The 127323-nt window shown below is 37.5% G+C and overlaps 3 protein-coding genes and 1 long non-coding RNA gene across 4 annotated transcripts; 1 reads left to right on the top strand and 3 right to left on the bottom strand.

Annotated features, from left to right (window-relative positions):
- Positions 1-28596: 28596 nt before the first annotated feature.
- On the bottom strand, positions 28597-34172 carry LOC121262652 (pre-mRNA-splicing factor 18). Its single transcript, XM_041165219.1, has 2 exons — positions 33231-34172; positions 28597-29134 (listed from the first exon to the last, which is right to left on the bottom strand). Exons 1-2 carry the CDS (start codon positions 34071-34073, stop codon positions 28718-28720), a joined length of 1260 nt encoding a protein of 419 aa, XP_041021153.1. The 5' UTR covers positions 34074-34172; the 3' UTR covers positions 28597-28717.
- A 12328-nt stretch (positions 34173-46500) lies between these two features.
- On the bottom strand, positions 46501-57707 carry LOC121263277. Its single transcript, XR_005940235.1, has 3 exons — positions 57698-57707; positions 49458-49468; positions 46501-46672 (listed from the first exon to the last, which is right to left on the bottom strand). It is a non-coding gene; the product is annotated as an uncharacterized LOC121263277 (long non-coding RNA).
- Positions 57708-65531: 7824 nt separating this feature from the next.
- On the top strand, positions 65532-77905 carry LOC121263288 (N-terminal acetyltransferase B complex catalytic subunit NAA20). Its single transcript, XM_041166091.1, has 6 exons — positions 65532-65691; positions 65783-65873; positions 67336-67468; positions 74910-74979; positions 77381-77441; positions 77532-77905. Exons 1-6 carry the CDS (start codon positions 65614-65616, stop codon positions 77621-77623), a joined length of 525 nt encoding a protein of 174 aa, XP_041022025.1. The 5' UTR covers positions 65532-65613; the 3' UTR covers positions 77624-77905.
- Positions 77906-93318: 15413 nt separating this feature from the next.
- LOC121263862 (ent-copalyl diphosphate synthase 1-like) lies at positions 93319-116335 on the bottom strand. Its single transcript, XM_041166943.1, has 15 exons — positions 116151-116335; positions 115489-115569; positions 115258-115343; positions 114660-114939; positions 114376-114559; positions 114048-114262; positions 113647-113767; positions 113447-113559; positions 113131-113357; positions 107210-107325; positions 104644-104742; positions 104069-104311; positions 95147-95273; positions 94211-94405; positions 93319-93562 (listed from the first exon to the last, which is right to left on the bottom strand). The coding sequence occupies exons 1-15, from the start codon at positions 116230-116232 to the stop codon at positions 93320-93322; spliced, it is 2412 nt and encodes an 803-aa protein (XP_041022877.1). The 5' UTR covers positions 116233-116335; the 3' UTR covers position 93319.
- Between the last annotated feature and the right edge of the window lie 10988 nt (positions 116336-127323).

Genomic DNA, 127323 nt, shown 5'->3' with positions numbered 1-127323 from the left:
CATGCACCGAAGAAGTGATCTCCAATATGATAGCCTCTGATCATTTTCCTCCACTACTACAACTACTACTCTAGAATAATCCAATTCACGAATATCAGTGCGCATGCATCTTAACTTTTATGCTGGCACAGCTTCAGCCTATCCAATGCATGTTACTTTCGTCTTTCATGGACGTAAATATCTTCTTTTTTTTTTTTTTTTTTTTTTTATAACATAAAACTTTATTCAATACTTTGAAAAGCTTATAATATAGACTCAGACTAAATAATTTAGACAATACAGTCAGTATAAGAACTGTAACAGCCGGGTCCAGTGTGAAGTTGTTTTAAAAAATTTTAGATTTTTATGTGCGAAAACCTATTTGAATCTTCAAATATTTTTTCTTTTTTAAATAGACTACGAGCCTAAAATATCTGCTTTGGTGTATTATGGTTTTTTTTTGTGGGCTTAATATTTAGGTTAAAAAAAACTTTTTAAGGGTCGAGATATTTTTCTAAGACAAATTATATTATTTTTAGAGATTGAGTCGAGGCCTTTAATTCACTAAAAGCCCAAGCTTGTGATACCTTACTTTAGACTCCATGTTCTTCACGGTTTCACGTTTGTTTTATGCCCATGCATGCACGCCAATTTCTCTCATCTCTAGGGTTTTATTTTAGTCTTTCAATCACCTATAAATACACATCTGTCGTGCATGAAGAAAACCCAGAATAGGGTTGCCGTCTCCTTCCCCAAGCTAGGGCTGCCGCACGATTAGCTCCCCCACACCTCCATGTTCAAGCAGCACCAATCTCACGCATGAACCACATCTCCTACTTGACGAAAACCACCATGTGATAGCCCCACCACCTAGCCCATTGGCAAACCGTGAACCCCACGTCTCCCCGTCACTACGTAGCAACACCTGCTAGCACAGCCACACACGATTGCTACACGGAAGTCATCTCTATACCTTTTAGCCATCCCCGTTGCCGTCCAACACCCTCACGGAAGCCAAAACGTGTGCGACACCACTACTGCCCGGTTCGTCCACCCCAACCTCCATCTCCACGTAAAATCGACGCCCAGAGCAACCATCAGAAAACACATTCAACAGCCACGGGAAACAGCAACCCACGGCTTTTGCCAAACCAAAAACCTCTGTTTTCTATACCCAAAAGCAGAGCCTTCTTTTCCAAACCGCGAGCTTTTCTTTGCCATCGTTAGTAAACCACAGCGCTGCCGCCAACTGCTCAGCCTCAAGCGGGAACCACCAGAGGACGGCGGTCACGCACTTAGGTCTACCGGGACCACCTCCTAGTAAGCTCACAAAGTGCCACGGCCTCCTCGCTGTTCTTTCCGTTCTCTCCCTCTCTCACTCATCTCTAACTCTCTCTCTCTCTCTCTCTCTCTCTCTCAATGCCTCACCACCAAGATCTACCACCACCCCCAGCTGTGCCGCCTGGACAACCACCTTCTTCGTCGCACCGCACGCAACTAATCCCTTCTCGGTGAGTACCTCGCGCTCCTGTCCTTGCTGACTGTTGCACCGAAAACACATGAAACGTTTTGTTTAGAATCTATGTAAACTTAGTTTTACATACTTTTTGGATGTGGAATTACAATATTGCCCTTATTATTGGATGGTTTCAATTTAGAATGTTGTTTATATTAAATCTGTTTTTACATGATTTTTGTGGGAAGTATAAGAGATTGTGCAGAAAATAAATAGGATTTTTAAATTGTACTATTGGTAGCAAATTATTTTTTTAGTAAGTGTGTAATTTTATTTTGAACATTTAAATTATGATTAAAGCTATTTTTTATTTATTATTTAATGAAATTTTTACTTGTACTTACCTTAAATCAAGGAAATTTAGAGAATGAGAATATTTTACGGTTATGAGGATTTTTAGATATTGAAGGATTAAAAAAGATATAGTAGAAGCTTAGGCTTAAATGGTGTAAATTTTTTATTGATTGGAAATTTATGAAATTACGTGATTATTTTATAGGTGACGATTCATAGTTGACTCAATATTGATTTGAGGAAAATTCTAAAAAACTAAGAAGTCCAGGTAAGCGGGATTCCTATGCTAAACTTTGCATAAAATAAAAATGAACTGAGGTTGATTTATGAGAATATGCATAATATGTATTGAAAAGAAATGTGAAAATAACCTCAGTTATTTATTCTTCATTACACACTCTGACGAAAGAGAAAGCATTTTTGTCATGACTAGTGTAGACATGAGCTTATTTTTTGCATTCTATTTTTGACCTATGCAAAAAGAGCGAATATGAAAATTTATGTATAATTATGTAAATATGAATTGGATCTGCTTTGATTATAAAGATGATATGATTTTGTTCAATACTCTGTTTGGATAAGATGTGATTTCTGAAAACCTTTGGTATGACTCTCTAATTCTGAATTTGATTATGTTTCCGCTATATTCAGTTATGGCCCTGCTATGGGTTATAATGGTGGAGACGGCCCAGCCACGGATAATAATAATAATAGATACAGCCCAACCACGGGTAATAATAGTAGATACGGCCCAACCACGGATTATAATAGTTGATACGGCCCTACCACGGGTTATAGTAGTGGCCTCTGTTTTGAGTGCACAACTTGGTGATAGAGTAATTTATGTTCTGTTTGGCCATCCGCAGATGCACAACCCTACCACAAGGGTTATACATGGCTTCTGTTCTGATATGAAGTTCTGATGATAATGATGATCATTTATGCTATGCCAAAGGATATTTTTGAATGAAATTATTTCATGAATCTTCACTTTGATATTTTGATAACATGTTTTACTTCCACACTCTGAAAGTAAAAATATTTTGTTCTGCATTCTGATCTCTGTAAATGCTCGTGTTTACACACTGTATATATTCTCTGCTTACTGAGTTGTTGATAACTCACTCGTTATCTCCACATATTTTTCAGATAATTTTGATGGTTCAGCTGAAGAACAAGAGTATGAAGTTTTAGTAAGGTGTGATGATCGTAGTGGAATAAGTGCCTAAGAGTACAAGTGGTAATTTGAGAGTCGTAGTTAGTAAATTGACTTATTTTCAATTATTTTGATTTGATGAATTAAGGATATTTTCGAGTCATTGGAGAGTTTTAATTTATGTTATTGAAAATTTCTTTGTTGTCCCTATGAAAGAACATATATTTTTGGGTTGAGTAAATGAATTTATGGAATTTTCTGGATTTTATAGTTGTGTTATTAAAGCTGAAATTAAGTATTAAGAGCTAACTCTCAGGACCTCCGGGATCAGGGCGTTACAAGAACCCCACTAAATAAAATCATCAATATTCTATACATGTACGTTTAGCCATCCTATGAGCTGCACCATTGTCTAAACGGCTACTGTGTTGTATAAAACAGTTTGGAAATCTCTTCATAAGTTGCTTGATCTGCAGCACAAGATTTTCATGAAGCGATCTTGATGCTCTTTCATTTTGTACTTCATTCACCATAAGCAAATAGTCACTCCCAATAACCAATTGTGTTATCCCAAGAGGAAAGCATATCTAAGGGCTTCTCAAGATTGCTAGCATCTCAATCTTAATAGGATCATTAACTTCATTTTCCTCTTTACAAGCCGAGAGGATTACTTCACCCTTTGCATCTCTTAGAACAACTCCCACCCCTGCACTTTTTTAATTTGCAAACACTGCCCCATCCACATTCAGCTTCAGGATTCCTTGATCAGGAGGCACCTATTGACAAGTTTTCCTTACTCGAGGTTCATGAACCTGCAAGTGAGACTTATAGGTGATCGGTGCATTTTCTACTACCTATAGTGCAATAAGTACCACATCTTCATATACCATCTGGTTCCTCCTGTACCACATACCCCATGCTATCAAGAACAACCTCTCCAAGTCTGCATTATTTCCTCTATAATGCACCTTCATTGCAAGATTTAACAAATTTGTATTGAGAACCTCTGTGATTAAATCTAGAAACTGATCAAACCACACTTTTCTTACTGTTTTACAGCTTAATAGAGCATGAGTAATATCCTCTTCCTCTTCCTTACACCACCTACAAGCAACTTCCTCAACAACTTTTCGAGCCTTAAGGTTCAACAAAGTTGGTAAACCATTTCTGCAGGCCCTCCATGCAAATACCTTTACTCTATTTGGCACATTCATCTTTCATAACTTTTGCCAAAATTTCCTCTGGCTTTGAGCTTCTGAACATTCTCCCATCTGTTTATCTTTCCTTAGTGAAGTGAAGAACCTGTAGCCACTCTTAACACTGTACTCTCCACATTTTTCATGCTCCCAATTAAGCAATCTACTGCAAGTTCTGAGCTTAGTAGAATCTTGAAGATTTCTTATGCTTGTTGTGCTGGAATTAGACTTTGAACCTTAGCCACATTCCACTACTTTGTTTCTTTATCAATTAGGCTCTTAATCGTATCATTATGATGAACCACTTTAGATCTTAAAGGCAGAGGAATGAGCTTATGTTGTGGTAGCCAATAGTCAATCCAAACATTGATAGACTTTCCATCACCCACTCTCCACCAACAGCCTTTTACAAACTGTTCTTTTGCCTCCTAAATTCCTCTCCAAGCAAAAGAGAGATTTGCTCCTATTTTAGCTTCTTGAAACTTGCTCTTAGGGATATAGTTGGCCTTAAAAATCTTGTGCAGCAAAGAATGCTCTTCAGTGATAATTCTCTAGCTTTGTTTGGAAATAAGTGCCATGTTAAAAGTGTGCAAGTCCTTGAAACCCATGCCACCATTTCCTTTGGTCTCGCACATCTTCTTCCAACTTATCCATCGAATTTTGTTTTCCTTCTTCCTTTGATCCCACCAAAAGTTGGCCATCATGCTTTCTAACTCAGTGCATAAGGTTGAAGGTAGTTTAAAGCAACTCATAGTATATGTGGGTATAGAAAAGGCAACAACTTTTATCAAGACTTCCTTACCACCTTGAGACAACAATTTTTCTTTCCACCCTTGTAGTTTTGTTCATACTTTATGTTTCAAATATGAAAATGTCTTTCTTTTCTCTCTACCAACCATGGAAGGGAGACCAAGGCATCTCTCATACTACTGATGGCTATGTACCCCACAGAAACTAAGAATCTCATGTTGTTGTCCATGAAGCACATTCTTATTGAAAACCATAGAGGTTTTCTCTTTGTTCACTTTCTGACATGAGGCCTTCTCATAGATTTCCAAGAATCTGTAAATTAGTCACCATATTAGCCTTGCAAAACAGTACATTGTCGTCTACAAAAAGGAAGTGATTTAGTCTTGGTGCTCCTCTGCATATGCTCAGCCCCTCAATTTGCTTTGTCCTCTCAACTTTCTTTAAGAGAGAAATCAATCCCTTTGTGCATAGCAAGAAGAGTGATATGAACCCGTGGGAATGGAATCCCTTGAATCCACAATCAATTTAAAAACTCACTCAAGAAAGCCAAAAATAAGTCAATAGATAGAGAATCTAGACCCGTTGAGAACTCATTTCAAGAATTTAGATTGTATTAAAATCTAGACCCATTGAATAACCTATCTCAAGAACCCATATTACAAGGAGGAACGCCACTAAGGTTGTAATTTACCTTTGATAAGTTCAAAAGTTCAATCAAGAACAAGAGGAGTAAACTCAACTCGCAATGAAAATTCAATATTGTCTAAAGAGTTGTGTTGGACGGCTACAAGGTATTTAAATACTTAAACCCCAATTAACCTTAAGCCAAAACAAGGCCCCTTTTATCCAAAATGCCCCTAGATGAATAGTGCTACAGCTACAATAACTCTTGAAACCCTAGTTCAACAAAATAAAACATATGTGGGCCAAGCATCCTCAAGCCCGATTATTCTAAACTAATTCCTATAACTAATAAAATAAATCATTAAAATGATTTAAACAAATTGAAAGCCTTCAATAATAGTAGGTCCAAACAATAATTCTAAGTCATGTCTTCTATAGCTTGTATCAAGTGGATCGAACTGGATCTCCTTCTTTCAAACTTATCTTGAGAGTTGGGCTCTCGCTAGCTTCATCCCAAGTGGATTGCACCAATACTTGCATTGCTTCTTTGATATTCTTGGCTCTTGATCTTATAATTGACCCATCTAGAACTTACAAATGATCTTTAAGATTAGGTCTACATTGATTCCCATCAAAGAGATAAAGGGATATAGGATCTCCTTATCTCAGTCCTCATGAAGGAAATATTGGACCTTTGGGATCTCCATTAACTAAAACTGAGAAAGAGATAGATGTTATAGACATCATCACCAAATGCACTCATTGTTCATTAAAGCCCATCTTTAACATCACCATTTCAAGAAAGCTCCACTCAACTCTATCATATATTTTGCTCGTGTCTAGCTTCAGAGACATATATCTATTTTTGCCCTTTCTTTTCTGCCTCAAGAAATGAACCATTTCATATGCAGCCAACACATTATCAGTAAAGCTGCTTGAGTTGGTCAAATCACATCTAATAATATGTTTTTCAGCCTATTTGCAATAACTTCTTATATTAGCTTGTAAAGAACATTGCATAAACTGATTAGTTTGTAATCAGATTCCTCTTCAGGCTTTTTCTTTTTAGGAATCAAGGTGATAAAAGTGTGATTAACTCCTGTTGAAAATTGCCCAGAATTGAGTGCACTTAGAACTGCTTCAGTCACATCCACACCCACAACACCCCAAAATGTTTTATAGAAAATAGGAGCCATACTATCAGGGCCTGGAGTTTTTATAGGGTCCATTTGATGCAAAGCCAATTTCACCTCTTCTATAGTATAAACTCTAGTTAAAGAGTCATTCATGTCTTGACTAACTCTCCCTGTAAGTTCCTCCAAGAAGTCAATATGACCTTGTTGTTCTAAAGACTTAAACAGGTTTGTGAAGTATTCAACAATAACATTATTCCTTATGTCTCCAATCTGCCAAACACCAGCAAGGACCTTCACACACTTTATCAGATTCTTCTTTCTTCTTTGAGAGGCTTTACGATGGCAGAAACATGTGTTTTTGTCCCCTGCTTGCAACCACATGACTTTTTCTCTTTGCTTCCACATCAGTTCATCTCTTTCTAACCACTTCTGTAACTCAGTTCTTGTAGCTCTAAATGCATCTCTCATATGACAATGAGGATCCAGTTGTTGCAGCTTCTGTAACTTCAATCTTGCATGATCAATATTCCTTCTCAAATTACCAAAACTATTTTATTCCACACAGTAAGTTTCTCCCCACAGATCTGTATTTTTTCCATGATTATAGTCAAATCCCTTTGGCCTCAAACTTAAAGATCTTCTATTTAAAACCTTGCCTGCTAACATCTTGCTTCTTTAAAATGATAGGCACATGATCTGAGTAGGGAGCAACCCTATGGTAAACTTCAGCCTTAAAATTTTGAACCTTCTAATGCATATTAAAAAGCAATCGAGCCTTTCACAGATACTATGCTGCTCTCTCCTGCCATTCCACCAAGTGAACTGGTTTCCAATAAAACCCAAGTCTAGTATCTCACAATCATCAAACAATTGTTGAAAATCCCTCATTTGTCTTTCTGATTTGTCCCTACCACCACTTTTCTCATGATTACTTAACATATCTCGTTAAAGTCTCCCATCATGAACCACCCTTGGCCTACATTGACTTCTAAAGATCTAATCATGTTCCATGTTTCTTGTCTTCTTGAAGCCTCGGGATGACCATAAATACCAATCAAATACCAAGCAGTAGCATACTGATCACTGCCCTCAATATTGGAAACCAATGCATGAAACTTTGAGTAATTAAGAATCGTAAGCTGAACATTTTTATTCCAAAACATAGCTAAACCCCCACTTCTACCCTCACTACACATAGCCATACAACTATCAAAACCCAAACTATTATACTTTTCCATAACTTTATCTTGTAAACGAGTTTCTTGAAGAAATAAAATGTCGAGACCATCTCTTCTGATTAAATCATGAAGCACTCTAATTCCTAGTGGCTTCCCAAGCCCACAAGAATTCCAACTTAGAAGAATCATTGCTTTTTGCAGGGCTGCTTAACAGCCTCTGCCGATCTCATAAAATCACAAAGCACTCTACCTTCCACTTCTAAGCAGTATTCAAGCTGCTCATAAGCAACTTACTTTTTTTTGCAAGTTTCACCTCATCATGTTCCATGTTTTCCTTATTCTAGCTACATTTTTTTCCCACAATCACATTTGGAGAAACGAAGTTGGTACCTAGACCACTTGTTCACTTCTTCCATGTTTTTTTTTTTTCCGCAAAGACCAACAGTGGTTATTGGGCTGAAGGATCGAAAGTCCTGGGCTAGCAATCCCTCATTATGGACTAGATCATGCACAATAGATGCAATTTGACTCGGCCCATAATTGTTGTCCACTACCTTTGGGACTTCAATCTTCATTTCCTGCATTACCGCACCTTCATTTTGAAATTCAAGGTCTGACTTGCCACCCATAGTAATTACCTCCTTTTTCGCCAATTCCATAGGCTTGACAGGTCTACTCTCCTTCAGAATTGTCCTATTTAAGATCTCCCTAATTTGCTCCTGCATCAAAGTTGTATCAGTGCTATTAACATTATTGTCTCTAGGAATCATGCCCCTTTCATTACGGTCATTTGTCTCCCTATGCATTTCCACCAAACCATTTGACTCTTGCCTCATGACTTTTGAAACATTTGACTTTTGGCTCGTGAAGCTCACCGGCGATGCTCCTAGCTGACCAGCACCACCATCCACCGCCTTCTTCAATCCATGATCACCTCTATCACCATTCTCTCCAAAATTAAACCCTCATCATGATCACAACGTTTCTTCCTCCCTAGATTAGCACGCATCCAGGATCCAAACTGAGTGTTTGTATCCATTGTTTGGTTGGGACATTTATCTGCCGCATGCAAAATCTTGCCACAATGAAAGCAGAATTGAGGGAGTTTTTTGTATTGAATGGGGATCCAGTACTTCACGCCATGCAATGTTATGGTTCTCCCACGAGCTAAAGGTTTATAAAGACCCAACCTAATCTTTACTCTAAAAAAACCTCACCCTATGTTGTCATCCTCTACATCAACATCTTCAACGACTCCCAGTGTACTGCCGAGTTTAACACCACACTCCCGATTCATCCCCACCAAAGGCATATTCTGAAATTGAACCTAGAATGCAGCAGACTCAAATTTCATCATACTTGAGTGAAACCTTGGAACTTGTCAATCGCCAATAGACTCCCATCAAAGGACCACGGTCTTCCTTCAAGAATTCTATGCTTATCGGCATGAGTTTCGAATGTAAGAATGAACACATTCGCATACAACTCCTTAAACTTAGCAGGTTTGCTAAGCCTCCCATATTTTTGCCATCATCGACTCCACCACATTACTACTAATATGGCGCTCTGAACAAATCTTCCCAGCCAGACATCTCTCACCCTTTTCTGAACTTATAATGATACTGCTTCATCCTCTAACACAATTTCTCCTCCCTCTTCTTCACTCAAACATAAATTCCCCCGCATCTCCTGCATACTCTCCATCACTATCAATAAACGCACTCACAGCCCACCTCTGCTACAGTTACCAGCACCAGCAGGGGATGCAAGCCACCACCTTAGTTTTCCTCAGGAGAGAAAAAACAAGAGGGTACTAGTTTTTTTGCTTATATGGATGTAAATATCAATGGTGAAATACCAAGCCGTGCACTTACCATGGACATAAATATCAATGCCCTTGTTATGGGGGAAAGAAACATACATCTAGTCTGCGACGGATAAGATTGAAGAATATCCATCGCAGACTAGATGTATGTGACTGTGCTTCCTTAATTAGCATTCAAATTCCATGGCGCCCTTGTAGACAATTTACCAGATAAATTATATAGCAATTGAAAAAATTTGTAACTTATTTAGTACAAATAGTTCTGCTGGTTGTAGATGTTATGGTCTCGTCGGGATGCGATGTCATTTACTGGAGGTTGAGTGGGCATGTAATGCAGTGTTTTGGGATCTCTTTTTTTTTCACTAAAGAGGGTGGAACCTCTAACGTTTATTAAAAAGACCCTCAGCGGAGGAAAACCTTATTACAACAAAACAAAACAATCACCAATAAGCAAGCAAAACAAAACCAAACCTCTATTAAACTCTAACATGTGGTAATCCAACATTATCCAACCGAAACATACCCTTCAACTTACGTGGCAAAGAAGAATAATCAACAAATCTACTATTATGACCTTCCACTCCCCGACGTGCAAGGAAATCCATGGCATTATTCCCTTCTCTAAATTGATATTCAATGGTGAAGTGCACATCTCTATAAGCAATATATCATCCCAAAAATCCCATAAGTACCAAGCCATGCACTTACAACTAACCAACCAAGAAACCACCAACATGGAATCACATTCAACAAAAATTTGATTGAAACCCAACTCTTTGCAAAAGGCAAGGCCAACAATTAGCGCCCTCAATTCGGCCTCCTTATTCATTCCGTGTCCAAAATAAAAAGATAAGGCTCCTTTGAAGTTTCCCCTATGGTCTCGAATGATGCCTCCTCCACCAAAATTACCCGGTTTACCACGGAACTCCCATCTACATTCAGTTTGATCCACCCTGTAGCAGGTTTTCCCCAAAAAATAAGTCATGATCGAGTCCTTCCACGAGAAACACAAGGGATGTCTAGTGCCCGAAGAATTCCCTCATCTCTGTCAAAAAGAGGTCAGTGTTTCACCATAAGAGATGAGAGCTTCCTTAGCCAAACCCTAACTGCCAACCAAACTCCTGACGCCGATTCCTGGGAGTTTTACATCCGAGCCTTACAACAACGTAACCAAAGGCGCCATGTTACAATAAAAGGTATAATGCCAAGTAAAATACCCTTATGACTCGATTTCTTTGCTAAGTTAAACCACTACATCACAATCACCCACCATGACATTCCTGCAAAATGTGGTATTCCCAACGCAAGTGCAACCATCTTCTAGACTTCGAAGGCAATACTCCCACAACATAACACATGGTTCAAAGTTTCGACTTGACCTTGTAAACAACAGTCACACCAAGAGGCCAACGGAATTCCTAAAGATTGCACCTGAGAGTCTATAGCCAGTCCATTAAATCTAGCTTTCCACATACATACAGACATCTTTTTCAGAAGAAAAAGCTATCAAATCCAATCCATGCCCATTTGTTTAGTGCCTTTGATACGAATGATATCTCAAGAAGTGGTAACATAAAAATTCCATCCACTGTCGGTTTCCAAATTGTAATATCCTTGCCTTCTCTTCTCGCCACGATTTCATGCATAATCTCGCTGGCCTTATCTGTACCAACAAGTTCTACAAGATAATTTTTATCCCAGGAGCCATCCTATTTTAATATCAACTGGCACAGCATCCCCACTAACACTTAGAGGCCCACTCACCAACCAACGATCAAACCAAAAGGAAGACCCACCCTCTTTCATCTTCACTTTTACGTTATCGACCACATCAAGAAGAACATTCATGATCGATCTCCAAAAATGGGATGCAGTTCGGCAAACCTCGGCAAATAAAATATGACCATGCTTCACATATTTAGCTCGAAAGAACTATGTCCACAAATTGTCTAATGATAAAAGTCTCCATGCAAATTTCATGTGGATTGACCTTTGAACCTCATGAGAATTCCTCAGGCCAATACCCCCTTCCTTGTGAGGTTTGCACATTTTATCCCAAGCACACAATTTCATCCTCGGTTTCCCATTAAATTCTTCCCAAAAAAATGTTGAAAGCAAAGAGTTGATTTTTTTGAAAACCTTAGATGAGACATTCAAAACTGCCAAGAGATGGGTTACCATACATGATAGAACATGTTTAAGAAGAGTGAGTCTACAACCTTGGGAAAGTAACTTCAATTTCCAGTCTGTCACTTTGTTCCGAATCTTCTAAATAAGAGGTTCTAAATCACTTGATGTGAGTCAACCTGAGACAAGAGGGACTCCCAAGTAAATCACAAGGAACTTGCCTTCAACAAACCTATTCAATCTCATTAGATTTTGACGCCTAGAAGAGGTAATAGACTTAATTGAGAAGAACAAAGTTGATTTATCCGTATTAATTAATTGGCCAGACCACTTCACATAAAGCTCCAGCTTTTTTATTAGTCAATGTACCGACCACTTGCCATCATTCACAAAGATTAAGAGGTCATCAGAATAGAGTAAGTAGGAGACTAACGGCGCACCCATGGGATGTGAAAAACAACCAATTAGACCCTCTTCAACATTCTTTCGAAGTAATCTTGACAACACCTCCTTCATAATAATAAACAAATAAGATGAGAGTGGATCACCTTGCCTTAGGTCCCGAGACGCTTGGAATAAACCCTTGAGCGTTCCATTCATCATAATGGAGAACCATGGAGACTGAACACATTCCCTCACTAAATTACAAAATTGAGAAGAAAAACCAAAGCACTCTATCACCTTCAACAAAAAATATCAATCCACTCGATCATAGGCTCTAGCCATATCGATTTTCACCATAATATTTCCGCCCTTCATCTTCTTATTCAGAGAATGGACGAATTCCTATGGCAAAGTGATATTTTCAAAAATATTGCGGGCCAGAATAAATGCCCCTTGCTCATGAGAAATCATCTGAGGTAAAAGATGAGTCATCCGTTGCACGAGTATCTTAGAAAAAAAATTTATAGGCAACTGAACAAAGGCTAATAGGTCAGAATATCAAAACTCTTGGGATCCTCCACCATCGGGATCAAAGCAATATAAGATGCCGTATAAAAACGAGGTAAAGGAGAGCATGAAAAGAAATCATTGGCTACCCCGACCACATCCTCTTTAATTAAATCCCAACGGCTTAAATAGAAACCCGAGCCAAACCTATCCGATCCAGGTGAACTCTCTTTTGGATTGACTTCAAGGTTGCAAAAATCTCTTCCTCATAGTCTGGTTTCTTCATGTTGCTCCCAAGAGTCCAGCTCAAGTTTCCTAACCAAAAAATACATTCAACCTTAGGATCATAGCTGCCTATCTACTCTATGCTCAGAGAGCCAGTTTGGTTTTCTTCAAATTTTCCACCAACCGTAAAAGGCCCAATGCTTGAGTAGGTTCCTTCCAAACATCCTCCACACATCGCTTAAAATCTGCATAAGAACACCACATATTTTGAAAGCAAAATGGATGGGGTTCGTAGCTTACCACTGATTTTTTAAAATGAATGAGCATAGGGCAATGATCCGAAAACTTCCTCTCAAGATATTCAAAGAAAGTTGAAGGAAATCGTGTCACAAAGGGAATATTAATGAGCACTCTATCTAGCCGAGCCTAACTTCTTGAATTACCCTCATGGCCATTACACCACGAATGTCAACGTCCCACAACCTAGAGATCCAGTCAACCGCAATGATCAAGACAAGCCTTAAACTCCTCCATAGAAGAAATAGGCCTAGGAGTACCACCAATTCTTTCACCATCTTCTCATATCATATTGAAATCCCCTACAACAAGTCATTATGACTCATTGGGGTCAACTTCCTCTAGTCTTTGCCATAAATCTCTACGCTCCAAACGGCTACACTTCACATAGACAAACGAAATTAGGAGCTTGTCCTCTCCAATCTGAAACTACCTAGTGATCATCTAATTAGTCATGGACAACACCTCCCATTCACATTTTTCACTCTAGAAAATCCACAATTTGCCATCATAGCCTCATTACTACAATAATGTGGGAGCCCCAACAAACGAGCCAAGCAAGGCATTTTATCAACCACAACAAAAGGTTTCAAAATCCCAACAATAGTCACTCCATGTTTCTTTACTAAACGTTTTAATCTATTTCTAGAACTACCTAACCCTCTCAAGTTCCACACCAATATGTTGTCAATCATAAATTCAGTTTAGAGGGTAGGGATAAAACTCATCGTGATTGTCTCACTGTGTGTTTCTTGGTTTCAGAAGTCATGACTCTTGGCTCATGGATTTCAGGATCGGAGTCATAACTCTTTTCCCGAGCAAGTGCTACAAGACTGCCTCCATCCTCAGAATTCAAATGAAAAATTGATTGGTCCTCCCCTACTACGACAACATCATTGGCCACCATATTTGACCTACATTCCAATTCCAAAATCTCGTAGATCAGTACAGTTTGCCCCTCCTTCAAAAATACCTCTTGTAGGGACCTCTTCCAATGGTAACAATTCTACAGTTGGACTCCCCACAAAAAAGATGAACTACACTTCCACCTCCTTCCTTTTCAAGTGTAACCTCTCTCCCCTGCAATGGCACAAAAATATCTGGTCTCGTATCCAGTAAAATAGGACTTAACGTATGCCTGGAGTCTAGCTCAAAAGGTCTAATAACAAGATCAATTCAATTTTTCTCTCTTTACAAAATAATTGACTGATCCATGTCCTGTTTCTTCAAACCTCCATCTGCATCAGTCAAAACCAGCATCTTTCCAGCCTCGTCATTTGAAATGGTATACCTTCCAAAGATAAAGGTTGAAAAGGTTTTTCCGAATCCTAACCTTCCTCAACATGCCCCTTCTCCCCCTCACTCTCATTTGTTTTTTCTTTCCACACTTTCTTAAGAGGAACTCGAGACCCTATCCCCCTGCAATATGCCGAGACTCCCCCATATGAAAAACCACCTCTGTATGACCTTGTTTGCAACATTTAGAGCAATAAAAACCTAGTTTTTTATACCTTCCCTCCTGCCATATTGTCCTATTAGACAACACAACAATCAAAAAACCTTGGACATGTTCCTCTGTCAGATCTACCTCTACACACAAACGTGCACCTATGGCCCTCATTTTGTGTAGGGTTGCATTGTCTATGCCCAAGTAATGACCAAATCTTGTGGCTAGAATTTGTCGGTTCTATACATATATAATGATAGACCTGGTAAAATATCCATTGCGGCGCCAACAAAGATTCAACATGAAGATCGAAATCCTTTGTCCACTGAAACATATCCGTCAATCACTCTACCCTCTCGCGCCCAGGCATGCACTAAATCACTCTCAGATTGCATTCGAGTGACCACATGATAGTCATTCATAAAACTGATGATAGGAACCTCCATTAAACCCCCGGAGTTGATAATGTTTAGACAAATCTTATCAATGGAAGGCCTTAAACGTGAGGACTTCAACACAAGTGCAAAACGAAAATCATTAGCAGCCTTTGTCATCTCAGAATCTATAAACACAAAACCTTGCTCGTCGTTTACTTCCACCAGGTACTGCATTGGAAGTTTGAAAGAAGAAGGTTTTTGCCTCACAATCGCTTGCGCAAAGGATATTTTACCAACCTCCCCACCAACTGAGTGCCTCGACGGTGTCAAGGACACCAGTGGGAGTGGGGGCACTGCCATGGGCTAACCCTAGGCACTCTAAGAATTACGAAGCACTAAAAATTCCTCATACGTAGCGTTTTGGGGTCTTTTATTTACTTGTCATTTGGGTCCTTGTAGTTGTCTATTTTCATAGTCTGTTATTTTACTTTACACGTATTATTTTGTCTAGTCTGTTAACCCTAGGAGGATATAAGGAAAAGAGGACACTGAGTAAAAGGGGATCTAAAATTTATAAAAAATTTGATGTATGGAGGTTGGAAGCCCTCAAAGCCTTTCTTATCACATCTGAGTCTATGAGAACTTTTATCAAACACCTTCCCTACTTGCTCTCATTTCATTACTGAAGCATTTTATTACATCTCGTTGGGTTCCTTAATACACAACGGCAACTTCATTCAACATTACAACAGTTTCACAACAAGGTTCATAACAATTGGTATCAGAGAGTCAACCATCCATAAAGGATGAAATTCTTTTCGAGCAACAACAAGAAGCCTTATAGCGACGGGTAGACTCGAACGGAAAGAGTCTTCTGGAGCTTAATAATCGCTTGGACGACTTGAGAGATATGTTGCTTAACTGGTTGATAAAACAGAAAAATATTCCTAATCGAAATACTATGATCAAAAAATTATTAAAACAAAGTCCATAGTTGTTGAAAGAAGGGAGAACGTCTGATTGATGCGTGAGAGAGTTGCAGCATCTATGGAAGTTGATCCCAACGGGATTCTTCTTCTCCCAGTATCCAAAAGTTCTTTGGAAGTCATAGATGATTCTACTAGCTTTGCCACTGACAATCTAGAAGGGCTACGAGGTGCTCTTTGTGCTTGATGCAATTGATGACTATGTGGTTGGGCAGTTGAAGGAATACGATGGTAAGATTTATGAAATTCATCTTGGGAGAACAAGAATTGAGCTGTCATTTGAAATAAGAGGGTATGGCTATAGTCACTTGAATGTTTTGTTTTTATCGAACGGGGAGGGAAAGAATAGGCCCCAAGCTGTTTGACTAAATGCATGAAGGGATTTTCTTATCATTGGTCGATATCCTTGGAAGTAGTAAGCAGTTTGCTATATTATGGGATTTTCTTATAGAAATGAGAGAGGTTTGTTGTCGTGAGATTAATCCAAAAAAATTTTGGGTTGTTTTTAAGGTTTATAGTAGAGCTAATCTTCCGAAAGATGCGATGCAAACAAAAACAGTTACTATTGATGGGCCATACCTCATCTACATTTACTATGTAGTTAAGAAATAGCATTGAAGCTTGATACAAGAGGTCTCGAATAATCTTCTACATTTTACAACTCTGGGAACCTACTTTCCACATCCCTATTGTTTGAGCTCCTAGGCATGGTCAACTTTGATGGATTCCAAAAGAAGGCTATTCTTGCTTTTAATTTTAAAGAAGGGATTATGGTAGTTGTAGATTCTCAAGCCATCGTGGGTGGATACATTTCATCTCAATCTGTAAAGAAAATCAGAAAATGGGTTTTCCATAAGAGTTGTAAGGTATATCGGTTTATTTTCTCGCTAAGGATTGCGGAATGTCTAATTGCACCTCAACTACTTGATATATTGCAACTTAGGGGTTATAATGTGTTTTTGAATTTGTATGGGAAAATGGGTATGCCTTGGAAAAAAAATTGACGTTGTCAACAATGGGTATGGTGTATTTCAAATGGGGTGTTATCCTCTTGAGAACCAGGGTTGGGAAGATAATTGGAATCATTGGCTCTCTCTTCTTTCATTCTCACAAATATGCCATTAGAAATCCATTCAGGAGGGGAAAAAAAAAACATTCATGAGTGCAGGGCCAATAAACCCAAGTATGCCTTGGATAGTTACCAACAATTGTAAAAAAATGTTGGAATCCATCAATTGTAGGAGTAGACATAGGACCCCCAATATCACAAGATTGAGTTAGTAACTCGAGTACTAGTAGGAAATGATAGTTTCTTTTGTATGGCAAAAGGAAAAATTGAGCAATGATGTTGCTTAGTACAAGAAGGAATTTCAAATACAATATCATGAAGAACAGTCAGTTTAGAAATTGAAGGGTGACCTAAACGATGATGCCAAAGATCAACAGAATTGTGGAAGACAAGGAAAACAGTAGGAGATACAACAGAAATGAAAAACTTTTTATTCACTGGCTGCTACAAAATGTAGAGATTGACCCAGTCCAATCGTCCTCCATTGAGTAAGGTCCTGAATGAAACAATGTTGAGAGATGATAAGGAAACATTAATGTAAAGAATTAATCAGTTTACTGACATAAGTGAGGTTGAAAGAGAATAATGACACACAAAGAACATTTGTAAGAACAAATGAATCAGAGTACCAATATGAGAAACTAGAACAGAAGAGCCATTTGGTAACTTGACAGTGAAATCGACAACAGAAGGTATGGAAGTGAAAAAAAAATGGTAGAAGCCATTTGGTAACTTCACTGGCGACGCCTGTTGTAATGCTTATCATTGTGGTGGGATTTTAGAAAATGGTTTTAGAAAACGAGACGAGAATTACTAACTTTTTAAAACTTTTTTATTCCCTTCCCAAGATATAAAAGATTCGACAATTAGAATTTAAAACTTGTATTTACAAATCTAAGAGGGAGTTTTGTAGCGGAAATCATTAAATTAAAATATAAGTTCTTTTACAAAAACAAGATTTCATAATTTACACGAAAGGCCTAGGTTCCATCACATTTTCATTAGGCCATGTTTGTCCTGACGCTTCGTCATCATTTCATTCATGGGTGGGATACACATAAAAATAAAATAAGTCTAATACTCAGTAAGCATTACTGCATATCGTAAAAATATATTCACATAGGTTTTCATTCATGCATTCTCACTCATTTAGATACTTTACATAAAACTTTTTCTTTTCTTTAAAACATTACATGGTAGGATTTTTCTTTTTTTTTAAATGTTTACATTCCTCAAAACACTTTCCACCTTATACTTTCCATTGTAAAACTAAAACCTTTCATGCATAGAATTAATCATATTCATTTTCTTCTAGCCGGTACACATTGTTACACCATGTGTGTTAGGGTTATCGGTCTTTTGGACCTGATTCCGCTCGTGGCAGTGGGTTGGAAATCCCTCAATGGGGGGGGGGACACTGGGTGCATGATAACTTGTATAATTTAGTATATTTTATTACTTCTTAACTTTAAACTTTAGTCTAATTTTATTTTATTTTTTTAGACTTTATTTTTGTCATTTAAGTTTTATTTCAAATTTGAAGAAAATGAAGATTCAAATTTTAGAAGGTTTTGTCTAAGGACTCTCTCTTATTTAAATGAAAATTGATCTGAATATGAGAGCCGATCATCAGATCTATTTAGAGCATTAGCATTAGATTATGCAAATGTAAATGTAAAATTTGTATAATATGACATGATTTTACATTTGGCTATTCTCTTTAAAACTTATTCTCACATTGGATTATCTATCTATTAGTCAAAATAATAATAAAATATTATAAATTCAATACTTTTTTTTTAATTTTTTTTTCTATTAATTGAAACCTACAGAAATCTGCAATCAAAGTGGAGGAAGAGTAACTAAATAAATTGATTTTTTTTCTATTAATTGGTTTTTAGTTACAAACCAAACTAGAGTGTAGAAATTTATCCACTGCTGATTTCCACAAAAATCAGCAATCAAAGTGCAACAAGAGTACAAAAAGGAATCGGCATCTGACGTTTATGAAATAAAAATAAGCTTTGGTTATTGTACAATAGACAGTCATATATGACCCACAACACTAACATATTGTAGCTAAAAGTCATATATTTTTTCATTTGCATAATTCAATGTAGGTAATTTTATATAAAATAAGTCAAATTTTACATTTCACTGGTATTTAGATAATCCAATACCAGTACTCTTAGAGATAAAGACCAAGTTAAATTTTTGGAGAGGCTAAAAATGGAAGCAGATTTTATGGGAAAGGAGGCCAGATTTTCGGGAAATACGAATAGGAAAGAGAAGCATATATGGGTATAAATTCAAACCGGAAAACCGGTCCGGACCGAACTGGTTTTATCGGTTTTGAACTGGTCCGATCCGGAACCGGTTCTTAGAATGTGAAAACTGACCAGTTCCGGTTTTAGAATTTTTCGGACCAGACCGGACCGGTTGATAAAAAATATATAAAAAATAATATTTGTATTATTGTATATATAAGTTTTATACAAAATATTATATATCTATATATATTAATATATATAAGTTTTATATATTATGTATAATTATAAATTTTTATGTGAAATTTTTATATATAATATATATAATTATATATATTCATATATGAAATAATTTCTTATTATAATTTATAAATTATTACATAAAATGTTAATACTAAATCACTAAAAGTTTATAACTAATACTAATATATAACTTATAACTATACCAATAGTCTAATATTAATACACTATTATATAGTCTAATATATTAATAAAAGTATAAAATATATTTTTTAAATCAATTTTTTTTATAAACAAATTTTTAATGAAAAATTATGAAACTTACATTTTAAAAAAATCAAAAAATTAGACCGGACTGGATCGGACCAGAAACTAATAAAATCGGAAGTACTGGTTTAAATAGATAACCGGTGCGTAATCGATTTTAGAAAATATTAAACTGGTCCATATCAATTTGGTCCTAAATTTTATCTAAGACTGGATCGAATCGGATCGGTTATATTCCTAAAAGCAAATTTTCAAAAGAGGTAAAATTTTGAAATAGAGAGAGAGTACACGACGGAAGTTGACGCGTGAAGGGAGGAAAAAAAAAGAAATTCAAAAAGGAAGGATAAATAAAATAAAATAAAAAACATAATAAAAAAAAAAAGAAACCAAGTCATGATTTCACCTAGCTACCACGAGACTTGAGGAAATAAAAAGGAGGATGGGGCTGAACCTGAAAGAGGCGACGCCGACGAGAAGGAAAATTGAAGAAAACGTGGACGACACCTTGAAATATGAGGAGTATTCTTTCGGTGTTTATTTATTTATTTTTTTTTCTAAGTAAAATTATGATAAATTCGATGTTGAATTTAATTTTTAGTATGAATTAAATTTATTTTATTTTAGAAAAATGATGTAATTTAATTTTAAATTATACTTGTTTTTTTATGTTAATTTGAAGTAATTATCTTCTATATTTATTTGATTTATTTTAAATTTATTATTTTTAATTAACTAGTCATTAATTAGATAATATCGATTTTGTTATTTGCTATCAAAAAAGTGAATTATAGTTTATCAGTATAAAACATTGGGTAAAAAGAGATTAGAGATTAAATAATGCTAATTAGTGGCCGACCCACGTTGGGCTAAAGGCGGGCCATGGCGCCCCAAATGTTTTTGAAATTTCAAATTCCCTCCATTTCATTTATAATTTTATAAATATAGAGAATGACCCCAAAAAAATTATAATCACTCTCTAAATTTTTCTAAAATTTTAATATACTTAGAAATACCTCTCTCTAATTTTTTCCTATAGTCCCAAATTTTTTTTATAAATTCTATATATTATATATTTTCAAGGATGTGGCCTCACTAAGATTAATTTAAACTAAATTTAAGAGAAATAATAAATTTATTAATATTGGTCCCAAAATTTTTTATTATATAATATTAAGTTTCTTAATATGAAATCTAAAGTGAAAATACAAGAAAAATCATTTAACATTGATTATTTATATGAAAAATAGTTGAGAATTTTTATCATCTAGACTTCATTGAGTAAGAAAAAAATTTATTTAAGTCCAATTTTATTATTATATGTTTAATGTGATACAAAAATATTTAGATTTTACATGAAACTTAATAAACTAGATTACACACTAGGATATAAGATTGCCTTCTAAAAGATCACTTGGTAGATTTTATGGAAAAAAAAAATGAATTCTAAATATTTCATTACAAAATAATAATAGATGAATATTATTTTATTAAATATTATTGTCATAAATATGAAACGTATATTAAGTTGTGTCTTTAGAATTTTATTTTTATGCATATGTAGCAAATTATTGAGATCTAATTTTATATATAATTATGTTTTCTGAATTTTTTATTTCTTTTTTATTTTACATAAATGTCTCATGCAATAGAAAAATTGGACACCCAAAAAAATTGCTGATTCCGCTGTTGAGTCAGGATATATACACATACATTAAAGAAGAGGATGACATCATGCAGGGGATCCAAAAATTCATCTGGGAGGTGGTGGGACAATGTAGCTATTATTTATTTATTTATTTTTAATGCGGAGGAACCTCACCAGGTAAGATCCTTCGTGGAAAAGTATTATATAGAAAGAAAAGAGTACATCTAAATAATTAAAAACTTGAAGGGCAAGCTAGCTCTATGTGGCCGAACAAAAACTCGATTAATTCCGTTTGAATTTAAAAATGAGTTGAGATGGTTTTAGATGAGTTGAATAAAATATTATTTTTTAATATTATTATTATTTTAAAATTTAAAAAAATTAAATTATTTATTATATTTTATATAAAAATTTAAAAAAATCGTAATAATAAAATAAGTAGAAATGAATTTTCAATCTAAACTGGGGCTAAGGAGGACGTTAGATCTTTAACCACCCCCCTCCCCCCACGACTAGTAGTATTACTAGGCCTAAGAATGACTACACTGGGATTCATCATTCATGGGCACAAAATCCAGGTCTTCCGTCTTCTGGCTAGTGTTTTGTCACTCGTATTTTTCTCAGCATATACTCTAGGTTTTGCTAGCTTACTTTCTCTTTTCAGAACCACTTTGGAGCGGTCGGTCTGTTCTTTAGTGTTTAACAGTCCCCAAATGAAAGCCCGTCACGTCAAAAACTACACACAAATTCACCTATGATCATCTCACCCGATCAAGAGTCCTGAAACACATTGCTTTGGAGCCTTCAGCCCTCATATCGTCCAGTATAAAAAATGCCCCCTCCAGTATACGAAATCACCCATCGTCGCCGTCCTATCTGTCCATCGACATCGTCCCCTTAGCCACTGACATGGTAAGCTTCCCTTCTTCTATTTCGTATGGGTCTACCTGCCTTTGCGTGTGGTTACAGAAACTTCCCGATGATTAGCTAGCTAGCTTCTATTTGTTTCTTCCATCTTCATTCAGAATTACTTGCGTTTGTTTCTTGGAGGGCAGTCAAAACTCGATCCCCACTCACACATCTCCACATCCATTTCCTGCACAATTTCTAATTATCTATTATAATTTATTCTATTTTTAAAAGCAAACGATGATTTTGCGTTGACATGTTTTAGTTGGTAAATATCTAGAAAGGATAATGTGTTATATATACATGTTAATTTATACCATTTAAGTTTGGAGATTCCGTATGGGTCTAATTGATCTCACTATTGTTCTATGGAATGTGATACTCAGCCCATTTATGAAAATTGTATTGTTTCAATTTTTTTGTTTGGAAATCAAAGAAATTCACAAATAAATACTAGGAAGACAAAGTACGATAGCACTCTCACGGTCAACACAAAATCTGGAAATCTGCAAAGAAATACCAAATCACAAAATCTGCAAAGAGATTAAAAAAAAAAAAAAAAAAACACAGACTCGACGGGGTTGAGGAGAGGAGAAAGACCTTCCAAAGAAATAAAAAATACAAAATCAACGGGGTTGGACTCTGGACTCTAAATCGAGGGGTGTTTCAGTGCGAGGCTCAAGAGAGGGGACCAGCCGCAATCGAAGCAACGATGGAGAGAGGGACCGGAGAAAGTCCCGGAAAGGGGGGCAAAGATGGTTGGTATTGAATTTCCAACTTTCTATTGTGAGTTCTGTGCAAGGGGATGGAGACAAGGGATGGTAGCCGTGCGTGATCCTCTGCAGTGCGGGCACATCCTACAATTAGTGAGACACCTACATGGTACTCAGTTATTGGAGGGCTGTTTTTTAGAGAGAAACAGCTGACCGGTTAGAAAATTAACTCTTCTCTTTTTATTCTTTTTATTCTTGTGGAACCATTCCATTCCACAACCTCTATGTCAGTAAGACTGTTCAACCAAGTTCAAGCCTGGGTACTCGGATTTCAAACTTGGGAAGAAATTCGGTCCTGGTTAGCACGGATTATGACCCAGATGAAATCGGATTTTGAAACACAGAAATCCGAGTTCTGAGCTATACCTGATATTTTTTTTTAACGAAAGCTTATATGTTATTAAATGTTTTTCAAGAAAAAAATAAATGTTGAAAAGTATAATCTTTTTTATCTAAAAATCTATATTTTATTACAACTTTTTCAACAAAATTTTGTTGAGAAACGCAATTTATTTTTTATACCAAAGCCTCAATTTTATTAAAGTTTTTTCTAGAAGTCATGTTGAAAATCATAATACTAATGCATTAAACATTTTCTATAATAATAGAAATATATTAAAATGAAAAACTAAATTTTATGTAAAAAATAAATAAAGCTAGAAACAACTCATTATCTTTTTAACTAAATGCATGTAAAACAAAAAAAACAAATGGTCGAATGCAATGTTCAAATAGAATATATCCGTTTACCGTTCGAACATATAAGTTACCGTTCGAATGTTCGAATGGAACACAAGTGATCAAGTTCAAATGCTTGTTCAGACTAACTTATACGGTCGACCACATCGTTCGACAGCATGTTCGAACGGTTTTCTTAAGCGCTGACAAGTAATTACTTCGATCGAATGCTTATTGGAAGTGTTCAAACAGTTACTAGATCAAACTCAGCAATGGCTGAGTCAACTCAACTGCTATTAAAACCAAGCGAAGCGATGAATTCGTTTTGTTGCTCCACAATTAACAAGCATACAAGGCTGGGATGAGTATAGAGGCATCCTGGCCTTGCATTTTTTGGCCACCTACGATGTCCCATTGCCGAAAAACATAAATCTATGGCATATTCCCTATTTTGTATAAATATTCAACCCAAATATTGCATGTAAGTGGTGTACCTGTGGTGTAGATGTCGAGGTTGACGATGATGGCAATGATAGAGGCATTGGGCTACATTCATGCGCATCAGCGAAAATAATGGGATAATTTTTTATGCTCCTTACAAAATTATAAGATTATAAGTTATATAGTAATTTTCATTTTTAGTGACCATATTAACATGGTCAAAGAATGATGGCGGTGATGACAGATGCCAAATTTGAATTATAACCTTACACTTATGATTGTTTACTTATTGTATGTTTATGCTTTCTTCACAATGTAGATTGTAGAAATGCATGTGGCTAATCCAAATGATATCTTGGATGAACTGTACGCATTGGTGTGTGGCCCATTTAGGATGCGCAGTTCAATATTCTATATATATTTCTCAGGAAAGTAGGTATCACATAATTGATCAAGAACGTTATCGAAAAGTACAAAATAGTGGTGTCCTAATCAAAAGAAATCATGACAGATAAAACATTGATTTCTATGAGGTTATTATCGATATAATTGGTTTGAAATATTTGGAGGAGCATGTAATATACCTATTGAAGTACGATTGATGGGATTTAAGCAATCCTCGATTAAGTGTTCACAATAATGAATATTTTTTAAGTATTAATTCATCTTGAAAATGATATGATGATGATCTTTTTGTTTTGGCTTATCAAGTATGTCAAGTCTTCTACTTTGATGATTCTAAGTTAGGGAATCAATAGTGAGTGGTACAAAAATTTTTTCCAAGAAATATATATGATTTTATTTACAAGGCAGAGGGACAAGACGAAAAAGAAGAGGATTCTCCTACACAAAAAACATACCAAAAGAGTCAACCCGTCTTTAACTTGTTTGTAGATTTGATCCAATATAACATGATTAACTTATTTATGTAGGGGAGATATTGAGGCTATAATTATTGATGTGATAGTTAAAGAAAATGTTAAATCCTTTAAAGTATCTAAAGATAAGGAGGGCGAATGGTCAATTGAAACTAAAATTGATACGGATGAATGATGTGTTTTGTGTTCACATTACACTTTATGACAACTTTTTTATATTGATATATGTCTCAGCACTTTCAAGTCATGACACCAAAATGAAAAGAAATTTGCATCACATCTCCACTTGTTTCTACCTCTCCGATCAACTCACTAGTGGAGATTAACTCTCCAAAACAAGGTGAAATAGTGATAAAACTTTTGTCTCAATTAAGGCAAATCATTAAGATTAATTTTTTTAATTTATCATTTCCTTCGTTTCTATAATAAATATGATCTTGTTTAGAGCTAATAGTACAATCTTGACGAGATCGAGACATTACTAGAGGTGTCACATTAGAAAAAAATTTGTAAAATAGGTAACATTAAGGTTGACATTCTTGATGATCACACCAGAGGTGAAGAATGATCAGCGGCTTGGCTTGCTTGTATGTTGGTGCTTTTACACAAACTTATGCACCTTTGGCTACGAGTTCATGGCATAAAGTCTTCCAAGATGTTAAAGATATTATCAAGAGGAGTTGTTTGGAAATGCTTAATTTATTTCTCAGTTTATTTAATATGTAGCCAAAATATAGAATATGCAAATGATTTGTTCGTATAATAATTTTTTTGATTATGACTTCAAACTAAATTTTGACTGGATAGAGGAGCGTAAGATTGTTAATGAGCTTATTTGTAATGGATTTCACAAATATAATGCAAGACTTCATAAGCATTACAATAAGTTTGAGAACAAGGACTAGGTGCACCAATATCATTTTCAGGATATTCGTTCGAACGATTGAGAAAACTTTTGTGACATGTTCGAAGCTCCTACATATATGGTAAATGACTTATTTTACATGTCATTTTTTGTAATTTTCTCTAACTAAAATTTATTAATTATCTACAAGAGAAAAATTCTATAAACAAAGCAAATAGATCAGACTTGAAGACTTATCATCATGAAGACTCAAAAATCTTTCCATCATCTCTATGAAACTAGTAATTCTATTTTTTTAATGGGTTGCCCAAGTTTCATATTTGTAGCATTCGCATGAGTTACTATTTATAAAATACATGTCTTGTAGCAAGAATTAGATAACAATTACAATCTTACAAAATTATATGTTGTATCACATATTGATCGTAATGGAGTGGACTCATTCCAACGCACGTGAAAATTATTTAAGCATTATTATCTTTTTTAATGAAGGATATGTGTATTTTTTACAATATTAATTCTTTCTTTTATGTGCAGGAAAAGATGGTTACCCTGCATGTTGACTTAGCATCTAATAAAATTTCCTCAACAAATGATGTTGGCATTTTAACAAAAGTTTTGGGCCCATATTGAGTATATTTAAGGGGTTTGAGTCATTTCATCAAGCATTCTAGCTCGTCCTCATCATCCAATAATGCCTCCAGCAGTTCTAGAGATTTAGAAGAAACGATGTTTGAAATCGACCAATTGAAGACAAAGAAACATGAGTTAGAGAAAATTGTAGCACATCAAAATAGAAATGGAGATGGATTGAAACAACACCAACAAGAGGAGTTCAGAAGAGAGCCGCAACTCCAACAAAAATAGATGCTACACCAAATACAGATGATTATGCTACAATTCAAGCTTCCTAACAAATAATTTTATAATTTTACTACTGTTTGTGTATGAACAATGTTTTCTCTATTTAGTTTGCACTTGTAAGAATGAGACTACTTTTATGTTTCTTGAACAAATTCTAATATATGTTTGAAGATATTATGTATGTTTTTAATTTTTTTTTTATTTGAGAAAAATATGTCCTGCTCTTCCGATGCCCCTAAACCTTTCGAACATATATTATAACCATTCAAACAAGTACATAGAACATTCGACCACACATTGTACACAATTGGCATTCAAATGCATCCATATAGTTCAAATGGAGATACAATATTCGAACGTTATGAACGTCACATTCGAACATGATAACTATTCGAATGGTTTCTTCCAAAGTCAAATATTACATATACGTTCGAACACTCAATTTAACATTCAAACGTATTATAATTCAATCGACCACTCTATGCAACAATGCATTCGAACATACTTGGACGGTCGAACGAGAATCTATGATGCAAATTATTCATCTCAGAATAATCTTTACGTTCGAAAGCCATAGAACAATTGCGTTCCATTTCGTCTCCAAAAATCCTTTGGTACAACGATATTGGGACGGCCTTGGAAAGAATTTTCTCTGTCTCAAAAAACTTTTATGTTGTAGTGTTGATTTGTTAATTACAATTTCTTATATTTCTTTTTAATACTCGTTGGTTTGGCAATTCATGGAAAAAATATGATTTTTTTTTTTTCATTTTTTTCATTTTTGTTTGTGGAGGCATCATAACTTGAGACTCGTGACTCCTGTTTGAGAATTAGCATTTGGAACTTGGGAGTTGTATTGAAGGTTGGTTTGGTCGAAGACTTGAAGTTGAACCGGCATATGGTCACGCATGTTACTTATCATTTGGTCAAAGACTCATCATGTTGGGTTCTTTTGGACAATAATTTTAGTTTTCGTTTCAGATTTTTTAGATTTTGTAACTTTAATATTTTATGTTTTGGATGCTACTTGTTAGCCTTCATGATATAGACTGTAACCTAGGGTGTCTATAACTTATAGTTGTCTACTTGTTTTACTATATTTTTTAAATGATTTTTTTGTTTTGGTAATCATAGATGTTTTGTAGTTACTAACTTACTATAGATTAGTAGGTATATATTTTTTTTGAAATTCATTGGATTAAATTAAATCATCCAAATTGTGTCGACAGATCGCTTAGACTTAGGTTTTTAAAAATCTGTCGCCTGGATTAGACTATGTCAACCACGATAGTGTGCTGAAAAATTATTAACATTTGTAATTGACTTTTTTAAGTCAAATTTGTATATCCTCTTTTATGAATGAAATGTGATCCTTTTATTAAAAAAAAATTATCCAAATTGTGTAAAAAATCATTAAATTATGCCTAACAGGCCTTAAAATCGAAAAATGAGCCTTAAAAGGCCGAAACTGTGTTGTAGGGTACGGTGGAGACTGAATGGCTGGTTTCACCACCTACCCACCCGCCCAACAAGCATGCGCAAGGAGTGGGGAAGGCAAGCGTGCGAACAAGTTCAGATTCAGCCACCACACCCAAGTGGGGGCAGGCGGCATGGACACTGCTACCCACCCACCTATGACAAAGGTAGCAGGCCTGCCAAAAGGAACACAATCGCTCAAATTAATGGAAGATGCAGAAACCATAACGCCCATTCTGTGAGAAAGTTTGAGAAAGCACAATAAAAGCACAGATGTCACACATATGTCCCTACATGAACTGAAATAATGTTATCCAACAAACCGATCATAGTATACATAGCTAGTAGCCCTCCTTTGGGGCAGGCATTATCCGAAGCCTCTCCTCAAAGGCTTCATTACCCCCAGAAACCCTCTCTTCCGCTAGCAGAGATTGCAAGTCACTACCATTTGCCAGGCTGTTGAACTCAACGGCTTTGGAGGGCATTGCAGGGTACCTTCGTTGGCAAAAGGTCATTAATCTCTTGACTGATTGCAAGTATTTACGAGTGGTCTCATCATTCATGATGTGGGCAACACTATTGGTGTAGATCTTCTCACGGGCAGAACGTTCATGGATACCAACCATGGTGACACCAATAGGCCAGGGTGCATTTCCAATGGCCATCTTGATATACTGGTCCATTGCAGCCAAGTAGTCTCGCTTCATGCAGCATTCAACCACCACCAGCAACGCTTGACGAATATCATCCGGGAGAACCTATAAATAGAATTATCATGAGTCCAACGCACTGTTCTTTATAAGAAGAAAACAAAGCAGTCAATACAAAATCCAAGCACAAATCATAAAGATGGGATGACTGCACAAAGCATAATCTTAAATAATGGGATTTTTTTTTTTTTTTTTTTGGGGGGAGGGAGCGGGGGACTCAATTCAGAAGCTTTCAAACACTTGAAACAGTTCGACTAAGTTTTGGTTTGATAAGTAGTTCATTTAATTTTTTATAAACGCTAAGCAAAGAGATCAAAACTAAGCATGGGCCTATGACTCCTTGCTTAATTAATCTGGCAACTTATGATGGGTTAATTATCCCTTGATACAGTCTTTGATAATAGGTTAACCATATCCCAAGAGGATTCGAACCTTTGACTAGGGGGGAGCATACCTTCAAGACCAAGGCCTTTACCACTTGAGCCAACCCCTAGGGGTTATACCACTTTGTTATTTCTAGGATATGGTTTGTTTCTGCATTTTGTAACCGCCTCATGTTCTACAAAATAGTATAGGTTCGCTGCTTTCTTGGTTACTGATAACTTACTTATTTATCTCCATTATTTTTCAGATGAATGGGATGGTCGTGCCAGTGTCAATAATAGGTGGCAAGAGTGCAGGATTAGATGAGAGTAGTTAGAGAAGTGTCAGGTGGCATATATCTTCAACAAACCCTAAAAGTATTTTCAAGAAAGAACTCATTCTTCTGCAAGTGCTGCCAACCCTGTGAAGATCAAAACCCGAGCTACTGCAAAGGTTCTACTAAACCGAACCTTTTTTTTTATATAGGTAATAAGAGATTTTATTCCAAGTAAATAGGCATAGCCCAAGTACACAAGGCGTATACATGAGAATACACCTAAATACAAACTAAAGCAAAATAGAATTAAAATAAAGCATTACAAATATTCATGTCCTTCACTAGATTGTTCACCCAGAAATTTAAAGTGTTGAAGAAAAAATCCCTAAATTCCCCCATTGTGCATTCACAATCTTCGAAGCACCTCCCATTTCTCTCCAGCCATAGACACCAGAACAAACACAAAGGAATCATCCTCCATTCAGCTTTATTGCCTCCACATCCCACAGCACCTTGCCAACTAGTCAAGAAATCCACCACTTGAAAAGGCATCACCCAAGCAATGCCTATGCTTCCAAATAACTCATTCCATAAAGCAGTCACCATTTCGCACTGAAGAAACAAGTGGTTAACTGATTCGCCATCTTTTTTGCACATGAAGCACCAATCCATCACATATAAACCCCTTTTCCTCAAATTATCAGTAGTTAAAACTTTCTCCAGCAACACCAACCAGCAAAAAAATGCAACTTTACTGGGCACTCTAGCTTTCCCAATGCATTTCCAGGGGTATGTTTTATTATCAAATCTATTTAACACCTTGTAATAAGAATTCACCGAGAATCTGGACTTATTATCATGAACCCACTGCATCATGTCCTCCCTGATCAGATCAATCTTCAAATCATAAAGTTTTACAAAGAAATCAGCAGCATCACTCACTCCCCAGTCCTGTAAATCTCTAATAAATTCCTACTGCCACTTTTTCAAATTTTTCAACCTTGATCATCAGTCTTTGAGTCCAAGAAACAACCAAACTGGGGATGTGGGACAGGTCACCTAGACCCATGCCACCCACCCCACCCATCTGTCCCGCTGGGAGTGGGACAGGCAGCCCGCCTGCCCAAACAGATGGGTGGCCAGATTATGCAATTTTATATATCCAAGCAGGCAGATTGTGCATGAAGGATACCTGCCCACCTGGTTTTGACCCACCAGTCCACTTGAGTATATAAACCCAAAAAACCCTATATTTTTTATCTTTCCCCCATCTAATTTTTACCCAGTGACACCCCCCATCTCTTTCTTCCTTTTCCTTCTTCCTCTTATTCTCCTTCTCCTCTTTTTAGACCTATGGTTTTTTTCTTGGATCTGTGAATTTGTCTTGGATTTGTGAATTTTCCTTGGATTTTTGAACTAGTGGAGGCCGGATGGTGGGCCAAAAAATATGCCCATCAGTTCAGCAAGGGCCGACAGTCACGAGGTTAGGGCCAAGCCAAGGGCTGGGTTAAAAATGGCCACCCGGCCTAGGTAGGGGCAGAGGCGAAGGTTGGAGTGTGCCACCCACCCGTTACCCACTCCAAAGATTAGAAAGATCTCCACTACCGGTATAGGTAAAACATGATTCCAATTGTTTTCCATTTCTTATTGTCAAATATATTGTAATACCTCGAACTAGGTGTAGAAAGGTGGTAAATGATCCACATTGCCTGGGAATGAGGAATTCTTGCCCTTTATAATTAATTTCAAGGGGCTCCAATTGTAAACTTGACCAGTATTTTTGGAGTATAAGCTCAGATGTGGCTTACGCCTTCCTCAGGTCATTACATATACTCGTTAAACTTACCAAAGTATGAGTTTTCAAGGTGCTAGGAATAACCCTGCTGCAAATTAATCCAAGTTTCTGCCTTGCCGAAACATTAGGTGAATTCTTCCTCAGTGTACATACATTCTTCTATGATTTGAAATATATGACTGACTTTCGCTCATAGACTATTATTTTTTTTGATCGGTACTAAAAGACCGTTAATCAAATTCCCACAACACCTAGAAATCAAGAAACCTTAACAGTGATATATGCTGTTTTACTTTATTATAATGTTTACTATATGATGTAGCTGTTTACCACTTTACCAAGTATTCAACCCATTATTTGCTTTTATGTGTTAATCATCCAGGTGAAGAAGAGTATGATGACAGGTCTACAAATCCATGCATAGCTCGAGGAGATGAGACCAAGGCAGAGTGTTTTATTGGAAAGTTTAAAATTTATGTTTTCATTATTATTATTAAGAAATTTTGTGTAAAAAGCACAAGACTAAGGTTTTTCAGTAACTGCTACAAATGTCTTTTTATATAGGTAATTGTTTTTTTTTCAAGTAAAAAAAAAAAAAAAAAAAAAAAAAAGCACAAGACTAAGGTTTTTCAATAGCTGCTACTAATGTCCTTTTTATATAGGAAATTGCCACTAATGACTTTTTGTTAATAAAGCTGGGATTGTTTTATCATTTATAGAATTTTTTATACCTAGCTCATATGTGAGCATCACATGTTAGTGGCATTCCTAACCCTAGAGGGAGGGTGTTACAAGGTCACGTTCCTCAATCCCACCCTTCTACAGCTTCTTGTTTCCACGGAGGCCCACAACTAGAACAATATAGGCAAGTGGACATTTTATTTTTTATCGGTAGCAATATACATAAGTGGACATTTACAATCAATCATATACGTCTCTAGAAGTAGCTGGAATATTCAGTTTTGCTGATTCTAATTGGCCATATTTTACTGTAAAACGAGAAAAATCAACTAACTAGCTATGAATATGCCTTCAGCATAGAAGGAAACCAAAGCAACTAATGATTCTACAGACATTTGTATTTGTGTGTCTCGTATGGTTGTTAAAAGGGTCTACTTTAGGATTGAAAAAGAACTGACTCAACACATGGTACTGGAAAATGTGAGCCTAATCTATCATGACCTAGGGAAGATCTCATAGCCACGTATGCATTATACCAAAAACAATAATCATTATTAGGAGCTCTTTCTACTTGAAATTGCTTGTATAGTCCAGTTTCATATGCCCACACAACGCCTCCATGATCTCTACAGTCCACAATCAATTCAATCCAAACTAATCCAGGATATCAAAGTCTCCCACGCTCAAATCCATAACATTCACATCAAGGCCACATTCGGCTACAGCACCCTTGCACTCTATGGCATAAATGTTGGCTCCAATACTATTTATCATAACCTGAGAAATACTTATAAGATACTTGTACACTAAGTATTAGAATTAGTCACTATTTAGGATCCTGTAATAGCTTATATAGCCAAGTTCCACATAGTACGCACCCCTTAACAATCCAACAATCCATCCAATCCCTGTAAATCCAATCCAACGTAGTAAACGAAAAAAACCATTTACACCAACAAGAACCCAAGTAAAATTTATATTTTGCAAGAAAAATATTTGAACCAAACATACGAAAACAAAACACTCACCTTCTTCCTGCAAAACTTGAAAAGTGGATTCAGATACCGAGCACACTGCTTAAACGTGGCCACCATGGACTTCCCCTTGGCCGTCCGCTTCTCGGCATCGGGCATCTCATCCAATTCCTGGTTCCACTCATTTAACAGCCTCTTGAAGAACACTAGAATCTTATCCTCCACACACAACTCCTCGAAATTGGCTTTCATTCGCTTCAAATCCTTATCGGAGGCGTCAACACCACTGGATCCTCCATCGCCGCTCAGCTCCTCTTCTCCTCCTCCTCCATCTCTATCCTCCGGTTTACCGTCCTCGCTCTTCTGCCTCTTCCTGTCGCTCAAAATCCCCGTCCTCTGGCGCTTCCTCAGCTCTGCGATGTCGCGCAGGAAGTCATTGGTTTGCCCCTCGGTCATGTCACTATCGACCTCAAACAGGCCGGCCTTGAGGATAAACTTCATCCGCTCCAGCCGGGCATCGTCGTCTTCTCCAAAGAGGGTGATGGGCTGCTTGAGGAAGCGGAGGCGGCGGATGACTTCTTGTCTGGGGAGGACGAGGTTGTCGATGTTCTGCTCGTCCGTGAGGGATTTGGAGGCGGTCGATGCGGAGGCGGAAGAGGTGGCGGCGGAGGTGCTGGTGGCGTTAGTTTCTGAAGAATTGGGCTGCGAAGAGGTAGTGGTGGTGGTGGTGGTGGTGGATTGGCGTTGGGATTTGGCTTGGAGTTCGATTTTCTCTTCCTCGCGTAGCTTCTGGATCTGTTTCTGCTCGATCTCGGAGCGCTTGAACACTCGCCTCCCGCCGGTGTGTTGGGCGAGGGACTGGCGCTTCTTAAGAAGCTCCTGCTTCAGAAGATCCATCTAGGGTTTTCACCTCTCTCTGTCTAGGGCTTGAATTCTTCTATCCGACGAGGAAGAAGAAGAACAGAATACACAAAGTCCGATTTGAATTATATTTGTTTTCTAAATCGGGTTACGACTTACGAGTCGATTTATTATTTGGCTAGTTTGGAAATAAATTTTATTTCAAAATTTTTATTTTATCTCATTTTATTTTATTGTCAAATATAAAATTTATAAATTAATTATTATAATTTTTTTAAACTATTCCTTACAACTTTCTCAACTTTTAAACAAAAATTAAAAAATAATTTTACTTTTTCAAATCTTCAAATAAAAATAATATTATAAAATTATATTCTAATACTATTTTAACTTTATAATATCTTTTATTCAAATTTTTCTCTTTTATTTTTCAAAACTTAAAAATACACAATTCCAACTATTTTACTATTATTTACAAATTATCTTATAACTCTTCACGAAATTTTTATCTAATCTCACTTTTCAAACAAGCCCTACAAATTGAAAATGGAAAAAGATAAAAGCATAATTTTTTTCATAATTTTTTTATATAATTAGGTTTCAAATAAGAATATTAATATTATTATATAAAAATACACTTATTTAAAATATGATTATATAAAAAATTATTGCTCTCATTTTAAAATATGATTATGTAAAACATTGTCAAAATGACTGTACTTGTATCTCATATTCAAACCAGTTCTACTACATGGAGTCTATTTAGCAGACACCCTGTGCACCCCTATTGGCATGGCGGGATAATTTAAAAAAAAAAAAAAAAAGGTTAGAAAGGGTTAAAAAGGATTATGAGGAAGAGAAAGTGTGGGTTGCACGAAGAAGAACCATACGGCTTCAGCTTTCTCCAATCCAGCAATTGCTTCTTGTGCACCCTTTCTCGTCTTTGCTAGCACAAAGAGAACATCTGAGTTGTGCACCACTTATGAAGAGAACGACACGATCACACGAAGAGCTTCAGCTTTCTCTCACCACTCACGAAGCAGTTGTGCACCCTTTCTCATCACCGCTGGGGCGTCTCCGCCACTAGGACGTCTCCACACATCTCAGTCGCCAACGCCACTGACCTCGGATCTGGGTTTTGTAGTGACGTTCTCATATTAAAAAATCGTTGGTTCCCCCACTATCACTCTCGTTGTCTGTCATCAGATGAGGTATTTTCCCCTGTTCATAGTTTTTCCTTGTTTTTCATTCTGGCTTGTTGTAACTTGATGCTTTTATTCGAATTAGAAATGGAGTGATTTCCTCTTGAAGAATGCGACTTTGGAGTTCCATGAAACAGCAATCTATAAAGAATCCACCAAGTACAAAAATCTCAATGGAATCTTGAGAAGAAGAATAAAACATTTAAAGAAGAATAAAACATTTATAGTTTTTGAAATTGATTCTATTCCTAGAGGCGCCCATTCCTTTTATCGAGGGACTTGGTCTATGCACGACCTTTGGGTAAAGAGATTTGAGCCCTTTCAGGTAAGCTTTCTGATCTTGCATTAACTTATGCTTTATAAAGTCATGAAATTTAGCTTGTGGATGAAGCACGTGGGTATTTTTTTGCATATTATTTTGGTTGCAAGGATAAGTATGCAAAGAATCAAGACAATAACAAGGATGTTTCTCACAGGAAATGTAAAGGATTAGGAGATATTGAGTAATGTATAGACATTATTTAAAAACATTTATCTTCCTATAATTGTTTGAAAACATGGGATGACGAAACATTGCATGGCTCTGGAGTTTAATTCGGAAAAGGCATGTCACATTTGCATGGTCTCCTAGACAAAGAAAAATTATACAATTGCATATGTGCATTAGGTGGTGAGCCCTTATAAAAGGGAATGTCTTTATATTTTTCTTAACATAGATTGGAGGGTTTTTTTTAACGAAAATTCAGATAATCCCCATATGTTTATAAGTTTTATTCTTCATAATTGTTTAAGATTGGGTCATGGACAGCAAGTGGATTGATAGGATCTTTGCATTTATAACCACTACTATGTCATGGACAACAAGTATCAATTCCCTCAATGTCCATCATGCAAGAGTGCTACCTGCTTTTTGTTCATAAGTATTGTCCAGATGGAGAAAATGAAAGAGCACGCATCTCCATTAAAACCTCCTACCACAAATCTACCAACAAATTTATCAACCTAGGTATTCGTAGCTGTGCTTAAAATTTAGTATAACTATTTCACTTAATGTCTACATTTATTACGTAAATTTTGGTTTATCCATCAACTAATGGTTGGTTTATATGTTAGGTGATAGCAAGACCCTTTTATCCACAATTCTCAACACCTCATACCACAAGTCCAGCAATGCAGGTATTCTATTATATTATTTTTGAATTATTTATCTGTTCTATTAATATATTTATCTTAGGTCTTAAGCACATTATCATTATTCCTTTATGTGTTAGGTGATATCAAGACCATGGTATCCAGATTTATTAGCACAACCTACCACTCACTCATCAACCAATACAACATCACAGGTATTTTGAATATTAATTTTGAACTATTAAGCTATTCTGGTAATGACTATATTTATTTTTTATCTTCCGCACGTTGTCACCATGGTTGTTCACTTATATGTTAGGTGATACCAATACTATTTTATCCGGACTTCCAAAAGTATATGCATGGTTTGCATGCACAAATGCCATATGCGTGGTTACCACCATTTGTTCCTCATCCTGATTCAAACCCATCTCCACTGACTACTTAGGTGATGAATTCGTTCTTTAAATAATGTGTTTATTTCTTATCGTGCTTGTATTAATTTACACATAATTTGTTATTGTTGTAAACTACAGGAAAATCTTATGTCTCCATTTCTCTCTTCAGCTACGCCTTTAGTTGGTATAAACTTCGCAAGATCAAGTCATATCGAAGAAATTCGGGACCCCCCACACCTGACTCTGGGGAGGTCGAGACTTTGTCTACGCCTATGCGTAATACTATTAAATCCAAAGATGACGAGGCATCCGAGACACAAAATACAATGCATACTGATGTTAGTGATAATATTGAGGAGCCCAAGTTAGGAATGGTGTTTAGATCCAAAGAAGAGTTAGTTTTTCATTATAACAAATATGGGAAGCAATGTGGTTTCGGGATAACGACGCAAAGGAGTAAGAGAGATGAGCATGGAAGTCTAAGATATGTCATGTTGGGTTGTGCTTGTGGTAGGAAGGCACAAAGCCTGACCTCAAATGTCACGAGGCCACGTCCAACATAAAAAACAGATTGTAAGGTGAAGATAAATGCTATACTGGTTGATGAGAAGTTGAAAGTATTAACGGACGGTTCACAATACACACAACCACGGCCTGTCCCCACAAAAATCAAGATTTTTTTGCTGCAATAGAGAAGTGAGCGAGTCAGTGAAGAGAGTGTGTAACCCCCGCTCATTTCTTCTTACGTAAGCTTCTCTCTTTCTTATGTAAGGCTCCTCATTTCTAACGTAAGCAAATTTCGATAACGGAATTATGCAACAGTCTGCCATTCTTTTTGGCGACTGCGAGCATCGTCATGTGCGCCGAACCATGATGACGTGCCTCTCGAGATATTAGGTGACTTCTAAGGTACGTCCAATGTTTTAAATGTACTGAAAATATTTATATGAGGTATTTCCAGTATCGTTGAGTTAAACTTGTTTTTAAATGAGACAATTATAATATTTTGAAGAGCTCCAAGATATTATAATTGTCGGAGATCATTTTAATATTAATTATTAAAATGATTCCCATTATTTGAAATATTAAGGGATTTAAATTATGTTGAAAGCTTTAATTAAATTAAATGGTTCATCCTTTTAAATATATTAAATAAGACTTCATCATTTTATTAATGATGAATAAATATTATTTTATAAACTAAAGTTAGTTTAAAATAATATTTACCTTAATTCCTCTAAGTGCTTTTAATTAAGTTAACGTTTACGCATTTTTAAATCAGTATTTTAATATCTTAACGTTAGATCGTTTTGAGGACCCCAAGAGGAAGGGACTGGATTATAAACTCAGACCCTCTCTCTTCTCCCTCACTTTTCCCCAGCCCTCTCTCTCTCTTCCCTCTCCCCAGCGTATGTGATACGCGGCTTCTCCCCTTCCGCTCGAAGCTTCCTTCCTCCAGCCCGGCACCGCCGTGCGTTGTCCACTCTCACAGCCGGCACCGTCACACTCCTTTCCCTCCGGCAAGTCCATCCACGGCAGCCCCTCCCTCTCACGCTCTCTCTTCCTCTCCGCTGGAAGTGCAAAGCCCGAACGGGCTTGATGCACGTAGCGCCACCGTGCACTGCCCAACGGCGCCACCACTCCCACGGCAGCTTCTCCTCCTGCCTGCCATCATCCTCCACCGAAGCCAGCCCCTGTTACGCAACCCTCCCTCTCCTTTTACGGCAAGAACCCAAAATGGGTCTCTAACTCATTTCCTCACCGTGCGCCGTCGTGCGCCACCGTGCGTAGCTCCCACAGCCACAAGGCACCACCTGAGCCTCCCCTTACCTTCCCCTTCCTCCTCCCTTGGACCCGAGGCCCATAGCCTCTCCTCCATGCACGGACACTCCTCACGCACGCACGGCTTTGCATTCCTCCACCGCCGTGCACCGCCACCCACGGCAGATGACCGCCACCTTCAGCCTCCTCAGGCCACCACCAAGCCAACCCAACCACCCACGGCCCCGATCTATCATCCATGCACGCACACTCTCTCTCACTCTCCCATGGCTTCTCCTCCACTGTGCAGCCAGATCCGCCGTCGTGAGCCACTATGGCGCCACCTTGACGCCACCACGAGTTCCACCGCATTTCCCTTAGCCAAGCCCAAGGTCCCAAACCACCATTTTATGTGGTGGGTAATCACTGCACGTAATGGATAGTCACTGCGCATGACTGACCGCCACTGTACACGGCTAGAGCTGCCATGTTATGCCCCTCACCACCATCATAGGGCCTTCACGAGCCCTTCCAAGACCACACTTAGCTAACCAAACGCCCAAACAGTCAATGTACGTGGGTTAGCCGCCACGTACGATCTCTCCAACGTCATTGACTGTGACGATCAGCGAGCAACGCATGGGTTATCCCGTCGATGGTATAACTCTCTATCCCTTTTAATTATGTTAGATATTGATTAGTGGACTAGGTTGTGGACTGTGCTGTTAGTATTAGGGGAATGACAGTGTAGTGTTGAGATGCGCTGTGCAGTGCGCTGTGAAGTGTTGGGCATTTTGTGATGCGTTGTGCTGTGAAGTGTTGGGCGTATTTGTAAAATGTTGTGGATTGTGCTGTGTAATGCAGTTGTGAAGTTTGTGTTGTAATGATGGGGTGGTTGTGCTGTGTAGTGTAGTTGTGGGGCATGTGCTGTATGGATGTTGTGGCATGTGGAGTGGGAACAGTACATGCTAAGTATACTTTGCGTGTGGCGTAGTATGGGATAAGGAGAGTATATGTAGAATATACCCTCCTGGCATATGTGGAGTGGGAATAGTACACACTGAGTGTACTCTATGTGTGATGTAGTGTGAGATAAGGAGAGTATATGTAAAATATACCCTCCTGGCGTATTGTGGAATGGGATGAGTACACGTGAAGTGTACTCCATGTAATGGAGTGGTGCACCATATGGCGGGTATGTCATAATGGTGATGTGGCGTAATGTGTGTAAATAGAGTACATGTGGAGTGTACTCTATGTGGTGGAGTGATATACCATACGGCGTGTACGTCATAATAGTGATGTGGCGTGGTGTATTTGAAGGGAGTACATGTGGAATGTACTCCATATGGTAGAGTAATGCACCATATGGCGAGTATGTCATAGGGATGATGTGGCGTGATGGGTATGAAGGGAGTACATGTGGAATGTACTCCATGTAATGGAATGATGCACTATACGGCAAGTATGCCGTAGTAGTGATGTGGCGTAACGTGTATGGAGTATACGTGGAGTGTACTCCAAGAGGCAGCGACACTCCGTGTGACGTGTCGCAGAGATAAGGATGGTTGTGCAGTTGATGGGTGTAAAACGTGATGAATAGTGTCGAGAATTGTGGAACAATGTCCCGAAGTAGTTATGGTGCAGCCTATAGTCTGAGGTGACAAGTGTCACCGTAATTGACTTACGGCCGGAAGTATGGGTGTAGTAGCAGAATAACTGTAAGAGTGCGTAGCGGAAGCATGATTGGACAACGTCACGGAGTGACGTGGTTACTTACAGTCGTGCTTATAATGGGTGAAGAGTTATTGTAGAAATGGCGTAGCAGGAACGTGACGAGATGTCACGATGTTATGAGAGTACGTGAGGAACCGTACTCGTGATGAGTTAAGGGTTGATGTAAGAAATGACTTAGCAGGATGTCAGGTGATGTGACAAGGTCACTGTGTAGCTTGGGAATAGTCTTGAGCTATATGATGTGACATAAGGCGTAGTTGTGAATGGAGCCTTGTCGCACTAAGTGTTAGGATGAACTGTAAGAAGGGACGGATAGCATGAAGAGTCATGCTAGCCGAGTTAAGAGAATGTTGGTATCGGAGTATGACCCTTGTCCCTCCGAGCAGGTGATCAACATGTTTTATGTTGATCTTAAGTGATAAATGGGTAAGGTACATGTGTAATCTAGTTAGACACATGTACCGGATGGATTCACCATATGAATAGGTAATCTATCCATAGTATAGTTGCACGGTGCTTAAGCCTCAGAGTTGGCTTAGAGTCGTGTGGCTTGTATGGATGGGAACGAGGTTTTAACGTAGTAAAGGGCACGTAAGTGCACTGGATAGAAGGAGAGTGTTCCAAGTATAGTGTAGTTCTATTTATAGTTTAAGTTGCTTATACATTAGATAGAGAATGACATTAAGGTTATGTATGCATGTAGGTTGCCAGCTGACATGCGCATAGATGGACTGCATGGTATGAAAGTTGCATGGAGTCTAGGTAAGTATTACGTTCATGTCTTTCTGGAGTTTTCTAGAAATTACGAAACGAAAAGGAAAAGCTCTTCTCTTTAAGAAAATGCTTACGAAAGAAGATGCTATGCTTTCAAATGTATATGTACGTACAGCCCCTCCATGAAAGCCTCTTTTTACGCACCCAAAGTTATTACTTGTACGCATGCAAATGGATGACTATAAGATGTATCTATTGTATGTATTTTCAAAGAAACGAACTGATGTAAATGCACGAAAGACGAGCTTGAGCCGACGCCTTTGTGGATCCTATGGACCGACGCTATCGCGAGCGCTGCGAGGTGATGCTCGCGGACTCCACGAAGGCCGACATTCAAGGTGATGCTTATGGATGCCACGAAAGGTGAAGTTTGAGCCCGTGCTTTATGTTTTATGGACGGTACGAACCGATACTTTTGTGAATGCCGCGAGGTGATGCTCGGGGACGTCATGAAAGAGGACGTTCGAGCCCAAGCTCACGAAACGATGTTTTCTCACAAAAAGAAATGTTTTCTCATGTTAAATAAAAGAAAGAACTGAATGAAAGCTCCAGCTCTTCAGAGCTGACATGAATGAATGAATGAATGAAAGCATGAAATGTATGAAGATACGTAAAGGCCACATGAATGAATGAAAGGGTACCAATGAATGGGCAGATTGCAATGCCGAGTAAGTAGTACTGGTAGTGCACCTAGTGCTGCCCCCTATGAAAAGGAATTCCCAACCTGTGGCCATGGGCGGAATCAGGGTCAAAGGGCCGCTAACCCTAACACACGGGGCGTAACAGTGTGTACCGGCCTATGAAAGTGAAAAGAAAGAATGTATGTATGTACGTATGTACGCATGCACAAACGCACTTTAAGAAATGAAGGCACTGATGGGTGACACGTTTTACGAAAAGAAAGGAAAACCCCATCCAGTGATGTTTTCAAATGAACACACGTATGCACGCATGCATGTATGTATAGTATATACGAATGATGAATGCATGAATGAAAATCTACGCTGTTATATTTTAACTGCATGAAGTAATGCTTACGAGTCTTTGACTCATTTTAGTTTTTATGCATGTCCCTCCCCCCCCACAGGAAAGGAAATGAAGTACACGTTGGGATGGACACGGCCCATGGGGAAGAGCACGGAAGTCTAGGCACGAGGTTCAAATGTAAGAGAGGCATTTTTATTATTAAAATCGATGTTTTCCGCTGTAAACATCTTTTATTGCAAAAGCACATTTTTATTTTATAAACGTAGAGTCTTGCACCCTGAGAAGAAGCAAAAAGTTTTAAATCGGACAGTAATTCCTGTCATCCTTTCTCAAAATATTTTATAAAAAGACCCACCACAAAGACGGGCATTACAAAGTGTTAGATATAAATGATCAGGCTGGCATCCGAATGAATAAGAGTTTTGTCACTCTTGTGCAAGAAGCTACTGGGTTTGAGAACTTGTTGTTCCTAGAAAAAGATTGTCATAATTATATTAACAAGGCATATCACCTTTAACTTGGGAAAGGAAGCACTGGAACCCTTCGTGAGTATTTTACGAGGATGCAATACATGAATGACAGATTTTTTGCATTGATGGATTTCAATAATGACAGCAAATTAAAGAATATTTTTTGGGTGAATGCACGAAGTAGGGGCAGCTTACAAATATTTTGGTGATGTTGTCACATTCAACACCATATATTTGACAAACAAGTATGGGATGTCGTTTGCACTATTTGTGGGTGTAAACCACCATGGTCAGACAATCATTTTGGGAGCAGGATTGATCTCTTGTGAGGATACAAAAACGTTTACATGGTTGTTCCATACTTGGTTGAACTGTATGGATGGTAAAGCTCTGAATGCTATCATCATAGATCAAGATAGAGCAATGAAAAATGATATTGCTATTGTCTTTCCAAATACCTCGTCTTTGGCACATACTGAAGAAAGTAGCTGAGAAGCTCGGTTCTCATAGTGCATACAAAATCGGGTTGAAAAGTCAGTTGCTAAAGTGTGTGTATGATTCTCAAACAATTGACGAATTTGAAAAATGTTGGGAAGTGTTAATTACGACATTCAACTCGCAAGAGAATGCTTGGTTGTAGAGTTTGCACACGGAGCATACGTATTGGGCACCGTTATTCCTGAAATATGTGTTCTGGGCTGGAATGAGTACAACCTAACGAAGTAAAAGCATGAATGCTTTCTTTGATGGGTATGTTCATGCTAGGAAAAATTTAAAAAAGTTTGTCGATCAGTATGATAATGCGGTAAGGAAGAAGATTGAGAATGAAAATGGGACGAACTTCCACTCATTTAATGTCACAATACCCATTGTGTCAGTCAATCCACTTGAGAAGATATTTCAAGAGTTGTACATGAACTCTAAATTTAGAGAAGTCCAGCAGGAGATAATGGGGATGCTCGGTTGTCTGCCAACTTTACACTAGAAGGATGGTTTAATTGCAATATATAATGTAGAAGACAAAATTCGTGTTGATGGTTTCATCAAGTCAGTTACCCATCATGTATCATTTAATGAGACTACTTTCGAGGCCAAGTGTTCCTGCGGATTGTTTGAGATGAGAGGGATCCTATGTACACATGTATTAGCCATTTTCAAAACTAACCATATCCGTTATGTTTCAGAGAAATACATATTGGATCAATCAAGGAATGACATAAAAATGAGATACATTGTTATGAAAAGTAATTATGATGTAGCTTACGTGAGGCCAGAAGTGAGCAGATATGCATGTATAATCAAGATGTGGTACAATGCGGCAACAAATGCAGCGTCATGTGATGACCATGTTGTGGATATGGTTGCCAAGTTAACTGCAATGAACAAGGTCTACCGCACCAACAGGCCGTCGCAACAAACCGGTTCCAACGTTGCAGTTAGAGTTGTCCATACTAATACAGTTGGGAATTCGAAGAAAGTACTTTGCCCCTATGTTGTAAGAGGCAAAGACAGGTCACCATCTCTCCGGAAAAAATCAATGATTGAGAGAGTGCGCAAACCCACGATGAAAAAAAGCTACTCAGAAGGGAAAACGTATTGTAACTTTGCAGTCCATGTATAAGCCATTTATCTTGTGTAATTGTTTGTTAGATGTAATATAGTGTTCCCCCCATGCCGTAGCTGCTAGGAAGAGATAGCGAAGTTGTTAACATTTGTAGTAATTTATTTGGTCAAACAGTTGTTGGGAATGAAGAGAGTGCTCCCTTTCAGGTTACATACTTATTATTGCCTTTAAATTATGTATGTTCAATGTATTATATTTTGTGACATTATATGCTTTTAAATTTTTTCCCTACGAGTTGCTTTGATCTAATTTTTTTTATCTATTGTTAGCCGCCCCAAAACACTATCGAAGTGTTGGAGTCCAGTGGAACCCAGTTTGGCATTGCAGTGATTGAGACTCAAGAAAGTATAGTTAATCTTAGTTTATTCTGTCACTTTCTCTAAATGGATTAATTTTGTTATATTATGTTCTTTTTTAAATGTTTATATTACATTCACATATGCAATTTGGGGTCGATGGAACATAGCCAGATAACTTACCTGGCCCCAATTTGGCGTTGTAATTGGAAAAAATCTGGTTGATGAATAGAAGTAGCGAAGCTGACATTTGTAAAGTGGCTGTTATATTGTGTTCAATGTCTACACTTCAGTGGTTGAGCCACTTTCAGCAGTTTGATTAATGGGGAAAAGCTATATTTTGAAACAATCCTTGTTAGTGCACGGGATTTTTGTTGCTTGTTAAATGAGTAAAAGAAGCCGGTATGTTCCCAACAACAAATAGATTCCATTACAAAGCTAATATGATAAACAATGACTACGTCCATTACAAAGACTACGTCCATTTCATGTTAATATGATAAACAGAGACTACATCCATTAAAAAAAACTACGTCCATTATAAAGACTATGTCTATTACTGTGATCGTATCAAGTACAACAAAATTAATATAGACAACACCAAAAAGATACGAACGCCTAATGTCTGCTTGTTGCCTTTAGACATCAACTTAGTCGTTGTGGACTCCCAACTTCATCTTCACAATCTCTTCCTCTCTTTTTCGAAGCTCTTCTTCCTTTCTTAACAGTTCAATTTTTATTTTCACAAGTTCTTTTTTTCTTTCTTCATTGCTATATGCCCATTTGAAATAGTTACATTGTGGTAACCCTTGATTATAAACAAACAAACGACAGGTATGTAAAATATTAAGATTTTGTACAAACACAAATGAACGTCAAAGTAATGAAGATTTTTTCTACCTCTATATTGTACTTTGGACACTCGAACAATGATTTCCGAGGATTTTTTTTTTTTTTTTTGTATTTGATATTCTAAGTGAAGAAGGGTTCCCACAAGTGCACATTGAGTTGTTCGTCAAAGTACTTTTAATAAGAGAAGATGAAGCAACTGACGATGACATTCACAAGGAATTACAACAACTGAAATGTAAAAATTGAATGTTAATTAGTATGTACAGAAATGTTAAAAGATTAATAAGCCAACCTATATGGTCTCTTAAAAATACACAACAAAAAGGGTAAAAAAGAGAGAGATAGAGAGATATCCGGCATTTGTCATGCACCATGACAATGCCTAGAGATGGCATAAAAGGAAATGGCTATTCGAGAAGACCTCTAACAAAACAATTTTCTCACAGAAACTATAGTCAAATATTGACAAAGTAGAATGAATAGTTGGGAGAGTGATATGAGCTAGAAAATACAAAACAAGAATGTATAATTATACCTTAAGGTTTCTGTATCAACTCCTCTAAGATTAATTTTCTCAATAGCCCTAGAAATCCAAAGTTTTTAGCCGTAAAGTGTATGCAATGCAATGATTGCCTGAAGTAATTGAGTACTCTTCAAACAAATTTGCAATAACAGTTCTAACCTCATCATGTATTTCAACATCAAAAGTCCAACTTTGTTGCTTCCAATTGAGTATTATTCAAATGAATACCACTTCCTTCATGAGCAGGAAATTATATGTGCTACAAGAGATAATTCACATGCCTTTCTCCCAATTGGTTAATTAAGGTTGATGCGGCTTCTTAGTTAATTACAAATTTTTTTGCATTAATAAAACATTTAGGAGGACCACACAATACCATCTAATTGCAGAATCAAACATCTTGGTGGCAAAATGACTGCTCATTTTTGTCTGTAGGTGATCAGGTGGATGGAGGTAATCATATTCCAGTTTTTGTAATGAATGAATTTGGTGGCCAATTAATTTTGTAAACAACTATGGCTCAAGGAATTCTGATCATAACAATAGGATAAAACAAACTGAGCCTACTAGTTGCAGCCACTGCCAACCAAATCTCTAAACAGAACAAACATGACAGTGCAGGAAATCAACCAAAACAAATACATATCCAGAATGCAACCTCAAATAAAATTTGTAGACGTGCAAAAAAATGATTTAAAATGTTACCTTTTAAAAAATGCAGAACAAAAAGGAATTCACAAACACACTTAAGCTTCTACGAGCATTTTAACTCCTTCAACGAGGAGAAGTACTAACACCAAAACGCATACCACAAGAAAATCAAACACCAAGAAACAGAGAAATTCTCAAATCTAGTTTCTTGGGAAAGACTGAATAAGATCTAGGAAGACTGTGACAAAATGGTAGAAATTCGTAGAAAGACCAAAACGTAAAAGATAAAATATAGTTTTTAGAGATTCCCCAAGATAGGTGTTAGTTAATTTGACCACTTTTTATATATCCACGTGAGAGGTAAAAAAAAAACTATTTACAAGCAATTTTCACATATTACTTAGAAGCACCCAGACTGTTAAGAGAAGAATTGGTAAAAGGTTTCTTGTTATTCTCCTTGATCTTTGTAAGAATATATAGACATCCGTATGTGACTTTACATGGAAAGAAAATAAAAAGTAGTTTTACAAATGAATGAAATGAATTATACAAGGAAATGTATATTTTGTAATGGTGAGATTGCTAGAATCATGTGGTTGCTGGAATCATGGAATTGCTAGTTGTAATACTCCCCCTCAAGTTGGCGCATGAAGATCCATAATGCCCAAGTTGCGAGATAAATGATGAAAAAGATCAAATCTCAAGGCTTTGGTGAAGATATCGGCAATTTGCTCGAAAGATGGAAGATGGGCGGTGGTGAAGAGACCAGAACGAAGCTTGTCCCGTAAGACTAGTTGCGGGATGCTTGCTTGAGGCCATAGAGGGATTTCCGTAGAATGCATACGCGAGTCTTCCCCTTAATACAGTATCCATGTGGTGGAATCATGTAAACTTATTCATCAAGTTCGCCATGCAGGAAGGTATTGTGGACGTCCATTTGGTGAATGATCCAACTTTTTGTGGTAGCAACGGCGAGTACATAGCGAATTGTTGTCATTTTGGCTACTAGGGCAAATGTTTCATGATAGTATATGCCTTCCACTTGAGTATAGCCTTTGGCCACTAGTTGGGCCTTGTAGCGCTCAATAATACCGTCAGTTCTGAGTTTGGTCTTGAAAACCCATTTGCAATCCATGGGTTTCTTACCATTAGGAAGAGGTTCAAGTGTCCAAGTGGAGTTTTCTTCAAAGGCACGGAGTTCAGAGGTCATAGCTTCACGCTAGTGAGAGTGGTGATTGGCTTCTGGGTAACAGTAGGTTCAATAGATGTAGTAAGGGTAGTTAAGAAAGAATAATGAGCAAGTGAAAAACGAGAGTAAGACAAAAAAGCAGATAAAGGATGAGAAATACTTGAGGACTGAGCAGCAGTAGAAGAAGCAATGGACTTTGTGGGTATGGTGGGGCAAACATAATCAAGAAGATATGATGGTCGAGTGATGTGGCGACGGGGATGGGAAGGTGGGATAGATGTAGGGGCAAAATCAGCATTTATGGTCGGTGTGGAGGGAGGTGAGATAGGTTCCGAAATGGGTAAGGGAAGGATGATGGAGTTGGGGGAAGGTGGAGGGGCAATATGTTGGAAAGGAAATTGGTCTTCATGAAAGGTGACATCTCGTGAATAAAAAATGGTGTCGGTGTCAAGGTTATATAATTTGTAAGCTTTGCGATTGCTAGGATAACCAATGAAGACACAACGGGATGCTCGGGGTGAGAATTTATCTTGATTGACTATGAGAGTCTGAGCATAGCATAGACAACCAAAAACATCTAGGTGGGTGTAAGTGGGTTGTGTGTTGAGAAGAAGTTGAAAAGGGGTTTTATTTTAAAGAGACTGGCTAGGAGTCTAATTGATGAGGTAGGCAGCGGTAAGGATACATTCGCCCCCAAAATTTAAGGGGTAAATGTGCCTGAAAGCGAAGACTTCGTGCCACATTGAGAAGGTGCCTGTGTTTACGCTCAGCAACACCATTTTGTTGAGGAGTTTCAACACAGGTATGTTCATGAATGATGCCATGGTTTTGGAAAAAATTTTGGAGGTTATGAGACAAAAATTCTTGACCATTGTCTGTGAGAACAAATTTGACTGTGGAATTGAATTGAATTTTAACAAGAGTAAAGAAGTGCATTAAATGACTAAAAGTTTCTGATTTAAAACGCATTAAATAAATCCATGTTGTGTGTGAGAAATCATCAACGATAGTAAAAAAATAATGAATGCCAGAAATATAAGTAGTGGAATATCCACCCCAAATATCATAATAAAGTCGATTAAAAGGAATCGGACTTTTATTAGCGTTAATTTGAAATGGTAAGCAGGTGTGCTTAGAACGAGCACAAATGTCACAATGAGAAACAGTACAAGGACTATAAAAAATAGAGAGAAGAAGAAAACTAGAAGGATGACATAGACGTTAATGCCATAAGGTCTTATTATCAGATTTATGAGCAGAGAAGGCAGCGGATTGTTGGGGATGAAAGATGTAGAGTCCATTGCAAGCTTCACCCGCTCCAATCAGTCTCACCAATTGTGGGTCTTGAAAAAAAATATTAGAGGATGAGAAAGCAACAACACAAGATAAGTGGCTAGTTATTTGAGGGATAGAAAGGAGATTATAATGAAAGGAATGGACAAATAAGACATTAGATAAAGTGAGGGTTTCAGATAGAGAGATGGAGCTAATGCCTTCAACTGGGATGGTCTCTCCCGTGGGCAAGCGGACTTGTCGAGCCATGGGCGGCTCTCGGAGGTCCAAGAAAAGGGATCGACAGTGGCTCATGTGATCACTAGCGCCACTGTCGATGATCCAGTCCTTCTGAGGATTGAAAATGGGAGGGATTGTGGAGGAGTTACCAACGAAATTGGTTGTCGAAGGAGAAAGATGCAGTAGAGTCATCAATTGCTGGTAGCTTTTTGAAGATAGACTGGTATTGGGCTCAAAGGAGAAGCAACGAAATTGGCAGTAGTAGGTGGTTTGCCAAGGAGAGAGGGCTGTCGATTGTGGCGTGGTTCATGACCAGGAGGGAAGCTGATGATAAGCCAACAACAGTTTCGGAGATGGCCTTCTTTCCCACATTCAGTACACTTGAGAGAGGATCAATTGGGATGAGTGGTCCGAGCGGCAAAGGCAAGTGTTTCGGATGACAAATGAGGAATTTGAAGGAGACGTTGTTATTCCTCTTGGAAGAGAATGGAGAAAACTTTGTTGAGGGATGGAAGAGGATCAGTAGCAAGGATTTGAGTGCGAAGGGTAGCAAACGAATCATTGAGTCCCAGTAGAAACTGAAAAACACATTTTTCTTTGGCTCTTTTTTCCAGAGTACTGACATCGGTAAGGGGTTGGAGGTTTCCTAATTCATCCCAGAGTTGTTTGATACTATTGTAGTAGTCAAGTATGGAAAGCTGATTTTGATGAAGATTGGAGATTTCTTGTTTAAGATGGAAGAGACGAGCATTGTTTTCGTGGCTAAAACGAGATTCGAGATCAAGCCAAACATCTCGAAGGTCATCGTGATAGTCCAACGAATTGGCTAGGGAGGGAGTGATGGTGTTGAGAATCCACGTTAGGACCATATCTTTGGTTCTACTCCATTGGGCATAATCATGGGATGTTTTGGCTGGGCCTGTGAGAGTGCCATCAACAAAGGACAGCTTGTTTTTGGCATTGAGGGCTCGGCGAAGGGCACGTTGCCATTTGGGAAAATTGTTGCCGATGAGGAGGCCGGAAACAAGAACAAGGTTGGGTGAATCAGAGGGGTGGAGGAGGTATGGGGAAGAAGGAATAGGAGGAGTAAGAGTATTGGTGGAGGAAGTCATCGGCAAGAAGAAAAAGGTTTTCTTTTTTTTTTTTTTTTTTTTTTTTTTTTATGTTTATGATCTTAGTTGGGCTGATACCATGTTAAGAAAAGAATTGGTAAAAGGTTTCTTGTTATTCTCATTGATCTTTGTAAGAATATATAGACATCCGTATGTGACTTTACATGGAAAGAAAATAAAAAATAGTTTTACAAATTAATGAAATGAGTTATACAAGGAAATGTATATTCTGTAATGGTGAGATTGCTAGAATCATGTGGTTACCGGAATCATGAAATTGCTAGTCTGTAATACAAACGAATCCAAAATTAGAGGAGAAGGAAGAATCAAAAGGGGAGCACTTGAAGCATTTTATTTCTTCGGTTGCCGACCAGACTAAAAATAAGTGAGAGAGATTTGATGCAACCGGGCCTTGAAATATTGGATAAAATATTGACAGAAGAAATGAGAGAGATTAAGCCCCTACGTCCCTAGTTATAGTTGCGAAGAAGATGGTTTAGGCTTCGTTTGGATGATTAACTCATCTCAACTCCTCTCAACTCATCATTACAACTTTTTCAAATTCCAACACAAAATATAATAAACAATTTAACTTTTTCAAATTTCAAAATAATAATAATATTCTAACAATATTTTATTATCTCCACTCAACTCAACTCAACTCACTTCAACATCCAAACGCAACCTTAATTTGATTTACCTTTAGCAAAAAGAAGAGGAAAGAACGTCTGGGTATGCACATAGTCGCACATTTGGGAGTCCAGAGGAGGAGCTGCGAAGAGAAATTGTTCCCAGTTCGATTTGAGTTCGTCTAGGTACAGACGAATTAGCGGATGAATCCGCGTACCAAGCTTACGTGGTCTGCTGCAGTCAGAATAATTTTTATTTAAAAAAGAAAAAAAAAAGAAAAGGAAAACGCAATAGAAGAGAAATCGTCTCGCCTTCATCTGTTTCCCCTCCCCATAAAAAATGAACAGAGACACAGAACTTGTTGTGCTCCACTTGAGCCCCCAGAGTTGCTTTAGTTTTAAATTCATGTATGAAATGATCTAGCTAACTCCTCTTGATTCTGTTCTTTGTAGGGTTGTACCCATATAATTGTATATGTGAGATTTGCAAAGAATATAAACCTCGTCGATCATTAGAAGAAATTTACTGGTGGTTGGAACTGAACAGCATGACCACTACCCCGTAGAGAGTAATTAAGATGAAAATATAGAAAATTGTTAGAAAAATTCAATCAACATCTTCTTCTTCTTTTCTTTTTCCTCATTTGGACAAAAGTATGTAGATTAAAACATATCAGAGAAAGTACAAAAAAAGCTCACTCACTTTCTTGTATGGAGATTATAAAGCTCACTCGCTTTCTTGTTTTTGGAGCCTTTTGCCGATCCTTTAATGTCCATGCCATGGCTTCCGGCATAGTACAATTCTACTAATCGTATAAAGTTATAAATCTACAGATTATATAACAACAATGTTCTTTAACTCAAAGGCTATCGAATTATCTTTAGAAGAAAAAGTAATTTAAAGCTAAACAAGCAAAATAGTATTCCAACAAGAAAATAAAAGAATCAAACAACTTGAAAAATGTACGTTATCTCTGCACCTCCCACTCACAATGGTAGTGGGAAAACTGGTCGCACATTTTCTCATTGTCTTTCTCATCTGAGTTGTATAAGGAAAGAAGACAAAGTTTAATCACTTCTGAAAGTTGTGGGCAGATAAAATTAAGATGAATCGAGTGAGGAAGATGAGAATAACTAACAGCATTAGACATGAAAGCTCGATCTGGGTCATCGACTATCGGAGAGAGTCTGCCGTCATAGTCCAGAAATGAGAATGGAGGAGAGAGAGAGAGAGAGAGAACGAACATGGATAAGAGATGAGAAGAGAAGGAAGATGTGAAACTCACAGTTCAACTCACCACCCCCAAAATGAACTGTTTTATTAAAATCCCTTCCTTTCATTTAAATTCCTTCCCACCCGCATACTCGGCCAACCCTATCATAAAATAAAACGAACCGTTTTATTTAAATATCCACCTCGATAGTTGGTGCGCAATTCGTCCCCATTTTTTCGTTCTATTTTGCACAAGGAAGTGAAGAGGAAAGCACTTCGGTACACACCTTTTCGCACGTCTAGGTGTCCATTAACTCCATTCCGTTAAGAACGTCGGTGCACACAGTTTCATTTAACTATTTATTCTTTCACTCCATGCGCACCATTTTATTTAACATGCTGGCAGCTACATGGATTTTGTGCTCGGGGTGCACGAAATCGCCTACCTTTAGCTTTTTCTGTTTCAAATTATACATTTGATCCTGCTCTGATTATTTGCAAAAGGGTCATTTTATTTGTGACAAGTCATTTTACTTTTGGAGAAAATGATAGTATGATTTTTAAATATGTTTATCAAATATGTCTATTCATATTTTTTTATTTCTTTATTTTTCTTAATGGTTAAAGAAGTGACTATTAGTGATTTTTTTCTCCTTAGTAGTTAAGGATGTTTAAGAAATACTTCAAGAAAAACAAAACAACTCATTTGCACTAGTATGTATAGTTGGGGTGCACATTTGGTGTACACCCTAGCATTGCCCTTACTTTTGTAAAATGATATTTGTTGCTTTAGGATGTGCAAACTCTACACACTTCTTTTAAAAAATATAGGTAAATCTAAGACTCTCATGAAAAATAAATTTTTTTTAATAATAGATCTCATTTTTTCAAATAGAATACATAGGACTTGTGTTTCTTAAAACTGTATCTAGCGTTGTTCTTTATTTTTATATTAAATTATGTTATATTAATCTTTAGAAAAATATATCATTTTCTATTTGTGAATAGTGTTTTGCATTTAATTTTTCAATTTTAACACTATATTCTTGAATTTAAGCATTTGTAATTAATTCCTTCCATCCAAAATTCAAATATGGTCAAATTCATTAGCCAACCAAAATCCAATACCAGGCTTAAAATCAATGTTTCGAATACCGTACTAGATGTCGTACCGGTCAAGGCACTGAAACGAAATATTCTGATACCGATACCATTTCGTGTACCGTTTCGGGATAGTCGATATATGAATAAAGTATATATATAAATATATATATATATATTATATTCCAAAATAATAGTCTATATATGAATAAATTATATATAAATACATATATATATAAATTATGAATAGCCTAGTCTGAATTGTGGGTCAAAAAATAAGCCTATAGTTTGAAAAAATGAAAAAAAAATTAAAGGCCGAAATGTTGGCCGATACAAGCCGAAATACATGCCGATACGGCCGGTATTTGAGCCGGTACGAAATGTATATGATACTTGTACCGGCCCAGTGACCGGTACAATAAATACCGGCAGTACCGATCGGTAGGGTACGAGATTAAAAACACTGCTTAAAATGCCACATTAGCTACATTATTAAATGCGCGTGCATATATATTGTGACGCCTTGACTCCCACATATAAAAACGTGGGAATCGTGACATCGGAATGATAACAACACGGGTCACGCATCCCAACGATAAGTGCTCAAGTGTGTGCAACATGCAAAAAGTGCACAATAAAAGTCGCAACAGTTAATTAAAAGTTAGCCAACTAAGTACCAGAAATTTAAATACAGATATTCAAAATAAATTGTCTTGAAAAAAGTTATACAGTTATCTAATATAAGTATAATACAAACCAAATATATAGCCAAAAAGTGGGAGAAAATCCCAATACATGAGCAAGTGATCCCAAATCACTTCTCCGGTGGAGCCAAATCCTCAGGCTTTTCATCCACATCTGCATCAAAATCTGCAATATAATAAAATGGTACTGCAAGGTATCGAATACCGTGAGATTATGAATCTTAGCAAGTAATCAACCAAACAACCCAAGAGATAAAAATGCATTAATGCAGCCAACAAACATGAGTACATGACGAAACACAAATGTAACCCAAAAACCTCATTTTCTCCGGAAAAAATTATTTTCCAACGCACGCCAAAAATTCCATTTGACCAAAAACATGCCATGAATAATATCCGTCATTTTTCCAGAAAATGTACTCGTAACCATTAAATCATAAACCGACAACATAATCATTTATCAGACACTGTAGGCGGTAATCATAGGCGGGACCCTACCACCTTCCCTACCGCATGCACCGTAGGCGGCTATCACAGGCAGGACTATACTACCATCCTTGCTTACAACCATCCTTACAGTTCATTTTCACACAAGATGTACTTATTAGAGCACTGTAGGCGGGAATCACAGGCGGGACTCTAACACCGTCCATGCTTACCATTATCCCTACCACATGCACCGTAGGCGGGAATCACAGGCGGGACTATACCACCATCCCTGCTTACCACCATCCCTACCGCGTGCACCGTAGGCAGGAATCACAAGCGAGACTATACTACCATCCATGCTTACCACCATCCCTACAGTCTCTTTTCCTTTCTCTCAAACCAGTCAATCCAATCATTTCAAACATACTCAAAATCATTTCTCACATGAAAACTCATTATTTCAAGTATACACATGAACATGTATGCAATTATGCAAAAACCCATTTTCAGTTACAAACATGAACATGCGTGTAAATGCATTGTATATGACACAACACAAATATTCAACAACCATTAAATCACAACATAGTCCAATAACACAAACAACTCCATCCTCTAATCCAACCGACCCTCTTACTCCTCGGACTCAGTCCAGCACAACCAATCAATTCTCAGTAAATATGAGTTAGTGTAAAAATATATTTAAATCTCAAAAGTTCTTTGGGAAAATACTTACAGTGCTATAATATAATTTTTGAAAGATCACGGAGGTGCTAGAAGTGGCAGCACAACAACGTAACAGTACAAAATGTATTATGGTCGTGGGTCTCAAAATGCTAGATTTTGAATAGAGACAAACGAAGACATGAGATTATAAGGGAAGGGCTTAGGGATGTTGGTGAAGTTAATGGTGGTGGTGGTTGGCCATGGGTGACAGCGTAGAGGGTGGTTGAAGTCCAAAAAGTCCAAAACGGAAATGGAGTTGGATGGATTTCATCGGTGGCGGATCAAAGCTTAGGATGGGTGAGTTAGGTAGCTGTGGGGTAGATGGTGATGTGGTGAAAATATGGTGGTCGATGGTGGAGCGACGGCGGCGCGCTAGCACAAGAAGTGCCGCTGCTTGAAGCCATGCGTGGGAACTCATGGCGGCGCGAGAGGGGTTGTGAATGGAGAGGGGTGGTCGCCAGCTAGAGGGGAAGAGGTTGGGAGGGGCGGTGACGACTACAACGGCGCACGGCGGCACAGGGTGGAGGACGACACATGGACGGGGAGAGAGAAAGTGATTTCGCACGCGAGGGAGAAGAGAGAGAGAGAGGAGAAAAAGAAAATAAGGAGAAAAAGAAAAGAAGAAGAAAAGAAAAAGAGGAAAAGAAAAAAAAAAGTGAGGGAAAGAAATGAGGTCCAATCCTCATATCTTGGGTCACAAAAATGATCCAACGAAAAATATTTCGAAACAACAAGTCAAATAAAATAATTTAAACGTAGTGATTAAATGAAAATAAAATAATTAAATCCAACAATAAACTAATTTAAAATAAAGAGTAATTTAATTAATAAACAATAATTAATAACAAGAAAAAACATTGAATTAACAATTAAAAATCTTAAAATAATATAACGTAAATCATTTAAAATTTAAAACAAGAAAGCTCATAATCTTAATTAATACAATAATTACTTAGTCAAAATACACGTAAATACGAGGTATCACATATATAATATATATATATATATATATACATGAACAATTTGGGTTAAATAAAATATCGATCCCTAAATTCTCACTTATTTGCAAAAAGCTTTTGAGTTTTTAATTTTAGTATTATAATTCTTTGATTTTAAAACCTTTTGCAATTAATCTCGTTAAATTCAAAAAATGCCCATCAAGCTAGCAAGATGAGAGACAAAGTACTCATCAACTCGACAAGTACACTAAAAGAGCATTAAGTTTGCCACATCGACAAGCAACATGGGAAGGTTCTTGCCCCAAGGGCAAACACTATGAGAGCAAAATTGCTCATCACCTAAGCGAGTACTATAGAGAATAAAAGTGTTCGCCAACTCAACGCAAAGTATCATCACAACGAGCACCATGAAGAGCATGAAGCTTGCCACCTCGACGAGTATTGTCGAAAGGGAATGTGCTTGCCTAGGGAGCAACAATGCTTGCCACCTCAGTGAGTATCTTGGGAGGCAAAGTAGAGGTGCCAATTTGTGTTCGCGAGTCGTGTTTGTGTCGTATCAAATCATGAATATTTAATCATAAGAGTCAATCCAAACACGACCCGTTAAACTAAACTAGTCAGACCTTCAAACCTTAACACGACCTATTTAAATAACGAATCGTGTCGTATCACCCATTTTGACTTGTTTAATAATTAATTAGAAATAAGTAAATACAACACAACTTATTTCAATCTATTTTATGTAAATGGGTTGAACTAACCCGCTTAACTAATTTGACCTAATTAATATAATTTCATATAAAAGTTAAAATTCATATTTATTAGTAGCCACAATATCTTCAAAAAAAAAAAAAATAAGACTACCTACTGACAAAAAGTATTAACAATTTTTAAATTTCAACTTATAATAAAACCAACATTACAAACCCAACAATAACAAATATGAGCATAGATCCAAAATTACAATTCCAATAATAAAAATATAAGAGTCTTGTGAAATACCCAATATTTCAACCTAACAATAGTAAAATTGTAATTTTGAAATAAACTTTAAACGGGTTATTACGGGTTGATTTCGGGTTAAGCGGGTTGACCCATAATTAACCTGTTTATTAATCGTATCTTAACAGGTCAATTCGTTTTTATCTGAACTCATTTATATCAAACTCAACCCTGCTGATTTCATATCGTGTTCGTATTAGGTTCATGGGTCTTGTCGTATATTGTCACATTTAAGGAAAAGTGCCCACAGCAACAAGAGACCCACAGCGCTACTGTTGGTCTGGTTTTGATTGTGCATCCCATGGTGCTCGCCTGTGGAGGAGTACTTTTCCTTTCCACAATGCTTGTTGGGGTGGCGAGTTTGATACTCCTTCACACTGCTCTATGTGATGAGCACTTTGTTTCCCATAGTGATCACCTCTAGAACGAGTACTTTCCCTCTCCATGAGCCAAGGTTGGAAATTTTATGCTCCTTCAAGGTGCTCTACAAGTTGACAAGCACTTTGTCTCGTATGGTGCTCTACAAAGTGATGAGCACTTCACCTTCCATGGCACTTGTCAAGGTGGAGAACACTTTTGCTCCGCATGGTGGCCACCTCAGAGCATGAACTTTTCTTTTTAGCGATGCTCGCCAAGGTGGCAAATTCCATGCTTCTTGATAGTGCTCTTCAAGGTGACGAACATTGTGCTTCCCATCATGCTCACCAAGATGGCACTTCTAGAATCTACATAGAAATCAATGAATGTAGAATTTCATATGTATTATCAACCATAGAAACCAAATAGAGCCCCCAAAATATAGACTCAGAAACTAAACATACCACATAAACGATACACAATATGGTACTTAGAGAAGAGTAGTGGCATAGCTGATGTAGTTCTCGTTTATCTGCAACTTGGGTTCCGGTTTTTCGACACACCAACCTGGACGAATCATTAACGACAAGAACTTATATTGGGGCAACATGTCAAAATCAGAAAACTAAAATAATAAAACAATGAATACACATAAAAGTTACCCAGGAAGTGAAATGAAAAGGATAATGAGTAATCAAAGCTCAAATTTTCCCCATTATTATCCACTGGTTGCTCAATTTTCCATAAATAAAAAAGGAAAGTGAAAGAATACATAAAAATTGGTTTCCTAACGAGAAAAGTGAACAAGTTCAAGTCTAAAAAGGAAATGTTTTAAAGCTACGAAGACAGAGACTTCGGCCATCAAATTAATTATTAATAGAATTTATTATTTTTTTAATTTTTTATAAAAAGTTAAATTCATCTCAATATATTTCTTATTACATATATATATCAATTTATTTACATTTATATATATTTTAATAAGATTTATAAAATATTATTATTTATAGATCAAGTCAAATCATCTAAAATTATCATTATTTCGGTATCAAACGTTCGAGTAGAAAAAGAGGAGAAAAAAAAAAATCAAATAGGGGAGATAAATGGACCGACACAGGCAAAGAGAGAAGATGGAAAAGTAATGTTCTGGAGCCTTCTTTCTACACCAAAATCAGGGGCAGTTTCGGTGAGAAAAATATTAACCAATCAAAGGGAATGAAAATATGAAATCCGCTTACATTTTAGTGATAAATTTGAGATTCTCATGATGAGGCTACAAATATAGATATTTATCTTATTAAACAACTGTAAACAACTGTATCGGTTACTAAAACAAAGACATCCAAACAACTCTCACGATACAGATTAAAAAAAAAAAAAAAAACACACCTCACAATCAATAGACGACAGGATAGGGATATCAACAATTACAACTAAAAACGCGCAAATTACCACAGAACACTATGAAGACCATAATGATAATATATTGTAATATACTATAATTGTATTATAGACTATAATGATATATTATAATATATTAGGATATTGTATTAATATAACTACTAACACTATAAGATTATAGTGATAATATATAGTTATTTATATATAGGATTTTAAAATTTTATTTTATTTGAATTAGTAATTTAGCATATAATACAAGATTATTTTATATATAATTATATATAGTGTTAGTAGTTATATTAATACAATATCCCAATATATTATAATATATCACTATTATCTATAATACAATTATAATATATTACAATATATTATCATTATATTAATATATACTATAATATATACTATATTATAGTATACCGAAAAAATTAGACCAGACCGGAATCATTATATATAAAAATGATATATAATGTAAAAAATTATATTAAAAAATATATTATATAATATAAAAAATTAAAATATATATTTATATGAACCGGTCCAGTGTTAAAAAAAGGAAAATTGGAACCGGACCGATATCTACTGGTTTTGAAAAAAATAGAACCGGCACCAGACCAAATCGATTTAAAACCGGACTAGATCAGTCCGGTTCACCAGTTTTTTTTACCCCTACTTCTAGTGATGCCTTTTGGATTGGCCCATGCATCTGCGACATTCATGGATATTATGAATTGAGTATTTATTGACAACATTCTGATATACTCGCAAGATATAGAAAACCGCATGAACCACTTATGACTAGTATTGGTTAAACTGTAGGAGCATCAAGTGTAATCAAAACTCAACAAGTGTGAGTTTTGGAAATGAACTTGACTTCCTTGGTCATGTAATTTCCAAGGATGGAATAGTTATGGACCCTAACAACATTGAAGCAGTTATAGCCTGACAACGTGTGATACCCTCAATTCCCTGCTTAGGATGCAATGGAGTCTTGGAGCATCGGGATATATAACACAAGGTTACATACTCTCATTCATGACAGTTAACATGCTATACATCATAGAATGCAACTATCAGTATGCAATAATTGCAACAGAATAAGAGTAACTAAATATAACTTATACCAGAATGAACTAAAACATCACAATAACATTAATATTCATCATGAGTTCAAACGATAAGGTAGCATATCCTCAATACAAAATACTTTAAATAATAAATCTTCATGATTAGATCAACTTCTTCATACGCTCTAAAGTACAAAGGGTTAGAGTTATGAACATCAAAATAAGATTTAATCTTCAATCAAGGTCCAATTCCTCTTCAATTAGTCAGATTCACTGGCCCATCATGTCCGTCCTTGTTTGGTCCTGATACAACTTCTATCATCTTGAATGGAATGATAGTGGGTCTATAAGAGGTGAGATTTACTTGAAATCTCAGTAAGTAAAACAACCGACGTGCACAAAGATAAATTATGCATGATAAATGATAAATATAAAAGGCATGCTATGTAGAAAATCAATTCTCCCATATAGATTCCTCAATTTTTTCAGAAAAGCTTTGATGCTCATTTTTTTACAGAGAATATTTTTCAACTCAACTTTAAAAAACATGACATTTCATCATCGTTAAGCATCATTAACAATCTTTTTAACATAACATCATAAAGAATGGTATTGTCATAGTTTCATACCTCCGTTCATAACAATTAATATGTAATGCATCATAATAAGCAAGTAGTAGTATGCAATAATTGTAGCGAAAAATAAAGGGTGACTTAAAATAATTGATACTAGAATGAACTAAACATCCCAAAATATAAATTAACCATAAAAAGGTATTTCCTCACCTAAGAGGTTCACATAAGTTCAACATAACATAAGATAGAATCCCATATTACTAAAACTACAAAATTAGATTAGCTTTCTCATCCGCTTTATGGTATATAGAGTCAGAGCTTTGAACATTAAAATTAAATCCAGTCTTCGCTCAAAGATTTAGCTTTTCCTTAACCATCTGTATCCAACTGTTCATCTTGCTCGTCGAAAGCGGGTCCTGACACAATTTCTACCATTCTGACAAATGGTAATGGGTTCAATATGGTGAGATTTACTTGAAATTTTAGTAAGTTAAATAAACAACTTGTACAAAGATAAATTATTCATGATTAATGATAAACATAAGACGCATGCTATGTAGAAAAAAATATCCGTATTTGACTCCCATCCATATTCCTCAAAATCTTTTAAGAAAAACTTTAATGCTCATTTTCTTACAAAAACATTTTTCACTTCATATTTTCAAAACATAATACGTCATCGTTATTAAAGCCATCAATATCGTTAACAATAATGTATGGTATTGTCACAGCTCTACATTATGCACTGTGAATACCTGTCGGTAACTGTAATACAACTCATATTGAATCTACGTTGTCTACAAACTCGTTCGTATTGCAATGATAACATAAAATTTCATCATAACATAACATCATAAAGTATGTACCCACTAGCCTTAGGCACCATAAACAACTTTGCTCCAGTATTCTTTAAAAAGAATCCGTTCGAAACTCATTGACGGTTCTTTATCAACCTAGATGTTACTACTCCATTTTTACTCACTCTACAATGGACAGAAGAGTTCTATTAGAATAATTCTCCATCCCAGCTATCCTAACTTTTAGGACATGACAAAAATTTCTTTTTCAAGCTATTCTAAAAAAAAATATTTTTCATGACATGTGCTTGTGAATTATGTTTTATGTGAAAATGACAAATTTCATATAATATGTTAAGATGGTGAAAATTACAAATGTCATGTAAGCCAGCAATTAAATGCTCAATAATATAATATCACATGATGTTTCGTACTCAGAATGACATTTATATCAAGCTTGTGGCATTTATACATAAATCAAAAATAAATTATGTAAAAGTAAGTTAGAAGCTAACTTACAAACTTTCTAAATGTTAGGAAATTGATGCGACTATAATAAGAGGTATTCTAAGTTAGAAATTGCATAACTAGGAAGATTTTTATAATCAAAAGGGTTCAAAATCATTATTTGCAAAACTGCCCCTATATTTTTTCGAAATTGCCACTTAAGCCTTAAATTTTTACTATTTTCAATTCGACCTCAAAATTCACCAAATTTTACAAACTTCATATTTTCTATATTCTAAATTCATATATGCCCTTAGAATTGCAAGAATAAATTTACAATTATACCAAAATTAACCAACCTGTGGCATGCATCTTTGTGGGCTTATTTGTGATCTCAAGTCTATAACATCAATGGATGCATGGTGCTCAAATTCCATCAAGTGGCAACCATAAATATGATCTTATGGACATGTTTATAACTTAGATTCATGTATCACGAATTCATCCCAATACTTATGTATTGAATAAAACCAAATGATCACAAAACCATCAAACTGAGCATATGTATATGTTTCTAGCTTTTTCTTGTCAAATAGAGATCTGAAACCTAAATGAATAGCTAGGATATGGGTGCTAAGGCCAAGTTCTAAGGTATTTTTAAGTGAGGTGTTACACCAAAGCTAACTCCCGTAGTAGGGTTGTGCAATCCCCTGTGGCCAAACCGGATAGAGACAAAAGTGAATTTTCCCCTTATCATTCTCGGAGCCCTTGAGTGTGCACTCAGAGACAGAGAAGTTAGTACAGACCTAAACAGAAACCACAATTTTACACTCGTGGTAAGGTTAGAGTAAAGTAGAAACAGAACCAGATATAAAATCAGAATGTCATGTCAAAGGTTTTCAGATATCATATCATATCAAAATAAAGTATTGAACAAAGGCATATCATTTTAACCTAATCAAAATATATTCAGAGCATTTTCATATAATCATGCACAAATTTTCAAATTTCAGATTTGTTCTTTTTGCACAGTTCAGACTCAGATTACTTCACTACTATTAATAAACAGTTCATTACTATTCACAAACTGTTCACTACTATTTCACTACTATTTATAGATGATTAGAGATATTTTTAACATCCAAATGTACCTTAGTATTGACTATCATATTGCAGGATAACATAGACAAATGACTAGGCCATGGTTCGCACTTCCTTACAACCTACGAACTCCTCTGTCATTCCTTGAATGAGAGTCTTTTACGTGGCGTTGGGCCATACCTCTAGGTTTAGACAATATGGCCTGCTGAATCATAACCCCTTCTACAAGCCCACTTTGGATACAACTCTTCAGGTAGAGTGTGAGCTTCTATATATGACACTACCACTCTTCTGAGTATTTTCCGTGTTGTTTCAAGAAGCTCCCATATCTGCTCCAATCTGTCCTAGATCGTTGCTCACCTTGGGCAAGTAACTCTTGTCTCATCAGAGCTACTAGTCTTTTCACCTCCTCATTCTCACCTTCATGACATGTGACTTTTCTACCCTGCCTATCATGAGGCGAGACACTCACCTCCACCACGCACTAGGATATATTTGCCAAACCTTCTACAAAGGCACTTGCTCGCTCACATATTGGCCTTGCTGCAATACGCATAACTTTTTTCTTTGCCCAACCAATAGAGTGTTCCTCATCTTTCTTTCCACTTAGCTCCATTGATGGTTTATCCCCTTGCGTTGGCAGGGCCCTCATAGAGACTATTGATGGATAGTTCTCAACAAGCAGAAGTTATAGCCTAGATGTAGAAAGCGAGACTCGTAAACTTCGAAGAGTTGAAAACCCAATAGGGAAGGGATCCTAAACTATTGGTTATTTGATGAAGGGTCAGGAACTCGAGAAGGCCTATGCATTATAGTCTCAGTAACGACAGTACCTGACTGTAGAAAAAACCAAAGGTGACCCTACGGATCCCGAGGTCAAAGAGAAGATACTCTTGGAGGCTCATGTTGTACCATATATGGTACATCCACGAATTACAAAGATGTACCAGGATCTGAAGAAATGTTTCTGGTGGGAAAGAATGAAGAGAGATATAGCAATATTTGTCGAAATGTGTCCTACCTACCGACAAGTAAAAGTGGAGCATTAAAGACCCACTGAAAAGCTGCAGCCACTACCGATCCCTGAATAGAAATGGGATGATATAGCCATGGATTTTGTAGCCTGCTTGCCAAGGACACTAAGTGGAAAGAACTCAGTTTTGGTGATCATAGATCTATTGACAAATGATGCCCATTTTCTACTAGTCACCCATATACTTGGGAAAGTTGACCCGGCTATATGTGAAAGAAATAGTTAGATTGCAGGAGTGCCTAAGACTATTGTATCATATCAGGACCCAAGGTTTACATCTCATTTTCAAAAGAGCTTGCAAGCTGTGATGGGCACAAGACTAAGGTTCAGTAACATGTATCACCCCCAGATGGACGATCAATTAGAACGGACCATTTAGACTCTAAAGGATATGTTGAGAGCTTACGCTATGGAATTCAAGGGTAGCTTGGACAATTGTCTACCTCTCATTGAGTTTGCCTACAATAACAATCACCAAGCAACCATCCAAATGGCACCCTATGAGGAATTATATGGGAGGAAGTGTAGGTCTCTCTTGTATTGGGACAAAGTTAGTGAAAACAAACTCATCAAGCCCAAGCTAATACAGGAGATGAAGGAACAAGTCAAAATCATCTGAGACAAGATGGTAACAGCTCAGAGCCAACATAAGAGTTATGCTGGCAAAAGGAGAAGAGACTTGTCTTTCGAGGAAGGCAATTAGGTATACCTCAGAGTGTCACCTATGAAAGGTGTAAAACACTTTGGGAAGAAAGGGAAACTCGGCCTAAGATATGTTGGGCCCTTCCAAGTGGTGGAAAAGATCCAACTCCAACAAGAACCCCGCATTAGTATCCAACTCCAACCGAAGCTGACGTATGAGGAAGTTCCAACTTAAATTTTGGATTAGAAAGAGCATAAGCTAAGTTCCAAAATAATAACCCCATTGAGGGAAAAATATCCCTATTTGTTTGGATATTTGTAGTCGAACAAATTGTAAACCAAGATTTGAATATATTTATAATGGAATGTTTTATTTAAGTGGGTGAAAACTTTCAATTCTAAAAACGAAATTTCTTTTAATGAGGGAGGATGTAAGGAACCATCAAGGTAGTGTCACGTGTGTACTCCACCACCACACCTAGCCAAGTGTAGCACCTTCACAACAATGAATGTCATTTCTTTGGTTGAGCTACATGGCGTTGTAGAGCATGTCGCAGCCCCTTTGCCATTTCCCCCATCTGACGTACAAGTGTACCTTGGATAGCTGTCGATCGATTCCTCAAACCCAAGTTCAGCACTATTTACCCAACCGGTGAAACCATTTTTCGCCCTATAAATAGGGCTCTTCACCATCTTCCTCACTTGACCTTTGTAAGCTGAACCCCCTTTCTCTCTCTCGTGATCTCTCATTTTCCATAATTCTTGTAAAAAGGTAGATCACCCTTAAAAAAATATTAAAAAAGATATTTTTTATTAATATGATTCACTTTTTTACAAAAGACTTGTAGGAGACTTATCTATTTAAAATTTATACATAACATTACTCAATAAAAATAATATTAAAAAATAATATTATAATAATATTTTATTTAATTTTCAACTTTCGCTTTATCTCAAATTTACTATTCAAAACTCAAGGATTCTATTGCTTAAACTACAAATCTAAATAGCTCTTAATAAATACACGAAAATTTATATACAGATTTTGGATTAAAAAAAAAAAAAACCTAAAGGTTGTTGTGTATGCGTACGCAGCCTAATCTATTTGAAAGCTGATCGAATAAACCATAGAGTGAGAGTGCAGAGAGAGAGAGAGAGAGAGAGGGAGAGCGAGATGACGACGATACGCAGATTTTGCTGCAACGACCTTCTCCGCTTCGCTTCCGTCAACTTAGACCACCTAACCGAAACCGTAAGCTCTTTTTGTAGTTCTAGTCTTTGGTCGATTCTTTAAATCTTTCTGCAATTTGTTGGAGGTTTAATTATAGGTCCCAATGTTACAGTTCAACATGTCCTTCTACATGACCTATTTAGCAAGATGGCCCGACTATTTCCATGTCGCCGAAGGCCCTGGGAATCGAATCATGGGTTACAGTAAGCTCTTCCTTCTTCCCTTTCCCATTTACCTTTTCCTTTTTCTTTATGCCTTTCTATCTGTTCTTTCTTTATTAATCTCTGTTTCTGGAGATATCTTCTGGCTTTTGTTCATTACCTCGCTTATATTGTTATTGCTCTAACAGAAATTACGTTCTTCTAAAAGCTGAAAGTTTTCTTTAGCATAGCAAGATGGTGGTAGCTTCAACAATTCTCCAAATTAATTGCAAATATGAATTCTTTGATGGGAATCTTTTAAAAAGAATATACTGTTTTCATAATTTTTCGATGCTTTTTTTGATAAGTATTTCTCAATAATTGTTAAATAATTTTTTTGATAAGAATTCTTCTTTGATAAGTATTTTTTGATAGCATAATTTTTCGATGCTTAAACTGGTCTTCCTTCTCTACTAGGATATGCGCACGCAGTGTTTAGATTACACTATATTAGAACAGGGGTGGCGCGATATAAATTGTGGCTAAGCCAAAACTTTAAGAGGAGGTCTTCTAAATTTTACGTTATAACAAAATAAATTATCAAATAAACATAAAATTATAAAAAAATTATTTAAAACGTAGCTTTCTAAGATGCAGTACTAATTAATTTTTGTATTCAATGATCTAATTTCTGCCACTAGATCATTTCAATTGATAATATGGCCAATGTTTTTAATCTCTTATGTTTCTTGAACATAATTGATTGTGTATATGGTTGTATTATTTTTATTTTTGAAAAACATCTTTCATCAGTGGAAACTGGTATGAGTAACTGATATTTTCAGCAATATCCTATAAGCAGTGTATGTGTTTGAAAATAATCTATTTTTTTAAATACTAATTGTTTTCAAATTATGTTTGCAAAAGTTCTTGTTCGACTCGTATCTCTAAGTTTTCTTGAACTTGTTTAGGTTAATTCTAATAGAATATGGTTCGGGCCTTGTTACTCCTTAACTCTAAGGCCTAAAAACTTCTCTAACTCTTTTTTAAAGCCCATAAAAATGGAAGTTTGATTAATTAATTAAAAAAGTAAGACTTACAAAATTAACAAATTCCTGAACTACCCTTATTAAGATTGTAGGTGTTACATTATCAGAAGAAAATTGTAACTTATCAGAAAATAAGAAGACAAATTCAAACTTATAATTTCGTTGCATACATGAACTCTCAGTTGTAACAATGTTGAAACTTAGAAAGATACTTTTCCAGATGAGGCTTTTGGGGAGGAATGTGGTATCATGTGTGGCAATCTTACACCTATTAGTTAGTGTTGGTTTTCTAAAAAATTTATTATTTGTGAAGTAAATAGCAGTATTTATCTTCCTTGGGGCCTTTATATGGGGGTGGGCCCCCGCTAAGGCAGCTACCTCCCTCTTGAGCCGCTCCTGTATTAGACTTATTAGACTTTAACATCAAGCATGCCCAAATTGATTTCATATATATGGATGTTCGGCTTATGCTGCAGTTATGGGAAAGGTTGAAGGGCAAGGGGAGTCTTGGCATGGTCATGTAACTGCAGTAACTGTAGCTCCAGAATATCGAAGACAGCAATTAGCCAAGAAACTCATGAACTTGCTGGAAGAGATCAGTGACAAGATGTAAGAGAAAACTCATTGACTAAGACCCAAACTGTCTATGCTGTAGTATTCTTGTTTAAAAAAAGCAGCTTGTTTAGATTTATATTTCCATATTTTGGCAGATTTCAATTTCATTTTCTATTTTCTCATGATTGTGAAAAATTTGATATTAGAATTTTATAGTATGATTCAATCTTATTGGAATGAACACTAAATGCTGATTTAAAGATTGTATTTCTTTTCTATGTGATCTGCTTTGCTTAGATAGCCCCTTTAATGTGTCAATAACAACTTTTTGTCTATGTTAATATTGTTGCGTTAACCAACATTATCATATGAATTATGTATTATGACTGCACTAATTAATATTATCTCGTGTTTAGCATTGTGAAGCTACAACCACCACTTGTAGCTTAGTTTTCTAGTTTTTATATGCTTACTTTGTATGTATCAGGTTTATTCATACTTGTGTTGTATACCTCTTCCAGCATTTATTTGGAGGTTTGAGCAGTGCATTTACCAAAATATTGATAATAAAAAAAAGTTGATATTTTGGGAGATGCATCATTTTAGTTCGTAGCATTATCTTTTAACCGGTCTAAAAGTTCTTTCTGGAAAAGCTTTTGCAGATAGTGTGAGGGATTGAGTTCTATTTAATGTTTGGGAATTCTTTTTATACTTTTTTTTTTTGGTTTAAATTTCCTTGCAAAGATGTTAAGTCTTATTGATTAGAATTACGAGTCTTGTGTAAACCCTCTTCGTTCGCAAGGATGTGGAGGTACTGCATACAACCCATTGGTTTATCGCTGTCCATTCCTTTTAGCACTTTAAGCACCTCTTCAAACATCCTTTCTAACGAATCAGCACATGATCGATCGATCGTATCGAATGCCAACCCATCAACCTTAGGCCTCCACATCCTAAGGTTGAGGCCTAAAACATTAAATGGGTTTTATGTGTCTTTTTTAGTTCGTAGGCTGTAATTAGGCATTTCTCACTTGTATACCACCTGTTTACTTGGGCTATGCCTAGTTTTGAAGATCAATAAACTTTATTAATTATAAAAAAAAATTTCGAGTCTTGTAGGAATGGTCGTTGGGGCTATTTTGGTTTTGTTATTGCTATATGCAGCAATTTCAGCAGTGTCTAGAAATAAATCTTGACTAATCCTAGGGGTGCACAAGCTCTTAGTAAGGAGTTTCCCGCAAGTGTACCTCGGGTAATTCAGGGGGCAATTCTCATAGTCTGATGGCCCCAAGAAGTTCTTTGCACCCAGAGGGTTCAAACTTCAAACCTTAGACCAAAGGGATGTTCCACCAAGATCAAGGCCCTTACCACTTGAGCCAACCCTTAGGGGCTGCAAATTGTATTTGATGATTATGGGTCCAATGGAGTCTCAGCTAACATTTACCCTGTATAAAGTCTTAGTTTGATTGCAAAGGGAAGTGATGAGATTAAGGGCTGGTTTGGTTACACAAAACCAAACTATCTCTGTTGGAAATAGATAATTGATTCCCTCAATCTTTGGTATATTAGGAAACCTATATATTTGTATCTTTGACTTTCCTAGGATTAGGGGATAACCATTAAGGAATCCCACTGATATAGAAATCTGTTTTAGGAAGGAAAGTTTCCTATTTTATTTCCTTGTAATTAGCTCTGTAAATCAGCCATGTAATAGTACATATAGTCTGTGTAAAGGCTACAATTGAAATAATACGATTGATTCATTTTTCCCATATGGTATTGGAGCTTTAGGCTCTTTTCTGGGATTCTTGGCCTTCATTGCTGTGAATCAATGTCTGAAATCAAAGTATCCAATACTATGGCACAATCTGAGGACGCCCTTTCACATCAGTCATTCGGTGACCTGCAAAACATTCAGGCAGCATATAGGCTGAACGGAAAGAACTACTTGAAGTGGTCCCAATTTATTCGAACCTATTTGAAGGGAAAGGGAAAGCTTAGCCATCTCCTAGGGATTGGACCAAAGGAAGGAGATCCACGGTATGATGCGTGGGATGAAGCAAATTCCATGATTATGTCATGGTTATGGAATTCGATGAACCCGGAGATTAGCGACACTTCTATGTTTTTATCCACAGCTAAAGGAATCTGGGATGCGGTTCGACAGACGTACTCGAAGGCCCATGATGCAGCTCAAGTATATGAGATCAAGGTCAAGACCAGTGCAACTAGACAAGGAAGTAAAACTGTAACTAAATATGCCAACTTGCTGAAAAATTTGTGGCAGGAGCTTGATCATTACCGGTGCATAGAGACTAAATGTGCATCAGATGCTGCCATCTTAAAAAGTTTTATTGAAAAGGATCGAGTCTACAACTTCCTCGCAAGACTCAACGTAGAATTCGATCAGGTCAGGGTCCAAATTCTCGGGAAAGAAGAGGTACCATCTCTCAATGAGACTATCTCTCTGATTTGTATTGAGGAAAGTCGCAGGGGAGTTATGCTGGAACCCCAAGTTCTAGAAGGTTCAGCCATGTTGACTAAAACAGAACAACAACCAATACAAGAGAATATGAAGAGAGATCCATTGAGAAACTCGAGACGAGATAACAAAGATGCCCTCTGGTGCACTTATTGCAAGAAACCACGGCATACTAAACAAAATTGTTGGAAGCTGAATGGTAAACCACCAAGCAAAGAATGGGGTTATCAAGGAGGATCGCAGAGGAATCCAAACCAGGCCTACTTCACCACGACTCAACCCACAAATCAGCAACCTCAAGAAAATTCCCAAAATCTGGTTGAGCTATAAGGAAGAGATTGAGAAATTCAGGGGACTTTTGGGATCATTGGAGAAGCCTACTGGTGCGTGTTCTCTTGCACTCTCAGGTGAGTTCTCTATTTCTCAAAGATTAAATGTCTCAGATGAACCTATTAGGAATTTATGGGTTATTGACTCAGGAGCCACGGATCATATGACTCACTCTTCACTACATTTTAACACTTATACCCCATGCCCAAGCAATTGAAAAATAGCCATTGCCGATTGTTCTCTCACTACAGTAGCTGGTCTAGGGGATATCCGTGTCAATCCATCTCTTATCCTAAAAAATGTTCTTCATGTCCCCAAATTATCCACCAACCTAGTATCCATCCAAAAACTAACTCAAGATATTAACTGCAATGTGGTTTTCTATCCCTCTTACTATGTATTTCAGGACCGGGATTCGGGGAAGAGGATTGGACTTGCTAGGGAGAAGGATGGGCTCTACTATCTTGAGGAATTAGGCAAATATTGTCAGGAATAAATTATCTCTGTCACTGTTATCATCATCCAATAGAGAGAAGTAATGTACCCTTTCCGATAAGTAATGAGAGAAATTCAGTTCCATTTGCTTTGATTCATAGTGACATATGGGGACCCTCCACAGTTCCAAATGTTTTAGGTTCACGATGGTTTGTCTCTTTTATTGATGATTGCACTAGAGTCTCTTGGATCTTTCTCCTCAAAACCAAATCTGATGTAAGTAGTGTGCTCCCAAATTTTCATAACATGGTTCAAAACTAGTTTGGTGTTAAAATAAAAAAAATTTAGATCGGATAATGCACGGGATTATTTCCATCGTATCTTATCTCCTTACTTCCAAAAAGAAGGTATTATCCATGAATCCTCTTGCATTAATACCCCACAGCAAAATGGCATTGCTGAGAGGAAGAATGGTCATTTGCTAGCCACAACCCGAGCCTTCCTTTTCCATCAAAATGTTCCAAAAACTTATTGGGGGGAGGCTGTACTCACAGCTACATATATCATCAACCGACTGCCATCAAGGGTGCTAGGGTTTAAAACACCAATGGAGACACTTTCTTAGTTTTATCCCGATCTAAGAATAACAAATCATCTCATTCCACAAATTTTTGGTTGCACGGCCTTTGTTCATATTCATAGCCATCAAAGAGGAAAACTGGATCCAAGAGCAGTTAAGTGTATTTTTGTGGGGTATTCATCAGCCCAAAAGGGGTACAAATGTTATCATCCACCTACCAGGAAGTTCTTTGTTTCTATTGATGTCACCTTTGAGGAGCAAAAATCATACTTTACTCAGCCTTATCTTCAGGGGGAGCCCTTGTCTGTCATTGAAGATAAGGATAGAGATTTGTTTTTACTTGAGTTACCATCGAATCCTTCAATTCCTTAAACCTCAAACTTAGCCCCTGAATCTGTCCAATCCACTTCCATAGCCCATGAATCTGTCCAATCCACTTCCATATTTGCTGAACCATCTCAAACTGTGACAGAGAATGATGAATTTCGTGACTCTAGAAGATTTGTGCAGGTTTACTCAAGACAAAGAGATCCGGACCCTAATCCTGAGCAAATTCCAGCTTCAACTCCAAATCTTGAGAATGAGGTAAGTCCTGATATTTCTCCTCTATCAACTCATGATCACGATCTTCCTATTGCTATTAGGAAAGGCACAAGAGAATGCACTAAACACCCATTGTACCCTTTATCAAAGTTTGTGTCATTTAGAAAATTCTCACAATCACATAGGAGTTTTCTAGTCAGGATAAATACCATTCCTATTCCTAATACTTTATCTGAGGCATTATCTAATGAGAATTGGAGAAATGCTATGAATGAAGAGATGCAGGCACTAAGAAAAAATTAGACATGGGAAATTGCGGATTTACCACCCGGGAAGAAAGTTGTGGGATGCAAGTGGGTGTTTATAGTGAAGTACAAGTCAGATGGTTCCTTGGAGAGATACAAGGCCAGACTAGTGGCAAAAGGATACACGCAGACCAATGGGGTTGACTATCAAGAAACATTTGCTCCAGTGGCTAAGATGAGTACAGTAAGAGTGTTGCTATCACTAGTTGCTAACTTTGACTGGTACTTGGAGCAATTCGATGTAAAAAACGCCTTTCTTCATGGTGAGTTGGAGGAAGAAATATACATGGATGTTCCTCCGAGCTTCAAGGGAAATTTGAAAAGTAATAAAGTGTGCAGATTGAAGAAAGCACTTTATGGCCTTAAACAATCACCAAGGGCTTGGTTTGGAAGGTTTACCAAAGTAATGCTTGCCACTGGATACAGACAAAGTCAAGGAGATCATACACTCTTTGTTAAGCACTCAGATGCAGGGGGAGTCACAGCTCTTTTGGTATATGTTGATGACATAATTGTGATAGGAAATGATGAGAAGGAGAAGGAAGCCTTGAGAAGGTGTCTTGTCAGAGAATTTGAGATAAAAGAACTTGGAAGACTAAAGTATTTTTTGGGAATTGAAGTAGCTCATTCCAAAGAAGGCATCTTTATTTCACAACAGAAATATGTAACTGATCTTCTAAGGGAGATAGGAAAGTTGGCATGTAGACCCGTCTCCACACCAATCGAGCCAAACCACAAACTTGGAGAGGCAAATGAAGATCCAGCTGTAGACAAGGAAATGTACTAGAAACTGGTAGGAAAACTTATATATCTTGCTCACACACGGCCAGACATTGCACATGCCGTGAGTGTGGTTAGCCAATTTATGCACATCCCAAGAGAAGTTCACCTACAGGTAGTGTACCGTGTACTACATTCCCTAAAGGCCAATCCTGGCAAGGGAATTCTATTTAGAAGAAACGCCGGATTGATTCTTGAAGCATACACTGACGCTGATTATGCAGGCTCACCAGTTAATAGGAGGTCTACTACAGGTTATTGCACTTTTCTTGGAGGCAATCTTGTGACCTGGAGGAGTAAGAAGCAGAATGTGGTAGCTAGATCAAGTGTGGAGGCAGAATTTAGGGCAATGGCTCAAGGAGTGTGTGAATTACTATGGCTCAAGATAATTCTGGAAGACGTTAGAATCAGATGGGAAGGACCAATGAAATTATTTTGTGACAACAAGTCAGCTATCAACATTGCTCACAATCTTGTTCAACATGATAGAACAAAGCACATTGAAGTGGATAGACACTTCATAAAAGAAAAGTTGGATAGTGGATTAATTTGTACCCCATATGTGTCAACTAATGGCCAACTCGCGGATGTACTCACAAAAGGGCTTAGTAGTGCAGCATTCCAAGGACTTATCTTTAAGCTGGGAATGAAGGATGTATATTCACCAGTTTGAGGGGGAGTGTTGGAAAATAGATAATTGATTCCCTCAATCTTTGGTATATTAGGAAACCTATATATTTGTATCTTTGACTTTCCTAGGATTAGGGGATAACCATTAAGGAATCCCACGGATATAGAAATCTGTTGTAGGAAGGAAAGTTTCCTATTTTATTTCCTTGTAATTAGCTCTGTAAATCAGCCATGTAATAGTACATATAGTCTGTGTAAAGGCTACAATTGAAATAATACGATTGATTCATTTTTCCCACAATCTCATTTCATATAATCATTACAATTTTTTCAAAATTCTACATAAAATATAATTAACAATTAAACATTTTCAAATCCTAAAACAAAAATAATATTATAACAATATTTTATTCAACTTTCAACAAAACATCTTATCTCATCTCATTTGAACTGCGTAGCCAAACGAGGCCTTAGTTGCTCTGTAGTGACAAGTTTTTTTTCATGTTCTATTATGAATTATATGGAGGACCATGTAAGTTTTTTTCCCCGGTTTTGGCTTGACATGAACCACTAAGCCTCGTTTGTTTTCACAACTCCTTTCAACTCATCTCATCTCATCTCATCTCATCATTACAACTTTATCAAATTTTCACACAAAATAAAATAAACAATTCAACTTTTTCAAATACCAAAACAAAAATAATATTAAAAAAATATATTCTAACAATATTTTATTTAACTTTTAACTTTAATCTCAACTTATCTCATCTCATCTGCAAAAACAAACGAGGCCTAAAGCAGCCAGTTTGGAAATTACATTAATATCTAATTTCATGGAAAATAGTGCAGACATCAGTTTTTATTCTCTGGGGACTAATTTAAGTTTCTATTGATCAATCTGGAATTTGAAGAACATGTAGATCTTGTGTAGTCATGGAGATCTCTGATATCCATACAACATATTTCCAACGTCACTAATATTCCTTAGAAAAAGGTCCCTTTTCCCCTTTTTCCTAGGCTGGGTCAAAAGTGTGGGTGGGGGTTTCTATGCAGATCTGCCAATTTGTGGTCAGCACATGTTTAGGGTGATTGTTTTCTAAAATCTATTTGAGGCGTGATATCTGTCTTCTGTGTTTGTACCTTTCCCTTGCAAACTACAGTTTTTCATTTCTTGCTGACTGTATAATTTGGTTCTGTGTATTCTATTATTAAATTGAACTGTTTAAATTAGAGTCACCTATGTAGCATTCTGTGTTAAATATTTGTAGAAACTCTTTTCTGCTTGTATTTTTGCTCATTTATTCACTTATATGATGAGTAATTTTGAAGCTTTGATCGGAAGAGTAGCTACTTCAGTTTGGGGACTCAGCCCCGTCTTTTTACCTACTAATAGGAACTTTCTTCTGGCAGTGACAAGGCTTACTTTGTGGATCTTTTTGTTAGAGCCTCAAACACACCAGCAATAAAGATGTACGAGAAGGTGATATTTCTATTACTTCTTTTCAACTTGACAAATTTGTTGCTTTGTTATGATTATTTTTAGAGTTGGTGAAAAGCCCATGTTACCTCATCCATCTGATGCGGGTGCATTAAGTGGCTTTGGGGTTTAATAAGGTAAAAGACACATTGCGTTTACACAGTCTTCGGGGTTTATCATCATACAAAATTATTATCAGAGTTGCAAAATACAGTAATAGTGTTCTATATATCTAACTTTTTACGGGTATTAGGCCACTTCTTTTTTAATGATTATTTGAAATTTCCCCTTTGTGTCAACTATACAAAGTTTTGACCTCTCAATGTGAGTTCCAATTCTTTTACTTGCAAGAAAACTTTATAAACTTTTGGGTTCAATTTTAATCAGAGACGTATCTGTCTTTCAATTGTTTAGAACTTCAACCATGCTATGGTAAATTTAGCATGTTGAGGATGTATCTCTTTCCTTTTAATTTTTAGGGAATTATTATGTTCATACAATGTTAACTGGAAATAGATTGTCTCTTCTGGGGCAAAATAAAACTAATACAAAGAGAAATATACAAGGGGGTGGGGGCCCTAACAAACACATCAAAATAACAGATAGTGCAAGAAACTAAAAGAACAAATCGGGAAATGGATCAAATAAATTTTCCAGTCCCATAAGTGGTCTTCACAAAGGCAATTGTTGGAGCAATCCATTGATTGAGTTGCTTTAAGATGCCTATTGCGGGAGAACGCTCATGGCCAAAGCAACATTTGAGTTCATACTTCAAAAGAACTACCCAAGGGTACAATTAGAATACCTTGGAATCATTATAAAGGGCTTGAACATTTCCCTCCTAACTAATGTACTTATTCACTGCCTTTCTATACAATCACACAATCCAGGGTTTATAGTCTCTCGCTCATTAAATCCGCAGCATCCTGTCAGGCCAAGTCCATCATAGGTGGCACATTTAAGTCTCACACTTCTGATTGGGATTACCCTTGATATCCATTTGTAATGACCCATGGAAGGCTCAAGCCACATCTGGGGCCATGCCCAAAAGAATTAGTCAAGGTTAGAATTGAAGCCCGTTGGAATCATTATAAAAGAGCTTGAACTTCTCGTTCCCAAGCAATTTCAGATCTCATTCACTACCTCCCTATACACAATCAAATAATCCAGGATATTACACTAACTGACTTAGGGTGCTGGTTGAATATCTTCAATCCCATATCCTTTGCATTCTTAGAGTCTGGTGCGTGGGCACTTCCTGGCAAGAGTATGTACTCTTGGAAAGTGAGAAGAGAGCCCCGTCTTAGTGGTGGATCAAGCTCCCAAAACTTGACACAAAGAAACCAAGAAAGTAGATAAAGACCCTCAGATATGCTACATGGATGGAGGTGGGAAAGGTTGAGAAGGAAAGTTAGTGTTTTGGCGACGGCATCACGTGGTGGCCATGGATGCCAACATTGACTGTGTGGAGAGGGATGGTGTTTGAAGCTCACGTTGTGGGGAATAAGGGTGATTGGTGCGTGGGGTGTAGTGAGGACTAGGGAGAAGCAGATTTGAGAAAGAAAAAAAGCACCCTACAAGAGTGAGAGAAAATATGTAAAAAATGCAGGGAAAAAAATTTAAAAAAAGGGAGGAGCTGGTCAGAATCTTGGGTGGCTGACAAAGTGGGAGAGGAAGGGAGGAGCCTCTGATGGTGATTGCTGGAGCCTGGAGGACAGCTGGTGGTGGTTCTTTTTTCCCATCTTGAGAGCTTCTCTCTTCGGGGACTTGTATTTGCTTTACTGTTGGAAATGAATTGTTTACATTAATAGAACATAGTTTCCCATGGATTTTTCTCTGATATTTTAGTTCTGGACAAGGTTCGCCGTCTCTAGCAAGTTTATTTTTTTAGTAGCATCAAATTACATTTTTTGAAAAAGCAAAATCATCAAACCACATAATTTTGGGGAAGTTTCAATCTGGCATCCCTAATATTTTTGGTGCATTTACATTACGATCTAGTTGGATAAAATGTTTACTTAAAGTTAAAAGTATTTTTCCAGTGACATTTTTAGCCAAAAGGATGATCAATGTGGTGACAATTTTATGCTGGATGTCCTATACATCTTGCTATTATTAAAGTTCGTAACCATCAAATGGACAAAAAAGAAAATGATAAAGAAAGGAAGATAACTTCCCTTGAATTTTCCTCCTTACCCCACCCCTTATTTTCTATTGCTTTGAGGAACTCGATTAACCTGGATTGATATTGATGGGTCATGTTAGAGGTGGCTTGTCTGGACCCAAATGGATTAACTGGGGTTTTGATATATTAGTCAATGCCAGTGTCTATGATGATGCCTTTCATCAAGGTGTCAAGATGATGTTCACTCACCTCAATTTTTCTTTTCCCCCCATCTCCCAGCTTGGTTATATAATCTATAGACGGGTGCTACGCTATTATTCAGGCGAGGAAGATGGGTTAGGTGAGTTTCAACATCCAAGTAATTTTCCAGTGATTTCTTATTCTTGAAACTTCTGTCTGTTATCTTTGATCAATTTGTCGTATTTTTCAGATATGAGGAAAGCATTATCTCGGGATGTCGACAAAAAGTCCATCATCCCCCTTAAACGACCTATAACACCTGATGAATTAGAGTATGATTAGACCAGCTTTCTATGGAGTTTCTGCAGATAAATTCCATAATATTCATCACCACGCGCTTGCGGCTTTTGAAGATGTGGAAGTTAGGCATCGTAGACGGATTTTAGAATTTCATGTCAAAAAGTGGTTTCGTAAATCTGCTGGTAAGATTGTCCAATATAATGACTGGAGATTTTTAATCTTGTGTGCTATTGGTGCCTCTTTCACGTACCCGAAAGATTGTTTTTTATTCAAACTGAATCACTCAGAAACCGAACCAATTTTAGAGAATATTTGGAATTGTTCGCTGGACTGCTGCAATTCATCGATTTAGGCCTATTCAGATCGATTCTTGCTGGTTTTGAACCAATTTGAAACCAATTACAATCGATTCAAAATTGTATTTATTTTTAAGTTGTCTAACTAAGGAGTTTTTTTTTTTTTTTTTTTTTTACAAAATATGGTAGATCTAAACTTATATTAACATTTTCATTATTGTATTAAGTAAGAATTGTAGAAAAATTAAAAGATAAAACATGTAGTTCTTTATTTTTTTTAGTTGGTCAAAGAAATTAAGAGATGAATTAGTGTTTTGTAATAAATTTGTGGTAGTGCATAAAATACAACATTTGTCGTGTGTTTATAACTTATTGGTTTTTGTTTTCTTCGTATACGAGGCAAGAAATGTCCGACACTTGAGGTTAAATACCTAAATTGCATGTTTATTGAAACTATTTAGATTCCATATAAAGGCAGAAATTGTGCTGTGTGCACCCCTCGTGTCGTGGCACGTCAGCACTTATTTTATTTAAAAAAAAAAAAAAGCAAAACAGAGGGATAAGAAAGGGAAAACACAGACTTTTCGTTTCTCTCTTGTTTTCGTCTCTTTTGATTTCGGAAAAACTCAGAAACAGCATCGAACATGGACTTTTGAATCCAACAACTTTGAGAAGGTCTTGAAAACTTTTCCACCCAAGAAAAGTTGGAGGCCGTTTGGATGTAATAATATCTCAGCTGTAAACGTGAATAACTACCTGCATGCAGAAGGAGAAGAAGAGTCCAGGAAATCCAAAAGGAAGAGGCAGAAGATGAACTACAATCAATGGATGTCGGATCCACCAGTACCCGACATGCCGGCATAGTTGATGAACAAAATCGTGATGGAGCTTGGTTGCGACATCAAGCTTGTGATCCAAAAAGTCTTGACCCGCCAATTTGGACGAACATCAAGCCCGGCTTCCACTTCCAAATGAAAAAATCAAGACCGAGTTTCTCACCGAGGTACATTAGGAGAAAGAGAAGCAGATGGGGTTCACTACAGAGGGTTGGAATTGCCATTGATAGAGCCAAGCCTGGCCGTATCAAAAATCAACTTGAGGAAGTGGAAATTGGGTAAAACCGATGTTTTTCTCACATGGTTTCTTTCCAAAAGAGAATTAGAAACTTGTAAGAAAATCAAGAAAATAATTTCAGTAGTCAAAAGAACAATGAAATAACCAAAAAAACTTGAGCACAATCGTTCAACACATATGGCTTAAGTTGGGTTCAATTTTATGAAGATCTTGCATCAGATAATAAGATCTCCGTCCTTGTTCGACCAATCCCACATCAGTACAGGCAGAGGGGAACGCCCATCTTGAGGTGAGGCGGAAGAAATCTAACAGAGAGTGCTAAGGGTTTGGTTTCATCGAACGGAGGAGGAAGGGGAATGTCGATCTTCAGGGGAGGAGGAAGAAATATACTAGAGGGAAACCCAATATTCGAAAACACATCGTTTCTTCTTCAGAAAACAACGTCGTCCATTTTGTCCCCGTGGCTGGCCTGCATGGGGCCTTCCCCCTTCATGCCTGCAAATAGACTTTTTCTTTAGGAAAATAGACTCGAAGATTTACGTACCAGTCGAACAATTTCCAAGTGGCCTCGGACCGTCCGGATGGACCCAAGTAGTCAAATATTTCTTCATAGTGGCATTGATTTGCCATATATAGGAAGCTATTTACCAAAAAGAGATTGCAATCTATCCAAATTTCCACCCTGTTAAAGACGCTCATAAAGTAGAAGGTTATGATTCAGTGTGACATAAACCTTCTTAGCCAAAATACCAGTACCTAACCCATCATCATATCAAAAACTTAAGCCTCGTTTGTTTTCAAAAAACATCTCATCTCATCTCACTTCATCATTACAACTTTTTTAAATTCCCACACAAAATAAAATAAACAATTCAACTTTTTTAAATCCCAAAATAAAAATAATATTAAAACAATATTTTATTCAATTTTTTAACTTTAATCTCATCTCATCTCATCTCATCTCTGAAAACAAACGAGCCCTTAAACTTATGTTTCCTTCCTTTACAATCCATGCTCTATCAGCTTGGATGGTGTCTTTTAATAGAGATCAATGACTTTCATAAACTAGAATCAATCCATGAGGAAGATTCCACATTCGGATGCTTTCCTTTTAAGTATTTCTCCTAAAAGATATACAGGCCTTCAATAAAGAATTTCCTGCAAGTACACTCCAAATAATTCAAGGAGAAATTTTCATAGTCCGATAATTCTAAGAGTCAATTTAACCCAGAACATTCAATTCATTCAGTTTGCTCTTGGACCACTACACCACCTCTTGGATTCTTAGCTCCTTTAAAACCTGACAAGGAACATCTAAGGTGGATAACATTGGAACAAGGCTTGAAAAATCAGAATCAGGTTTGGAATCGGGTATGGACCGACTTAATGAATCAGGTGATTCAACAAATTGAATCAGGTGTTTCATGAAAATTTTGAACCAGTTATTTCAATGTTGATAAAAAAGTATAAAAAATCATATATAATGCAATTCAAGCATTTTATATCATGTAAAAAAGAGTATAAAATATAAATTCATTGATCAATTTCAATAAAAATATTATATGAATCTAAATAGTTTCAACAAATACGTTTTAACCATAAATATGTAATTTATGTATATAACCTCAATTGTCTATTTTTTCTTACCTCATATATGAAGAAGATAAAGACTATTGAGTTATAAATACATGACAAATGTAGTATTTTATTCACAACCACAAATTTAAGAGTATTGTTATTTGAAGACCTTTACACCATACACAAGCTACGTGACATAATTTGATTTGTAACATTTAAATTTTAAAATTTATCTTCTAAATTAAATTATGTTGGTGTGTGGTGTAAATACCATCAAATATAATTTCTTCAAATTTAAAATACTCATTCATCTCCAAATTTTTTGTTCAAGTAAAGAAAATAAATAACTACATGTTTTATCTTTTGATTTTTCTGCAATTCTTATTGAATACAATGATAAAAAAGTTAATATATGTTTACTTCTATCATATTTTTGTATAAGAAATTAAAAAAGGAATAAAACTCAGCTGTTAGACAACATAAAAGTAAATACAATTTTGAATCGGTTCAAATCGGTCTGAATCGATCAATTAAAGTGGTTCAAGAATGATTCAAAACGTTAACCAAAACCAGTTCGATTTCTTAATTATTCAATTTGAATCAGCTTAATCAAACCACTTTTTTGATTCAATTTGAAAGGGCATACTTGAAAGTACATGTTTCACCAACACTAACCTTCTTCTACTAGACAAGAGTCTAGACTTCGAACTAGCATTTTTTCTCCTCATTTTATTCGTGAGAGGATTCAACATTGAAACATTCAAGGGATGTTTGGGGAATAAAAGGAGATGAAAATTTTGTGAATAATAGTAAGATGGTTTGTGAATAGTAGTGAGATAGTCTGAGTTAATGTTTTATGGGGTTTTGGAAAATGAGAGAGAAAATGTTGAATAAAAAATATTATAAAGTTAAAATATTGTTAGAATATACTTTTTTAATATTATTTTTATTTTAAAATTTGAAAAAGTTTGAATTATTTTTTATTTTTTGTTTGATAGTTTGAAAAAATTATAATAATTAGTTTGAAAAAGTTGTAATGATTAATTTGAAAGTATTTGTGTTTGAGTGATGTTTGGTAAGGAACTGATATGGGATGAGATAAGATGAAATGAGACCAAAACTATTTCCAAACATTCCCTTAGTCTACCACGGTATATTTTCAGTACTGCAAAGTAAAGAGAAGGAAGTTTTGCCTATTACAAACTTGTGGAAGATAAAACAATCATCTTTCTCGTGGTTGAAGCTCTAGATGGAAAGTAGTTTAGAGTGATTCACAAGCTATCCAAATTGTAGTTCAAATTGCTTCAAAACATCTATAATATAGTTTTATCTTTTGGCATACAAACTATTATCTTCATAATCTTTTAATCATTGTGTTCGTAGAGATTGCTGGTGACTTCATTTGTGGAGTGATGTTGTATATGGATTTGTTGTGAGCAGATATCATGTTGGTTTACAAATTTTTGTAAGAGTTTAAACTGATTGTCATATAAGATATACAAGTAGTGACTGAGCACTGCTCGAAGTAGTTTCTTTCTTTTCAAGAGTTCTTAAAAAATCTTCTCTTCCTCAACATAAATGACAGAATCAATGTACACATACAGAAGATTCAAACTACTCTGTCAAACAGTACATTGGAAATATGGAAATTGATTGTCCTATGATCATAATAAGCTGCATAATAAAAAGTCTTTACCATTGGGAGAAATGTTTGCTTTATATCAGAATGAATATCATCTTTGGAGTTGTGAAGTACCAATTGCATAAGGTCTTGCAGCTCAACACTCCTCTTGAGGTGTATCTTGCTGGAAGAAGCCCATTTCATACTGGTTGATACACAAAGGGGTATGCAGGAATCATTCCGATAGGAGAGCATTAGCTGGAAAGTTAGTGAGAGTGGTTTACTACTGGTCTCACGCCCTCAAAGACGTAGAAAAATTCATCAAGAAATGCCTGAAATGTCAGTTATATTCCTCGATACCGCATTGCCCACAAGGGGAACTGGCATCAATAATGTCGCCCTAGTCATTCGTGCAATGAGAATCAATCTAGTTATCCCATTGCCCTTGAGTAAGAGGGGCGTAAGGTTTATGGTCGTTGCCGTAGACTACTTCACCAAGTGGGTGGAGGTAGAAGCTCCAACAACCATCACGACAAACAACATTACCAGGATCCTGTGGAAGACCATTGTTGGCAAATTTGGCATTCCCTGAAGCATAATCTCCGACAACAGGTGGTAGTTCGATTCAAGTCACTATCGTGACTAGTGCGCACAATTGGGAATCAAGTTCAAATACTCCTCTCCAGGTCACTCACTGGCTAACGCATAGGTCGAGGCAACCAATAAGACTTTGCTCGGAACCCTAAAAAAAAAGCTGACTGATAAGAAAGGAAGTTGGGTAGAGGAACTCTTAGGGGTCCTATGGGCATCGAACTATGATCGAAACACTGACGGGAGGAACCCCTTTTGTCCTCACCTACGGGAGTGAAGCGGTGGTACTGGTGGAAGTAGGGATGCCTTGCTACAGGGTCCAGCGCTTCAACCAAGGTTCCAATGATGAGAAACTGGAAAAATATTAGACCTGCTGGATGAAAGGAGAGAGGAAGCCGGGATACGGACGAAGATCAATAAAAGAAAGGCTGAACACTACTTCAACAGGAGAGTTAGGCCCAGGTTCTTCAAAGTGGGTGATCTGGTTATGAGGCAAACATGAACAACCACACAACATGAGAGGAAGCTAGGGCCATGATGAGAAGGACCATTTGTCGTTACCGCCAACAACAGTTTGGGGTCTTATCACCTTAAGGATGCCATGGGAAATGAACTACCACACCCATGGAATGCAGAGCACTTGAGGAATTATTTTGCTTGAATGTGTTAAGAGAATGTACACACTGGCTGGCCATGAATAAAATTATGTTTCTTCCCAAACTATATGTTTTGCCTTACAGGGTATCAACAACGGGCGAGTAAGTCTCTTGACTACATGGCCCTTGTGCAAACAAAAGCCGAGTCGTTGGACTTGCTACGAACAGTGGGAGGGTAAGCCCGTTTGGATAGTGAAAGTGTTTCATTTCATCTCATAATTACTTTTCTAAATTTTCACACAAAATATAATAAACAATTCACATTTTTCAAATCTCAAAATAATAATAATAAAATAATATTCTAACGATATTTTATTCAACTTTCATCTAAAACTTTCTCATCTTATCTCACTATCCAAGCTGCACCCAAGTCTCTTGACTACACGACCCTTGTGTAAACAAGCCTAGTCCTTTGACTCGCCACAAGCAATGGGCAGTGACAAGCTGTAACACCCGGACCCAACCAAGCTCTTTGTTTTATCTATTTATTTATTTTTAGTTCATTTATTTTATTATATTTTCTTCACATGTTTATTTTTGATTTTAAGCACCAGATTTAATTTTGTTTTCTTTTCTTTCCGTTTTTATTTTTCTTTTTCCCCCCTAGGTCTGCCTTTTATCCACGACATGCATACACACGCATTCGTTCACGGCATGCATGCGCACACACGTCTCTCTCATCTCTCTAGGGTTTCACCTCACATATATAAAGATACACTTTCACCTTATACCCTTGAGAATTACCCTGTGCCGTCGCTGAACCACTACACAGAACCACCCAGCCCTCCTAGTTCGACGCCAAACTCCTTTCTCCACGTAAAAACCGACGCCCATCCTTCTACCGTAAGCGACCACCACCTAGGCTCAAAACCACCATGAGCCACCTCTTCCTTTCAACAACCCAGCCCAAAACACACGAACCACAGCAGTTAACACTACCGCGAGCCACCCCTCTCACAGAAAACCCAGCTGTGTTTTCCTCTATTTTTAGCCACCCGAAACAGAGGTCCACCCACTGCACTGCACTTCATCGCGCCGCACCACACCAGCCAATCCAAGCTGTCGCCACTGCATGGAAAAGGGCACTGAACTCCCTCAGGCCACCTTAGGCTGTAGCACCCCCCTCACGGTGAGTACCTCCCTCGGTTACTCCCTCCTTTCTCTCCGCCCTCTCTCGTGCTCACCTCTCCCTCTCTTTTTCTCTCTTGCTCAGCCCAACTCGACGGCATCTCCACCGCACTCCTGCTCCTCAGCCGCGCCAACACAGTCCCTCTAGACAGCCCCGTCGCACTTTAGCTTCTCGGTGAGTCCCTGCAGCCGCTACATGTCTAATATTCATGAGTTATGTTTATCGCTAGTTTTATTTCATAAGGTGTAATTATATATATATATATACATGTATATTTATATGTAAAGTTTTAACCTAATATATATATATATATATATATATATTTATATGGAAAGTTTCCGGTTTTAGCCTACTGTTTTCGGGTGAGAAGTTTTGCTGAGTTTATGTTTAAATAGATTTTTGCTTTAAATTTCAATAGATATTATATTTTTATTTTAATAATATTGTTAACTAAAGAGAGTAAACCTATTTTTTTTAAGAGAAGAGTTTTTCATGACTTATTTTATGGAAAATTTTAGCAACCAATGTATTCATTTTATTTATAAAATATTGTTGGCATTTTAGATATTTTGAATATTAATTTTTATTGAGTTCTATAATTATCATAATACTTATTCTAAGAATTTTCTTCTTCAGTACGAATTCGATTAAGTGGGTATTGATGGTCTTAGAAAATGATGGTATTTTAGGTATTATGAGAATTTTAAGTTTTGAGGTTTTAAAAATAGGCTCTTTAGCATATTTAGTTTAAATATTGAAATATGAGATTAATCGAAAATTTACGAGAATTATGTGATTATTTTATAGGTGACGATTAATTATTGTTTGACATTTTTGAGGAAAATTCTGAAAAAAAAGCTAAGAAGTCCAGGTAAGCGGGGTTCCCATGCTAGACTTTGCATTAAAATAGAATGAGCTGAGGTTGACTTTTTAAAAAATATACATATTTGGTTATGAAAAGAAATTTGAACTACCTCAGTTATTTATTCTGCATTAGTTCTTGAGATTCTGTTTAAGAAGAGAGTATTTTCCATCATGACTGGTGTAGACATGAGCTTATTTTTGACACTTTATTTCTGATTTATGCAAAAAGAGTGAATATAAAAATTTGTGCATAAATATTGTAAATATGCTTTGGATTTATTTTGATTACGAAGATAATATGATTTTGTTCAGTACTTTGTTTGGATAAGATGTGATCTTTGAAAACATTTGGCATGACTCTTTGATTCTGAATTTGATTCTGTTTCCGTTCTGTTCAGTACGACCCTGTCACGGGTTATAATAGTAGATACGGCCCAACCACAGGTTACAATAGTGGATACGGCCCAACCACGGGTTGCAATAATGGATACAGCCCAACCACGAGTTATAGTAGTGGTCTCTGTTTTGAATGCACACCTTGGTGACAGAGTGATTTATGTTCTGCTTGGTTATCCGCAAATTGCACAACCCTACCACGGGGGTTATATATGGCTTCTGTTCTGATATGATGTTCTAATGATGATGATGATCATTTATGCTATGCCAAAAGGATATTTTTGAATGAAATTATTTCTAAATCTTCGCTCTGATATTTTGATAACATGTTTTGCTTCCGCACTCTGAAAATGAAAATGTTTTGTTCTGCATTATGATTTCTGTAAATGCTCATGTTTATACACTAGTATATGTCCTCTACTTACTGAGTTGTTGATAACTCACCCCTTATCTTCATATATTTTTTAGATAATTTTGATGGTTCAGTTGGAGAATAAGAGTATGAAGTTTTAGCAAGGTGTGATGATCGAAGTGGAATAAGTGCCTGAGGGTACAAGTGCTTATTTGAGAGTCATAGTTAATGAACTGATTTTATTTTTCGGATATTTTGATTTGATGAGTTAAGGATAATTTCGAGTTTTGGAGAGTTTTTAAATTATGTTATTGAGATTCTCTTTATTGTCCCCATGAAGGAACTTAGATATTTGGATTGATTAAATGGATTAACATTTTATGGGATTTTCTGGATTTTATAGTCGTGTTATTTAAGTTGATTTTAGATATTAAGAGTTAACTCTCCGGACCTCTGGGAACGGGGCATTACACAAGCCCTTGACTCGCCGTGAACTATGGGCGGTGACAGTCTCTTGCGTACCAAGCTGAGTTCCTTGACTTGCCGCAACCTATGGACGGTGATAGTCCCTTGACTTCCCATCCCTCGTGCAAAACAAAGAGGCAATTACAAATACATAAAAAGGAAAGGACATAGTCACAAGATTAACACATAACCACTGTGGAAGTGAACTCATCTTCTTTACAGTAAGGATCGCATTAAAAAAAAAAACTATCATAGCCATTACTAGCTAAGAGCTTGGAACTATGTCTGGAAAAAGTATAGGGCATCAGATCTTTACCTAAGGAGTTGGCAAATTGGAGTGCTTGACGATTGAGCTGGAGGGAGATCGGGTCAAAAGCCCTAGGTCGGTTCGAGGATTAACCAATAAGTGATCCCTCAACCTGTCTAGGCCTGTTTTGTAGCCGTAGTCCCAGGCCTGGTTGTGGACCGTCTTTCTCGCCAATATCTAAACAGAGTATCGAGCTAGGGCCTCCTTGGAGTCGACTAGCTTGGACCTCAAGGCTTCGACTAGTAGGTCCCAAGAGGTCAGCTCCTCCTGGGAAGTGGCCAACCCGCACTCAAGAGCTTCTATTTGTAGGTCCCAAGTACGCATCTTGTCCCTACTAGAGGCCAATTCAGACTCTAGAGCCTTAATTCGCCTGTCCCGAGATTTGAGGTCCTCAGTCTTGCACTTCCAAGATTCAGAGAGGTCCAGATATGTCCTCTCCAACTAGCTGTATGACCTCGCATCCGGCTCATGTTGTTTAACCAGCTTGTCCTTATCTGCCTTAAGGTTGCTGCAATACTTCAGATCCTTTAGTTCCACCTTCTGCAGGCTAGTCGATCCCACCTGGTGTCTCGTTCTTCCTCTAGAAGCTTGGCCTCGAGGTAGCAGCGAGCAACCTTTTCTTGGGACTTAGCCAAGTTATCCCAGAGGAAGCCCCACTCATGGCTAAGCTTTGCAATCTTCTTCTTCTTACATTGACAGATGGAGTGCACATGGATGAAATCCTCTACAACATCATCCCTCTCTTTGTGTGCATTTGGGACGTCCATATGGGCTAGGATGGTAAGGGACTCCAATACCTGGACCTCCTCTTCTAACTCTCCCTTGTTGCCCACAATCAGGGTGGCCAATTGATCGACACCCTAAAAAAAAGAGATAAAATGATGATGAGAAAGACTGTACAAACCAAGAAGGAGAGCCAAAATAGAGAACACAGACAGAGAAATGAATGATCTTACTAGGGAGAAGACTTTCCTAAGTTTGTCGACTTCCCAACTAACTACAACAGCCCGAGCTATTTCGAAACCTGGCCCAGTTCGCCAAGCACTTCCCCCTCCAGCTCGCGAGGATGACCCCAAGCTCCCCAGCTGCCAAAGTGGGTTGGTGACAAGAGGAGGAAGAGCCCAAGAAGAGGGACTCGCACCTCCATCGGGCACTGGCTCGAACCATCCCTCAGTACTGCCGACAGGCTCAACTTCCAGTCCTTAACATGATTCCCCTAAGTCGTCCCTATAACCACCATCTTCTGCTCGGGATTTGTCATGGCATCCCTATTAGCAGCCATCTCTTGCTCGGATTATGGTGCCCCCCGATCTCCATGTACGGAAACTCGGGAATCGAGACTCCTAGATGATGACAACACGGTCACGCATCCTAACTATAGTGCCAAGTGTGTGTACATGCAACAATATACAATGAACAATGTAGCGGATAATTTAAGTAAGTCGACTAAGTACCAGAATTGTTTAATACAAATTTAAATAAGTAAAACGTTTAAAAAAAGTGTTATACGGTTATCCCGGAAAAATATAATACAAGTCCAAATACATAAACGAGTGATCCCATATTACTTCTATGGCGGAGCCGAATCCTCAGGCTCACTCTCAGCATCATCTGCATCAAAATTTACGTTACCATAAAACGGTACTGTAGGTAAGTAATAATCCAAACAACTTTCGAGAATAAAAATGCATTAATGTAACCAACAATTATGCATGCATTTGATAAAATATGCATTAGACCCAAAACAACATTTTCCCTGAAAATGAATACTTTCCAACGCATGCCAAAATCTCATTTTTGGCCCAAAATATTTCCATAAAACATTTTCCTAGAAAATGGTCCAAAACAAATAATCCATTTTAACCGTATGCACCATGATCTCTCCTAGGGATCATCGGCACACCCTGGCTCTCTTCGTCACACCAAGGGTAACGACCATGCGAGTAACTTCGTAACGAGTGATGCCCAATTCCGCGCCCAGCGCGTTCGTGGCCAAGAATCCTCTAACCCTTGCCAGCAGAGGGGCCACGGAGTCGTCATGAGAGCATTACCATCCCGTCCGATTCCGTTGTTGTCCATCGACAACGCAGGAGACGTCACTTAGTATATTCTGCTCCCAAGTGACCAGAGGAGCTCCATCGAGATAATGTCTCATTTCGGCTTGGGGTCGTGATACACACGCACCCAAAAACCATTTCTCATATGAAAACCAAGTTTTCAAATATATACTTGAACATGCATACAATAATGTGAAAACCCAATTTTCCATTTACAAACATGAACATGCGTGCAAATATGCAATGTACATGATACGACATAATATCCAACAACCAACAAGTCACAACATAGACCAGTCACACAAACAACTCTATCCTCCAATCTATCCGACCCCCTTACTCCTCGGACTCAGTCCGGCACAATCAACCAAATCACAGTAAAAATGAGTTAGTGCAAAAACTATACTCATAGTGTTATAGTATAATTTTCGAAGGACCAAAGAGGTACTAGAAGTGGTGGCATAACAACGTAACAATGCAAAATGCACTTTTGCAGTGGGTCTCAAAATGCTAGATTTTGAAGATAAACGAAGACTTGAGATTACTGGGGAAGGGCTTAGGGATGTCGGCGAAGCTAATGGTGGTGATGGTTTGCCGTGGGTGGCAGCGTAGAGGGTGGTTGAAGTCCAAAAAGCTCAAAATAGAAATGGAGTTGGATAGACTTCATCGGTTGCAGATTGGAGCTGAGGATGGGTGGGTTAGGTATCTGAGGGGTAGCCGGTGATGTGGTGAAGAGGTGGTGGCCAAAGGTGATGCGACGGCGGCGCGCGAGCTCAAGGGGTCATGCGGCTTGAAGCTGTGCATGGAGGCTCACAGAGGCGCGAGAGGAGCTGGAAACTAGAGGGTATGGTTGCCGGCCGGAGGGGAAGAAAATGGGAGGGGCGGTGACGGTAATGGGTGGCGCACGGCGGCGCTGTGGTGGACGACGCACTGACGGGGAGAGAGAGTGGGAATTCGCGGGCGTGAGAAGAGAGAGATAGGAGAAAAATAAAAGAAGAAGAAAAGAAAAAGAGGAAAAAGAGGAAAAAAGGAAAAAATAAAAAGTGAGGGAAAGAAATGAGGTTCAATCCTCACATCTCGGGTCACAAAAATGATCCAACGAAAAAGATTTCAAAACAGGAAGTCAAATAAAATAATTTAAACGTAATGATTAAATAAAAATAAAATAATTAAACCCAACAATAAACTAATTTAAAATATAGAGCAATTTAAATGCATAACAATAATTAATATTTAGAAAGCATATCAAATTAATTTTTGCAAATTAAAAATCATAAAAATAAACAAACGAAAAATCTGATAAACTTAAAACATGAGAATCAATATTTAAATTAATAAAAATAACCATTCAATTAAAAATACACTAAAATACGGGGTGTTACATGGATATTGCCGTGACATCCTAGTTGGCCGCCATTTCCTGCTTGGGTGTCAATGTAGTGCCTAAATCTGTCGCTTGCTCGATCTGAGTTGCCGCAATGCCACCCTAGGCTTGTCACTTGCCCAAAAATTTTATGTCGCCTACAGGAACCGACGATACAAGATCCTCCAAAATGGCCGAATAGGCAACCTTTGGCTTGGATGACATATTGAAGGGCAATGAGGGTATTGAGACGCAGTCCTAGCTAAGGTAAAAAGCTAGGGGATGGTCCAGGGACAACCTTGTTTGGGGATCAGGGCATGGATAATGGACTCCTCGCTGTCATCACCGGGAGACTTGGGCACCGTAGGGTCAATGATCGTCTCAGGGGCGGCGACAGACACCCCGGCATCTCCATGGCTTCCTTGAATGGTAGAATGGATTCACAATAACCCTTGGAGCAGGGTTAAGGAAGGGCAAGGAGAAGGTCATCTCGACCTTTTCCTCTACACGACTAAGGTCCTTGGTCAGTTCCCGGTCACCAGGCGGGGTGGAAGATGAGGCTACCTTTCGCAACTGAATGAGATTCTGGCTAGACAATAGACACTCCCCACCGGTCGGAGTTGGCGACATGCCTTTAGTTGATTCCCTGGCTCTCAAAGATAATAGGGCCTGCAAAGACTAGCCAAGTCCCTTGGGTTCAAAGGATGCCTCCTCGGATTCAGAGTTGCTGCCAAAGAAACCCGACGACCTGTGAGGCATCTTGTCCTTGTTGTGAAGTTTCTTTCCTTTCCCCCTCCACCGAGGAACAAAGAGGTCTCTTCTAACCATGTGGAGTAGATGACTCCCTCATGAAGCAACGACCCCTGAAATGAGATCGATTTAGAGCCACCAGAAGCAGGTTGATGTTGGCCCCGATCAGCAAGGCGTCAATCCAAACTTCCTGTTGATGCTTTTGAATCTAGGCGTAGATTGTTTTTAAGAGAGCTTGCTACCAATCGGACAAAACCAGAGAAATCTCTTTGTCATTTGGGAGACCCTACAAATGACACAAACAGGGAACTCATGACGAATTGCCTCGGCAACGGGAAATTTCCAACCATTAGCCGACACAAAGAAAAACTGCTTCAACCCATCATTGACACAGGAAAAGCGGGGTTCTAGGTGGGCAACCCTGTATCCCCCTTGAGAACGAAAGCTGGACCGGTTGCCATTGTGCCACCGTACCCCGTGCGTAAAAAGACATTCCCTAGTGGTCAGGTCAGGGTAATCTTTGACCACGACTTCTAAGACCATGTGCCAAACAATGCAACACGACATCAGAATTTTCCATGCTTTGGGATGAAGCTATGACAAAGCCGACCTGAGGTAGTCTAAGACATCTTGGATGGGGTGGTAGAAAGGAAGCCGTAGTCCATTAGAAAATATGGAGGGGGTACAATGCCACTTTCATGGCAAAACCCTTCGAGTCGACTGCCCCTGGTGAGAGCCCCTGGGATTTCTAAATTGACGGAGTCAGGCACCTTGAAAGGTCTTCACCGACCTCAGTTCTGTAGAGTAGACAACCGAGGACCAATGGAACCCCTCAAAAAATTGGGAACTGCCCTAGACCTTAGGAGGATCAAGACCCCACGAACCCTAGAAGATTCCTCAGGACAGGACGAACACAGACCCCAAGATGAGAAACGGGAGGTGGTTTTAGGCGCCATCGAAAATAGGAAGAGGAAAGGTTAGGGATTATCAAAGGATGAAGGTAGTTGGAGAAACGAAGAGCTAGGAACTCTTTGAGACAATAACAGGGAAGAGAAAAGTGTGAAGGAAGGGAGAAAATGGAGGATGCGATGCGAGTTTAAATAGAAAACTGCGCTGATTGGATTGCCCCAAGTGGGAATGTGACAAGTGTCACTGAGAGGGAAAAGATAGGAATAGATGCCATGATTTCCATTGCATGAAGGAGTGTGGGATTGAGCCGCCACATGCAACCCAAGAAGTGGGGAAGTGTACTGGAACGCACAATGGATACAAACTGATTCGTTGAGCATTACAAACAATTGAAGTATGGCAGAGTTAAAAAAAAAAAAAAAGAAAAAGAAAAAGGAGAAGAGAAAATTCCCATCTACTCACGTCCAGTAAAAATTTGCAGGGTAGCTAGAAGGGATATTTTTGGTTCCCATTGGATCGAGCCTGGACCAGGTCTAGGAAGCCCAACAACCAAGATGTAACTGGCCCACTAAGAGATAAATGAGAAAGAGGGCCCAGAGCCCACCCGGGAAAAAGGATTGCCATGGGAGATGGGACAATGCTTGCTTAGACACAACCTTGTCTGGATGAATTGCAAATATGGAATGTAGATAGGAGAACCTGGTAGGTAGAATTGTTCCTAGCTAAATGCCCAGGTAGTGGCCACATTCACCCATCAGCCACATGGGATGGGGCTTGGGGGAACCATGCCGCATTAAACATGACAGTGTGGTACCCTGTATGCGAGATGGACGCCCTTGGCATAGGAAATGGGGCCCACCTCAATAGGAAGTATAAAAGCTCAACCCCAGGTCAGAAACCGATTCTCATGTACTCTTACATACAAAAATTCTCTCTAAGAATAAAAAAACTGACTTAGGCATTTGAGGAGTTTCACTACCCCTGAGCCCTTACATTTCTCGTGTTGCAAGATCATTGAGCCCGATGACCGATGTGCGAAACACATCGTTAACAGTGTTTTAGAGATTGCTGGTGACTTCAATCATTGATGAGCTAGAGTTCTAGTGGTTCGGACGAGGCCATTCGTGGTGTCATGCTGTATATGGATTTATTGTGAGCAGAGATCATGTCGGTTTACAGAGTTTTGTAAGAGTTCTAACTGATTATCATATAATAGATATACAAGTAGTGATTGAGCACTACTCGAACTAGTATCTTTCTTTTGAAGATTTCTTCAAAAATCTTCTCTTCCTCACATAAATGACAGAATCAACGAACACAAAAAGAAGACTCAAACTACTATATCAAACAATACTTTGGCAATGTGGAAGTTGATGGTCCCATTATCACAGTAAGCTACATAATAAAAGCTCTTTGCTATTGCGAGAAATGTTTGCTTTATGTCAGGATGAATATCATCTTTGGAGTTGTGGAGTACCAACTGCACAAGTTCTTGCATCTCAGATTCAATTTTTGGTGTTGTGAGGCAATAATTAGCATGTGAAGTAATATTGTGGCTGCAATTGTTGTCTCCCTGCATGATTTAGAAAATCCACCCATAATCAGAAAATTAGGAACCTCCAAGAAAAGTAACAACTGGAAATGAAAGTGTGAAATCATCATTTGTCCAAAAATCCTAAGTTAATGGGAACAAATAAATTTAATTATTTCTATTATATTTTTAACATAAAGTAAAGCTAATTTTCAACACTTACATCGGCCTTACTAAGTAGAAATGATCTTTTTCATCAGAAAATGCATTGGAATCATACATTGCAATCACCCAGATGGAAAGGTTTCAAAAAAGAAACAACATAAAAAAACAAAGACACAAGCGGCTGGTAATGGCTTGCTTTTACAAACAACGTCCCATATAATATACTGTTTTTGGTCAGAATTATGCCAAAATGTTTATCATGCTTATAGAAAAAAGTGTCATAACTGTTCTCCATATTGCATAAAATAAATGCCAAATGACAAATAATAGCTTATTAGAATAAATATTGAGCAAAGTAATATCTATCCTATAACTTCTACAATCATCATGTGCAAGTTCAGGCAATCAATTCAAAAATGATGGAGCTCATCATCTAGGATTCATATGAAACCTAAATTTTTTTAAAGAGATTGCCTAACTTTTAAGCCCTAAAATTAACATTATTGATATTTTCTGTAAACAAACCTTGTCCTTTTGGTACGAGCTAAGTTTGTAGCAGACTTTGTTAATGAGGCCGCACAGTCTCTTATATTGAGGATGGGACAATAGCTCTTCTGAAAATGAATGGCCTGCAGTGAAATTTATCATATGCGCGAGTAGCTCTGCCTCTCCTTTGTGCCTATCGCCGTCGCTATACCACTCAAGCAGCCACTTCTCCCACTATATATAATAGTACCACCCAAAAAAAAAAAAAAAAAAAAGAGGAAGAAAAGAGAAGTTATTCACGCCCTTTTACTTAACTTAACGGGGCATGCTTTATAAGGCCACCAAATTAAACATCATGTTGACGTAATTTGCTATAATTATGTGGTATTGGATTCTTCCCGTTAAAACATGTATGCATGAAAACAACACGAGTATTAATCAAAATGCATTTTATCCTGAAAACCATCCTTTCAAGTGAGAAAGATAAACAAACATATATATATATATATATATATATATATATATACAGCAGGCCTCCAAAGTATATTATTGCTTGTGTGGATTTTTGTTGGGACAACATTAAAGGCTCAATAAAGGATTAATTACAAAATAAGTACCTAAGTTTTAACTCATTCGCAAATCACTCACTCGGTTTCAAATTTTTATAATTTACTTTTTGGTATGCAAATTTTTGCAGTTAAATCCTTTCATCCAAGGTAAAGGCTCCAATATGACGTTAATCAAGATTGTCACATGGCAATCAATCAAAGCTCGACAAGTGACATTAAAATGTCATGTCAGCGCACTTATTAAAAAAAAAAAAAAAAAAGCTAAAAACAAGATTAGAAATATGAAACTATTTAAAATTAGGCAAAATAGTTCAGTAGCTCATCTGTACTTATATTGCTTTTATTTGTACGTATTATGAAAATACTATTAGCTACCAATGTGGTTGCTTTCCAAGAAATTACTCACCGCTTGCCGTAAATGGTGGCCGATTTCTTGTCCATCCTGAACAACTATTGCCTCTGATGAGAGATGCTTTAGGAATTCATGCAATATCCCGACGAGTGCCTCCCCATTCTTCTTTGTATTCGACTTTCTGCAACTAATATCACTTGAGTATATATGACTTCTCCATCCATGTTTTTTAGTTGTGTTTTTTTCTTTAAATAACTTTTTTAGTTATTTATTATATCAGCCTAAAAGTTCTAAGAAAATCCACATCGAAGTATACTTTCAATAGGTCCAACCACTTTTTAATACTCTATCAAATCCTCATTTAAACAAGATTTTATAATTATTTATGAAACACTTTTTTATTATTTATAAAAACTTCTTATATCCAGACATCACCTTATGATTGATTTCATAATCAAGGGTTGAGAATATTGCAAAATGAAGGTACTTTGCCGCATAAAATATAGAAAGCAAAATACTTTCCAAAAGTCAGTTTTTTCTGGTCAAAGTTGGGCACAAACCCCTCATATGCTTAGAGAGGAATTTGGAAAGCAAAAAAGTTGTTACTTCAAGGTTGTAGATGAAGAGTAGGTGGTGGAAAATCAGTGAAGATCTGGACAGATGCATAGATTCTTGGATATCAGGCTCTACAAAAGGAAATCAGTGGAATAGAGGTAGATAATAAGGAAGATACTGTGGATAATCTTATCGATCGAGATACTATGTCGTGGAAGGTTGAGAAAGTTAGAGCTCTATTCAATCCAATTATAGCTACTGATATAATGAAAATAATCCTTTGTCCAACTCATAATGAAGATCAATGGATATAGACATAGGAAAAGAATGACAATTTTATCTGTAACACCCCGTATTTCAGTGTATTTTTACTGAAGGATTATTTTTGATTGTTCAAAAATTTATCCTCTTATTTTAAAATTGGTTGAATTTTTAGTAAGTTTATTTCTATGATTTTAATTTGGTGAAAATTAATTTTATGTGCTTTCTAAATATTTATTTATTGTTATGCATTTAAATTGCTTTTAATATTTAAATTAATTACTGTGGGATTTAATTATTTCAATTTGACTTTACCATTACGTTTAAATTATTTTATTTAACTTGTGGTTTTAAAATCGTCTCCGTTAGATCTTTTTTGTGACCCAAGTTATGAGGATTGGACCTCATTTCTTTTCCTCCATTTTTTCTTTCCTTCATTTTTCTTTTCTTTCTTTTCTTTTCTTCCTTATTTTCCTCTCCTTCCCGCGCGAGCTCTCTCTCTCCTCTCCTCCGCCCGTTTCCTTCGTCTCCTCCCAGCGCCGCCGTCGCGCCGCCGTGCGCGACACCGCCCAACCGACCAGCTTCCCCTCCCTCCGGCGACCTCACCTCCCAAACCTCAGCCCCTACCTCGCCGCCGGTAGCCCACACGCCCCCCACGAAGCCGCGGGCCACCTTCACGCCAGCGCCGCCGTGAGCCGGCGGTGGCCCTCACCGCCCAGCCCATTAGCTTCCCCAGCCGCCGGCGACCTCACCCCACCAATCTCACCTCCATCCGTGCCGCCGTTAACCACCAGTAGCTCTTCGAAGCCGCGGCACTCCTTCCGCCGCAGCGCCGCCGTCGCACCACCATTGGCCACCATCTTCCTACCACTTCATCCCCGACCTCTTGGCAACCCATTGGACCCAACCCCACCTCCGATCAGTCACCGGTGAAGCTCCACCAACTACATTTCCGATTTGGGCATTTTGGTCTTCTACCGCCCATTCCGCCGCCACCCACGGCAAACCACCGCCACCATTGGCTTCACCGACCTCCCTAGGCCCTACCCTATCAATCTTGGGTCTTCGTTTGTCCTCGTTGGAAAGTTGGTAAATGTGACCCACGGCCACAGTGTATTTTACACTGTGGTGTTGCTCAGAAATCACCACTTGCAACTTCGAGATCCTCCGGAAATTATTATATTGCACTGTAAGTATTTTCCTTAAAGAACTTTCGTGATTTAAATATATTTTTGCACTAACGCATATTATCTGTGAATTGGGTTGTTTTGCCGGACTGAGTCCGAGGAGTTTCGGGGGTTGGATGGATTGTGGACGGAGTTGTGTTTGTTTGCATTGTGAATTGTGGTTGTTGGTTATGACTTGTTCACGTACATCGCATATTGCATGCATGATCATGTTTGTAAAGAAAACTGGGTTTTCGTGTATTGCATACATGTTTATGCATTTATTGGATTTGGATTTTCATGTGAGTAAAAGGAAAGAGACTGTAGGGATGGTGGTAAGCAGGGATGGTGGTTGTGTCCCGCCTGTGATTCCCGCCTACAGTGCTCTGTTAAGTATTTATTGTGTGTAAAGGAACTGTAGGGATGGTGGTAAGCAGGGATGGTGGTAGAGTCCCGCCTGTGATTCCCGCCTACGGTGCACGCGTTAGGGATGGTGGTAAGCAGGGATGGTGGTTGTGTCCCGCCTGTGATTCCCGCCTACGGTGCACGCGGTAGGGATGGTGGTAAGCAGGGACGGTGGTAGAGTCCCGCCTGCGATTCCCGCCTACAGTGTCCGATAATTGGATTGTTTGTGTGAATCATTTTATGGGAAAATGTGTTACGGATATTTTGGGCCAAAATGGGATTTTTGGCGTGTGTTGGAAATAATCATTTTTCTGGGAAAAAATGGTATTTTATGGTTAACTGTATTTTGCTATATTGTTGGTTGCATTAATGTATTTTTATCCCGAGAGTTGTTTGGTTTATACTTACCTGCGAGACCATTTTGTGGTGTCGCAGATTTTGATGCAGATATTGATGGCGAGCCTTAGCTTGGCTCCGTTGGAGGAGTGATCTGGGATTGCTCCTGTTTAGTGAGATGTGTTTTTATCAATTACTGTATTTACCTTTTGTATTATATTTGGGATGACTGTATAATTTTTAAAGATAAATTGTGTTAAATATTTGTATTTAAATTCTGGTACTTAGTTGACTATCCGCTGCGTTATTATATTTGTACACTGTTGCATGTACACACACTGGCACTTCGTTGGGATGTGTGACCGTGTTGTCACCATCCTGGCGTCTCGATCCCTGTGTATTTATATAAGGGGGATTGGGGGCGCCACAGGTGGTATCAGAGCAGTTCGGCTCTGGGTAAAACCACATGTCCCATAGGTGTAGTACCAGAAAATTTTAAAATTTTGATTTGAAATTATTTTGTTGGGAGTACATTATTTTAATTTATTTATTTTAATTGTACGTTAATTGTTTGTTATTTATCTTATTTTTGTTATTTTAGTTTATTTAGTTATCTTATTTTATGGCAGGCAATTTTACTTGTTTCAATTATTTTCTTGTATACTATTTCTTTTGTTTTATTCCTTTTGTCTTATGATATTTTATTTTGTTGGTTTTATTTTATTTTATTTATTTTATGTGATATGGTTGTATTTTAATTTATTTTACTATAGTTATATTTTTTTTTAGTTTGTTTTAACCTGATAGTGGGGTTAAGGGTTACGCTATGGCAGGAAAATGGTACGACCAAGAAGGCAAGCTAATGAGCCCGAGGATGAATTACCGAGGGGTGATGGAAATTATGCCATGGCGAGGGCGTTGAATAGGATGACGGAGTTTCTTCAGCAGAATTTTCGTCCACAGCAAGGAGAGCAGTTCAGGGCGATGCAGGCCGGGTGCACCTATGAGCGCTTCTTAGCGCATAGGACCCCTGCTTTTTCTGGTGAAGAGGATCCATTACGGGCTAGAAGGTGGATTCAAGATCTGGAAAGAACGTTTGAAGTCTGTGGATGCACTGAGGCCCAGAGGGTATTATATGGGAGCTATATGCTGCAAGGTGAAGCGGCGAATTGGTGGGAGACCAAGCGGTCACTTTTAGAGATGGAGTTGGGATCCTTGGCTGCTGTGTCTTGGCAGCGTTTTAAGAAAGAATTTGATGATCGATTCTTTCCTGTTTTGGTGAGACGGCAATTGGCTCGGGATTTCAATAATTTGGTTCAAGGAGACATGACTGTCGAGCAGTATGCAAGGAAATTTATGGAGCTTGGACGGTTCGCTCCTCACCTCATTGCTACGGAAGAGATGCGGGCTGAACGTTTCCAAGAAGGGTTGCGCCCTCAAATCCGCAGGCAGGTCGCATGCTTGGAAATCCAGAACTTTCAGAGGTTGGTCAATGTGGCCTCAATTGCCGAGCGAGAGCGAGGTGCTGTGGTAGATTCCCCTCCGGGTAAGAAGCGACTGAACGTTGATGGTGAAGGGAGCAGCTCCGGGTCGCCACAGAAGTTTGTGCAAAGGATCGGGGCCAGAGCGCAGGCAGCTTCCGGTACACGTATTGGGGGTCGAGCTCCAGTTTGTGGTAGATGTAATAGAGCCCACGAGGGCGAGTGTCGTCAGGGTTGGAATCAGTGCTTTGAGTGTGGTCAGACAGGACACTTTGCTCGTGAGTGCCCTAATTGGACCCAAGGAAATCAGGGTGGTCATCGCGGTGGTAGGACTAATCAGAGGCAACTAGTTCAGGCTCGGGTGTATGCAGTGACTCCTGGTAGTGCTAGCGACGAGATTCCAGGGACTCAGGACGCTGGAGTTACGGCAGGTATGGGTCTAATCTTACCTTTCGTAATGGATGCCATGTGTGGTTTATTCTTGGGTTTTGGAAAGTTATGCAAGTTGTATCCATGCCCGTTGGGTGTTGGAGGTTGTGTGATTTTCTTAAGAGTGTTCTGGTCGTATTTGGTATCCTGCTTTAGAGTGATGATTGGCCCTACAAATTTCGAGGACGAAATTTTATTTTAAGGGGGGGAGGATGTAACACCCCGTATTTCAGTGTATTTTTACTGAAGGATTATTTTTGATTGTTCAAAAATTTATCCTCTTATTTTAAAATTGGTTGAATTTTTAGTAAGTTTATTTCTATGATTTTAATTTGGTGAAAATTAATTTTATGTGCTTTCTAAATATTTATTTATTGTTATGCATTTAAATTGCTTTTAATATTTAAATTAATTACTGTGGGATTTAATTATTTCAATTTGACTTTACCATTACGTTTAAATTATTTTATTTAACTTGTGGTTTTAAAATCGTCTCCGTTGGATCTTTTTTGTGACCCAAGTTATGAGGATTGGACCTCATTTCTTTTCCTCCATTTTTTCTTTCCTTCCTTTTTCTTTTCTTTCTTTTCTTTTCTTCCTTATTTTCCTCTCCTTCCCGCGCGAGCTTTCTCTCTCCTCTCCTCCGCCCGTTTCCTTCGTCTCCTCCCAGCGCCGCCGTCGCGCCGCCGTGCGCGACACCGCCCAGCCGACCAGCTTCCCCTCCCTCCGGCGACCTCACCTCCCAAACCTCAGCCCCTACCTCGCCGCCGGTAGCCCACACGCCCCCCACGAAGCCGCGGGCCACCTTCACGCCAGCGCCGCCGTGAGCCGGCGGTGGCCCTCACCGCCCAGCCCATTAGCTTCCCCAGCCGCCGGCGACCTCACCCCACCAATCTCACCTCCATCCGTGCCGCCGTTAACCACCAGTAGCTCTTCGAAGCCGCGGCACTCCTTCCGCCGCAGCGCCGCCGTCGCACCACCATTGGCCACCATCTTCCTACCACTTCATCCCCGACCTCTTGGCAACCCATTGGACCCAACCCCACCTCCGATCAGTCACCGGTGAAGCTCCACCAACTACATTTCCGATTTGGGCATTTTGGTCTTCTACCGCCCATTCCGCCGCCACCCACGGCAAACCACCGCCACCATTGGCTTCACCGACCTCCCTAGGCCCTACCCTATCAATCTTGGGTCTTCGTTTGTCCTCGTTGGAAAGTTGGTAAATGTGACCCACGGCCACAGTGTATTTTACACTGTGGTGTTGCTCAGAAATCACCACTTGCAACTTCGAGATCCTCCGGAAATTATTATATTGCACTGTAAGTATTTTCCTTAAAGAACTTTCGTGATTTAAATATATTTTTGCACTAACGCATATTATCTGTGAATTGGGTTGTTTTGCCGGACTGAGTCCGAGGAGTTTCGGGGGTTGGATGGATTGTGGACGGAGTTGTGTTTGTTTGCATTGTGAATTGTGGTTGTTGGTTATGACTTGTTCACGTACATCGCATATTGCATGCATGATCATGTTTGTAAAGAAAACTGGGTTTTCGTGTATTGCATACATGTTTATGCATTTATTGGATTTGGATTTTCATGTGAGTAAAAGGAAAGAGACTGTAGGGATGGTGGTAAGCAGGGATGGTGGTTGTGTCCCGCCTGTGATTCCCGCCTACAGTGCTCTGTTAAGTATTTATTGTGTGTAAAGGAACTGTAGGGATGGTGGTAAGCAGGGATGGTGGTAGAGTCCCGCCTGTGATTCCCGCCTACGGTGCACGCGTTAGGGATGGTGGTAAGCAGGGATGGTGGTTGTGTCCCGCCTGTGATTCCCGCCTACGGTGCACGCGGTAGGGATGGTGGTAAGCAGGGACGGTGGTAGAGTCCCGCCTGCGATTCCCGCCTACAGTGTCCGATAATTGGATTGTTTGTGTGAATCATTTTATGGGAAAATGTGTTACGGATATTTTGGGCCAAAATGGGATTTTTGGCGTGTGTTGGAAATAATCATTTTTCTGGGAAAAAATGGTATTTTATGGTTAACTGTATTTTGCTATATTGTTGGTTGCATTAATATATTTTTATCCCGAGAGTTGTTTGGTTTATACTTACCTGCGAGACCATTTTGTGGTGTCGCAGATTTTGATGCAGATATTGATGGCGAGCCTTAGCTTGGCTCCGTTGGAGGAGTGATCTGGGATTGCTCCTGTTTAGTGAGATGTGTTTTTATCAATTACTGTATTTACCTTTTGTATTATATTTGGGATGACTGTATAATTTTTAAAGATAAATTGTGTTAAATATTTGTATTTAAATTCTGGTACTTAGTTGACTATCCGCTGCGTTATTATATTTGTACACTGTTGCATGTACACACACTGGCACTTCGTTGGGATGTGTGACCGTGTTGTCACCATCCTGGCGTCTCGATCCCTGTGTATTTATATAAGGGGGATTGGGGGCGCCACATTATCATTCGAAGTGCTTATAGATTTTTTAGAGAACAACTTAGAGGCAACCATGGGGAAAGCTCCAGAGTTCATAGCCAATCTCGATTGTGGAAAGTCCTATTCAAGATGAAAGTTCTCAATAAAATCAAGATATTGGCATGGCAAGCTTGTAGAAAATGTCTAACTACTCAATCTAATCTTAGGAAAAGGAATGTGGAGGTTGAAAATGAGTGTTGGTTTTGCAAGTCTTGTCTGGAAGATACTCAACATGCTTTAATCTTTTGCCCTACCATTTGAGAGTTGTGGAACAAATATATACCTGCAACAAAAGCACATTGGGAGGGATATGAACTTAATGACTATTGTACTGTATGTGCTGGAGAAGGGCAATATGAATGACTTGACAACCCTCTTCCTAATAACTTGGGGATTTTGGTTTAGAAGAAACAAGATGCAAGCTAAAATAACTCTTATTGATCTAATCAGTGTGATTGACTATGCATTATCTTTGCAGAAAACTCACAAGGATCTGAACTCCTTAATTACCAACTACAAAATCCAAGACTGTTTGCTGCTGGAACCCACCCCCAACTGGCTACCTCAAACTGAATGTGGATTGAGTAATGTTCTTTGACATACATAAGGCCAGTTATGGTACTTAGAGATGAGAAATGAGACCTTGTGATGGCTGCTAGCAAAGTAGAGAATGGAGTGCATGATTTAGAAACTATTGAGCTTCTCACTATGTTTTGAGGCTTATAGCTATGTGCTCATTGGTGATTCTCAAAGCTAATTCTAGAAAGTTACTGTTTGTTGATGGTTAAAGAGCTACAAGATGATGCAGAAACCTTTTCAACTATCGGGAACTTGCTAAAAGAAACAAGCGTCTACTAGAACTATTTGCTGAGTATAAGATTCAACATGCGCATCGTATGGGAAATGAGGCAGCTCATAGCTTGCTTGTTATGCTTGGAATGTTGAGAATATTGAATGTGGTGGGTTGAAGCTCCAATGGTTGTTTCTCAAGCCATTTGGCTTGACACAATCAGTTTGTAATGGTTGTTACAACCTTATTAATGAATGATTTTGTTATAAAAAAAAAAAAAAAAAATTAGCATCCCACTAAAGACCAAGTAGGGATTCCCATTTAGTGGTCCAATAATAACCAAGAGAATATTGATCCATCCAAAATGTTGAATGTTGGATCGTGAGAGCAATTTAGAGAAGTAATGATATTCCACATCATACCCTGCAAATGTGTTTTTAGAGCTATCTCATAGAGTGATATTGTGGACCCAACAATCCCTCACTCACAATGAAGCTCTAGGACTCGAAGTCTTGAATTCATGTCCTTTAGCTCTAAATGCAAAAGGTTTATTTATAAGAACATTCACATTGGCCTTGTTCAAATTTTAGGCAAATTTTGGATAAAATGCCACCTTTTGCCTTTTTGTCTGTCCATTTAAGATTTTAATCACACATTAAATTAGGTATTTCACTTTCAATATTAATAAAATATTATTATTTTTTACTTTCTCTAATTTTTTGTTCTCTCTTTAATGTATATCTTTTATATCTATTTTAAAATAATTTTTTATAATTCAGCTTTCATAATTTTCAATAATTTATACATCAAAGTACATAAAACCTATCCAACAACCATAAATTAATTTTATTGTCAAACACAAGTTCATAAAAATATGTACAAAATCAATTTGGAAGTACTTTTATTTAATGTACGTACGTACATCGCAAAATGTACTGCAGATGATCACTACAAAATGTACTGTGCTTGGTGTGGCTGTGCATGCAAGAGGCAGAGGCAGAGAAGAAGAGAAAGAAGATCAGAGGGTTTTTGTTGCATGCGGCTCGAAATTCCAAATTTAAATTTACCTCATGATATTAATGGAGTCTCGTGTATTGATGGTTTTCGCGAATTCATTTAGAAAGGCTCTCCTCATTTCTTCCTTATCAAAATAAGATGCGATTGCCTCGACCAAGGCTGTGGTTTTAGCCCATGCAAGCCGTTCCCTTGACCTTTTCGGTTCATAAATACTGGCTGCTGCCAAAAAATAAGCCAACAGAAGGGCTGTTCTGCTTAATCCAAAGTCTCCAAGATTGCGTTCTTCGTACCACCTATATATATATGAATCATTATTGCATAACCTCTCAATATATTAACAATGATTCAGCCAATTAGTATAAGAAAAACAAGCATTTATGAGGGATTATTTATGACGATAATGACTATTTATGACAAAATTAAACAGACTCATTTTAGTAGGAAATAATTATTTTCGCAGGAAATAACTAACCACAAATAAGTAGTTTTCTTGTAGTGTGTATATATATATATCTCTTGATGTGACATCAATCAATTAATCGACAGATAACTTAAAGCTAATATATATGATCGATATTTCAAAGAGTTATAAGAAATACATGCACGTCTCATTCTTCGTACTTACTTTTGAATACTATCCAATTCCATCCGATGTAATGCTTGGCAATTGTTGTAGTACAATTTTGCCAGTTCGAGATATGTTTTATTATTGACGAAGGGCATCCTGCGCGCAGAAGGAACCAACAAGAGTCATGAGTATTATACAGATTAATTTGAATTAATTAAATTTCGCAACTTGCATATATATATATATATATATATATATATATATATATGAGGGTTTGAATATTAGTTTAGATTTTCCGATCGATTGGGAAGATGGAACCATCGATGCTTGTGTATTAATTTGTATAAAATATTTAGTAGCATGAAGGAGGCATACATAATGACACTTAGAATATTCCGTGTCATATCCCGTGCACTCTCTTATTAAAAAAAAGGTAAAAACTTAAAATACGAAAATAGAAATATAAATAGAAAATAGTAATGCTAAATATAGTGATCGTAGGATGTCCATATCCCGTGCACTCTCAATTTTGGTGTGCATAGGGCTTGCACACCCTTAAACTGTACAATCATTTCCCTATACTATATGCAATCAAGTTCTGATTAGGTGCAAATCCTTCATATGCGTAGAGAGGGATTGGAGAATAAAAAAAAAGACTTTTGGATGGTTGCAGATGGAGAGTAGGGGATAGGAAAGCTATTAAGATATGATTTGATGCATAGGTTCCTAGACATAAGCCTTTGGTGCAGGAAATGGATGGATTTGCAGAGCATCACATGGAAGCTACGGTGGATATACTTGATGATCAAGAAACTAAGTGGTGGAAGGTTGAGTCTATTAGAGCTTTTTTCAATCCAATTATTGCTGCAGTCATATTGAACATCATGTTGTGTTCGAACCAGTATGAGGACAAATAGATTTGGACACAAGAGAAGAATGGAAATTTCAGTACTGTTCGTAGTGCTTATAGATTTATTCAAGAACAACATAGAAGGAATCAGAGGGAAAGGTCCAGAGGTACAAATCACTCTAAATTGTGGAAGTGGCTTTGAAAGATGCAGGTTCCTCAAAAAGTTTAAGACTTTTGCTTGGAGAGCTTGTAAGGATGGTCTGCCTGCTCTAAGCAATCTCAAGAAGAGGAATCTAGATATGGAAGATCAATGTTTTTTCTGTAAGTCAAGCCTGGAGGATGTTACACATGGTTTAATATCCTGCCTAGCAATCAGGGATCTGTGGAAGAATTACTTGCCTTTTATGCAGAATATGGATACAAGAATGAATTTCTTGGCTCTCGCTACATATGTGATGGAGAAGGGCAAGCAAGTAGATTTTTTTTTCCACATTAATTGGGGATTTTGATTTATGAGAAATAAATGCAGGTTGATAAACTCCTTCTTGAGCCTCTTAAGGTCATAGATCATACTTTGTCTTTGCAGAAAACTCATAAGGAGCTCTTAACAACATCAACATCGAAAGCTAAACTGATGTACTGTTTGAAACCACCACTAGTGGGGTATTTAAAGCTGAATGTAGATGGTGCTATATTTTTTTATTTGCATAAAGCTGGTTTAGGTGTTGTTCTTAGAGATGAGAAAGGAAGCTTGGTAATGGCTGTTAGTAAGGTGGAGAATGAAGTATGTGTTCCTGAAACTATTGAACTTCTGGCTTTGTTGAGGGACTTACAACTTTGTGTCCATCTAGAATTCTCCAAAATTATTATTGAAAGTGATTGTTTGCTGATGGTTAAAGAGATACAAGAGGAGAAATAATCTTTCTTAGCAGCTGCTAATCTCATTAAAGAGACTAGAAGCCTGCTATATTATTTTAGTGAAGTTGAAATACAACATGTGCATCATATGGAAAATGAGGTGACTAATAGATTAGCACGTTATGTTTGGAATTAACATTGATAATATAGAGATGTGGTGGGCTGATGTCCCTATGTTTGTTGCTCAAGCTATTTGGATTGAGAAAAGCAACTTGTACTAATTGAATTTCTATGAATGAATGTTGGTTATCAAAAAAAAAAAAAAAAAATGTTCTGATTATTTTACACGTGTCAACCTCGTCATTAGATTAATTAATGGGAGATGCACAAAAGGATTTAGTTAATTGCAAAAAATTGTATACTCAAGGAGTAAATTGTAAAAAATTGAAACCGAGTGAGTGATTTGCAACGAGCTAGCTAAAACCTAGGGACTAATTTTATAATTAATCATTAAATTAAAAAAAAAACCATTTTAACTTTTCAAATTTTCATAAGAGTTATTCTATAAACACAAAAAATAATACTACTTTTAAAACTTACAAAATAGAATTACTTTTAAAATATTATATTTAAACAACTTATCGTCTCTACCTTATATCCACTTTCATAAATCCTAATTAATGTAAAACTTATTAAAATAAATACTAAAAAATTTGATTTCCATTCTTTCTCAAAAACAAAAAAAAAAAAAAAAAAAAAAAAAAAAAATAACAAAGCTCAAAACGTTTTTTTCCAAAATTCTAAAGCATTATACCTAGCTACCATATAAAACTAAAGAGGAAAGGTCGATCTAACATGGTACGAGTGGATGGAGACTAGCTACACAATCGAGAGTCGAGAGAGAAGTAGTAGTACCTGTAAAGGGTTTTGCCAATCCAGACATCATCCTTGCCACCATATTGTTCTAAGTAGAATCTTGTCTCCACGCGAGGTAAGCTTGCATACCATGGGACTTGCAGTGCGTACCCTACCTGTTTTATATCGCTATCTATTCTCATTAACTGCGCGCTACAGCATGCTATAAGAAAAAGCGGTTTTTGCAACAAAAAATAACTGGGGCGGGTAATTTATGGAAGCAAGAGACCACAATGCAGCATTTTTGTTCTGACAACTGAGAAATTTGCCATAAAAAAGATATTTTGCGGCGAAGATATCTAAATTTTGGAAAAAGGATTAATCCTAAATTACAACTCATCATGTAGAAGCGATATATGCACGTAAACCATTTGAGATCTATTGTTCATATGCCAAATTCTTTTCCAGTAATGATAAGCCGAATATGGGGCACTTTTTGTGAAAAGTTAGATTGCATTTGAATGTTGAGCTGAGTTGAGTTCTCTATGAATAGTAGTGAGATGAGATGATAAAGTGAGTTTTGTGGGGTCCAGCTATGATGAGTTAAAATGTGTTTGGATGTTAAGATGAGTTTAAATATACTTATAGAAAGTTGAAACAAGTTGTGGGTCCCACGTGTAAAGAAATATTGAATTGAAAAAAATTATGGATCCCACATGTAAAGAGGTTTTGAGTTGAGATGAGTTTAATAATTTGAGAGTCGAGTATTTGGATGTTAGACTTATCTTAAAATTAAACTGAACTGAGTTGAGCTCAGATGAGTTTAATAACCAAACGGGGCCTTAAAGTCTTTTGACCAAATTTTGGCCAAGGAATTGTGATATCGAGTCACATTTGAGTGGCCTCAGTACATCATGTGGCTCTTTGTAAGAGTTTTATTTAAATTCTATGTCCCACACACCCATCTTGATAGAGTTTGAAATAGTTCAAAATTTATCAGTTAATAGATGAGTTATAATGAGATAAGAAAACTCCTAAGAGATAAGATTAACTCTATATCTCTAATCACAATCAAATACAAAGTTTTAGATTTTTTGATGGCCAAAAGTCTGTAAATAGTACTGAGGAGTTAAAGGGTTCTCACCTAAAACATCATTGTGTATCTAGCCATCGGGAGACACTTAGAGGCAAAGTTGTTAATGTGATTATTCTCTCATAGTTAGGTCAGATTCTATATCAAACTGGAATAGAGGAAGATACATTTTTCTAATTGTTATTATTTTGTTATTGTGGATCATAGAAAATCGAAGATCCAATTATTAATATTCATGTTAAAATATTTAACTTATGGTATCAGATCTTTAAGTTGCAGATTTTTTATGATCTCGATAAAATATACAGTGAATATGTGCTTTCGTGTATTGTGATTTTATCATATTGCAAAAGATTGAAAATCTTGTTTTTACGATCTAAGAAAGAAATTTTCTGATGATGTTTTAAATAATTTATCGATTCTGTGTATTATGAAATAACGATACACTGACATTCATTAATGCATCTCGGGTCTCAGTGTACTTATTTCTCCTGTACTGTGCATATACTTTGTCACTTCATATTTTCTTTCCTCTATTGTATATTGTTACGCGGAGAAAATATTGAGGATGTGTGTTTCGAAGAAACATAGGAAGTTGAGGGTTATGGAGAAAACCATGTGAGTCGTCGCTGTGTGGTTGTGTAGCTTGTGTACTAGTCAGCCGCTAGATGTGGAGCAGAGCACCGTGTGCGGTGGCCAGTGGCTCAACACGACGCTGGCATAAAGGGGCTGAGGAGCCCAATCATCGAAAGCACGGTGCTGCTGTAAAGGGCTTGAGAAGCCCAAAACCCCTACTAGATTATGGAACTCGTTGGGGCTTATGGTTGTCAATACTGGGAGGAGGCTGGAAACCTCCTCCATGACGTCTCTATGACGGTGGCGCAGAGGGCTTTAAAGCCCAGTGGCTGCGATAGTGATGATTGTTAAATAAAAAAGGGGGGAAGAAGGGGCGGAAACCGTGAATGGAGGTGAACATTGGTTGTGGGAGGAGGTTGGGGATGCCATGCCGCCTTCCCCTCACCAGCAATGTCCACGGAACCCAAGGGGGTTTGGTTTCTCCCAATTCTGTGTACACGGCGCTGCAATTTTATGAATTGTTTATTTTGACTCTTATTATCATGACATATATATTTGTTTATCCAATATGAGGCAAATGATTTACATAAAAATTAAAGAAAAGATTGGTTGCCTAAAGGTACAAGATTTTCTTAATTTTGTTGAAAAATTATTAAACTCTATAGTAACATGGATATGATGGAGTGAACACTTTGCGTGTCAAGATCTACTCCCAAAGGAAGATTTTGATAACACTATTAGTTCATCAATTAAAGTAAAGTTAGAGTGAACGAATTTGTGTGTCAAGATTTACACTACTAGTTCATCCATTAAAGTAAAGTTGGGGCTGAATAATTTGTATGCCAAAGTTTACTCCCAAAGGAGAATTCTGGAGATACAGCTAGTTTGTCCACATAATTTCAGATTGGAGGGAACACTTTGTATGTCAGAGTTTACTCCCAAAGGAGAATTCTAATGATATAACTAGTTCATCCATAGAATTTAATACTGGTGAGAACACTTTGTGTATCAAGATCTACTCCCAAAAGAGGGTCTTGATCACACTACTAGTTCATCCATAATTGCTTAAAAATTCTGATTATTGTTTGTGAGTGTCGAATTCAAAGTATTAATGTGATTAAAATACTTTTCATGCAGTAAGTATATAAATATCTTTATAAGGTTTTCTGTACGGAATGGACTCTAGTATAGAGAAACATGAGCATGTCAAATTTACACTAAGAGTTTTAGACCCTGGTTTATCTATTTTAAGTCTTAACATCAATTATTATTGAGAATAATGATAAGGGTCAGAAAAGTACAATGTTTAAGAATATTGAATTAATTACTACACATATCAAACTATAAGAATTTCTTAGTTTTGTATATAATGGTTTACTTTAGAGACATTATTATTTCATTGAAGTAATGAGATATTAAAAAGTTGGTAGCATGATTGTTAGCTAGATACAAATTTATTTTGATAATTTGTATGAAAAGTCATTTGAATCTTTTGGGAAAGGAAGGAAATGATCGTGATGAAAATATAAGAATTATGTTAATTGAATTTTGAAAGAAACAATGATACATGAAGGTTTAGGTGCCCTAAGCATAAGACATGATTTGAATGGAAGGGTAAACCTTTTTTTTTTCTATATATGTTTTGAATAAGATCTTATACATATTTATACATTCTTTTTAGATTGAACTTGAGTGTAAATGGTCATATGTATTCCGTCTGTATAAGTTTCAAGTCAAACTCTATAAATGTTGATACTTATTTTTGTGGTTGAACTTGAGTGCAAATGTTCATATTTATTTTGTCTGTATAAGTTTCAAATCAAACTCTATAAATGTTGATACTTATTTTAGTAGATGAACTTGAGCACAAATATTCAAAATTTTAAATTGTTTCAAAATACCATTTATGTTTGTTCTATTTTTTTCTTTCAATAAAATTTTTATTTGCCTTTATAATAGTGCTTTTGTTAAAAATGTTTCCTTTTCACTCAAGAGGCATGTATTGAACCAAGTGAAAAATCATTTATGATTTTTTTTTTTAAATTTGTGGCATATAATTTGAAACATAATTTGTGACATAAAAGTTTGGAGAATATCTTCAAGAAAAGTTGTAGAGGTTAGTATATAAAATATTTTCTACATTTAGCTTTTCTAATTTCAGAATGTGTGTTGATTTGTATAAAAGGAAAACAAATCAAACATATCAAGAAAATATGATATAAGGAATACAGAGTTTCTTGAGATGATGCATATAGATGCATGTAAACATTTTCTCTATAATGTTTGATAGATATAAGTATATCATTATTTTCATAGATGATTTTCATGGTATGGATGTATTATCTGCTACATGATAAATCTCAAGTCATTAGAAATTCTTGAGGTACTTCTCATGGGGAGGAAATGCAGCTAGGTAGAAAGATGAAAATCATCGAATTAAATTGAAGTAGTGAGTGCTAGGAAAAGTATTATGATTTAGGTCATAACCCTAACCTATTTTGTGAACTTCTTGAAAGGATTTGTAGTAAAATTATCAAAGGTAATGAATGGTATATATCTTAAATTGTGTTCCTAGTAAGTAGTCTCAAAGACTTATTTTGAGTTATGGAGTGATAGGATACTTGATTTAAGGCATATACATATATGAATAGTCAATCTAAAGTAGGACTTCACAACCCAAATGAAAGAAAGTTGGAATGTATAATAATTAATGGGTACATTATTGATTACTCAGGTTGATCCAAATGATTTAGGTTGTACTGTCTCTATTCATAGTTTGAATTTTGAGGAATTTGAAATGTCAAATTCCATATGTTTGGCAAAATCAGTGGGAGTATAGAAACTAGAGATGCTATTGTTGTGAAGTGCATTCTTGTACTTTGAAAATGCTTACAATTCATTTTATAATTATCTTAATGATAACATGGAACAACAAGTAAATGATCATCTACCTCATCAGAGAAACACCATAGGGACTGGGTTTGTGGCTTGCTTTGAGGCCACATTATATGGTATCTGATTGAGAAAATTTATCTTAGGAGTTGGAATTGTCGACTTATAGCCAAGCTGCTAAGAATGTATAACAATAATTCCTTAGAGTATTTTTCTCCGAATGATAAGTATTTAATAAAATTTTAAATATCTTAGTATTAAGGAGAAAGTACAGAAACAAATATGTTCATAACAATAGTGTATTAATGATTATACTTTAAAGGATATCTTGAAAAGATGGGTCATATGCTTATACACATGATGTGAACATGTTAAAGAGATCATTGGTATGCTAAGTATTTTATTACTGGACATTGAAAGATATCTATTATGATTATTTCTATTTTTTTGTCTTTCCACTTTATATGTACATTAAATAGTGTGGATGGAGGATGACAAGATAATGTCTACAATAGACATGAAATAGAACCCAAGGTATTATAGTATTAGCCTTAATTGTCCCAATTAAAGATCCTATTGAATTAAGTTATTGATGTTGTGGTACATGGAAGAGAATTTGTTGGTCATATAATAGAGGACCGCCATGACTCGCATTGGTAGTTGGTTTGACATTGATATTACGGAACTCATGTAATGTATTTTGAGCTATGAAAGTTTTCTGGAAATGAATTTGCGCAGTACGGTTAATTTCCTGTAATAAACCAAATATTATTTTTAGGAGCGTATGGTCCAAGTGGGGGACTGTAAGAGTTTTATTTAAACTCTATGTTTCACACACTCATCTTGATAAAGTTTGAAATAGCTCCAAATTTATTAGTTAATAGATGAGTTATAATCGGATAAGAAAACTCTTAACAGATAAGATTAACTCTATATCTCTAATCATAGTCAAACACAAAGTTTTAGATTTCTTGATGGCTAGAAGTCTATAAATAGTACTGAGAAGTTAAAGGGTTCTCACATACAACATTATTGTACCTCTAGCCATCGCGGGAGACACTCGGAGGTAAAGTTAATGTTAGGGTAATCTTTCACTCATAGTCAAGTTAGATTTTGTATCAAATTGGAATAGAGGGAGGTACGTTTTCTAACTGTTATTATTTTGTTATTATGGATCATAGAAAATCGAAGATCTAGTTATTAATGTTCATCTTAAAATATTTAACAGTACTCTTATGTTCGAGTAAGAACTTGAAGAAATCTTAATGAATAGAAATAAATGTGTAGGATCCACTTCTTTATTTCTAATATCCTTTTGATTATTAAGCAGCCAAGTAATTAATTCTTTCCATTTTGTTAATGAATATATTAAATTATCTTGAATTTATAAAATCGGACGGATCGATGCGATCACATATACCTCGCTAGATAAGTCCTTGGTAATGATCCATTTGTCAAAGAGCTGATTAGCAACTTGTCTTTTTCTCAAGAAGTTGGATGAGAATTGCTTTGCATCCTCAAGGATCTTCTCTCCTGGAAAGAGCACCTGAGATGCCCTATACAGGTTAAACATTCCTGTCACAGCCTGTGTAGACTGCCCGCCAATGCAGAAGAACTCCCCACCTTTCTCAAAATGCTGGAACACATCTGTCATGATCATGTCAAAAAAACCTTGCTAATTATATTGAAAACATGGATCATATTGATCGCTATATATATTGGAACGGCCGTAATACCAGCGGAAACCTCGTGGCCATGCAATCTAAGTAACCTAAATCCCATGGCCGAGTCATCAATGTCATAAACGTCTGAATTTCTCGCCCAGCATATCCCTTTATGTGTCCAATATCTGTAAATTAAAATGGACACTATTATTTAATTAATTAATTAAGTACTCCTGTAGTGGCCGGTCAAATACACACACACACACACAGACCTGTAAACATAATTCATACAATCCTTGATCTCAGGTTGAAAGTATCTGGAAATTCCTAGCCGCTGCAACCGATCCACTGCCCAAATGTGTTCAAACAAGTCCACTGGATACACGTTGGGGACTAAAGGCAGATTGAAGCATAGAAAAATCGAATTAAAAGCAATAGCATAGTTGACGAGAACAAAATAATTAATCTATTGTAACAAGAGAGAGACACTTGAATAAGTTAATTTCTACATCATTTAACATTAATTGCTGCTGGTGTGGATTTTCAGGCAATATTAAACGTTAAATAAATTTGTAGAACTTATTTCACGGGTATTTCTTTTTTCTATTTGAGATTTTCATGAAGTCAGTACGGGACGAGCTTGAATTTTATGAATTGTTGAAAAGACACTTACCTCCACCATTAAACCTCTGGACCACCCTATTTAAGTAGTTCAAACAATTTAGGTCTTTGGTCTGCATGAGTGCAAACGCAGTGGAGGAAGGAGAGAACAAGAAGGAACCATCTTGGGACTGCAGTTTAAGAAGCTTTTCCCAGTCTAGGTCTGGCATCCCTTCCAAACTATGGAGCAAAGCTGTGGGAACTTTGTGCATGATGTCCCTTGGTATCCTATCGCATGCATGCATATACACAAGACATAATCATTACATCCATGTAAAACATAATAATCAGGAATGACCTTCTTCTTTGTGCCTGAAGTTTGAGCAATGAACTAAATCTACCTTGCGAGCTTTACATTTCTCTTTGCATATATATCTTGAAAGACAGGAGAATCGTAAGGTACTTCAATGTTTAAACTAAGAGCAATTTCCAGAAGCGAAGGGAAAGCAACTTCAAAGCCAATTGGCATGTGCTCATCATTCTCGGATTCAAGCGTTGACAGATTTTCATTCAAAAATGAAATTCCTATTACAATGCCAATCCCCCGTTAGAATTATATATATGGAAGTCCAAAGCACATTGAATTGAAAAAAAAAAGAAAAAGAAACTGTACGTTAATTAATACCTTTTGCGTACTTTTCAGGAAAAATATTCCATGATTTTAAAGCAATAATGCAGGCTAAAGTGTTGAGTATCCGATCATAAGCGAAGAAGATTTCGCTTTCTCCCCATGAACCATCGGGAAGTTGATTGTTGGCAATCCAGCGAAGGGTAGATGGGAACTGAGGAAGACCACTTCCATTGACATCTTGTACAAGAGCAACCCATGCTGTGTCATAAGCCGAAACGCTGATTTCTCCATCTTTCATGGACGACAACATCGTTTTGATGGAATCCACGCGTTCCTGTACGTACGTACATGATTTGATGAAACAATATTATGACACTATTAAAAAAAAAGGAAAATGATAGAGTCTATTGATTTTCCGAAATGTATTTTTTTTAGTATTTATGTTTGTTTATCTTTTAGTACGTGTTTTTTTTTTTTAATTTTAAAAAAGAAATGCACAAAAAAATTCTGTGAAAAAAAAAACAAGAAAAAAGATGTTTTAACACTGTCAGTACAAAAGCTCGGTAGCTTTTTTGTTGGACGTCGTAGCATCCTAAAACAAATCATGAAAAGAGTTAAAAGTAAGGTTGAAAAGAAAATATGTTCAAATCACCTTGAGATCATCAGCTTCCCTATCTGTGTCATACTCCACAACGTCACGCCACTTTATGACCGCCGGCTGAACATTTTGAAACCCGTCTGCGTTTTGGAGACATGATAATTGGATTTATTAAATAAATGCATTTCAGATAAACATAATACCTTGAATCCCAATAAAATATTATTTTTGTAGTCCCGCCCCAAACTTAGTATCCTCGTCGACCCCCTGGTCGTATATACGTACCTTGAGTCCCAGGTTTGGATTTAGTGCTGCATCTCAAGGGAGAGTTTGGTCGCTTCTCTTTAGCCCCGAATGACCAGACACCTATAAAATATGATAGCGATGCGACCGATAAATACTAGTAGTTTAAGAAAAGACAACGTATAACTACGAATGTATTGCTGCCATTTGGAACCAAGTTTTTTATATTCTTTTGAAAAGAAATCCAATAACAAATGGAATCGAAGCAAAATTCCCGTGAGAAAATAGTACGGAACCCACTACTATACTGTATTTCCATGCATCGACTGCAAATTGAACTAAAGCTGCATGCCATCTCGTTGCTAATTTGTCTTTAAATTAATGTGTTTTGCCTTTCTAAAACCACTGCCGGAAACACAAGTACTTTTCAGACTTTTGACTCTGTTTAACTGCAAACGGAAAGAAATATTCAAGCTCTCAAGCTTTTGAGATCTTTTCTTTATCTTTCCTCAGCAAGAATATCATAGCTAGCTTGAAAACATGCCAAGTGAAGTTTATATATGGTCAGAATCATTGAAGACTTGAGCAGAGTATTCAGCAATTCATACATGGGTATGAAAGCTAGAACGCTTGCTGTTTCCACATTTTAAACTGACAAAATAACATACAACCAGAATATCTATGCATGAAGGTGAAGAACTTACTCTGGAAGGTCGAGCAAGAGTACCGTGGTAGGATGCAGGAAATTGCGGGAGAGAAATGGAAAAGGTTTGAATGCGAGGACATGATGTTTATGTATACCAGCTGTGGAGAACAGGAACGTACAGCGAAATTGGGAGAATTTAGAAGGAGAGGGAAGGAAGCGAACGGAAACGAGTTCCCAAGATATTCTTCCGCTAATTGATGCATCGGAGCCATCCAAAACTATGGACTGAGGTCAGTCCTGTCCTTTTCCTCTCTCTGCTCTACGATCTAAAGCTCGTTCCTGTTGTTATTGTTTCTTATTTTTTATTTTTTATTTATTTTATTTATTTTTAATTATCATCGTAGCTCGTTATTGTTATTATTTTTGTTGTTGTTGTTATTATTATTATTATTATTATTATTATTATTATTAGAGTTATTCGCCACCACGCTCCTTCTATAAATAACTCGGTAGAGGTAACATCAGGTGGATCTATCTTTTTATATACTTATTCTTACATTGTTACTGACTTAAGCATCAGAGTTTACACAGGGCAACCAACGCAGTCTCTTCATTGCTGCAAGTGTTATCCGTGCGATTGGTAGTGCGAAACACATCATCAACAGTGGCGCCGTTTGTGGGATCTTTCCATACTTCAACGTGATTTTCACATGCCAACCGTCACGAGATCACAAGTCGACCGAGATTCGGGATCGAGCATGACGAAGGCAAAAGGGAGGTTAGCATAAGCAGAAGAAAGGATGAAACAAGTGATGAACTGCAGAAGGAGAACGAGGAATTAAAGCGACAAAGAGATACTCCCCCTACCCAGAATGGGCAACCTAAAGGAGATGCACACAGTGCCCCGGGGGGGGGGGGGGGTTAATAGTGAAGAACTGGAGAAGAAAGAGATGCATGACAAACTATGCATTTTAGTAGACAAGTACGAGGAGATGGTGAAGAGGATGGGTGATTCCTTTTCCGTGGAGCAACTCCTCATGCGGACGAACCTCCCTTCCAGCAAGCCAGCGGCCTATCTATTAAACGTAAAACAGAAGGGAGGAGAGAATCTGAAGAATTACCTAACACGTTTCAATAAAGAGAGACTCACTATTGATGATCAGGATGAGAAAATCACCTTAGCCGCACTACTGGGAGGAATCAGGCCTCGAAGCCCCTTTATGGCTGAATTGGCCAGACGAACTCCATCCACATTAAGAGAGTTCAAGGATCGAGCATATGACTTTGTCAATGGCCATGAAAGCAGGAGACAAAAACAGAAAACAGAAGTCAGAACAACTCTAAAGACAAAGACAAGAAATCGAATGGGCGAAGTGTAACACCCCGTATTTTAGTGTATTTTTACTGAAGGATTATTTTTGAATGTTCAAAAATTTATCCTCTTATTTTAAAATTGGTTGGATTTTTAGTAAGTTTATTTCTATGATTTTAATTTGGGGAAAATTATTTTTATATGCTTTCCAAATATTTATTTATTGTTATGCATTTAAATTACTTTTAATATTTAAATTAATTACTGTGGGATTTAATTATTTCAATTTGACTTTACCATTACGTTTAAATTATTTTATTTAACTTATGGTTTTAAAATCATCTCCGTTGGATCATTTTTGTGACCCAAGTAATGAGGATTGGACCTCATTTCTTTTCCCTCCATTTTTCTTTCCTTCCTTTTCTTTTCTTTCTTTTCTTTTTTCTTCTTTATTTTTCCCCTCCCCGTGCGCGCAAACCAGCCCTCTCCCTCTCTCTTCCGTCCGTCACCTTCACCCAGCCCGCCGCCATCGTGCCGCCGTGCGCGACACCGCCCGGCCGACCAGCTCCCCCTCCCTCCGGCGACCTCACCCCCCAAATCCCAGCCCCTACCTCGCCGTCGGTAGGCCGCACGCACCCCACGAAGCCGCGGGCCACTTTCACGCCAGCGCCGCCGTGAGCCAGCGGTGGCCTTCACCGCCCATCCCATTGTGTTCCCCTGCCGCCGGCGACCTCACCCCACCAACCTCACCTCCATTCGCGCCGCCGTTAACCACCAGTAGCCCTTCAAGCCGCGGCGTCACTTTCGCTCCAGCGCCGCCGTCGCGCCACCTTCGGCCACCATCTTCAAACCACATCATCCTCGACCTCTTGGCAACCCATTGGACCTAACCCCAGCTTCGATCCGCCACCGGTGAAGCTCCACCATCTACATTTTCGATTTGGGTATTTTGGTCTTCTACCGCCCATTCCGTTGCCACCCACGGCAAACCACCACCACCATTGGCTTCACTGACCTCCCTAGGCCCTACCCTATCAATCTTGGGTCTTCGTTTGCCTCCGTTTGAAAGTTGGTATTTGTGACCCACGGCCACAGTGTATTTTACACTGTGGTGTTGCTCAAACGTCGCCTTTTTCAACTTCGTGATCCTTCGAAAATTGTTATATTGTACTGTAAGTATTTTCCTTAAAGAACCTTCGTGATTTAAATATATTTTTGCACTAACACATATTATCTGTGAATTGGTTTGTTTTGCCGGACTGAGTCCGATGAGTTTCGGGGGTCGGATGGATTGTGGACGGAGTTGTTGTGTGTTTGTTTGCATTGTGAATTGTGGTTGTTGGTTGTTGGTTATGGTTTGTTCATGTACATCGCATATTGCACGCATGATCATGTTTGTAAAGAAAACTGAATTTTCGCATGATTGCATACATGTTCATGTGTTTATTGAAAATTAGATTCTCATGTGAGTAAAAGGAAAAGGAACTGTAGGGATGGTGGTAAGCAGGGATGGTGGTAGAGTCCCGCCTGCGATTCCCGCCTACGGTGCACGCGATAGGGATGATGGTAAGCAGGGATGGTGGTTGTGTCCCGCCTGTGATTCCCGCCTACGGTGCACGCGGTAGGGATGGTGGTAAGCAGGGACGGTGGTAGAGTCCCGCCTGCGATTCCCGCCTACAGTGTCCGATAAATGGGTTGTTTGTGTGAATAATTTTCTGGGAAAATGTTTTACGGATATTTTGGGCCAAAATGGAATTTTTGGCGTGTGTTGGAAATAATCATTTTTCTGGAAAAAATGGTATTTTATGACTAAATGTATTTTGACATATTGTTGGTTGCATTAATGTATTTTTATCCCAAGAGTTGTTTGGTTTATACTTACCTGTGGTACCATTTTATGGTATCGCAGATTTTGATGCAGATGATGATGACGAGCCTTAGCTTGGCTCCGTTGGAGGAGTGATCTGGGATTGCTTCTGTTTAGTGAGTTATTTTTTTATCAATTTATGTATTTACCTTTTGTATTATATTTGGGATGACTGTATATTTTTAAAGATAAATTGTGTTGAATATTTGTATTTAAATTTCTGGTACTTAGTTGACTTATTTATATTATCCGCTACGACTTTTATTGTGCACCTTTGCATGTTGCACACACACTTGAGCACATTTCGTTGGGATGCTTGACCGTGTTGTCATCATCCTGACGTCACGATTCCCTTGTTTTTTGTATGTGGGAGTCGGGGCGTCACACGAAAACACCCTGATGATAGACGAGACCGATATACCAACCACCAAGATCATGGGCACCGACTTGTGCATAACATCCACAATGTACAGGAAAATGATAGAAACCCGAGAAGGGAAGAATTTGCGCCTGACAAAGGCCAACGCCATTGCACATACCACCAAAGCTACTCCCATTGGATCAAAGATTGCATCACCCTAAAGAGGGAGGAAAATCGAAAAAGAATGTTGGTTGAATGGCTATTCCCATTGAAGCAATGACTGGAAGTGGGGAGTTGCAAAGAATGTTGGCTGATTACATGAAGCCACATAAGGAGGAAAATCGAGAAAGACGAGACAAGCCCTAACCGCCAAAAACAGGAAGATCAAATAAGATATAATTCTCCGCTACCCAGGAGAGACCATGCATAGGCCCCCTGGGCGAAATCTGCACTATAGCAAGCGGATTTGCTGGCAACGACGCCATTGCATCCGGTAGAAAGGCCCACACACGCAGAGCAAGATATCACGAGGTATACATGGCTGATCGGCCACGTAAGTACCCTAAGGTGGAAATGACCCCGACCATCTCATTCGGGGACGAGGATTGCGAAGGGGTTATATACCCCCATGATGACGCCTTGGTTGTTACACTAATGATAGCCAACTACACGATCAGACGAGTCTTGGTCGACAATGGAAGCTCTGCTGACATCCTCTTTTGAGATGCGCTTGTTTGGATGGGATCCCAACCAACAAATTGCGATTATCTCGCTCTCTGCTGAAAGGTTTCTCATGAGAAGCTGTTCAATCCGTCGCAAGACAAGGCGCCCACACAGTCACCAGCATGACAAGGTGCCCACATAGTCACCAACATGACTGACTTTTTAGTGGTCAAGGCTCCGTTGTCTTATAATGCCATATTGGGATGCCCAACCCTAAATAACTTAAAGGTGATCACCTCCACATACCACCTTAAAATGAAATTCCCAACAGAAGCGGGAGTAGGCGAAGTTCGAGGTGAGAAGATATTGGCTCAAGAATGTTATGTCCAGGAACTGAAAACGGGAGCACTGACGGTATGCTCAATAGACAATTTGTAAGAACAGCTACCGCCACTGCCACCGCTTTAGCTGGAAAAAGGGCAAGACATGGAAACTAGGAATGAAAGAAGTCTGTCACATGCCGAAGCAAACGAGCCCTTACAGGTATTGAAGCTACATCCAGAACGCCAAGTCACCACCACAAGGGTTGGCTCCAAGCTCTCTCCAAAGTATCAGGAAGCCTTGGAACAACTGTTGAGTGAGCATAGGGATGTATTTGCCTGGAGGCATGAAGAAATTCCTGGGATCGATAATTCAATTATAGAGCATAACCTCTGCGTTGATCTAGAAGCCAAGAAAGTACGATAGAAGAGGAGGTCGTTCAGCGCTGAGAAATGCATGACCATAGCAGAGGAAATTGATAGACTCCTGGAGGCGGGCTTCATACAGAAGGCACACTGCCCAAAATGGCTCTCCAATGTGGTACTGGTCAAAAAAGCCAATGGCAAGTGGAGGATGTGCGTAGACTTCACCGTCCTCAATAAAGCTTGCCCCAAGGATAGTTTTCCACTACCTCGAATTGATGTCATCACGGATGCTACAGCCTGACACCAATTTTTGAGTTTTATGGACGCCTACTCTGGGTACAATCAGATCAGGATGAACAAGGCGGATGAGGAAAAGTTGACGTTCATAACCGACAGAGGATTATACTGCTATCGGGTAATGCCTTTTGGGCTGAAGAATGCTGGAGCAACATATCAAAGGCAGGTGAACCGGATGTTGAAGCGCCAAATTGGGAAGACTATGGAGGTATACGTAGACGATTTATTTGTGAAAAGTAAGGACGCAGCACAACACCTAACTGATCTTAGGGAGTCCTTCGCGATATTGCGAAAGTAAAAAATGAAACTGACACTGAGAATGTAGAAGCAATCTTAAGAATGGCGCCACCTCGAAACATCAACGATACTCAACGCCTAGCAAGGAGAGTAGCGGCTTTAAATAGGTTTGTGTCCCAGTCCATGGATAAATATCTCCCATTTTTCTCAGTTCTAAAAAAGGTCCAAGCCCACTCGGGATTTACTCCGTCCACTCCGTCTAAATTATATATTTATATATATAAATATATAACAAGTTTTATTAATAAACCATCTTGGTTTTATATGAAGTTTTGGTTTTAATGAGGCAGACAACTATATATAAGTTATAAGATTTACGTAAAGTTTAACACAATTAGTTTTTGTTATATATATATATATATATATCTTGATTTTGTTATTTTGTGATACTAATATGCAGTATATCTTTACTTTTCCAATTGTACTAATAACGACCAATATGGCGATTATACTAAATGATGAGGATTTAGGTACCTTAGTAAAAAAAAAAAAAAACATTTTGTTTTGTTTTTATTACTAATAGAAAAAACGCATTTTGTCTCTTTTCATTATTCATAACTTGGAAGGAAAAAAAATTGGAGACAAGCATAAATTGAGGGCTTCTTCATTGACATTATCTTGAATCAATTGGAGACTTCTAATGGGCAAAATTTTTCTTCTTATCCTACTGAGAAAACACTCGGTATTTCAGTAGATTTCTAGTGTTTTTAGTTGCATATGTAGAATTGTTTTGTACTGTAGATTTGGGCAGACCTGAGGGAGAGTAGTGGCCATGGGAGTTCGTGAGGATTGGAAGGCAATAGATATACTGAGTCTTGACCAAAAGGAATTGGCAAAGAGAAGAGCTTGAGAATAATGAATCATGATGGCGAGAAAGAAAGGGCCGAGGGAGTAGAGGGAGAATAAATTCTCAATTTTCTTTTATAAAAACGTAAGTAAAAAAAGAAAAAGAGAGATTGAGGAAAAATAATGAAGCCTTATAAAAATATAAGTCCTTTTTTGTATTCAAAATTCATCTTATCTCATCATTATAATTTTTTAAAATTTTCACATAAAATATAATAAACAATTCAAAATTTTCAAATTTAAAAATAATAATAATATTTTATTTAATTTATCTAAAATCGTGTCAATTCATTTATGAATCAAACAAGACGTAGAGGAATAACGGTTTGAATAATGGTATAGATTAGGAGATATGTCGTCCGTTCTTTAAATCATTTATTAAAAAAGGATAGATTAGGAGGTATGTGGTCCATGCCTTCTTGCTTTGTGACAAATGAACATAGGGTTTAGACTTTAGAGGTCCTTCTTTTCCTCATTTATGGTAGCTAGCACGGGGTTAATTAAATTCACGATATCTTGAAAAACACGAAACCAAAACAGCTCCAAAAGGATGCTTTGTTGATAATATGTATTTTTCAATCGTTTTCCTACAATTTCTTCTCACTTTTTGTTAGCATAATAAAAAAACCTTAGGTCCATCCCCTTCCATCCGCCTATATATAACCGCCACATGTGCCTTCACTTGTTTGGCCATCTGTCTACACTTTACGGCCACCATTTTCGAATATCCCTTTCAATCGGTGACTGTGGCCTACTTGTCTTGATGGTTTTGTGCCTCCTTCTACAAGGTAGTTTTCTATCCTTCCGTTTTTGGCAAGTGGTTATTTGTCCATATTTTCTTTATTAAGGAAATGGAAAATGAGAACTTGGTAGATTTCTTGAAACAATCAAATTTCATATATCATTGATTATTGTGGACTTTTGGCAATACTATCGCAGTTAGGACAGCTACCCGCACCCGAAGACAGGGTGGGTCACACACCGCTCTTTTTTCTTAACGAAGCCTTACAAAAATAAGAGGATATATTAGGAAGCATGTGGTCCATGTCTTCTTGCTTTTTTGGAAAATGAACATAGGGTCTAGAGGTCCTTCTTTTCCTCATATATGGTAGGGCTGCTGTAACGTATCGCTCCTTCCTTTTGATGTACATTTTTTCTTTTTAATGTAAGGCTTATTCTTTTTGACGTAAGCAAGAATCTTTAATATATTATGTGATTTAAATAATGATGAAATCTTTAAATTAATTTAATGATTTTATTCTCTTAAATATGTTAAGTAAGACTTTATCATTTTATTAATGATGAATGAATATTATTTTATAAACTATAGTTAGTTTAAAAAATATTCTATCTGAATTCCTCTTAAAACTTTTAATTAAGTTAATGTTTACACATTTTCAAATCAGTGTTTTAATTCCCCACCGTTAGATCATTACGTAGATCCCAGACGTTGAGTTTTAGAATAAAGCCCCAGTCCCTCTCTCTTTCTCCCTCACATTTCCCCCGGCTCTCTCTCTCTCCTCCCTCTCCTTCAGCGTACGTCATACGCAGCTCTCCCTAATGCCCGATTCCTCCATTGCCTAGCTCGGCGCCGCCGTGCGCGGATGAGCCTCACCGCCCCTTCCACCGGAACAAGTGTAAGAATGCGCAGCAGAAGCATGACTGGGGAATGTCACAAAGTGACATGGTTACCAGCAGTCATGCTTCTGATAAGTGAGAAGTTAGCGTAGGAATGGCGTAGCGGGATCGTGATGAGATGTCACGTTGTGATAAGAGTACGTGAGAAACTGTACTCATGATGAGTTAGGAGTTGGCGTAGAAATGACGTAGCGGGATGTCAGGTGACATGACAAGGTCACGGTATAGTTTGGGAGTAGTCTCGAGCTATATGACGTGACATAAGGTGTGGTTGTGAACGGAGTCTTGTCATGTTAAATGTTGGGATGAACTATCAAAAGGGATGGGTAGTATGAAGAGTCATGCTAGCTAGGTTAAGAGAAGATTGGTATCGGAGTATGGTGCTTGTTACACAAGCAGGTGATCAACATGTTATATGTTCGTCTTAAGTGATAAGGGGGTAAGGTACATGTGTAATCTGGTTAGACACATGTGCCGGACGGATTCACCATATGTAATAGGTAATCTGTCCTAAATATAGTTACACGGTGCTTAACCCTCAGAGTTGGCTTAGAGCCGTGTGACTTGTATGGATGGGAATGAGGATTTAGTGTGGGCTAAAGTGCATGAAGGTAGTGACGGGTGTATTGTTAGAATTGGGATGCGTGATTCCGTCGGTCAGATTCATGCATTGGAATGTGGTTAACAGGAAAAGGAAGACGAATGTTTTAGTGTCTTAATCCTAAGGTGAACCACGGGTTCACTTTAGTGATGAGCACTTGAGGCAAGAACGTCGAGTTGGGAAGAGATAGTGACCGTAAGTGGTTCCCAATGGTGTTAGCATGGTAAAGGGCACGTAAGAGCATGAGATAGAAGGAGAATGTTCTAAGTGAAGTGCAGTTCTAATTATAGTTTAATTTGCTTATGCATTAGATAGAGAATGACGTGAAGGTTATGTGTATGCATGTAGGTTGCCATCTGACACACACATGAATGGACTGCATGAATGGACTCCATGATATGAAAGTAGCATGGAGTCCAGGTAAGTATTGTGTTCATACTCTTTTAGAGTTTTCTAAAATATACGAAAAAGAAAACGAAATGCTTTTCTTCTAAGATGTTTTATGAAAAGACACGAAAGACGCGTTACAAAAGGAAATGCTAGGAAAGACGCTCTTCCCCAGTGCTGCCCCCTGACGGAAAAAGGATTCCCAACCCGTGGCCATGGGCGGAGTCCAGGTCCAAAGGAAGACCGCTAACCCTAACACAAGGGGCGTAACAGTTTGTACTGGCCAATGAAAGTAATAAGAATGAATGTATGAATGCATCTCACTCTTGAAGAAGTGAAGGCACTGACGAGGGAAACGTTTTACGAAAAGAAAGTCCATTTTTTAAAGAAAAATCTCGTCCAGTGAAGTTTTCAAAAGAACACACGTATACATGTATGCATGTACGTATAGTATGTATTGAACGATGAATGTATGAATGAAAACCTATGTTATTATATTTTAACTGTATGAAATAATGCTTATGAGTCATTGACTCATTTTAGTTTTTATGCATGCCCCTCCCCCCACAAGAACTGAATGAGAAGTACGCGTCAGGATGAACACAGCCCATGGGGAAGAGCACGAAAGTCTAGACATGAGTTTTAATTGTATGAGAGACCTTTTTATTTAGAGATAAATGTTTTCCGCTATAAACTTCTTTTATTCTCAAAGCACATATTATTTTATAAACGTAGAGTCTTGCATCCTGGGTATGGAAGTAAAAAGTTTTAAATCGAATGGTAATTCCCGTTGTCTTTTCTAAAATCATTTTGTAAAAAGTTCCACCACAAGGATGGTGTTACATAGTGGTATCAGAGCAAAGCCCAGGTTATGCTAGACTCTATAACATTATTTTCAAAATAAAAGAGAGAAAACCATTTTCTTAGGAGAAAACTTTTTCTAAAGAAAGAAAATTTTTCCAAAGAAAGAAAACTTTTGAGAAGAGAAACTGCAAGTGAAGGAAGAACCTAGACTAACGTCTTCCCAATGCATGTCTCGTCCTGCAGTAAGTACATGAAAGTATTTTACTCTTATGCTATGATATTTTCAAAGTATGACTTAATGAACGCATGCATGTTAGATTGGCAACTAGGAAGAGGTAGTAATGCTAAGTGCATAGAATGTAAGAGGTATTAGAGACTAAACGTAGTTAGAGGATAAGGAATGGACGATGGAACGTTAGAAATTAGCAAGCAACCATTGCTACGCTTGCTAATTAAGGAACGGACTACAAACGTTAGAAAGACTGCAATAGTTAAGGAATGCATGAACGACTACAGACTAAGCTAGGACCGAACTGAGAAGACAAGCTGGCAACTTCAACCTTGCAGGCAAGAATCTTATCATGGAAGGTACGAGGGCTATGTGATGGATGGCACAAGCCTTTCGAGCTGATTTTAAGCATGCTGACGAAGGAACGACGAGACGTTAGGGCAAGGTTCGTACGAGATTTGAATAATCTAGACGTGCACAAAGGCACGTGAAGATAACGCGAGGGCTCGTTCGTACTCCCCATTGTAAGGATGGGCAATTTCTTAGGACATTGCACAAATTCCTAGAACGCTAAGCAAAATTCCTAGAACCTTAAGTAAATGTCGAGGACAAAATTTATTTAAGGTGGGGAGAATGTAACATCCTGCTCCTTTCTTCTAACGTACGTTTTTTCTTTCTGACATAAGGCTTCTTCTTTCTAACGTAAGCAAGTTCCGAGGACGGAAATTATGCAACAGCCTGCCCTTCCCTCTAGTAACTGTGAGCCTCGTTATGCGTGTCAAGCCCCGATGTCGTGTTTTCAAATATACTATGTGATTTCTAACGTACGCCCAGTGTTTTAAATGTGCTGAAAATATTTATATGAGGTATTTCTACTGTTATTGAACTAAGCTTGATTTTAAATAAGACAATTATAATATTTTCGAAGAGCTCAAAAAATATTATAATTTTCAGAAATCATTTTAATATTAATTATTAAAATGATTCCAGTTATTTAAAATATTATGTGATTTAAATAATGATGAAATCTTTAAATTAATTTAATGATTTTATTCTCTTAAATATGTTAAGTAAGACTTAATCATTTTATTAATGATGAAGGAATATTATTTTATAAACTAATGTTAGTTTAAATAATATTCTACCTTAATTCCTCTTAGTGCTTTTAATTAAGTTAATATTTACACATTTTCAAATAAGTGTTTTAATTCCCCACCGTTAGATCGTTGTGTAGATCCCCAGA

The sequence above is a fragment of the Juglans microcarpa x Juglans regia genome, chromosome 4S, assembly GCF_004785595.1.
Source record: "Juglans microcarpa x Juglans regia isolate MS1-56 chromosome 4S, Jm3101_v1.0, whole genome shotgun sequence".
Lineage (NCBI taxonomy): Eukaryota > Viridiplantae > Streptophyta > Magnoliopsida > Fagales > Juglandaceae > Juglans > Juglans microcarpa x Juglans regia.
The sequence above is the reverse complement of the archived record's forward strand: the minus strand, read 5'-3'. Positions and strand labels throughout refer to the sequence as shown.

Excerpts from the sequence above, each read along its gene's own strand:
- LOC121262652 (XM_041165219.1), bottom strand. The coding sequence starts at position 34,073 with ATGGATCTTCTGAAGCAGGAGCTTCTTAAGAAGCGCCAGTCCCTCGCC. Across the intron at positions 29,135-33,230 it reads TCAAGTTTTGCAGGAAGAAG|GTTCTCCCGGATGATATTCG; the intron begins GTGAGTGTTTTG and ends TTCTATTTATAG.
- LOC121263288 (XM_041166091.1), top strand. The coding sequence starts at position 65,614 with ATGACGACGATACGCAGATTTTGCTGCAACGACCTTCTCCGCTTCGCT. Across the intron at positions 67,469-74,909 it reads GAAGAGATCAGTGACAAGAT|TGACAAGGCTTACTTTGTGG; the intron begins GTAAGAGAAAAC and ends TTCTTCTGGCAG. Across the intron at positions 74,980-77,380 it reads CAATAAAGATGTACGAGAAG|CTTGGTTATATAATCTATAG; the intron begins GTGATATTTCTA and ends CCCATCTCCCAG.
- LOC121263862 (XM_041166943.1), bottom strand. The coding sequence starts at position 116,232 with ATGTCCTCGCATTCAAACCTTTTCCATTTCTCTCCCGCAATTTCCTGC. Across the intron at positions 113,768-114,047 it reads CCAGAGGTTTAATGGTGGAG|TCCCCAACGTGTATCCAGTG; the intron begins GTAAGTGTCTTT and ends ATCTGCCTTTAG. Across the intron at positions 94,406-95,146 it reads GCCACCATTTACGGCAAGCG|TGGGAGAAGTGGCTGCTTGA; the intron begins GTGAGTAATTTC and ends TATTATATATAG.